Below are 144179 nucleotides of genomic sequence, written 5' to 3'. Positions count from 1 at the left end.
GTCACTAAAAGGTTAAATCTGGAGCGTAACAAAACGCTGGTGTGGACAAAGCCTTAGGGTATGTGTCCACGTTCAGGATTGCATAAGGATTTGGTCAGTATTTTACATCAGTATTTGTAAGCCAAAACCAGGAGTGGAACAATTAGAGGAAAAGTATAATAGAAACATATGCACCACTTCTGCATTTATCACCCACTCCTGGTTTTGGCTGACAAATACTGACATAAAATCCTGACCAAATCCTGATGCAATCCTGAACGTGGACACATACCCTTTCTGTGAAAAGTGTAGCAATAAAACCCTCACAAATGTTACCTAATGGGGAAAAGGTTTTTGAAACCAAGGTCTTCTAAGACCTCTTAATTTTCTAGCTCTGAAGAGGTAGAAAGTTTGGAGCTGGTTCACACCAGTAAGACATGAGGGAAACAAGTGAAAACTATAAGACAGATGTTAGTTGCCATGAACTTGCATGAGAGGGGGAAGATTTATGGCCAATATAGGCACAGTAATACCAGCCTTAAATCCTTCCCCACACCATTATGCAACAATGTTGACAAACTTTGTGCATTTCAGGGTTAGCACAGGCTCAGGGGGAGGGCATGAAGAATAGTAGCGTTTTTGACGCTGCATAAAAAAACTCTGCGTTCTAATTACCGCACTTGTTGTTTAGTTCTTGTAAAGAAGAAAGCAGCGTTTTGGAAGCCGTGAAAATGCACTGTGTTCAAAACGCTACTATTCCTGGTCGTGGCCACGTATGCTTACAGAAAGCGAACACCCGAGATTGAAACTAATCCCAACCAATTGGGCCAATTTCAGATTATCCATCTTATGGAAAATATAAAAAGGCCTAATATGGAAATACCAAAAAAAAAAAAAGTTGTGGCTCTTTGAAAGTGAAGCTGAGAAAAAAAAAAAAAAAATGAAGCACGTTGAAGTCAAAAAATAGGCCACAAACCAGACACGAATACAAAAGTGTTTGGAGTGTTCAATCCTCCCACCGGCATTGTGGCTGCTTCCTCCACAGGTTTTAATGTGCAGAGAACAAAAAAGTGACATTGGCACATACAGATGCCATTATACTTTCAGTTTCTGCCTCATGCATGCGAGCTACTGCATTCCTCATCGACTGTACGGAGAGTGCCCGCTTCTTGGCACCCCATTCTGTATCCCCAAATGACTGTACGGAAAGTGCCTGGCTCTTGACACGTACAGCAGATTCCAATAGGGCTTTCCCATCACTTCTAGCCATAACCACTGCTCACAGCATCTCCAGTATGTATAGTGGGCATGCACCCCTCATCTCCAGTATGTATAGTGGGCATGCACCCCTCATCTCCAGTATGTATAGTGGGCATGCACCCCTCATCTCCAGTATGTATAGTGGGCATGCACCCCTCATCTCCAGTATGTATAGTGGGCATACACCCCTCATCTCCAGTATGTATAGTGGGCATACACCCCTCATCTCCAGTATGTATAGTGGGCATACACCCCTCATCTCCAGTATGTATAGTGTGCATACACCCCTCATCTCCAGTATGTATAGTGGGCATACACCCCTCATCTCCAGTATGTATAGTGGGCATACACCCCTCATCTCCAGTATGTATAGTGTGCATACACCCCTCATCTCCAGTATGTATAGTGGGCATACTCCCCTCATCTCCAGTATGTATAGTGGGCATACACCCCTCATCTCCAGTATGTATAGTGGGCATACACCCCCTATCTCCAGTATGTATAGTGGGCATACACCCCTCATCTCCAGTATGTATAGTGGGCATACACCCCTCATCTCCAGTATGTATAGTGGGCATACACCCCTTATTCTCCAGTATGTATAGTGGGCATACACCCCTTATTCTCCAGTATGTATAGTGGGCATACACCCCTTATTCTCCAGTATGTATAGTGGGCATACACCCCTCATCTCCAGTATGTATAGTGGGCATACACCCCTCATCTCCAGTATGTATAGTGGGCATACACCCCTCATCTCCAGTATGTATAGTGTGCATACACCCCTCATCTCCAGTATGTATAGTGTGCATACACCCCTCATCTCCAGTATGTATAGTGTGCATACACCCCTCATCTCCAGTATGTATAGTGTGCATACACCCCTCATCTCCAGTATGTATAGTGGGCATACTCCCCTCATCTCCAGTATGTATAGTGGGCATACACCCCTCATCTCCAGTATGTATAGTGGGCATACACCCCCTATCTCCAGTATGTATAGTGGGCATACACCCCTCATCTCCAGTATGTATAGTGGGCATACACCCCTCATCTCCAGTATGTATAGTGGGCATACACCCCTTATTCTCCAGTATGTATAGTGGGCATACACCCCTTATTCTCCAGTATGTATAGTGGGCATACACCCCTTATTCTCCAGTATGTATAGTGGGCATACACCCCTCATCTCCAGTATGTATAGTGGGCATACACCCCTCATCTCCAGTATGTATAGTGTGCATACTCCCCTCATCTCCAGTATGTATAGTGGGCATACACCCCTCATCTCCAGTATGTATAGTGGGCATACACCCCTTATTCTCCGGTATGTATAGTGGGCATACACCCCTTATTCTCCGGTATGTATAGTGCGCATACACCCCTCATCTCCAGTATGTATAGTGGGCATACACCCCTTATTCTCCAGTATGTATAGTGGGCATACACCCCTTATTCTCCAGTATGTATAGTGGGCATACACCCCTCATCTCCAGTATGTATAGTGGGCATACACCCCTCATCTCCAGTATGTATAGTGGGCATACACCCCTCATCTCCAGTATGTATAGTGGGCATACACCCCCTATCTCCAGTATGTATAGTGGGCATACACCCCTCATCTCCAGTATGTATAGTGGGCATACACCCCTCATCTCCAGTATGTATAGTGGGCATACACCCCTTATTCTCCAGTATGTATAGTGGGCATACACCCCTTATTCTCCAGTATGTATAGTGGGCATACACCCCTTATTCTCCAGTATGTATAGTGGGCATACACCCCTCATCTCCAGTATGTATAGTGGGCATACACCCCTCATCTCCAGTATGTATAGTGTGCATACTCCCCTCATCTCCAGTATGTATAGTGGGCATACACCCCTCATCTCCAGTATGTATAGTGGGCATACACCCCTTATTCTCCGGTATGTATAGTGGGCATACACCCCTTATTCTCCGGTATGTATAGTGCGCATACACCCCTCATCTCCAGTATGTATAGTGGGCATACACCCCTTATTCTCCAGTATGTATAGTGGGCATACACCCCTTATTCTCCAGTATGTATAGTGGGCATACACCCCTCATCTCCAGTATGTATAGTGGGCATACACCCCTCATCTCCAGTATGTATAGTGGGCATACACCCCTCATCTCCAGTATGTATAGTGGGCATACACCCCTGGCCACACTCCACAGCATATAATGGCAGACCACCAATGATCAGACAGTGCACACAACACAAGGGGCTGTGAGGGAATGAAAACAAGTGCGGATCTGATCGATCGAGCAGAACAGGGGGTGGCAGCAGCGATCAGATCGGGTATCAGGACAAGGGAGGGCACACAATCCCCCTCCCCAGGGGAATAACATGGCAGGCACACAAAAGAGCGGAGTACTCACTTGGAGGACCATCCCCTCCACTTCACCAGGTATTCCGGGGTGCCCTGCGTGAGAAAGAGACGAGGGTCACCAGTTGATATTGGGTGAGGGGCGGGGCAGGTGTAACGGGCTGCAGACGGGGGCACAGTTACCTTCCGCAGCCTCTTGCTCAGGATGCACTCCGCCGCGAACACCTGCTCCCCGACCGCGCTCAGCTCCTCCATGGCTCCCGCGGGCGGCCACAGGAATAACTTGTTTTGTCTTTATCCACGCGAGTCGCCACGAACAAGGCACAAAGCAGCGCGGGAGCGAGCGGAGGTGCGCGCCTCTTCTTCCCCGCCGTCCAATAGGAACGCGCGACAGAGCGGCGCATCCGGGGCGGCACAGTGTTGTGTGAGAAGCTAACCTCATTTACATAAATCCGCCCACATTCCTGCCTGTGGGCGTGGTTACCGAGCTTCTGCGCTCAGAGGGAAACAACAAGTGAGGGCGGGACGAGACTGGGCGGTGATTGGCCGAGAATTGGGCGGATAATAAAGCTCGGCTGTTTATGGCTGGGAGTGGGCTGTACAGGGTGTATCGTGAGGGGATTATTAGTAACACCACAGTGCCCCCTCATATTGGCCATAAGACCACAGCAGTCTAGTTTTCCCTTTCTGGTTGAACTCCGTTCATATGTTTACAGTAGTTGTTGATGCAGTTGTGGAGATATCAGCTATGTGAGGGTTTTCTCTGTAATATATAGTGCTATTAAATAAAATATTGAAATATGTGTGTTATTTTATATTTATTTTTTCCAAAAACAATTTTTATAATATTATTTCTATAGCGCCAACATATTCCGCAGCGCTTTACAATTGTAGAGGGGACTTGTACAGACAACAGACGTTACAGCATAACACTAATCACATAAATCAACAGATACCAAGAGGAATGAGGACCCTGCTCCCAAGCTTATAATCTATGAGGGGTTTACCTCAGTATTTGTAAGCCAACACCAGGAGTGGGTGATAAATACAGAAGTGGGGACGTGTTTCTATTATACTTTTCCTCTGACTGTCCCACTCCTGGTTTTGATATCAAATACTGAGGTAATAAAAAGCTCACCAAGTATTCAATGTGTGTACATGACCTAAGAAGACGAGATATACTGACAAGATGGCACCCGAGGCACTGGCTGTGCCAAACACACTGGCCTATAGTGCCAATGTGCTGGGATTCCTCCTGAGATTGTCATACAGCAAACAATTGAAAAACCAAACTCCAGTATATCAATTGATACCTCCTTATTCGCTTTGCTGCTGGTTTGCAACTAATTCATTTTCCAGAATTGACGTGGAACAGACAAATGGAAGTCTCACCAACCCAAGCTCGGAAACATTTTCAAAAGATTATTCCCATCTCCTTTCCTAAACTTTTCACTGGTTACCATCTAGGTAGGTTGCTTTACACTACTCCATCTGACTCCTTGATGTTACCTTTCCTGGACCTTTCCCTAAACCCACCTAATTTATCCATTGCCAAACACAGAAAGATCCATTAGCATTCATAGTTAATAGAGGTGATGTCTATAATGTTACACAGAAATTGGCAACTAGCATCCATCTTTCTTGTTCATTTTTTAAAAGAGTTTTCCAACATTGTTATAAAATGGTCTCCGTCACATAATTTAGACAGCAGCTAATGTTAGTCACATTCAGAACGGGTAGCAGTCTGAAGAAACACATCTCAAAACCTCTGTCTCAACTGACAGAGCTGTATCATAATCACACATAGCTCTGTGAGCTGCCTGAAAAGTGTGTGACAGAAACAAAATAAAATGTTTCCTCCGCTGCCTTCGCACAGAGGGCTGAGGCTCATGAGAAGAAAAATACTTTGTGTGCAGTCAGCCGAGGAGATTTATTTTTACTCTAGTCTCACACTTCTCCATGGGTCATGGAGGTACCTGTGCTTATGATACTGGTCTCTGGTCACTTGAAACACAAGTCTCGAAAGCTGTGTTTCTTCAGACTGCAGTCAGTCCCGAAACATGACTAGGGTGGGCTGACATGTGAATTAGATGACAGTAGCCAATTTATTACATTTTTGGAGAAACCATACAGTTGAGAGGGTAGGATTATTGAGAGAAGGCTATCCTGGCATTACACACGTATAAGCATTGGCGGACATATACAGTAAAGGGCCCTTGTGAAAAAACAGTAAATGAGCCCCTTGCAGTCCAATAGCTCGTTATAATGCACAATTCCACCTTTTGGAGGTGGAAATGGGCCCTCTTGCGCCCCTGGGTACTTGCGTATAAAGCAATCTATACTATTGAATGAACTTACAATGTAGGTTTTGTATGCGTTTTTGAATACATATTGTAGAATAGATTCAACGTTATACCATGTGCAAGAATATGCTTCAATGGACATGTGTTTAGAGCATTTTGAATTCTTTTAGGATTGCCCTTTCTACACATTGTTATTTTCAGTAGTAGTAGGAATCAATTTTAAACATAGCAAAAAGGAAATGGTATTTACTATGGATGAGTGAGCACGAAAATGCTCAGGTGCTCGTTGCTCGAACTGAGCAATTCCTAATACTTCCATGTTCATTTCGAGTAACGAGTATAATGGAAGATAATGGGAAAGCTGGGCTTTTTTTCCAGCAAACTCTACAAAGACATCTGAAGGGAAATTAAAATGTTCAAATGGATGGGAAAAGAGCTGAATGGAAGGAGACCACTATGGGGAAGACCCCTGGAAGCATCTCTGAATCCCAGATCACTGCTGAGAACAATGGTGTCACACTTTTACTCCACTTTAAGTAATCACAATAAAACCTTCTAAACTCTAGGAATAGGCTAGGTCAGCTGATATGGGTGGTGACCACTCCCACCATCCTTTCACCCCTTTACCACTGAAGGTGGTTTGCATGTAAGGGTATGTTTCCACGTTCAGGAAACGCTGCGTGTTTGACGCTGCATAGAGACGCAGCGTCAAACACGCAGCGTCCAGATGTTACAGCATAGTGGAGGGGATTTAATGAAATCCCGTCTCCACTATGCGTGGTAACACGCATCCGGCGGCCCTGCGATTCCGGACATGCGGCGTGTCTTTTTAGATCGCAGCATGTGCGTTTACCTTGAGGCAATGCTGCTCCGCCGCAAGGTATAACACAGGGCCCTATGTGTGGGGTGCGATGATACCGGATGTGTGCAATGAACACATCCGGCATCATCGCGTCCCCAGAAGGGGGCGGAGCTTTGGGCGGTACGATTTTGCCGCTCCGTCCAAACTGCCGGCCATCCTGAACGTGGACACGTACCCTTAATGACCAGGCCAATTTTTACAATTCTGACTTCTGTTCTTTTATGAGATAATAACTCTGGAACCCTTCAATGGATCCCGGTGATTCTGACATTGTTTTTTGTGACATATTGTACTTCATGTTAGTGGTAAAATTTCTTTCATATGACTTGCGATTATTTGTGAAAAAAATGGAAATTTGGCAAAAATGTTGAAAATGTCGCAATTTTCCAACTTTGAATTTTCATGCCCTTAAATCACAGAGATATGTCACACAAAATACTTAATAAATAACATTTCCCACATGTCTACTTTACATCAGCACAATTTTGGAACCAACATTTTTTTGTTAGGAAGTTATAAATGTTAAATTTTAAACAGCGATTTCTCATTTTTACAACACAATTTTTTAAAGGACCACCTCACATTTGAAGTCACTTTGATGGGTGAAAACCACATTCAAGATGTTTTTTAACCCTTCAGGTGCTTCACAGGAATTTTTGGAATGTTTAAAAAAAACTGAACATTAACTTTTTTCACAAAGGTAACAGGAGAAATTGAACCCCAAAAGTTGTTATACACTTTGTCCTGAGTACGCTGATACCCCATATGTGGGAGTAAACTACTGTTTGGGCTCATGGCAGAGCTTGGAAGAGAAGGAGTGCCTTTTGACTTTTCAATGCAAAATTGTCTGGAATTCAGATCAGACGCCATGTCGCGTTGGGAGAGCCCCTGATGTGCCTAAACAGAGGAAACCCCCAACAACTGACACCATTTTGGAAACTAGACCCCCCAAGAAACTTATCTAGATGTGTGCTGAACACATTTGTTGTGAATTCTGTTGTCAAGCTCCCTCCTGTGGTCATGAATGGTACTTCGGCTGGTTCTGTCCATGGGCTTCCTCTGGTGGTTGTGAGTGGGGCTGCGGCATCTGAGTTTCCTTCCACAGGTGACGAGGTTAATTCGTTAGCTGGCTGCTCTATTTAACTCCACTTAGATCATTGCTCCATGCCACCTGTCAATGTTCCAGTATTGGTCTAGTTCGCTCCTGGATCGTTCTTGTGACCTGTCTTCCCAGCAGAAGCTAAGTTCCTGCTTGTTTTTCTCTTGTTTGCTAGTTTTCTGTCCAGCTTGCTATTTTGATTTTTGTCTTGCTTGCTGGAAGCTCTGGGACGCAGAGGGAGCGTCTCCGCACCGTGAGTCGGTGCGGAGGGTCTTTTTGCGCCCTCTGCGTGGTCTTTTTGTAGTTTTTGTGCAGACCGCAAAGTTACCTTTCCTATCCTCTGTCTGTTCAGTAAGTCGGGCCTCACTTTGCTAAATCTATTTCATCTCTGTTTGTAATTTTCATCTTAACTCACAGTCATTATATGTGGGGGGCTGCCTTTTCCTTTGGGGAATTTCTCTGAGGCAAGGTAGGCTTTATTTTTCTATCTTTAGGGCTAGCTAGCTCCTTAGGCTGTGACGAGTTGCATAGGGAGTGTTAGGAGCAATCCACGGCTATTTCTAGTGTGTGTGATAGGATTAGGGATTGCGGTCAGCAGAGTTCCCACGTCTCAGAGCTTGTTCTGTATTATTAGTAACTATCAGGTCATTCCGTGTGCTCTTAACCACCAGGTCCATTATTGTCCTAACCACCAGGTCATAACAGTACAGGTGGCCCAAAGTATTAATGCATCTCAATAGAGGGATAAGAGAAGTTCTGAGACCATTTTTTTTTCTTTGCAGTGTGTTTTGTCTCTCTTTTCCCCTTTACCTCTGGGTGGTTCAGGATACAGGTGTAGATATGTACATTCAAGGTTTGTCCTCTTATATGGATAATCTCACTGCAAGGGTACAAAACATTCAAGATTTTGTGGTTCAGAATCCGATGTTAGAGCCTAGGATTCCAATTCCTGATTTGTTTTTTGGGGATAGATCTAAGTTTCTGAATTTCAAAAATAATTGTAAATTGTTTCTTGCTTTGAAACCTCGCTCCTCAGGTGACCCTGTTCAACAAGTGAAAATCATTATTTCTTTGTTACGTGGTGATCCTCAAGACTGGGCATTTTCCCTTGCACCAGGAGATCCGGCATTGCGTGATGTTGATGCGTTTTTTCTGGCGCTTGGATTGCTTTATGATGAACCAAATTCAGTGGATCAGGCAGAGAAAATCTTGCTGGCTCTGTGTCAGGGTCAGGATGAGGTAGAGATATATTGTCAGAAGTTTAGGAAGTGGTCTGTACTCACTCAGTGGAATGAATGTGCCCTGGCGGCAATTTTCAGAAAGGGTCTTTCTGAAGCCCTTAAGGATGTCATGGTGGGATTTCCCACGCCTGCTGGTCTGAATGAGTCTATGTCTTTGGCCATTCAGATCGATCTGCGCACGCGTGAGCGCAAAGCTGTGCACCATCTGGCGGTATTCTCTGAGCGTAGGCCTTAGCCTATGCAGTGTGATAGGACTTTGACCAGAGCTGAATGGCAAGAACACAGACGTCGGAATGGGCTGTGTTTTTACTGTGGTGATTCCACTCATGCTATCTCCGATTGTCCTAAGCGCACTAAGCGGTTCGCTAGGTCTGCCACCATTGGTACGGTACAGTCGAAATTTCTTTTGTCCGTTACTCTGATTTGCTCTTTGTCATCCTATTCTGTCATGGCATTTGTGGATTCAGGCGCTGCCCTGAATTTGATGGACTTGGAGTTTGCTAGGCGCTGTGGTTTTTTCTTGGAGCCGTTGCAGTATCCTATTCCATTGAGAGGAATTGATGCTACGCCTTTGGCCAAGAATAAGCCTCAGTACTGGACCCAATTGACCATGTGCATGGCTCCTGCACATCAGGAGGATATTCGCTTTTTGGTGTTGCATAATCTGCATGATGTGGTCGTTTTGGGGTTGCCATGGCTACAGGTCCATAATTCAGTATTGGATTGGAAATCTATGTCTGTGTCCAGCTGGGGTTGTCATCCACCCTGTTATGTGTGCTTATGAAAGGTGTTATGAAGGCAATCCAGAGACACAATGTGCCTAGCGATCAGAGCGCACACAGTGATCTGACAAATACCCAAAAAACAAAAGAACGAGCTCTGAGACGTGGAAACTCTGTAGACTGCACACCTGATCCTATCCTAAACACAACTGAAGGCGGCTGTGGATTGCGCCTAACAACTACCTATGCAACTCGGCACAGCCTAAGAAACTAGCTAGCCTGAAGATAGAAAAATAGGCCTGACTTGCCCCAGAGAAATACCCCAAAGGAAAAGGCAGCCCCCCACATATAATGACTGTGAGTAAGATGAAAAGACAAAACATAGGGATGAAATAGATTCAGCAAAGTGGGGCCCGAAATTCTAGACAGAGCGAGGACAGAAAAGCGAACTTTGCAGTCTACAAAAAACCCTAAAGCAAAAACCACGCAAAGGGGGCAAAAAGACCCACCGTGCCGAACTAACGGCACGGCGGTACACCCTTTGCGTCTCAGAGCTTCCAGCAAAACCAAAAGACAAGCTGGACAGAAAAAAGCAACAAAATAGCGAAAAAGCACTTAGCTATACAGAGCAGCAGGTCACAGGAACAATCAGGAGAAGCTCAGATCCAACACTGGAACATTGACAAGGAGCAAGGATAGCAGCATCAGGTGGAGTTAAGTAACGAAGCAGCTAACGAGCTCACCAGATCACCTGAGGGAGGGAGCTCAGAGGCTGCAGTACCACTTGTGACCACAGGAGTGAATTCAGCCACAGAATTCACAACAGTACCCCCCCCTTGAGTCACCGAACCCTCACCAGAGCCCCCAGGCCGACCAGGATGAGCCGCATGAAAGGCACGAACAAGATCGGGAGCATGAACATCAGAGGCAAAAACCCAGGAATTATCTTCCTGAGCATAACCCTTCCATTTAACCAGATACTGGAGTTTACGTCTAGAAACACGAGAATCCAAAATCTTCTCCACAATATACTCCAATTCCCCCTCCACCAAAACCGGGGCAGGAGGCTCAACAGATGGAACCATAGGTGCCACGTATCTCCGCAACAACGACCTATGGAATACATTATGTATGGAAAAGGAGTCTGGGAGGGTCAGACGAAAAGACACAGGATTGAGAACCTCAGAAATCCTATACGGACCAATAAAACGAGGTTTAAATTTAGGAGAGGAAACCTTCATAGGAATATGAGGAGAAGATAACCAAACCAGATCCCCAACACGAAGTCGGGGACCCACACGGCGTCTGCGATTAGCGAAAAGTTGAGCCTTCTCCTGGGACAAGGTCAAATTGTCCACTACCTGAGTCCAGATCTGCTGCAACCTGTCCACCACAGAATCCACACCAGGACAGTCCGAAGACTCAACCTGTCCTGAAGAGAAACGAGGATGGAACCCAGAATTGCAAAAAAATGGAGAAACCAAGGTAGCCGAGCTGGCCCGATTATTAAGGGCGAACTCAGCCAACGGCAAAAAGGACACCCAATCATCCTGGTCTGCAGAAACAAAACATCTCAGATATGTTTCCAAGGTCTGATTGGTTCGTTCGGTCTGGCCATTAGTCTGAGGATGGAAAGCCGAGGAAAAGGATAGGTCAATGCCCATCCTACCACAAAAGGCTCGCCAAAACCTTGAAACAAACTGGGAACCTCTGTCAGAAACAATATTCTCAGGAATGCCATGCAAACGAACCACATGCTGAAAGAACAAAGGCACCAAATCAGAGGAGGAAGGCAATTTAGCCAAGGGCACCAGATGGACCATTTTAGAAAAGCGATCACAGACCACCCAAATGACTGACATCTTTTGAGAAACGGGAAGGTCAGAAATGAAATCCATCGAAATATGTGTCCAAGGCCTCTTTGGGACCGGCAAGGGCAAAAGCAACCCACTGGTACGAGAACAGCAGGGCTTAGCCCTAGCACAAATCCCACAGGACTGCACAAAAGTACGTACATCCCGTGACAGAGATGGCCACCAGAAGGATCTAGCCACTAACTCTCTGGTACCAAAGATTCCAGGATGACCAGCCAACACCGAACAATGAAGTTCAGAGATAAGTTTATTAGTCCACCTATCAGGGACGAACAGTTTCTCCGCTGGACAACGATCAGGTTTATTCGCCTGAAATTTTTGCAGCACCCGCCGCAAATCAGGGGAGATGGCAGACACAATGACTCCTTCCTTGAGGATACCCGCTGACTCAGATAAACCCGGAGAGTCGGGCACAAAACTCCTAGACAGAGCATCCGCCTTCACATTTTTAGAGCCCGGAAGGTACGAAATCACAAAGTCGAAGCGGGCAAAAAATAACGACCAACGGGCCTGTCTAGGATTCAAGCGCTTGGCAGACTCGAGATAAGTAAGGTTCTTATGATCAGTCAAGACCACCACGCGATGCTTAGCTCCTTCAAGCCAATGACGCCACTCCTCGAATGCCCACTTCATGGCCAGCAACTCTCGGTTGCCCACATCATAATTACGCTCAGCGGGCGAAAACTTCCTGGAAAAGAAAGCACATGGTTTCATCACTGAGCAATCAGAACCTCTCTGTGACAAAACCGCCCCTGCTCCAATCTCAGAAGCATCAACCTCGACCTGGAACGGAAGAGAAACATCTGGCTGACACAACACAGGGGCAGAACAAAAACGACGCTTCAACTCCTGAAAAGCTTCCACAGCAGCAGAAGACCAATTAACCAAATCAGCACCCTTCTTGGTCAAATCGGTCAATGGTTTGGCAATGCTAGAAAAATTACAGATGAAGCGACGATAAAAATTAGCAAAGCCCAGGAACTTTTGCAGACTTTTCAGAGATGTCGGCTGAGTCCAATCCTGGATGGCTTGGACCTTAACTGGATCCATCTCGATAGTAGAAGGGGAAAAGATGAACCCCAAAAATGAAACTTTCTGCACACCAAAGAGACACTTTGATCCCTTCACAAACAAAGAATTAGCACGCAGGACCTGAAAAACCATTCTGACCTGCTTCACATGAGACTCCCAATCATCTGAGAAGATCAAAATGTCATCCAAGTAAACAATCAGGAATTTATCCAGATACTCACGGAAGATGTCATGCTTAAAAGACTGAAACACAGATGGAGCATTGGCAAGTCCGAACGGCATCACTAGATACTCAAAATGACCCTCGGGCGTATTAAATGCAGTTTTCCATTCATCTCCTTGCCTGATTCTCACCAGATTATACGCACCACGAAGATCTATCTTAGTGAACCAACTAGCCCCCTTAATCCGAGCAAACAAGTCAGATAACAATGGCAAGGGGTACTGAAATTTAACAGTGATCTTATTAAGAAGGCGGTAATCAATACACGGTCTCAGCGAACCATCCTTCTTGGCTACAAAAAAGAACCCTGCTCCCAGTGGTGATGACGATGGGCGAATATGTCCCTTCTCCAGGGATTCCTTCACATAACTGCGCATAGCGGCGTGTTCAGGCACGGATAAATTAAATAATCGACCTTTAGGGAATTTACTACCAGGAATCAAATTGATAGCACAATCACAATCCCTATGCGGAGGTAGGGCATCGGACTTGGGCTCTTCAAATACATCCTGATAATCAGACAAGAACTCTGGGACCTCAGAAGGGGTGGATGACGAAATCGACAAAAATGGAACATCACCATGTACCCCCTGACAACCCCAGCTGGATACCGACATGGAATTCCAATCCAATACTGGATTATGGGTTTGCAGCCATGGCAACCCCAACACGACCACATCATGCAGATTATGCAACACCAGAAAGCGAATAACTTCCTGATGTGCAGGAGCCATGCACATGGTCAGCTGGGCCCAGTACTGAGGTTTATTCTTGGCCAAAGGTGTAGCATCAATTCCTCTCAATGGAATAGGACACCGCAAAGGCTCCAAGAAAAACCCACAACGTTTAGCATAATCCAAATCCATCAGATTCAGGGCAGCGCCTGAATCCACAAACGCCATGATAGAAAACGACGACAAAGAGCATATCAAGGTAATGGACAGAAGGAATTTGGACTGTACAGTACCAATGACGGCAGACCTAGCGGACCGCTTAGTGCGCTTAGGACAATCAGAAATAGCATGAGTGGAATCACCACAGTAGAAACACAGCCTATTCAGACGTCTGTATTCCTGCCGTTCAACTCTGGTCATAGTCCTATCGCACTGCATAGGCTCAGGTTTAATCTCAGGCAATACCGCCAAATGGTGCACAGATTTACGCTCGCGCAAGCGTCGACCGATCTGAATGGCCAAAGACAAAGACTCATTCAAACCAGCAGGCATAGGAAATCCCACCATGACATCCTTAAGAGCCTCAGAGAGACCCTTTCTGAACAAAGCTGCCAGCGCAGATTCATTCCACTGAGTGAGTACTGACCATTTCCTAAATTTCTGACAATATACCTCTATCTCATCCTGACCCTGATACAAAGCCAGCAAATTTTTCTCAGCCTGATCCACTGAATTAGGCTCATCGTACAGTAATCCAAGCGCCAGGAAAAACGCATCGACACTACTCAATGCAGGGTCCCCTGGCGCAAGAGAAAATGCCCAGTCTTGAGGGTCGCCGCGCAAAAAAGAAATAATAATCAAAACCTGTTGAACAGGATTACCAGAAGAACGAGGTTTCAAGGCCAGAAATAGCTTACAATTATTTTTGAAACTTAGAAACTTAGTTCTATCTCCAAAAAACAAATCAGGAATAGGAATTCTTGGTTCTAACATAGATTTCTGATCAATAGTATCTTGAATCTTTTGTACATTTATAACGAGATTATCCATTGAAGAGCACAGACCCTGAATATCCATGTCCACACCTGTGTCCAGAAACACCCAAATGTCTAGGGGGAAAAAAAAAATGAACACAGAGCAGAGAAAAAAAAATGATGTCAGAACTTTTTCTTTCCCTCTATTGAGAATCATTAGTTTGGCTCCTTGTACTGTTATGTGTGCTTATGAAAGGTGTTATGAAGGCAATCGAGAGACACAATGTGCCTAGCGATCAGAGCGCACACAGTGATCTGACAAATACCCAAAAAACAAAAGAACAAGCTCTGAGACGTGGAAACTCTGTAGACTGCACACCTGATCCTATCCTAAACACAACTGAAGGCGGCTGTGGATTGCGCCTAACAACTACCTATGCAACTCGGCACAGCCTAAGAAACTAGCTAGCCTGAAGATAGAAAAATAGGCCTGACTTGCCCCAGAGAAATACCCCAAAGGAAAAGGCAGCCCCCCACATATAATGACTGTGAGTAAGATGAAAAGACAAAACGTAGGGATGACATAGATTCAGCAAAGTGGGGCCCGAAATTCTAGACAGAGCGAGGACAGAAAAGTGAACTTTGCAGTCTACAAAAAACCCTAAAGCAAAAACCACGCAAAGGGGGCAAAAAGACCCACCGTGCCGAACTAACGGCACGGCGGTACACCCTTTGCGTCTCAGAGCTTCCAGCAAAACCAAAAGACAAGCTGGACAGAAAAAAGCAACAAAATAGCGAAAAAGCACTTAGCTATACAGAGCAGCAGGTCACAGGAACAATCAGGAGAAGCTCAGATCCAACACTGGAACATTGACAAGGAGCAAGGATAGCAGCATCAGGTGGAGTTAAGTAACGAAGCAGCTAACGAGCTCACCAGATCACCTGAGGGAGGAAGCTCAGAGGCTGCAGTACCACTTGTGACCACAGGAGTGAATTCAGCCACAGAATTCACAACACCACCCCTTCTGAAGTCCCGGAGTTTTTGTCGGATTACCGGGATGTATTTGATGAGCCCAAATCCAGTGCCCTACCTCCTCATAGGGATTGCGATTGTGCTATCAATTTGATTCCTGGTAGTAAGTTTCCTAAGGGCCGACTGTTCAATTTATCTGTGCCAGAACACGCCGCTATGCGGAGTTATATAAAGGAATCCTTGGAAAAGGGTCATATTCGCCCGTCGTCGTCACCATTTGGAGCAGGGTTCTTTTTTGTGGCCAAGAAGGATGGTTCTTTGAGACCTTGTATTGATTACCGCCTTCTTAATAAGATCACAGTCAAATTTCAGTACCTTTTGCCGCTGCTGTCTGATTTATTTGCTCGGATTAAGGGGGCTAGTTGGTTCACCAAGATAGATCTTCGTGGTGCGTATAATCTTGTGCGTATTAAACAGGGCGATGAATGGAAAACAGCATTTAATACGTCCGAGGGCCATTTTGAGTACCTGGTTATGCCATTCGGGCTTTCCAATGCTCCATCAGTATTTCAGTCATTTATGCATGACATCTTCCGAGAGTACCTGGATAAATTCCTGATTGTATATTTGGATGATATTTTGGTCTGCTCGGATGATTGGGAGTCTCACGTGAAGCAGGTCAGAATGGTGTTCCAGGTCCTTCGTGCGAATTCTTTGTTTGTGAAGGGGTCAAAGTGTCTCTTTGGAGATCAGAAGGTTTCATTTTTGATTTTCATTTTTTCCCCTTCTACTATCGAGATGGACCCTGTTAAAGTCCAGGCCATTTATGATTGGACTCAGCTGACATCTGTGAAGAGTCTGCAAAAGTTCCTGGGCTTTGCTAATTTTTATCGTCGCTTCATCAGTAATTTTTCTAGTGTTGCTAAACCGTTGACTGATTTCACCAAGAAGGGTGCTGATGTGGTCAATTGGTCTTCTACGGCTGTGGAAGCTTTTCAGGAGTTGAAGCGTCGTTTTTGTTCTGCCCCTGTGTTGTGCCAGCCAGATGTTTCGCTCCCGTTTCAGGTCGAGGTTGATGCTTCTGAGATTGGAGCAGGGGCTGTTTTGTCGCAAAGAAGTTCTGATGAAACCATGTGCCTTCTTTTCTAGAAAGTTTTCGCCTGCTGACCGCAATTATGATGTTGGCAATCGAGAGTTGTTGGCCATGAAGTGGGCATTCGAGGAGTGGTGTCATTGGCTTGAGGGAGCCAAGCATTGCGTGGTGGTCTTGACGGATCACAAGAATTTGACTTATCTCGAGTCTGCCAAACAGTTGAATCCTAGACAGGCTCGTTGGTCGCTATTTTTCTCCCATTTTGATTTTGTGGTTTCGTACCTTCCGGGCTCTAAGAATGTGAAGGCTGATTCCCTGTCAAGGAGTTTTGTGCCCGACTCTCCGGGTGTTCCTGAGCCGGCGGGTATTCTCAGAGAGGGGGTAATTTTGTCTGCCATCTCCCCTGATTTGCGGCGGGTGCTGCAAAAATTTCAGGCTGATAGACCTGACCGTTGCCCAGCGGAGAAACTGTTTGTCCCTGATAAATGGACTAGTAGAGTTATCTCTGAGGTTCATTGTTCGGTGTTGGCTGGTCATCCTGGAATCTTTGGTACCAGAGATTTGGTGGCTAGATCCTTTTGGTGGCCGTCTTTGTCGCGGGATGTGCGTTCTTTTGTGCAGTCCTGTGGAACTTGTGCTCGGGCTAAGCCCTGCTGTTCTCGTGCCAGTGGGTTGCTTTTGACCTTGCCAGTCCCGAAGAGGCCCTGGACGCATATTTCTATGGATTTTATTTCGGATCTCCCTGTCTCTCAAAAGATGTTGGTCATTTGGGTGGTTTGTGATCGCTTCTCTAAGATGGTCCATTTGGTACCCTTGTCTAAATTGCCTTCCTCCTCTGATTTGGTGCCATTGTTTTTCCAGCATGTGGTTCGTTTACATGGCATTCCTGAGAACATCGTTTCGGACAGAGGTTCCCAGTTTGTTTCGAGGTTTTGGCGATCCTTTTGTGCTAGGATGGGCATTGATTTGTCTTTTTCCTCGGCTTTCCATCCTCAGACAAATGGCCAAACCGAACGAACTAATCAGACTTTGGAAACATATCTGAGATGCTTTGTTTCTGCTGATCAGGATGATTGGGTGTCCTTTTTGCCTTTGGCTGAGTTCGCCCTTAATAATCGAGCCAGCTCGGCTACGTTGGTTTCGCCGTTTTTCTGCAATTCTGGTTTCCATACTCGTTTCTCTTCAGGGCAGGTTGAGTGTTCGGACTGTCCTGGTGTAGATACTGTGGTGGATAGGTTGCAGCAGATTTGGACTCATGTGGTGGACAATTTGACATTGTCCCAGGAGAAGGCTCAACGTTTCGCTAACCGCCGGCGCTGTGTGGGTCCCCGACTTCGTGTTGGGGATTTGGTTTGGTTGTCATCTCGTCACGCTCCTATGAAGGTTTCCTCTCCTAAGTTTAAGCCTCGTTTCATTGGTCCGTATAGGATTTCTGAGGTTCTCAATCCTGTGTCATTTCGTTTGACCCTTCCAGCTTCTTTTGCCATCCATAATGTATTCCATAGGTCGTTGTTGCGGAAATACATGGCGCCTGTGGTTCCATCCGTTGATCCTCCTGCCCCGGTGTTGGTTGAGGGGGAGTTGGAGTATGTGGTGGAGAAGATTTTGGATTCTCGTATTTCGAGACGGAAACTCCAGTACCTGGTCAAGTGGAAGGGTTATGGTCAGGAAGATAATTCCTGGGTCTTTGCCTCTGATGTTCATACTGCCGATCTGGTTCGTGCCTTTCATTTGGCTCGTCCTGGTCGGCCTGGGAGCTCTGGTGAGGGTTCGGTGACCCCTCCTCAAGGGGGGAGTACTGTTGTGAATTCTGTTGTCAAGCTCCCTCCTGTGGTCATGAATGGTACTTCGGCTGGTTCTGTCCATGGGCTTCCTCTGGTGGTTGTGAGTGGGGCTGCGGCTTCTGAGTTTCCTTCCACAGGTGACAAGGTTAATTCGTTACCTGGCTGCTCTACTTAACTCCACTTAGATCATTGCTCCATGCCACCTGTCAATGTTCCAGTATTGGTCTAGTTCGCTCCTGGATCGTTCTTGTGACCTGTCTTCCCAGCAGAAGCTAAGTTCCTGCTTGTTTTTCTCTTGTTTGCTAGTTTTCTGTCCAGCTTGCTATTTTGATTTTTGTCTTGCTTGCTGGAAGCTCTGGGACGCAGAGGGAGCGTCTCTGCACCGTGAGTCGGTGCGGAGGGTCTTTTTGCATCCTCTGCGTGGTCTTTTTGTCGTTTTTGTGCTGACCGCAAAGTTACCTTTCCTATCCTCTGTCTGTTCAGTAAGTCGGGCCTCACTTTGCTAAATCTATTTCATCTCTGTGTTTGTAATTTTCATCTTAACTCACAGTCATTATATGTGGGGGGCTGCCTTTTCCTTTGGGGAATTTCTCTGAGGCAAGGTAGGCTTTATTTTTCTATCTTTAGGGCTAGCTAGCTCCTTAGGCTGTGACGAGTTGCATAGGGAGCGTTAGGAGCAATCCACGGCTATTTCTAGTGTGTGTGATAGGATTAGGGATTGCGGTCAGCAGAGTTCCCACGTCTCAGAGCTTGTTCTGTATTATTAGTAACTATCAGGTCATTCCGTGTGCTCTTAACCACCAGGTCCATTATTGTCCTAACCACCAGGTCATAACACACATTGAACCCTCAAGTTCTTCACAGAAGTTTACAACGTAGAGCCGTAAAAATAAAAAATCATATTTTTTTCTCAAAAATGATCTTTTCGCTCACAAATTTTAATTTTCCCAAGGGTAATAGGAGAAATTGGATTGTAAAAGTTATATTGCAATTTGTACTGAGTACGCTGATACCCCATATGTGGGGGTAAACCACTGTTTGGGCGCATGGCAGAGCTTGAAAGGGAAGGAGCGCCATTTTACTTTTTCAACTCAAAATTGGCTGGGATTAAGATCGGATGCCATGTCGCGTTCGGAGAGCCCGTGATGTGCCTAAACAGTGGACGCTTCTCCATTAACAAGCCATGGGCTTAATATCACCGGTGACATCAACCTCACAAATAGTACCCCACTTGCCACCGCTACAGGGCAAGTGGGAAGAGCCGGGAAAAGCGCCTAAGTAGGCGCATCTAATAGATGTGACTTTTCTGGGCAGCTTCGGGCTCCTATTTTTAGGCTGGAGGGGGTCAATATCCATGGCCCCTTATTTGCCTGAGAATACCAGCCCCCAGCTGTGAGCTTTAGGAAGGCTGGTTGTCAAAAATGGGGGGGACCCCTCGCTATTTTTAAAAAATTATTTAAGTAATTAAAAAATATGGTGTGGGGACCCCTCTATTTTTGATATCCAGCCTTGCTGAAGCTGACAGCTGAGGGTTGCAGCCTCCAGCTGTGAGTTTTGTCTGGCTGGTTATCAAAAATAGGGGGGAACCCACGCCGTTTTATTTTTAATTGCCATATTTATTCACTGCGCAAGAGTAGCAGATGAATACCCCCATCCACCGCTCCTGCTGTCACTGTTATTAGCAGTAGCAGAGGTAGGCTGATTGGAGTAATAGTCCCATCAGCTGCCGCCTGCTGTCTCTTTAATTACTTAAATGTAGCTCTCATCATTCTACCATGCTCCCGCCAATCGGCAGCAGAGCAGGGGAGAATGATGAGAGCCATGTTCCGCACCTGCCGCCGGGGAACAGTACTTATTGTAACGCTTCTTCCCAGGCACCCATCCTTGAGGCACTGATGCGGCACACGCATGCCACACGTGTGCTACAAGTATTACACACATGGTCACTGACATCTCTGGTATCGGAAATATCAGGATGTATGAAAGAGACCTTATAGCACGTTTTTATGTTTGGCTGCTGTCACACACTAAAAGACGGTTTTCATTGCAAAAAATAGTTTTTGCATCACCTTATTTTGAGAGCTGTAATTTTTTCATATTTAAGCCAACAGAGTTATTTTTCAGGCACATGACATTTTTTTTTATCCCTTTCTATTCTGATTTTTGTGAGGCAGAATGAACAAAAAACAGTAATTCATGAGTTTCTTTTGTGGGGGGTGTTTATACTGTTCCATGTGTGGTAAAATTGATAAGGCAGTTTTATTCTTTGGGTTAGTACGATTACAGCAATACCTCATATCATTTTTTATGTTTTGGTGCTTTTATACTGTAAAAACTACCTTATTCTGAGGGTATGTTTCCACGTTCAGGTAACGCTGCGTGTTTGACGCTGCGTAGAGCCGCAGCGTCAAACACGCAGCGTCCAGATGTTACAGCATAGTTGAGGGAATTTCATGAAATCCCATCTCCACAATGCGGTAAAACACGGAGGCGGCAGACCCACGTAAACGGACATGCGGCGCGTCTTTTCAGAATGCAGCATGTCTGTTTACAAAGCGGCGACGCTCCGTCGCCGCGTGGTATATTTACCATAGACTATCATTAGATGCGATAAAATCGCATCTAATGATTAGTTACATGCGTAGAAACTGCGTACAAGCAGCTTACTACACATGTCTGCCGGCTCACCTGTCCCGCCGCCGGAAGTCCCTCGTCCACTGCAGTTCTCACGATAACTTATGTTATCGCGGGAACTGCCGTGCACGTGTCCGGGACTTGTCTCTGGTCACTAGTCTGGTTCTCGCAAACAGCTGATCAGCTGATTGTGAGAACGCTGCAGTGTAGGTGATCGCTGGAGAGTTATCTGTCAGGCATCCAGATGTAGCAGAGCCGGACTCGTCTACACTGTGTGCACAGACAACACACAACATACAGCATACTACATACAACATGCAACTACATGTAACATGCAACATACAACATGCGACATGCAACATGTGACATGCAACATGCGACCACATGCAACATGCAACGACATGCAACATGTGACAACATGCGTCATGCAACATGCGGCGAAATGCAACACGCAACAACATGCGACATGCAACATGCGACGACATGCGAAAACATGCAACATGCGACAACATGCAACATGCTACAAAATTCAACATGCGACAACATGCAACATGCGGCAACATGCAACAACATGCAAATGCAACATGTGACATGCGACATGCGACGACATGCGACGACATGCGACAACATGCGACATGCGATGACATGCAACATGCGACAAAATGCAACATGCGACAACATGCAACAACATGCAACATGCAACAACATGCGACATGTGACATGCAACATGTGACGACATACGACAGCATGCGAAATGCGACGACATGCAACATGCGACAACATGCAACATGCGCTAACATGCAAATGCAACATGTGACGTGCAACATGTGACAACATGCGACTACATGCAGCTACATGCGACTACATGCGACGACATGCAACATGCGGCAACATGCAACATGCGGCAACATGCAACGACATGCAACGACATGCAACATGTGACAACATGCGACATGTGGCAACATGCGACAACATGCGACATGCAACATGTGATGACATGCAACATGCGACAACATGTGACATGCAACCTACAACATGCAACATGCGACGACATGCAACATGCGATGACATGCAACATCACATGCTACAACATTTGACATGCAGCATGCGACGACATGCGACCACATGCAACAACATGCGACATGCAATAACATGCGACAACATGCGTCATGCGACATGCATCATACTACATACACCATACAACACATACATACAGTACATACATACAACATACATATAGACATACAGTACTTTAAACATAGAGTACATACTATCACTTGTCACTTTGATCCTCAAAGCCAGTGTCACCTGTAAAAAATATTAAAATAATAAACAAACACTATACTCCCTGATCCGCAGAAATCCAATTAAAACGAGTGTCCCACGACAATCTCCCGTGGAGAGCATCAGCTGATGCGACCACTCTCAAGGGGCTCCAGGAATACAATGATGGAAGGTATCCTTCCACAATGTATTCCTCACAATGTATTCCTACGCCCCTGTAAGAAAATAGTCCCTAGTCTCACTTTTGGCATTGCTGTGTGAGAAAGTTCCCACGCAACAATTGCCATAAAGTGAGACTTTGAACTATAGTAACCTCTCAGTGATGCACTGCAGGAGCCATTGTCTCCTGTCAGTGTGTCACTGAGGGTCCTATAGAGCAGTGACATCACCCAATGTCACTGTTCTATAGGGGAGATCGTTGTGGGACACTCGTTATTAATTGGACTGCGTCGGACAGGGAGTATATGGTTTATTATTTTACGTTTTTTGCAGGCGATCGAGTATGGTAAGTATGGTGAAATTAAGAATAATAAAATATTTTTGTCTGGCTGTGTCTTTATTTCTTTTTTAACTCTTTCACTACTCTAGGATTAACAATGGATAGGCGTCTTATTGACGCCTCTCCATTATTAACCTGGCTTAATGTCACCTTACAATAGCAAGGTGACATTAACCCCTTATTACCCCATATCCCACGGCTACACGGGAGTGGGAAGAGAGAGGCTAAGTGCCAGAATTGGCGCATCTTACAGATGCACCTTTTCTGGGGTGGCTGTAGGCTGGTATTTGTAGCCGGGGGGGCAATATCCATGGCCCCTCTCTAGGCTATGAATATCAGCCCGCAGCTGTCTGCATAGCTTTTCTGGCTATAAATTATAGGGGGACCCCACGTCATTTTTTTTTGGGGGGTCCCCCTATTTTAATAGCAAGTAAAGGCTACGCAGACAGCTGCGGGCTGATATTCTTAGCCTGGGAGGGACCATAGGTATTACCCCCTTCCCAGGCTACATATATTGTCCCTCAGCCGTCGGCTTTCCCCCTCTGGCGCAGAAAATTGCTTGGGACCCAATGTCTTTTTTTTCCCGTTTTTTTTTTAAATTAAACGTTCATTCATAAACATCGACCTTGCTATTATATATCTACTAGATGGTGGCCCGATTCTAACACATCGGGTATTCTAGAATATGTATGTACTTTATTTACTAAGTGGTGTTTAAATCCCGTTGCAATATCGCTGATTGGTCGCGGCCGGGCGCGAGCAACCAGCGAAGCGTGGTTTAAATCCTGCACCAATTTAAGGCCTGACTGCACCTGTCAATGATTGGTCGCGTCAGCCGCCCGCGACCAATCAGCGATGCGGGATTTCCGTTACAGACAAACAGACCCTTAGACGATTATATATATACTAGATGGTGGCTCGATTCTAACGCATTGGGTATTCTAGAATATGGTTGTATGTATGTACGTCGCTCTGTGAGTGGGGGTTAAATTCCGCGCCAATATCGCTGATTGGTCGCGGCCGGCTGCGTAGTATACAGCACAGCCACGTAGTATATAGCACAGCCATGTAGTATATAGCACAGCGATGTAGTATATAACACAGCCCATGTAGTATATAGCACAGCCCACACAGTAGATAGCACAGCCACGTAGTATAAAGCAGCCACGTAGTATATAACACAGCCACGTAGTATATAGCACAGCGATGTAGTATATAACACAGCCCACATAGTATATAACACTGCCCACACAGAAGATAGCACAGCCACGCAGTATATAGTAGCCACGTAGTATATAGCACAGCCACGTAGTATATAGCAGCCACATAGTATATAGCACAGCCACGTAGTATAAAGCACAGCGATGTAGGATATAACACAGCCCACATAGTATATAGCACAGCCAATACAGTAGATATAGCAGCCACGTAGTATATTGCCCAGACATGTAGTATATAGCACAGACACGTAGTATGTAGCACAGAAACATAGTATGTAACACTGCCCATGCAGTATATAACACAGGCCACGTAGTATAGAGCACAGCGATGTAGTATATTGCCCAGCCACGTAATATATACCACAGCCACGTAGTATATAGCTCAGCCCACATAGTATATAGCACAGAGATGTAGTATATAACACAGCCCACGCAGTATCTAACACAGCCCACGTAGTATAAAACAATGTGGACACCATATCCCTGTTAAAAAAAATAATTAAAATAAAAAATAGCTCTATACTCACCCTCCGTTGGCCCCCAGATCCAGGCGAGGCGTTTACTGATGCTCCTCGCGACGCTCCGGTCCCAAGAGTGCATTGCAGTCTCGCGAGATGATGACGTAGCGGTCTCGCGAGACCGCTACGTCATCATCTCGCGAGACTGCAATGCATGGACCGGTCACCGGAGCGTCGCGAGGAGTGAGAAAGGCCTCGTCTGGAACCAGGGGCCGACGGAGGGTGAGTATATAATGATTTTTTTATTATTATTATTTTTAACATTAGATCTTTTTACTATTGATGCTGCATAGGCAGCATCAATAGTAAAAAGTTGGTCATACAGGGTTAATAGCAGCGTTAACGGAGTGCGTTATACCGCAGCATAGCACGGTCCGTTAACGCTGCCATTAACCCTGTGTGAGCGCTGACTGGAGGGGGCACTGACTGCAGGGGAGTAGGGAGCGGCCATTTCACCGCCACACTGTGCCCGTCGCTGATTGGTCGTGGCCGTTTTGCAGCGACCAATCAGCGACTTGGGATTTCTGTGACAGACGGACAGAATAAAGACGGAAGTGACCCTTAGACAATTATATAGTAGATGGATAATCTATCTATTGAGATATTTACAGATAGATATATCTATAGATACATAGATATACTAAACATCGGGCTTGGTATTATCTATCTATTATCATCTATCATCTATCTATCTATTATCTATCTATCGATACATCTATCTAGCTATCTATAGATATATCTATCAATAGATATATTTATATATAGATAATAGATACGATAGATAGATAGATACGATAGAGCTATCTATTATCTATCATCTATCTATCGATCTATCTGTTATCTATCATCTGTCTGTGTGTGTAAACATTATTCTTCAGTGGAGTATGTAAATGAAGAGGTTGGACAAGAAATGACATCACCCTTTTTTTTGGTATATCTTTATTGAGCTTACAAAAACACACACAAATCCGCATGAAAAAAACGCGTCAAAAAACGCATGAAAAATGCAGGTGACCTGCCAGTGACCTCAGGTGCAGATTTTACCTGCGTCAAATCCTGATCAAATCCTGATGCAATCCTGAACATGGACACATACTCCAAGGGTAGACTGACAGGGAGACTTGGTGATCATGCACTGCCCATGATCACCAAGTTCTCTAGCTCTGGTGACCCGGATGTCGTCATGACGACATCGAGTCACCATGGCATCATCGGGACCCCTTGTCACGCCGTGGAGTCTCCAATGGAAAGACAGAGGGGCTGTCAGCCCCTGCGCTGGCTTCCGGAACACTGCGAATATTTCGGGGGTTAAAGTGCCGGGTGCCAGCTGTCAGAATCAGAATAGCGGCTGATGGCTAAGACGTACCATACCATCAATGGTCAAATTGGCCCGGGTCACAAGGATGGTATAGTACGACGGATAGCAGAAATGGGTTATATGGTCACCTGATGCATCAGCTGACTGTTGGTGATAGAGTTATTCTATGGAAACCAGCCGTGCAGTTGCAGCTCTCTGGTGTCAGCTACTTCTGGAGTTTAGAGTCCTGCTTCTGGGTCATCTGCGGTGTGCAGCTTGGCAGCGGAGTTTGGAAGCTAAGTGTGGTGTCTTTAACTTGTCCCTCTCATGTTTGTCACTGTCGTCTGTGTTTGTACCATCTGCAGTGGTGAGGCTAGCGTCCTTGCCGGCCAGTGCACTAGCCAGGGCAGTGTGAGGTGACAGCGAGGGACGAGGTTCCTGACAGTGGTGGGGGAAGGACCCACTTAGGGCATTAGGGGAGTGCAGGGACAGGATCAGGTTGGAACAGGAGGTATCCATCCCTCATTCCCTATTGGTAGGGCCTTCCTCTCCCCATTTCCATCTCGTTGAGTGTTTGTTGTGCCGTCAGCTGACTGACCCCCAGTTGGGTCGTTATATTTTGTAACACCTAGACTCACAAAGGCTATGCACTTTTGAGAGTTATATACCGAGGATAAATACTCCAGAACATAGAATAGACAATGGGTGAGCAATATAATACCGATAAGGGTATGTGCGCACGTTGAGTAAAATTTCTGCACCATTTCTGCATCTCTTGGTAGGAAAAATACAGCTGCAAAAACACATGTTTTTATTATTTTTTGGTGCATTTTTCCGAGCGTTTTTGATTCATTTGAGTGAAGTGAATTGTGAAAAACACAGGGCAAAAACGTACAGAGAATTGATATACCACAGATTATTTTCCGCACCAAATCTGCAAGTAAAAATTCTTCAACATGTGCATGACACTACAGGTTTCTCAATCACTTTGCTGGCATTAGGTTTTGCTTCAGGTTTTGTCACAAATCCGTGCAGAAAAAGTGCACCAAATCTGCAATGTATGCACACAGACCACGTAACACTGTATGTCTGGAGGCAAAGAAGGCTGTGAGCAACAGTGCAAACCTGGTGGCCCTATGCAGGGCACCCTCACACACGCGCCTTGCATGTCTCACGTCCTCAACCTAATGGTACAGCAATTTCTTCGCCACTATCCCTGCCTGGGTGCGCTACTGCAGAAAGCACGGTGGCTCTGTGCTCACTTCTGCCGTTAGCACGGGTCATCGACTTGCATCGCTGCAGTAGTCTTCCAGGCTATCAGTTAACAACTGCGATGTGCCGACACAGTGGAATTCCACTAAGCACATGTTGAGCCCTGATGCAGTATGCCATTTTGCATAGCCAGGGCCAACACAGTATGGGCGTGGTGCAAATCACACTAACATAATGGGCACAGATCAAGGACCTCTGCACCATTCTGCGCAGTTTCGAAATGGCTACTAAGATGGTTAACGCTGACGATGCCATCATCAGCATCACTATTCCGGTCATCTACATGCTAGAGCACACTTTGAATACTCTGCTTGAGGAGGTGGTGGTTCCAGTGGAAGAGGTTGAAACAGAGTAGGATGTGAAGGGGATAACAATATCTCTAAGTTACGGACTGTTGTTACATAGGCGGGTGCAATGGGAGGGTGGATTACAGGGATCGAGGGGGACTCATGGTACCAGACAAACTGTTAGTGAAGGTGCAGGAGCTGAGGAACAAACGGAGTAGGACAAGGAAAAAGAGGTGATAGGCGCCCAACAGTCAAGAGCTGAAGAGAATAATAATCCCCTCTCTGTTGTCCATGATTGGCAGGGATTGGATGGAGGAGGCAAGCTTCAGTGTTACCCCACCACCCACACAACATGTACTTGGACCTTATGGAAGCGCCCGACACATGAGCGCCTTATTGCTGCATTACCTGCAACATGATTCCCATATTGTTAAGATTAGAAATAGTGCTGACTACTTGGTTGCCACTCTTGTTAGATCCATGATACAACAGTAAATGTTTCCAGGTGCTTCCCCCCAGCAAAAGGACACGTGCATGCAGGAGTATCGAAACACCCTTGTAGACAATCTTAAGGGTGGTTTTCCCCAAGACAGCAGTGAGGCACACAGTGTGCACCGCAGTTATAGACTTCCAACCCTGGGAATGTTGAGTTGTCAAGGCAAATACATTAGCAGCAGTGGCAGAAGCACATTTTTAGAACAGTGCATGCACCAGCAGAACAGAGTACAAGTCTGACGCATAGTGAACAACTGGAGAGGATGGTGCAGGAGTATCTGGAACTCAGTAACATTGCCATCAAGGGGGTATTTGAACCCTTTTGCATTTTGGTCTTCAAAAATGGAAGAGTGGCTTGAGGTCGCCTATAATGCTTTGGAGGTTTTGTCATATTCGGCACCCAGCATTCTCTCAGAACGTGTCTTCAGTGCTGTTGGTGGTATACTGACGGATAAGTACATCCAACTGTCCCTTGAAAGTGTAGACTACCTAAATTTCATCAAGATGAACAAGTCATGGATTTGCAATGACTTTTGCAACCTAGTCGCAGACTGGGCAGACTAGGCGATGGAGTAATTTTTAGTGTGCTGCATTGATCTCGCGTTATTGCAGTCTGTGACATCTTTATTGTGGCTTCTTTGCCTGCTGTTGCTACTGCTGTTGATGTAACTAACAATTTTTTTAAATGTGGACACTCCAAGTGTGTCTCCATCTGTTGGTTTGTCTGTAGTGGAATGGGTGTCAGAGCCCCATTATACTATTTCTTAAAATTGATGCCATTTTAGTGTTGTCTGCTCCTAATTTTTGGAAATGTTTAGACTCCATGTTGCGTCTCCTTCGTGTGTTGCCTGAGCTTGGCACCAGGCCTACATAGTCACACATCCACCTGTTACTGATCAATATTTAAGCTAGAAATTCTGGTCCAAGCCCTGTTCCAGGTCCTGTCCCATGCATCGATGCTGCGCAATTATACTATTGTCCATGCTGTTTATGAAACCATGTAATACATCATGGCACTTTCTGTCTAATTGATTTACAACACTAAAATGCCTAATTAGGTCTATTGTATTATTATACCTATTATTATAGTGCCCATTAAATGTATATGTGATTATATGCATGCTTACTGTCTTTAACACGTGACACAATCTGTCTTCTCATGTTATCTTTCATTCTGCACTAATGCACTTTTCTGAACATTTACTTACTTTTACTCTATTCTTGATGTGAGCGCATGCACGCCTTCTCCCAGCGTCCTGGTCTGGGTGTCCCCCTGTCTTCCCCAGCGTTGTGTGGTTGCGTGTTTACGGCCAGGTGTCAGCCATCCCAAGTGATCATATCAGGCTGAAGGGCAGGCGAGTAGCTGAGGGACTCTGTGGCGCTGGTGCGCATGCGCCGATACATAATTGTGAATGGTTCCTGCCGACCATGTGATCGGAGGGCAGGACATATATGGAGGGAGATATGACATATTAAGCCATGCCCCTGAAGAAGCAGCCAACTGCTTATGCATGCCTTATTATGTCTATCACCTGATATACTGTACCTATCTAGGTTTGCTGTTTTGTATGGATGTGGAGCTCTGCTACACTTTGCCACTGTGCATGGATTGTTGGAACCCCACCTCCATATACCTCTACATTATGCATCCCTGACTTACTCTATGTGCTGTTCTCTGCTAAATCCTCATTGAATAATTACTGTAATTTTTTATGGGAGAAGCACATTTTGTACTTACTTACAGTGCCTTGCGAAGGTATTCGGCCCCCTGGAACTTTTCAACCTTTTCCCACATATCATGCTTCAAACATAAAGATACCAAAAGTACATTTTTGGTGAAGAATCAACAACAAGTGGAACACAATTGTGAAGGTGAACAAAATTTATTGGTTATTTTAAATTTTTGTGGAAATTCAAAATCTGAAAAGTGGGGCGTGCAATATTATTCGGCCCCTTTAACTTAATACTTTGTTGCACGACCTTTTGCTGCGATTACAGCTGCAAGTCGCTTGGGGTATGTCTCGATCAGTTTTGTACATCGAAAAACTGAAATTCTTGCCCATTCTTCCTCGGAAAACAGCTCCAGCTCAGTGAGGTTTGATGGAGATTGTTTGTGAACAGCAATTTTCAGCTCTTTCCACAGATTCTCGATTGGATTGAGGTCTGGACTTTGAATTGGCCATTCTAACACCTGGATACGTTTATTTGTAAACCATTCCATTGTAGATTTTGCTTTATGTTTGGGATCATTGTCTTGTTGGAAGACAAATCTCCATCCCAGTCTCAGGTCTTTTGCAGACTCCAACAGGTTTTCTTCAAGAATGGTCCTGTATTTGGCTCCATCCATCTTCCCATCAATTTTAACCACCTTCCCTGTCCCTGCTGAAGAAAAGCAGGCCCAAAACATGATGCTGCCACCACCATGTTTGACAGTGGGGATGGTGTGTTCAGGGTGATGAGCTGTGTTACCTTTACACCAAACAAATCGTTTGGCATTGTTGCCAAAAATTTTAATTTTGGTTTCATCTGACCAGGGCACCTTCTTCCACATGTTTGGTGTGTCTCCCAGGTGGCTTGTTGCAAACTTTAAACAACACTTTTTATGAATATCTTTGAGAAATGGCTTTATTCTTGCCACTCTTCCATAAAGGCCAGATTTGTGCTGTGTACGACTGATTGTTGTCCTATGGACACACTGTCCCACCTCAGCTGTAGATCTCTGCAGTTCATCCAGAGTGATCATGGGCCTCTTGGCTGCATCTCTGATCAGTCTTCTCCTTGTCTGAGATGAAAGTTTAGAGGGACGGCCGGGTCTTGGTAGGTTTTTAGTGGTATGATACACCTTCCATTTCAATATGATCGCCTGCACAGTGCTCCTTGGGATGTTTAAAGTTTTGGAAATCATTTTGTATTCAAATCCGGCTTTAAACTTCTCCACAACAGTATCACGGACCTGCCTGTTGTGTTCCTTGGTCTTCATGATGCTGTCTGTGCTTCAAACAGAACCCTGAGACTATCACAGAGCAGGTGCATTTATACGGAGACTTGATTACACACAGGTGGAATATATTTATCATCATTAGGCATTTAGGACAACATTGGATCATTCAGAGATCCAAAATGAACTTCTGGAGTGAGTTTGCTGCACTGAAAGTAAAGGGGCCGAATAATAATGCACACCCCACTTTTCGAATTTCCACAAAAATGTAAAATAACCAATAAATTTAGTTCAACTTCACAATTGTGTTCCACTTGTTGTTGATTCTTCAGCAAAAATTTACATTTGGTATCTTTATGTTTGAAGCATGATATGTGGGAAATGGTTGAAAAGTTCCAGGGGGGCGAATACTTTTGCAAGGCACTGTATATGAATGATTTTTCAGCACATATCGCATTTTAATTTTATGTAGTGCTACCGGCCTCTCTAAACTCTTGGTTAATATGTCACTGTATTGCCATCATCCCCTACCTTTGCCCATTTCCTATGTGTTTTAATTATTATTTTTTGTGTACCTAATAAAATCACTTATTTTTATATGTAGCTTTGACCTTTAGGTTTTTCTTTATATGTATAACTAGCAGGGTTGTTACTATATTCATTGTTGGGTTTTCAATTCATACATATGCATATGCATAACTAACGAAATGTATGATTGGAGACTTTTCATTATATTAAACTCCTGATGCAGCAGTTTCAACAACAACCAAGGTGATGATTCCTGCGTCCGGAAAGTGGTAAGATGAGCCATGCAAAAGATGACCTTAGGGGATGATATAGAGGCATTTTTGACTGTGTTCGAGCAGGTGGTGGAGCGTGAGAAGCTACCACCAGAGCAATGGGCAGAGGTACTGGCCCCCTATTTGACTGGTGAGCCCCAGAAGTCTATTATGACTTGACATTACAGGATGCCCAGGAATATACCAAGTTGAAAACGGAGATATTGGCACACTCAGGGGTCACTATGTCTGTCAGAGCCCAAAGGGTTCATCACTGGGCGTATTGTGGTGATAAACCTCCCCGCTCACAAATGTTTATCTTGTTGCATTTGGTTCAAAAGTGGTTGCAGCCGGAGTCCTCCATTCCAGTCCAGATGGTCGAGCGGGTGGTCATGGACCCCCAGAATGCAGATGACCTGGTGGGCCTCGTACAAAGGTACCAGGTGGTCGAGATGTCCCTAAGAAAGCCAGGGGTGTTACATCTCCATACTGGGATACCCAGTGGGAGCCCGAGTCCCAAAAGAGGTAACAGAGCCATCACTGGGTGGAGTCCGAGGTCCCCATGAGCTGTGGAGGGGCTAGCAAAGACTGCTGGTCAAAGACCTGATCTGCTGGAGATGCCCCAGGCCTGGACACATAGCCGACCATTGTCCTATGTCTTTCGAACAGATGGACTGTAGCCTAGGCAGGCGCTGCTCAAATTATGCTTACCCAGCATGCAGTGGGGACTATGAGCCTGGAGAGGGACCGCAGTCATGTCCAGTGACCATGAACAAAGTGGCATGGAGTTAAATGCCGTGGTATGGAGTTCCATGAGATCGGGGTAGTCAGAGACTTACTACACCCCGTCATAATCGGGCGGGACTTCAGCCTGTTCTGGGATTTGTGAGGAAAGGCAGGGATGCCCAGTATCTCAGGCAGGGGCCAGCATAACCCTGATGAATCCCCATCACAATCGAAGGTGGAGGAGTTCCCCTTGTGTGTCCTAGCTGGTGATGACGACGAACCGGTGACCAGTAAGGCGGAGGTTCTGGAGCTGGGGGGTTTCTGGGGAAAATTTGCGGACTGATCAAATGCTGGATCTTTCCCTAAAAAGGGCATTTGAAAATGTGTTTGTGATTGATGGGGTTGCTCAAGAGCCTGGGTCTGACACCAGGTACCCACACTTTGCAGTCAATAGCGAATTGTTGTATCGAGTGACTACACTGAGGGGAGGTGAAATAGTGGAGCAGCTGTTGGTTCCAGGGCCATACCGGCAGAAGATTCTAGACATGGCCCATTTGCATGTTTTGAGGGGACATTTGGGGGTGGAGAAAACACAGGAGAGAATATTGCAGAGGTTCTACCGGGAGGTCCTGAATTATTGTAGCTCCTGCCCCACCTGCCAGATAACCACTCCCTCTTCTCACTTCCAAAGTCCTCTGGTCCCGTTACCGGTAGTAGAGATCCCGTTCGAGCGAATTGCCATGGACCTAGTAGGTCCTTTAGTTAAGTCTGCACGAGGGCACCAATATATTCTAGTGGTCATGGACTATGCGACCCAGTACCATGAAGCAGTACACCTAAGGATCTCTTCGGCTTAAAGTATCACCTGGGAACTTGTCAATATTTTTGCTAGGACAGGAGATTTTGATAGAACAGGGAACCCCCTTCATGAACAAGGTAATAAAAGAACTGTGTGGAGTCCTGCAGATTGCCCAGCTGTGAACCTCAGTGTACAATCCACAGACTGACGGCCTAGTAGAACGATTCATTAAAACCTTGAAAGCCATGCTCAAAAAGGTCATTGAGTAGGACGGTCGAGACTGTGACTACCTGCTTCCGTTTTTGCTCTTGTCCGTCAGAGAAGTTCCCCAGGCCTCTACTGGCTTCTCTCCGTTCAATCTCCTGTATGGTCGACATCTGTGAGGGCTCCTGGACATCACCAAGGAAACATGGGAAGCTGAGGTCAGACCACAGCGGAGCATCATAGAGCATGTCACCCAGCTGCAGGAGAGAATGGTGAAAGTGATGCCTATCGTGAAAGAGCATCTTCTACAGGCACAGGAGGCACAAGCAAGGGTGTATAACCAATTAGCAAGGCTGAGGCAGTTCCAGCCTGGGGACCGCATGCTAGTGTTTATCCCTTTAGTGGAGAACAAGATCCTATCCAAGTGGCAAGGCCCATATGAAGTGGTGGAAAAACTGGGCGAAGTTATTTACAAGGTACACCAGCCGGGGCGAAGGAAGTCGCACCAGGTTTATCATGTGAACTTGCTCAAACTCTGACGCCGGTCCAGAGGCAACAGTGTTGGGAGCTGTTGCAGCAGAACCAGAACCTCAAGCCGTATAGAATTTCTGAAGCACGGAAAGATGTGATATCAAATGAGGTGAAGAGATTGCTAGAACTCAGGGTGATAGAGGAGTCGAAAAGTGGATGGTCGAGTCCCATCGTTCTCATGCCGAAGCACAATGGTGAGTGGCGGTTTTGCAACCACTACCACAGGCGAATGAAGTTTCTAGTTTTGATGCTTATTTGATGCTTCGTGTGGACAAACTTATTAAGAGGCTTCAATTGGACAAACTCATTAAGAGGCTTAAACCCACGAGGTACATTACAACCCTGGACCTGAAGAAAGGCTATTGGCAGATCCCCATGTCCCAGAGTGCCAAGGAGAAGACAGCCTTCTTGACACTTGGTGTTTTCAATAAACCAGGATGCCCTTCGGTCTGCAGGGGGCCCACGCCACCTACCAGGGGGCAGTGGATCGGATCCCGGCTCCGCATAAGAGGTATGCTGCAGTGTACCTTGATGACATTGTGGTCTTTAGCCCTGACTGTGCTAGCCATCTGTCAAATGTACAGTTGGTTCTGGATGCTTTGGACATGCAATTTCGAAAAAGTGTGTCATAGAGAAGGAAGAGGCCAAGTACCTAGGCTATGCCGTCAGAAGGGGCGAAATAAAACCGCAGATAAACAAGATCGAGGCGATTCAGAAGTGAACGCAACCCTTTCGAAGAAGCAAGTGAGGGCATTTCTTGGATGTGTGGGATATTACCCGCGGTTTTAGCCCAAGTTTTGCTATAATCATCGCACCATTGACGGATCTTCTCAAAAGTACCAAATCGACCATAGTTAAATGGACTGCTGACACAGAGATGGTGTTCCAGGAGCTGAAGCAGGCTCTATGTAAACATCCTGTCCTGATTGCACCAGACTTCAGCAAAGAGTTCGTGGTCCAGACTAATGCCTCAGAAGTCGGGTTAGGAGCCGTACTGTCTCAGGAAATAAATGGGGAAGAGCATCCCATCCTGTATCTGAGCCGGATGCTCTCAACATGTGAGAAAAATTATGCCATTGTTGATAAGGATAAGGCGTGTCTATTTCATAGGATATGTATAAAAAATGCCACAAAAAATGAATCACCGACCAAAGCACTAATTAACATTACTAAAGATAAAACTTAACTTTTAATTATTAATGTAATAGAAAAAGGCAAAGACAAACATAACATAAAGAAGTAGTGTAAATTGCCTAGCCATAAAATGGGCCGTGAATACATTGAGGTATCATCTACTAAGCCGGAGATTCAAACTTGTATCCGATCATGCCCCTCTGAGAGAGGGAGAGAAAGGGTAAGAATGCCGGGAGACTAGGTGGTTCTTAGGCCTCCAGGATTTCAGGTTCCAAGTAGAACACAGACCTGGGAAGTTACACGGGAATGCAGATGCCCTCTACCGAATTCCTTGTTTGGTGTCCGAAGGTGCCAAGCCCCTGGCTTTTGGCAGAGAGGGGAATATGTGACAGGGTCACTGGTGCCGCATGTGAGAGGAGATATGTATCGCAAAGGTTGCTTTCCTGCGTGATGTGAAAACCATAAGTGTTTTCTCTAGCATCATATGTGCTGAGAGCAATCCAGTCGCTATATGGGCCCGCCTTTCATGGTGGGTAAGTCAGAGATGGGCGGGACGCCCACCCAACATAGCTCCACCTCCAGGGTGTTTTTTGCAGGACATGCTGACATTTTAATTTGTACCACTTTAAGGTGTATTACATTCTTTCATTCCGCTTTTCATTCAGATTTTTCAGATGTAGAATTTTTTTTTATGCTTTGCTACTTTTGCACACTAAAACAATTACCGTATATACTCGAGTATAAGCCGACCCGAGTATAAGCCGACCCCCCTAATTTTGCCACAAAAAACTGGGAAAACTTATTGACTCGAGTATAAGCCTAGGGTGGAAATGCAGCATTTACCGGTGAATTTCAAAAATAAAAATAGATCATTATTTCCCCATAGCTGTGCCATATAGTGCTCTGCACCGTTCATTATTTCCCCATAGCTGTGCCATATAGTGCTCTGCACCGTTCATTATTTCCCCATAGCTGTGCCATATAGTGCTCTGCACCGTTCATATTGCCCCATATCTGTGCCATATAGTGCTCTGCACCGTTCATATTGCCCCATATCTGTGCCCCATATATGCTCTGCACCGTTCATATTGCCCCATATCTGTGCCATATAGTGCTCTGCACCATTCATATTGCCCCATATCTGTGCCATATAGTGCTCTGCACCGTTCATATTGCCCCATATCTGTGCCATATAGTGCTCTGCACCGTTCATATTTCCCCATATCTGTGCCCCATATATGCTCTGCACCATTCATTTTTGTCCCATAGCTGTGCCCCATACAGTGCTCTGCACCGTTCATTTTTGTCCCATAGCTGTGCCCCATACAGTGCTCTGCACCGTTCATTTTTGTCCCATAACTGTGCCCCATACAGTGCTCTGCACCGTTCATTGTTGTCCCATAGCTGTGCCCCATATAGTGCTCTGCACCATTCATATTACCCCATAGATGCTCCATATAAATCTGTGCCGCTGCTGCTGCTGCAATAAAAAAAAAAAGCCATACTCACCTCTCTTGCTTGCAGCTCCCAGCGTTTGGTCCCGACGTCTCTGCGCACTGACTGATCAGGCAGAGGGCGCCACGCACACTATATGCGTCATCACGCCCTCTGACCTGCACAGTCAGATCGCAGATAGACGCCGGGAAGATGGAGCGGCGCCCGGCGGCTGGAACGGGGACAGGTGAATATGACATACTTACCTGGTCCCAGCGATCCTGGCGCTCCCCGCCTGTCCCACGGTCTTCGGTGCCGCAGCCTCTTCCTCTATCAGCGGTCACCGGCACCGCTTATTAGAGAAATGAATAGGCGGCTCCACCCCTATGGGAGGTGGAGCCGCCTATTCATTTCTCTAATGAGCGGTCCCACGTGACCGCTGAAGAGGGGAAGAAGCTGCAGCACAGAAGACCGTGGGATGGCAGGGGGAGCGCCAGGATCGCTGGGACTAGGTAAGTATACCTCAGCGCCCTCTCCCCCTCACCCGCTGACCCCACCGCTATCGTGACTCGAGTATAAGCCGAGAGGGGCACTTTCAGTCCAAAAATTTGGGCTGAAAATCTCGGCTTATACTCGAGTATATACGGTATTTACAAAAAAAAATGTTTTTTTGCATCACTGTGTTCTGTGAGCTGTATCTTTCTTATTTTTTGCTGAAAGAGCTATATTAGGGCTTGTTTTTGCGGGACAATTTTTAGTTCTTATGGATACCATTTTTTTTATATATGACTTTTTTATCACTTTTTTGTGTCAGTATGATGTAATAGCTACATTTTTAGCTTGTATACTGTATGGATTAAATAACAAGACAGTTTTATTGCTAAGGTTGTTTTGGAAGCGGCAATACCAATTATGTGTATGCTTTTTTTGTTTAGTTTTGTTTTTTATGCAAAAGCTGTATTTTTAGTGTCAAAACAGCATTTTGTGTTTTTGTTGTTGAGTTTTTGTGTTTTTACTTTTTTAAATACATTATTAACTTCTTTTTACTTTTTTTTACTTAGTCCTACTGTGTGACATAGATATTTTTCACTTTGACCAATGGTCTCATGCACTGCAGTACCTATGCTAATGGCAGGGTCTAACAGACCACCATATTCTGAGGTCATCAGGTGACCTATAGTTGAAATCGGAACTATCGGCACGATCGTGGGGCCCTGATAGGGTTAAAGAAGGGACCTTTTCTCTCTTTTAAACATCTAGATGCACGTGAGGGGTTATTTGTCCCTGATAGGTTTCAAAACCGATCAGGACCAATGCCACAGGGTGTCAGCTGTCATACACAGCCGACACATGCGGCATTGTAGCCCGTCAGAAGGGTGCTCTCGATTTATCAGTGCCATGAGTAAGTGGCACTGAGGATTAAGGAACATTAATGACCACCATGAAAAGGCTATCACCGGCTGTTAATAGGTTAAACAAACTCCAACTGGCTACAAGTAAGGATATTGGTGATCGTTTATTAGCCTACTTAGCCAGGCCAACCACACTTCCATGTGCTCAGAACAATTATTAATATATTTGTTCTGTGCATATAGAATGTCATTCATCTTGGCAGCACATTCCCTGTTTATATAGAACATGTGCTGCTCAGAACAATGATTTTCAAGCAAGTTAAAAAATCTTCCAACCCAATATGTAAGCATTTTTCTCATTCATTGGGTGAGTATCGGCCAATCTAGATATGCTTATCAAGAAACAAGTGTTTAGGAATGCTCGTTCTGATTATCAGCCAGAATAAATGGCCCTTATTGATAAAAAAACAAAACAAAAACAAATGTAATTCTATTCAGTTTTTATTTTTTAGCATTTACCGTACTTATTTTTTACATATATTGCTTTTTTCTTGTCCACATTGCAACATTCATTATCTTAACATTGTAATATTCACTCCCATTGCTCTGTATTTCTTATTGACCTACATTCCATTATCCTGGCCTATCTAGTTAATGTCTGCCTTTGCTCTCTCATTTTGATTAGGATTTTTCACTGCACATTCATGCTTATAAGCCGTGACCTAAATGGAATTATAGCTGAGCATCTTCGTGTTATTTTTTTGATTAATTGCTCTTATTTAGCCTAAAGGCTACAATGAACAAAGGAGTAGCAGCAGAGTGAATGATTTAGTATATGTTATAGCAGTGAGAAGAATAATATCTTTGTTCACAAGAGGTTCCATAATACCAGTTATAAATTGTACGTATAACCCCCTTTCGGTCAGTTTTAATTTTTGTATTTTAGTTTCTTTCTCCCCTTCTTCCAAGATCCATATATTTTTAAAACCCTATTGACATAGCTGTATGAGGGCTTTTTTTGTGGGACAAATTGTAGTTTTGAATTATACCTTTCATATGGCCATAAATATGCTCAAAAATGAAAAAAAAAATCGGTTTGCAGGCATATGGCAAACAAAATGCAATTCTTTTGTTAGTTTTGTTTTTGCGAATTGTATTTAACTGTAAAGATTACCTGGTAACATGTTTCTTCAGGTCAGTATGATTACTATGATATCAAACGTGTATAGGTTTTTTATTTTAGTGGTGAAAAGTCAAAGATTTGTAAAAATACATGTTCGTCACCATTTTCTGAGACCGTTAACTATATTATTTTTCCATTAATGGTGCTATATGAGGGCTTGTTTTTGCTTGGTCACATTTTTTGCCTATTTTTTAAGCAGATATGATGTTTTGATAAGTTTTTACTTTTTTGAGGGGGTGCTTCAACCCAAAAATGTAGTCAGTGTTTACATTTTTTTTATTAAGACATTTACTACATGGGTTAAAGAGAGCCTGTCAAAAGAATTTGATATCCCAATCTAGTGACAATTTATCCTAAATACGGCAGTATCCCATATGTGAGGGAAAATTACTATTCAGGCGCATGGCAGGGCTCGGAAGGGAAAGAGCATCGTTTGACTTTTTGAACGCAAAATTGACTGGAATTGTGAGCGGATACCATGTCGCTTTTGGAGAGCCCCTGGTTTGCCTAAACAGTAGAAACCCCTCACAAGTGACTCCATTATGGTAACTAGACCCCTCAAGGAACTTATCTAGATGTGTGGTGAGCACCTTGAACTGCCAGGTGCTTCACAGAACTTTATAATGTTGAGCCGTGAAAATAAAAAATTAAATTTTTTCCACAAAAATGTTTTTTATTCCCCAATTTTTTATTTTCACAAGGGTAACCGGAGAAAATGGACCCCAAGAATTGTTGTGCAATCTGTCCTGAGTACGCCAAAACCCCATATGGGGGTAAAACTACTATTAGGGTGCACTGCAGGGCTCAGAAGAGAAGGAGCACCATTTGACTTTTTGAACTCAAAATTGGCTTGAATCGAGAAGGAACACCATACCAGGTTTGGAGAGCCCCTGATGTGCCTAAACAGTGGAAACCCCCCCACAAGTGATTCAATTTTGGAAACTAGACCCATCAAGGAACTTACCTAGAAGTGTAGTGAATAATTTGAACCCCAGCTGCTTCACAGAAGTATATAATGTTGAGCCGTGAAAATAAAAAATATTTTTTTTCCACAAAAATGTTTTTAGCCCCAATGTTTTTTTATTTTCACAACGATAACAGGAAAAATGGACCCCATTTTCCGATATCCTATGTGTGAGGAAAACTACTGTTTGGATGCACAGCAAAGCTCAGAAGGAAAGGAGTGATGTTTTAAAATGCAGACTTTGATGGAATGGTCTGCGGGCATCATGTCACGTTTGAAGAGTCCCTGATGTGTCTAAACAGTAGAAAGCCCAAGTGACCCTATTTTGCAAAATAGACCCCCCCCACGGATATCCTCTAGATGTGTGGAAAACTGTTATGATCAGGTGACCTTGGAGCAGCATGAAAACTTTCACCGGAGTAGGTGGTAACTATACTGACCGCAAACCCTGATCTTAACACCGCAACTAGAAGTAGCCGTGGGGTGTGCCTAACAAAACCTAGACACCTCGACACAGCCAGAGGACTAAATACCCCTATAGATGGAAATAGGAATTCTACCTTCCCTCAGAGCAGAACCCCAAAGGATAGGCAGCCCCCCACAAATATTGACTGTGAGTAGTAGAGGAAAAGACACACGCAGGCAGGAAACAAGATTTAGCAAATGAGGCCACACTAGCTAAATAGGAAAGGATAGGACAGGATACTAAGCGGTCAGTATTAAAAAGCCTTCCAAAAATATCCACAGCAGAAAATACAAAAACTCCAACATCTAACTAAAGATGTGGAGCGTATATCTGCAACTCCAGAGAATACAACAAGACTGAGAAAACACTGACACAGTCTAAGCTGGACAAGAGAAAAACAAATGAATAGCACAGCATATAAGCACACTGCATGTGTGCCACAGAAAAAGAAACAGACACTTATCTTTGCTGAATTGGCAGCTAAGCAGGAGAAGCCAGAAAGTGATCCAACACTTCACAAGAAACATTGACAACTGGCAAGGACTAATGAATCCTGCACACCTAAATATCCCAGTCAGAACTGCAATCAGCAGATACACCTGGCCAGGACTGCGACTCAGAGACTACTGCATTCCCCCATACAACCACTGGAGGGAACCCAAAAGCAGAATTCACAACAGTACCCCCCCCTGAGGAGGGGTCACCGAACCCTCATCAGGGCCCCCAGGACGATCAGGATGAGCCAGATGAAAGGCACGGACCAAATCAGCAGCATGGACATCAGAGGCAAAAACCCAAGAATTATCCTCCTGGCCATAACCCTTCCATTTGACAAGGTACTGAAGCCTCCGCCTCGAAAAACGAGAATCCAAAATCTTCTCAACCACATACTCCAACTCTCCATCAACCAACACAGGGGCCGGAGGATCAACAGAGGGAACAACGGGCACCACATATTTCCGCAATAAAGATCTATGGAAGACATTATGGATAGCAAAAGAGGCCAGAAGCGCCAAACGAAAAGACACCGGATTAATAATCTCAGAAATCTTATAAGGACCAATAAACCGAGGCTTAAACTTAGAGGAAGAAACCTTCATAGGAACATGACGGGAAGACAACCAGACCAGATCCCCAACCCGAAGGCGGGAACCAACACACCGACGATGGTTAGCAAAACGTTGAGCCTCCTCCTGAGACAACACCAAATTGTCCACCACATGAGCCCAAATCTGCTGCAACCTGTCAACCACAGAATCCACACCAGGGCAGTCAGAAGGCTCAACCTGCCCAGAAGAAAAACGAGGATGAAAACCAAAAGTACAAAAGAAAGGCGAAACCAAAGTAGCCGAACTAGCCCGATTATTAAGGGCAAACTCGGCCAATGGCAAGAAGGCCACCCTATCATCCTGATCAGCAGAAACAGGGCATCTCAAATAAGTCTCAAAAGTCTGATTAGTTCGCTCGGTCTGGCCATTTGTCTGAGGATGAAATGCAGAAGAAAAAGACAAATCAATGCCCAGCCTAGCACAAAAGGCCCGCCAAAACCTAGAAACAAACTGGGAACCTCTGTCGGACACAATATTCTCAGGAATACCATGCAAACGAACCACATGCTGAAAAAACAACGGAACCAAATCTGAAGAGGAAGGCAATTTAGGCAAAGGCACCAAATGAACCATCTTAGAGAACCGGTCACAAACAACCCAGATAACAGACATCTTCTGGGAGACCGGAAGATCAGAAATAAAATCCATAGAAATATGCGTCCAGGGCCTCTCAGGGACTGGCAATGGCAAAAGCAACCCACTAGCACGGGAACAACAAGGCTTGGCCCGCACACAAGTCCCACAGGACTGCACAAAAAAACGCACATCACGCGACAAAGAAGGCCACCAAAAGGACCTACCAACCAAGTCTCTGGTACCAAAAATGCCAGGATGACCAGCCAACATGGAACAGTGAACCTCAGAAATCACTCTACTAGTCCATCTGTCAGGTACAAACAGTTTCCCCACAGGACAGCGGTCAGGTTTGTCAGCCTGAAATTCCTGAAGAACCCGTCGTAAATCAGGGGAAATGGCAGAAAGGACCACCCCTTCTTTCAGAATACCGACCGGTTCTAAGACCTCAGGAGAATCAGGCAAAAAACTCCTAGAGAGGGCATCAGCCTTAATATTCTTAGAACCCGGAAGCAGGAACACATGGGCTACTTGCACAGTGAACAAGTCTGTATGATCATGTTCACACACCACCAAGAAACCTGAAGACACAAAAAAGAATAGTAAAACCAAAAACACTCAGTTTGAAAAAATGTTGCAGTAATCCGCAAGTGCTAGTAAAAGATGTAAAAAACAGGGTATTTGGTTGATACGTTTTTTGCAAAAAATGTATACTAAGCTGCTCTACCAATCTTCACGGTATACCCTTATCAGAGCAGTCCTAACTAATGTATGCAATCCCTATCTGATGTATTTAAAAACCTGATCATCTGTATATAACCTGTGTGAACAGGGTTCAGAGAGGAATAATCCATGTGTGCATACAGGGTAGAACAGCTTTTGTGCAGATAGCCCAAGAGGAGTGGTGGAACTCCCCAGTCTTGTAGACACAAGAGAACAATTATGGAAACAGGAACACATGGGCTACTTGCACAGTGAACAAGTCTGTATGATCATGTTCACACACCACCAAGAAACCTGAAGACACAAAAAAGAATAGTAAAACCAAAAACACTCAGTTTGAAAAAATGTTGCAGTAATCCGCAAGTGCTAGTAAAAGATGTAAAAAACAGGGTATTTGGTTGATACGTTTTTTGCAAAAAATGTATACTAAGCTGCTCTACCAATCTTCACGGTATACCCTTATCAGAGCAGTCCTAACTAATGTATGCAATCCCTATCTGATGTATTTAAAAACCTGATCATCTGTATATAACCTGTGTGAACAGGGTTCAGAGAGGAAAAATCCATGTGTGCATACAGGGTAGAACAGCTTTTGTGCAGATAGCCCAAGAGGAGTGGTGGAACTCCCCAGTCTTGTAGACACAAGAGAACAATTATGGAAACAGGAACACATGGGCTACTTGCACAGTGAACAAGTCTGTATGATCATGTTCACACACCACCAAGAAACCTGAAGACACAAAAGAGAATAGTAAAACCAAAAACACTCAGTTTGAAAAAATGTTGCAGTAATCCGCAAGTGCTAGTAAAAGATGTAAAAAACAGGGTATTTGGTTGATACGTTTTTTGCAAAAAATGTATACTAAGCTGCTCTACCAATCTTCACGGTATACCCTTATCAGAACAGTCCTAACTAATGTATGCAATCCCTATCTGATGTATTTAAAAACCTGATCATCTGTATATAACCTGTGTGAACAGGGTTCAGAGAGGAAAAATCCATGTGTGCATACAGGGTAGAACAGCTTTGGAGTTCCACCACTCCTCTTGGGCTATCTGCACAAAAGCTGTTCTACCCTGTATGCACACATGGATTTTTCCTCTCTGAACCCTGTTCACACAGGTTATATACAGATGATCAGGTTTTTAAATACATCAGATAGGGATTGCATACATTAGTTAGGACTGCTCTGATAAGGGTATACCGTGAAGATTGGTAGAGCAGCTTAGTATACATTTTTTGCAAAAAACGTATCAACCAAATACCCTGTTTTTTACATCTTTTACTAGCACTTGCGGATTACTGCAACATTTTTTCAAACTGAGTGTTTTTGGTTTTACTATTCTCTTTTGTGTCTTTAGAACCCGGAAGGTACGAGACCACGAAATCAAAACGGGAAAAAAACAAGGACCATCGAGCCTGTCTAGGATTCAGCCGTTTGGCAGACTCGAGGTAAATCAGATTCTTATAATCGGTCAAGACCACAATACGGTGCTTAGCTCCCTCAAGCCAATGTCGCCACTCCTCAAACGCCCACTTAATAGCCAACAACTCCCGATTGCCGACATCATAATTGCGTTCAGCAGGCGAAAACTTACGGGAAAAGAAGGCACACGGTTTCATTAAGGAACCAACAGGATCCCTCTGAGACAAAACGGCACCTGCCCCAATCTCAGAGGCGTCAACCTCAACCTGAAGCGGAAGAGAAACATCCGGTTGGCGCAACACCGGAGCAGAAGTAAATCGATGTTTAAGCTCCTGAAAGGCAGAGACAGCCGCAGGGGACCAATTCGCCACATCAGTGCCTTTCTTCGTCAAATCGGTCAAGGGTTTAACCACGCTGGAAAAATTAGCAATGAAACGGCGATAAAAATTTGCAAAACCCCAAAATTTCTGAAGGCTCTTCACGGATGTAGGCTGAATCCAATCATGAATGGCCTGAACCTTAACCGGATCCATCTCTATAGACGAGGGAGAAAAAATAAAGCCCAAAAAAGAAACCTTCTGCACCCCAAAGAGACACTTAGACCCTTTCACAAACAAAGCATTGTCACGAAGGATCTGAAATACCATCCTGACCTGTTGCACATGAGACTCCCAATCATCGGAAAAAATCAAAATATCGTCCAAATATACAATCAAGAATTTATCAAGATAAGTCCGGAAGATATCATGCATGAAGGACTGAAAAACAGATGGAGCATTAGAGAGTCCGAATGGCATCACAAGGTATTCAAAATGGCCTTCGGGCGTGTTAAATGCAGTTTTCCATTCATCACCCTGCTTAATACGAACAAGATTATATGCCCCCCGAAGGTCAATCTTCGTAAATCAACTAACTCCCTTAATCCTAGCAAACAAATCGGAAAGCAAAGGTAAAGGGTATTGAAACTTGACCGTGATCTTATTCAAGAGGCGATAATCAATACAGGGTCTCAAGGAACCATCTTTTTTAGCAACAAAAAAGAACCCCGCTCCCAACGGTGAAGAAGATGGTTGAATATGCCCTTTCTCCAAAGACTCCCTAATATAGCTCCGCATGGCGGTATGTTCAGGCACAGACAGGTTGAAAAGTCAACCCTTAGGAAACTTACAGCCTGGAATTAAGTCAATAGCACAATCGCAGTCCCTGTGCGGTGGAAGGAAACTGGACTTGGGCTCATCGAATACATCCTGAAAATCAGACAAAAACTCTGGAATTTCAGAAGAGGAAGAAGAGGAGATTGACATCAAAGGAACATCATTATGAACCCCCTGACAACCCCAACTAGTCACAGACATGGACTTCCAATCCAACACAGGATTATGTACCTGCAACCACGTAAAACCCAGCACTAGGGTTGAGCGAAACGGGTCGAACATTTTCAAAAGTCGCCGACTTTTGGCGAAGTCGAGTTTCATGAAACCCGATCCGACCCCTGTGCGTGGTCGGCCATGCGGTACGCGACTTTCGCGCCAAAGTCGCGTTTCTATGATGCGAAAAGCGCCATTTCTCAGCCAATGAAGGTAAACGCAGAGTGTGGGCAGCGTGATGACATAGGTCCTGGTCCCCACCATCTTAGAGAAGGGCATTGCAGTGATTGGCTTGCTGTCTGCGGCGTCACAGGGGCTATAAAGGGGAGTTCCCGCCGACCGCCATGTTACTGCTGCTGATCTGAGCTTAGGGAGAGGTTGCTGCCGCTTCGTCAGAAGCAGGGATAGCGTTAGGCAGGGTCCATTAACCACAAAACCGCTTGTGCTGTAGCGATTTCCACTGCCCAACACCACCTTCGGTGTGCAGGGACAGTGGAAGCTCCTTTTTTCTTTTTTTTCCTCAGCGCTGTAGCTCATTGGGCTGCCCTAGAAGGCTCCCTGATAGCTGCATTGCTGTGTGTACGCCGCTGTGCAAACCAACTGCTTTTTTCAAAGCACAAATCCTCTTGTTCCTTCCTTTCTGCACAGCTATCTTGTTTGTTTGTCCACACTTTTTATTTAATTTGTGCATCAGTCCACTCCTTATTGCTGCCTGCCATACCTGGCTGAGATTACTGCAGGGAGATAGTAATTGAAGGACAGTTCCTTTGTTTTTTTTTTTTTGTTTTTTGTGGGAGATTAAGATTGACATTTCTGCTAGAGTGCCATCTCTGTCTGTGTCATCTCTCACTCAGTGGGCCATAGAAAGCCTATTAATTTTTTTGCTTGATTTGGGTTCTAAATTCTACCTGAAAAAATCAATAAATCAATCAGTGGGAGATTAATATTGGCCTTTGGGCTTGTGTGCCAGTCCTAAGCGTGCCATCTCTCTCTCTCTCAGATAGTGGGCCATAGAAAGCCTATTTTTTTATTATTTTATTGGGTTTATAAATTTTCCCTGGAAAAAAAAAAAAAATGGGAGATTAATATTGGCCTCTGGGCTTGTGTGCCAGTCCTGAGCGTGCCATCTCTCTCACAAATAGTGGGCCATAGAAAGCCTATTTATTTTTTTGGTTGATTTGGGTTCATAATTCTACCTGAAAAAATCAATCAATCAATCAATCAGTGGGAGATTAATATTGGCCTTTGGGCTTGTGTGCCAGTCCTAAGCGTGCCATCTCTCTCTCTCAGATAGTGGGCCATAGAAAGCCTATTTATTATTATTTTTTTTATTGGGTTTATAAATTTTCCCTGGAAAAAAAAAAAAATGGGAGATTAATATTGGCCTCTGGGCTTGTGTGCCAGTCCTGAGCGTGCCATCTCTCTCACAAATAGTGGGCCATAGAAAGCCTATTAATTTTTTTGCTTGATTTGGGTTCCAAAATCTACCAAAAAAAATCACTAAATCAATCAGTGGGAGATTAATATTGGCCTCTGGGCTTGTGTGCCACTCCTGACTCCTGTGAGCGTCATCTGTCACTCAGTGGGTCCTAGAAAGCCTATTTTTTGTTTTATTTGTTCTCTAAATTCTCCCTGAAAAAATCATTTTATTTTCTTTGGTTTCTAAATTATTCCTGAAAAAAATCTTTTTTTTTGTATTTTTTTTTCTCTAAAGTCTCCCTGAAAAAAAAAAAAAAAAAAAAATCTGTGGGAGATTCATATTGCCCCTTCTGCTTGTGTGCCAGTCTTGACTCCTGGGTGTGCCATCTCTCTCTCTCTCCCCAATTGTGGGCCATAGAAAGCCTATAAATTTTTTTGCTTGATTTGGGTTCCAAAATCTACCAAAAATAATCACTAAATCAATCAGTGGGAGATTAATATTGGCCTCTGGGCTTGTCTGCCACTCCTGACTCCTGTGTGCGTCATCTGTCACTCAGTGGGCCCTAGAAAGCATATTTTTTGTTTTATTTGTTTTCTAAATTCTCCCTGAAAAAATCATTTTATTTTCTTTGGTTTCTAAATTATTCCTGAAAAAAATCATTTTTTTTGTATTTTTTTTTCTCTAAAGTCTCCCTGAAAAAATAAAAAAAAAAATCTGTGGGAGATTCATATTGCCCCTTCTGCTTGTGTGCCAGTCTTGACTCCTGGGTGTGCCATCTCTCTCTCTCTCCCCAATTGTGGGCCATAGAAAGCCTATTGATTTTTTTGCTTGATTTGGGTTCCAAAATCTACCAAAAAAAATAACTAAATCAATCAGTGGGAGATTAATATTGGCCTCTGGGCTTGTGTGCCACTCCTGACTCCTGTGTGCGTCATCTGTCACTCAGTGGGCCCTAGAAAGCCTATTTTTTGTTTTATTTGTTTTCTAAATTCTCCCTGAAAAAATCATTTTATTTTCTTTGGTTTCTAAATTATTCCTGAAAAAAATCATTTTTTTTGTATTTGTTTTTCTCTAAAGTCTCCCTGAAAAAAAAAAAAAAAAAAAAAATCTGTGGGAGATTCATATTGCCCCTTCTGCTTGTGTGCCAGTCTTGACTCCTGGGTGTGCCATCTCTCTCTCTCTCCCCAATTGTGGGCCATAGAAAGCCTATAAATTTTTTTGCTTGATTTGGGTTCCAAAATCTACCAAAAAAAATAACTAAATCAATCAGTGGGAGATTAATATTGGCCTCTGGGCTTGTGTGCCACTCCTGACTCCTGTGTGCGTCATCTGTCACTCAGTGGGCCCTAGAAAGCCTATTTTTTGTTTTATTTGTTCTCTAAATTCTCCCTGAAACAATCATTTTATTTTCTTTGGTTTCTAAATTATTCCTGAAAAAAATCATTTTTTTTGTATTTTTTTTTCTCTCAAGTCTCCCTGAAAAAAAAAAAAAAAAAAAAAAATCTGTGGGAGATTCATATTGCCCCTTCTGCTTGTGTGCCAGTCTTGACTCCTGGGTGTGCCATCTCTCTCTCTCTCCCCAATTGTGGGCCATAGAAAGCCTATTAATTTTTTTGCTTGATTTGGGTTCCAAAATCTACCAAAAAAAATAACTAAATCAATCGGTGGGAGATTAATATTGGCCTCTGGGCTTGTGTGCCACTCCTGACTCCTGTGTGCGTCCTCTCTCACTCAGTGGGCCCTACAAAGCCTTTTTTTTTTTTTTTCCCTAAATTCTCCCTGAAACAATCATTTCATTTTATTTGTTTTATAAATTCTTCTGTAAAAAATAATTTTTTTTTAATTTTTTTTTTTCTGAAGTCTCCCTTTTAAAAAAAACAAACACAAATCAGTGGGAGATAAATATTTACATTTGCGCTTCAGTGACAGTCCTGCGTGTGTGCCATCTCATTTGTTGCCAACAACAACAGAGTGTGTAACATTGTGGCTGATTTTCGTTGTGGTCTCACCCACCTGTAAAGGGGTAGCTAAATCATACTGAAGTTATAGCTCAACGTGTAAGTTGTGTGACAGCAACAAATACCGTTCGTTTGGTAACTTTTTAAAACAATGAGGAAGTCTGGTGGAAGAGGTCGTGGCCGGGGGCGTTCATTGTCAGCTGGTAATGAGGGTAGTGGTAGTGGTGGAGCATCAGGTGGTCGTGGGAAAAAAAATATTGCACCTAAGTCTGGAGCTGTGGAGCCAGGTTCGTCGTCTGGCTACACAAGGCCTCGAACCCTCCCTTTTCTGGGAGTAGGAAAACCGCTTTTAAAGCCGGAACATCAAGAGCAAGTTTTGGCTTATCTTGCTGACTCAGCCTCTAGCTCTTTTGCCTCCTCTCGTGAAACTGGTAAAAGTAAAAGCAGCGCGTCGTTAGTGGATGTTCACGGTCAGGGACAAGTCGCTTCCTTGTCCTCTTCAGCAAAAACAACAACAGAGAAGAATGCAGCAGGCGACACAACGGGTTACTCCATGGAGCTCTTTACACATACCGTCCCTGGCTTAGAAAGTGAAGCAGTTAACAGTCCATGCCCATTACAAGTTGAATCTGACATGGAGTGCACTGATGCACAGCCACAGCCAGACTACTATGCTGGTCCTTTGACTCAGACCACAACATTGCCCTCGCAGGGTGCTGATCAAGAATCAGACCCTGATGAGACTATGTTGCCCCATCACGAACGCTATACCACCGACCGACACGGTGACACAGACGAAGTTGCACACGAGCTACAAGAAGAGGTAATAGATGACCCAGTTCTTGACCCCGATTGGCAGCCATTGGGGGAACAGGGTGCAGGCGGCAGCAGTTCTGAAGCGGAGGAGGAGGGGCCGCAGCAGGCATCAACATCGCAACAGGTTCCATCTGCCGGGCCCGTATCTTGGCCAAAACGCGTGGCAAAGTCAAAACCTGTTGGAGGACAGCGTGGCCATCCGGTTAAAGCTCAGTCTGCAATGCCTGAAAAGGTATCCGATGCTAGAAAGAGTGCAGTCTGGCATTTTTTTAAACAACATCCAATTGATCAGCACAAAGTAATCTGTCAAAAATGTTCAACTACCTTAAGCAGAGGGCAGAATCTGAAAAGTCTCAATACAAGTTGCATGCATAGACATTTAACCACCATGCATTTGCAAGCATGGACTAACTACCAAACGTCCCTTAAGGTTGTAGCACCCTCGGCCAATGAAGCTACTCATCAACGCAACATCCCTTCCGGCAGTGTAGGGCCACCATTTTCTGCACCACCTGCAGTATCTGTGCAGGTTTCTTTGCCAGGCCAAAGCAGTCAGGGTCAGGGAATCTCCAGTTTCGTAGTAGGAAACACTGCATCTAGGGCACCGGCGGCAACAATACCATTTCCCACCGTCTCTCAGTCTGCCATGTCCACCGGCACCCCCGCTAGTTCCACGATCTCCAGCTCTCCAGTCCAGCTCACCCTACATGAGACTATGGTTAGAAAAAGGAAGTACTTAGCCTCGCATCCGCGTACACAGGGTTTGAACGCCCACATAGCTAGACTAATCTCGTTAGAGATGATGCCCTACCGGTTAGTTGAAAGCGAAGCTTTCAAAGACCTGATGGACTACGCTGTACCACGATACGAGCTACCCAGTCGACACTTTTTTTCCAGAAAAGCCATCCCAGCCCTCCACCAGCATGTTAAAGAGCGCATCGTCCATGCACTCAGGCAATCTGTGAGCACAAAGGTGCACCTGACAACAGATGCATGGACCAGTAGGCATGGCCAGGGACGTTACGTGTCCATCACGGCACACTGGGTAAATGTGGTAGATTCAGGGTCCACAGGGGACAGCAAGTTTGGGACAGTTCTGCCTAGCCCACGGTCTAGGAAACAGTTGGCTGTAGCCGTTCGCACCCCCTCCTCCTCCTCCTCCTCCTCGTCCTCCTGCAGAAGCGAGAGCTCGTCCACAGACCGCAGTCGCACAACCACTCCATCCGCAGCTGCCACTGTTGCACACCAGGTCTCCCATTATGGGGCAGCTACTGGCAAACGTCAGCAGGCTGTATTGGCTATGAAGTGTTTGGGCGACAACAGACACACCGCGGAAGTTCTGTCCGAGTTCTTGCAGAAAGAAACGCAGTCGTGGCTGGGCACTGTAGATCTTGAGGCAGGCAAGGTAGTGAGTGATAACGGAAGGAATTTCATGGCTGCCATCTCCCTTTCCCAACTGAAACACATTCCTTGCCTGGCTCACACCTTAAACCTGGTGGTGCAGTGCTTCCTGAAAAGTTATCCGGGGTTATCCGACCTGCTCCTCAAAGTGCGTGGACTTTGCGCACATATCCGCCGTTCGCCTGTACACTCCAGCCGTATGCAGACCTATCAGCGTTCTTTGAACCTTCCCCAGCATCGCCTAATCATAGACGTTGTTACAAGGTGGAACTCAACACTGCACATGCTTCAGAGACTGTGCGAACAGAGGCGGGCTGTTATATTTTTGTGGGAGGATACACATACACGGGCAGGCAGTAGGATGGCAGACATGGAGTTGTCAGGTGTGCAGTGGTCGAAGATTCAAGACATGTGTCAAGTCCTTCAGTGTTTTGAGGAATGCACACGGCTGGTTAGTGCAGACAACGCCATAATAAGCATGAGCATCCCCCTAATGTGTCTGCTGATGCAAAGTTTGACGCACATAAAGGATCAGGCGTCTGCACCAGAGGAAGAGGAAAGCCTTGATGACAGTCAGCCATTGTCTGGTCAGGGCAGTGTACAGGACGAGGTAGCGGGCGAAGAGGAGGTGGAGGATGAGGAGGATGATGGGGATGAGTATATTTTTAATGAGGAAGCTTTCCCGGGGTCATTGGAAATTGGTGGCGTGGCAAGGGCGGGTTCTGGTTTTTTGAGGGACACAAGTGACGTAGATTTGCCTGCAACTGCCCCTCAACCAAGCACAACCGCAGATTTGACAACTGGAACTTTGGCCCACATGCCGGATTATGCCTTGCGTATCCTCAAAAGGGACACACGCATTACAAAAATGATGAACGATGACGATTACTGGTTGGCCTGCCTCCTTGATCCTCGCTATAAAGGCAAATTGCAAAATATTATGCCACATGAGAACTTGGAACTAATATTAGCAACAAAACAATCAACTCTTGTTGACCGTTTGCTTCTGGCATTCCCTGCACACAGCGCCCGTGATCGTTCTCACACGAGCTCCAGGGACCAGCAGACCAGAGGTGTTAGAGGGGCAGAAATCAGAAGTGGCGTTGGCCAGAGGGGTTTTCTGACCAGGTTGTGGAGTGATTTTGCTATGACCGCAGACAGGACAGGTACTGCAGCATCAATTCAAAGTGACAGGAGACAACATTTGTCCAGTATGGTTACAAACTATTTTTCATCCCTTATCGACATTCTCCCTCAACCGTCATTCCCATTTGATTACTGGGCATCCAAATTAGACACCTGGCCAGAATTGGCAGAATATGCATTGCAGGAGCTTGCTTGCCCGGCAGCTAGTGTCCTATCAGAAAGAGTATTCAGTGCTGCAGGTTCAATACTAACTGAAAAAAGGACTCGTCTGGCTACCCAAAATGTAGATGATCTAACCTTCATTAAAATGAACCACAACTGGATTTCGAAATCTTTTGCCCCACCTTGCCCGGCTGACACCTAACTTTCCTATGAAAAGGTCTTGCCTGTGGACTCTTCTGAATGACTTTTCCAATCTCGTAATTTTCTGCACCTGATTGTCCAGCATACGACATGTTTACTCCTAACAAAATGGCCAAACTCCCCACACGGGGCCGTGGTATCGCCACTTTGCGCCAGCACCCGTGAGAGTGCTGTTTGTCTGAAGAGGTGGGTGTGCCCGCTTTTGGTCGACGGCACTGCCACTGGGTCCCTCATAGTACAATAAAGTGTCTCTGGCGTTGGTGGTGCGCACCCAACGTCAGACACACCATTGTAATATGAGGGGCCCTGGGCCTGTACCGCCGGCCACAAGACAGTTCCCCCCCCAGCTCAAACAGTGCTCTACCACTAGCAAAATTATCTCTCACAGCTTCACCAATGTTTAGTCTATTCGCTGACATCCTTCAATGCCTGGCACTGACAATACCATTGTTTTGACATTTTTGTTATGTTAGGCCTTCGAAGCCTGTCTGCGGTCCGTTCTTTCTACAACTACTACACTGACCAGGCCACTGCTGGCCGTGTTCCCCTGGAACCAATTTAAACTTGCCTACAGCCAGCCCAATTTTGTTATGTTAGGCCTTCTTAGCCTGTCTGCCGTCACTCCTTCCACTAGACTTCCACTGACCAGACCACTGTTGCCCGTGTACCCCTGGAACCAATTTTAAATTGCCAACAGCCAAATGTTATTATGTTAGGCCTTTGATGCCTGTCTGCCGTCACTCCTTCCACTAGACTTCCACTGACCAGACCACTGTTGCCCGTGTACCCCTGGAACCAATTTTAAATTGCCAACAGCCCAATGTTATGATGTTAGGCCTTTGATGCCTGTCTGCCGTCACTCCTTCCACTAGGCCTCCACTGACCTGTCTACTGCTGCCCGTGTTCCCATGGAACCAATTGTAAATTGCCTACAGCCAGCCCATTTTATTACGTTAGGCCTTCGAAGCCTGTCTGCGGTCCCTCCTTCCACTAGGCCTCCACTTACCTGTCTACTGCTGCCCGTGTTCCCCTGGAACCAATTTTAAATTGCCTACAGGCAGCCCAATTTATTATGTTAGGCCTTCGAAGCCTGTCTGCGGTCTCTCCTTCCACTAGGCCTCCACTTACCTGTCTACTGCTGCCCGTGTTCCCCTGGAACCAATTTTAAATTGCCTACAGCCAGCCCATTTTATTATGTTAGGCCTTCGAAGCCTGTCTGCGGTCCCTCCTTCCACTAGGCCTCCACTGACCTGTCTACTGCTGCCCGTGTTCCCCTGGAACCAATTTTAAATTGCCTACAGCCAGCCCATTTTATTATGTTAGGCCTTCGAAGCCTGTCTGCGGTCCCTCCTTCCACTAGGCCTCCACTTACCTGTCTACTGCTGCCCGTGTTCCCCTGGAACCAATTTTAAATTGCCTACAGGCAGCCCAATTTATTATGTTAGGGCTTCGAAGCCTGTCTGCGGTCCCTCCTTCCACTAGGCCTCCACTGACCTGTCTACTGCTGCCCGTGTTCCCCTGGAACCAATTTTAAACTGCCTACAGGCAGCCCAATTTATTATGTTAGGGCTTCGAAGCCTGTCTGCGGTCCCTCCTTCCACTAGGCCTACACTGACCTGTCTACTGCTGCCCGTGTACCCCTTGAACCAACATCATAAAATAAAAAAAAAAGTATTTTGCTTATAAAAAAGAAAATACTGGTGAGATATCAAATGCAGACATTTTAACATTAAAAACAAACACACAACTAAAATCTGGTACAGTACTAAAAATGGCCACCAGCTACAATTACTTTATCCTGCAAGTATTTAACTGAAAGGTTTTTTAAATTGAAAACACAGATATGGCATCCACCGAGTGTTGTCCTGTCGCGTCTTCTTTATATTATTGCCGAGAAGATGCAAAACAATGAAAATAATAAAATCATTAATTACCAAAATAATAGAGAAAGTCAACACCACATTGCAAATAAACATTCATTCCAAATAAAGAAGCAGGGCGCGTCCGAGGGTGAGTATATACCTAATAAGAATATAATCACCCTCGGACGCGCAATGCTTATTTCCAACAGCCTTCCTTACTAAGAATCAGCCCTTCCGTGGTGTAGAGAGACGTTGTGTTACACTCCAAGGTGTTCCCCAGGTTGCCTTTCCTGAGCTTCGATCTTCCGGCTCTCGTTTAGTAGTTGTTGGAAACTACGCTGCATTAGGCCTTCAAATTGGGTATGGGGTGTAGAGAGATGGTGTGTTCCACTCCAAGGTGTTCCCCAGGTTGCCTTTCCTGAGCTTCGATCTTCCGGCTCTCGTTTAGTAGTTCTTGGAAACTACACTGCATTAGGCCTTCAAATTGGGTATGGGGTGTAGAGAGAGGGTGTGTTACACTCCAAGGTGTTCCCCAGGTTGCCTTTCCTGAGCTTCGATCTTCATGCTCTCGTTTAGTAGTTGTCGGAAACTACGCTGCATTAGGCCTACAAATTGGGTATGGGGTGTAGAGAGAGGGTTTGTTACACTCCAAGGTGTTCCCCAGGTTGCCTTTCCTGAGCTTCGATCTTCCGGCTCTCGTTTAGTAGTTGTTGGAAACTACGCTGCATTAGGCCTTCAAATTGGGTATGGGGTGTAGAGAGAGGGTGTGTTACACTCCAAGGTGTTCCCCAGGTTGCCTTTCCTGAGCTTCGATCTTCCGGCTTTCGTTTAGTAGTTCTTGGAAACTACACTGCATTAGGCCTTCAAATTGGGTATGGGGTGTAGAGAGAGGGTGTGTTACACTCCAAGGTGTTCCCCAGGTTGCCTTTCCTGAGCTTCGATCTTCCGGCTCTCGTTTAGTAGTTCTTGGAAACTACACTGCATTAGGCCTACAAATTGGGTATGGGGTGGAGAGAGATGGTGTGTTACACTCCAAGGTGTTCCCCAGGTTTCCTTGCCATTGCTTCGGTCTTCCGACTCTCGTTTAGTAGTTGTAGAAAAGTACACTGCATTAGGCCTACAAAATGGGTATGGGGTGGAGAGAGATGGTGTGTTACACTCCAAGGTGTTCCCCAGGTTGCCATTCCTGAGCTTCTATCTTCAGGCTCTCATTAAATTGTGGTTAAATGGAACAACTGCATTTGGCGTACTAGTTGGTTTGGGGCCTACTATCGGTGTCTGCCACTCCTTGCTGTTCTCCTGGTTTCCTGTCCTGAAATTCCATTTTCAGGCTCTCGTTAAGTAGTTGTTAATGTTAGACTGCATTTGGCCTACTAGTTGGGTTGGGGCCTACTATCGGTGTCTGCCACTCCTTGCTGTTCTCCTCCACTGAACAAAGCTGTGCCGCCTGTTTACTACGGTTGCCAATTTTGAACTGCATTTCGACTACTTACTGATTTGGCCCTACTCTCTGTGTCAGCCTCTCATTCCAGTTGTCCTCCACTGCAATGCCCCCTGGTTATTCCTGTGTTACCAATTTTGAACTGCATTTAGCCCACTTTATTCTTTGGGCCTATATCTGTGTTTCCACTTCATCGTGCCCATTGCCCAGCCAGTGATAGATGAGTCTGCTGGTACATTGACCCATAACGCAACATTCCCCGTGCATGCTACACAACAACATTGTGACCCTGCTGAAAGTCAGGTTGCTCTTCCCGCATACCATACCACCTTACACGGGGACAAAGAGGAAGGTGCAGATGAAAGTGCAGGTTCCTTCATCAGGTGGGGGGAGGAATACTAGTTGGCGACGTCACTGGCACAGGGCCTCTCATAGTACGCAAAAGTGTTGCTGCCGGTGGGAGGCGCCCCCGCCGTGCAAACACACCGCTGTACTTTGAGGGGCCCTGTGCCAGTGCCAATGCCAACAAGTGGGCCCCCCCTGCTTGCTCAGGATCACAGCACTTGCAAAGTTGAAATACTTACCTCTCCCTGCTCCACTGCCGTGACGTGGTCCAGATTTCCTGGGCCCACTAATTACTTGAACCAGCCCTACCCCACACAACTTTAGCCAAATGACCCCCAATTTCAAATGCCTTCCAATTATTATAAGGTAAATTACGCTTGACAAGCTTCATTAAGAAGAATGGATGGTTTTGACATTAAAATGGGCACTCTAGGTGTTTTCCTGGCCCCCACTCACTGCCGACTATGCTGCCCCATTGACTTGCATTGGGTTTCGTGTTTCGGTCGATCCCGACTTTTCGCCATAATCGGCCGATTTCACTCGACCCGACTTTTGAGATAGTCGGGTTTCGCGAAACCCAGCTCGACTCTAAAAAGGTCAAGGTCGCTCAACTCTACCCAGCACGATAGCATCATGCAAATTATGCAACACCAGAAATCGACAATCTTCCTGATGGGCTGGCGCCATGCGCATGGTCACCTGTGTCCAAAACTGGGACTTATTTTTAGCCAAGGGTGTAGCATCAATGCCCCTTAAAGGAATAGGGTTCTGCAAAGGCTGCAAGGTAAAACCACAACGCTTGGCAAACTCAAAGTCCATTAAGTTCAAGGCGGCGCCTGAATCCACAAACGCCATGACAGAAAATGATGAGAATGAGCAGATCAAGGACACAGATAACAAAAATGTAGGTTGTACAGTACTGATGGTAATTGAACTGGCGATCCTCTTTGTCCGCTTAGGGCAGACAGAAATTACATGAGAAGCGTCGCCACAATAATAACACAACCTATTCTGACATCTGAAACCTTGTCGTTCCATTCTAGACAGAATCCTATCACACTGCATCGGCTCAGGAATTTGCTCTGAGGATAATGCCACAGCGCACACAGTTCTGCACTCCCGCAAGCGCCGGTCAATCTGAATGCCCAGAGACATAGAATCACTCAGACCGGAAGGCGTGGGATACCCCACCATAACATCTTTAACGGATTCAGAAAGACCCTTTCTGAAAATTGCCGCCAAAGCATCATTATTCCATTTAGTCAACACCGACCAGTTTCTGAATTTCTGACAATACAATTCTGCCACCTCTTGACCCTGAGACAGGGCCAACAAGGTCTCTCAGCTTGATCCACAGAATTAGGTTCATCATGTAACAATCCCAAAGCCTGAAAAAAAGAGTCTACATCAAGCAAAGCCGGATTGCCAGATTCCAGGGAAAATGCCCAATCCTGTGGGTCGCCACGCAGCAGGAAGATGACAATTTTAACCTGATGAATGGAATCACTGGAGGATCGAGGTCTCAAAGCAAAAAACAGTTTACAGTTGTTTTTAAAACTCAAAAATTTGGACCTTTCACCAAAAAACAAATCAGGAGTAGGAATCTTCGGTTCTAAAACAGGAGTCTGAACAATATAATCAGAAATACCCTGTACCCTAGCAGCAAGCTGGTCTACACGAGAAGCTAATTCCTGAACATTCATGCTAGCACAAGGCTCTTCAGCCACCCAGAGATAAAGAGGGAGGAGAAGACAAAGTAGACTGAAGAAAAAAAAATGTCTCAAGACCTTTCTTCCCTTCTTCTGAGATGCATTTAACTCATTATGGGCCAGTTGTACTGTTATGATCAGGTGACCTTGGAGCAGCATGAAAACTTTCTCAGGAGTAGGTGGGAACTATACTGACCGCAAACCCTGATCTTAACACCGCAGCTAGAAGTAGCCGTGGGGTGTGCCTAACAAAACCTAGACACCTCGACACAGCCAGAGGACTAAATACCCCTACAGATGGAAATAGGAATTCTACCTTGCCTCAGAGCAGAACCCCAAAGGATAGGCAGCCCCCCACAAATATTGACTGTGAGTAGTAGAGGAAAAGACACACGCAGGCAGGAAACAGGATTTAGCAAATGAGGCCACACTAGCTAAACAGGAAAGGATAGGACAGGATACTAAGCGGTCAGTATTAAAAATCCTTCCAAAAATATCCACAGCAGAAAATACAGAAACTCCACCATCTAACTAAAGATGTGGAGCGTATATCTGCAACTCCAGAGAATCCAACAAGACTGAGAAAACACTGACACAGTCTAAGCTGGACAAGAGAAAAACAAATGAATAGCACAGAATATAAGCACTCTGCATGTGTGCCACAGAAAAAGAAACAGAGACTTATCTTTGCTGAATTGGCAGCTAAGCAGGAGAAGCCAGAAAGTGATCTGTTATGACCTGGTGGTTAGGAGCACCCGGCACGACCTGATGGTTAAACTCACACAGGACAAGCTCTGGGATGTGGAAGCTCTGCTGACCGCAGGCCCTAATCCTATCACAACAACTAGAAATAGCCGTGGAGCGTTCCTGACTTTCCCTAGATGCCTCTTCACAGCCTAAGAGCTAGCTAGCCCTAGAGATAGAAAATAAAGCCTACCTTGCCTCAGAGAAATTCCCCAAAGGAAAAGGCAGCCCTCCACATATATTGACTGTGAGTAAAGATGAAAGTCACAAACACAGAAATGAAACAGGATTCAGCAAAGGGAGGCCAGACTTACTAAACAGACAGAGGATAGGAAAGGTATCTTTGCGGTCAGCACAAAAAACTACAAAAGACCACGCAGAGTGTGCAAAAAGACCTCCGCACCGACTAACGGTGCGGAGATGCCACTCTGCATCCCAGAGCTTCCAGCTAGCAAGACAAAATCATGATAACCAGCTGGACAAGGAAACAATGAACAAATAATAACTATCAGGAACTTAGCTTCTGCAGGAGAAGACAGGTCACCAGAAAGATCCAAGAGCGAACTGAACCAATGCAGGAACATTGACAGCTGGCATGGAGTAACGATCTGAGTGGAGTTAAATAGAGCAGCCAACCAAAGGATAAACCACGTCACCTGTGTAAGGAACCTCAGAAGCAGCAGCTTCACTCACAGCCACCAGAGGGAGTCCATGGACAGAACTCGCCGAAGTACCATTCACGACCACAGGAGGGAGTTCGACAACAGAATTCACAACAGTGATCCAACACTTCACAAGAAACATTGACAACTGGCAAGGACTAATGAATCCTGCACACCTAAATATCTCAGTCAGAAATGCAATCAGCAGATACACCTGGCCAGGACTGCGACTCAGAGACAACTGCATTCCCACCTACAACCACTGGAGGGAACCCAAAAGCAGAATTCACAACAGTAAACACCTTGAACCCCCCAGGTTCTTCAGAGAAATGTATAATGTTGAGGCATGAAAATAATTTTTTTTTTCACAAATATGTTTTAGCCATCACTTTTTCATTTTCACAAGGGTAACAGCAGAAATTGGACCCCAACATTTTTTGTGCAATTTCCCCTGAGTACACTGAGGTCACGTTTGGAGAATCCATGATGTGCCTAAACAATGGAAGTCCCGCACAAGTGATTCTATATTGGAATTAGTGTTTCCTGGTATGAGCATTCTACAATGTAGTTAGGGATAATGGTGTGCACTCAGGTCGGGGACAAGGAGGTGCTGGTAAAAAAGACCGTGTGGTCAAGTCAATCATAAAAAGAAAATTACCGCACACTCAATACTGGTATGGTGCAAAAAGGTATATGCCAATTTTATTCAGAGAAACAAAAAAAGTTGCCACATTGATTTTAGTAGATACAATGTAGTGACATGCGTAAGTTGTCTAGAGTGCATCAGGTTGTCATATGTGAGTAATATAGAGTGCATCAGATTGGAATATGTGAGTTGAGTAGAGTGCATCAGGTTGGCATACGTGAGTTATGTAGAGTGCATCGGGTTGGCATAAGTGAGAAGTGTAGAATGCATCAGTTTGGCATGCGTGAGTAGTGTAGAGTGCACCAGGTTAACATGTCAGTTCTGTAGAGTGCATGAGGTTGGCATATGTGAGTTATGTGGCATGCATCAGGTTGGCATACGTAAGTTGAGTAGTATGCATCTGTTTGGCATACATAAGTAGCGTAGAGTGTATCAGGTTGGTATACTTGAGTAGTGTAGAGTGCATCAGGATAGCATGTTTGAGTAGTGTACAGTACATCGGGTTGGCATATGTGAGTTGTGTACAGTGAATCAGGTTGGCATACAGGAGTTGTGTAGAGTGCATCAGGTTGGCATAGGTCAGTTCTGTACAGTGCATGAGGTTGGTATACGTGAGTTGTGTAGAGTGCATCAATCAGGTTGGCATATGTGAGTTGAGTGAAGTGCATCAGCTTGGCATACGTGAGTAGTATAGAGTGCATCAGGTTGGCATACGTAAGTTGAGTAGCATGCATCAGGTTGGTATATGTGAGTAGTGTAGAGTGCATCAGGTTGGCATACATAAGTAGTGTAGAGTGCATCAGGTTGGCATACGTGAGTAGTGTAGAGTACCATTGCCCTCTGGAAGGTGGCTGTGGCTCCCTGCAGCTCAAAAGGCATTCCGGTATTTTGGGAGCAAACTTCAGTTTTTTCCTTGGCACTTTGGGACAGAAGAATTTGCCAGTACCCTTTCATTAGGTCCAAGGTGGAGATGTTTCAAAAACCTGACTGGCACATCCAAACATAGACTAAGTGTGAACAGGTGCTGAACCTAGAGTCGCCAACTCGTATATAATTAAGTAAATACCACTCGTATATAGTTAAGTAAATAAGGCAGCACACTGCAGCGCTAGAACATGCAAACTTGAAATACGAAATTTGAACTGCATTACTGCACTAGAAATATGAGAAATGAGAGCGTTTAGCGCATAAAAATGGCCAATTTTATGTGTACCTGGTAGCCACTTTACGGCATCTCTCTTATACCAGGTCCTAAACTTGCCTTACCTCGCTGAGAATAAACGTCTCCATCTGAATGGGTACATGTGAAACCTCTTTCTAGACTAAAATTCTCTCTCTCTGTGGAGGGGTATTGGACCTGCTGTAATTAAAACACCTGTGGCTAGGAGGCGGAGTGCACGATCAGAAGGTTAAAGAATACATTTCAAAAACCTGACTGGCACATCCAAACATAGACTAAGTGTGAACAGGTGCTGAACCTAGAGTCACCAACTCGTATATAGTTAAGTAAATAAGGCAGCACACTGCAGCGCTAGAACATGCAAACTTGAAATACGAAATTTGAACTGCATTACTGCACTAGAAATATGAAAAATGAGAGCGTTTAGCGCATAAAAATGGCGACTCTAGGTTCAGCACCTGTTCACACTTAGTCTATGTTTGGATGTGCCAGTCAGGTTTTTGAAATGTATTCTTTAGCCTTCTGATCGTGCACTCCGCCTCCTAGCCACAGGTGCTTTAATTACAGCAGGTCCAATACCCCTCCACAGAGAGAGAGAATTTTAGTCTAGAAAGAGGTTTCACATGTACCCATTCAGATGGAGACGTTTATTCTCAGCGAGGTAAGGCAAGTTTAGGACCTGGTATAAGAGAGATGCCGTAAAGTGGCTACCAGGTACACATAAAATTGGCCATTTTTATGCGCTAAACACTCTCATTTTTCATATTTCTAGTGCAGTAATGCAGTTCAAATTTCGTATTTCAAGTTTGCATGTTCTAGCGCTGCAGTGTGCTGCCTTATTTACTTAACTATATACGAGTTGGCGACTCTAGGTTCAGCACCTGTTCACACTTAGTCTATGTTTGGATGTGCCAGTCAGGTTTTTGAAATGTATTCTTTAGCCTTCTGATCGTGCACTCCGCCTCCTAGCCACAGGTGTTTTAATTACAGCAGGTCCAATACCCCTCCACAGAGAGAGAGAATTTTAGTCTAGAAAGAGGCTTCACATGTACCCATTCAGATAGAGACGTTTATTCTCAGCGAGGTAAGGCAAGTTTAGGACCTGGTATAAGTGAGATGCCGTAAAGTGGCTACCAGGTACACATAAAATTGGCCATTTTTAAGCGCTAAACGCTCTCATTTTTCATATTTCTAGTGCAGTAATGCAGTTCAAATTTCGTATTTCAAGTTTGCATGTTCTAGCGCTGCAGTGTGCTGCCTTATTTACTTAACTATATACGAGTTGGCGACTCTAGGTTCAGCACCTGTTCACACATAGTCTATATTTGGATGTGCCAGTCAGGTTTTTTAAATGTATTCTTTAGCCTTCTGATCGTGCACTCCGCCTCCTAGCCACAGGTGTTTTAATTACAGCAGGTCCAATACCCCTCCACAGAGAGAGAGAATTTTAGTCTAGAAAGAGGTTTCACATGTACCCATTCAGATGGAGACGTTTATTCTCAGCGAGGTAAGGCAAGTTTAGGACCTGGTATAAGAGAGATGCCGTAAAGTGGCTACCAGGTACACATAAAATTGGCCATTTTTATGCGCTAAACGCTCTCATTTTTCATATTTCTAGTGCAGTAATGCAGTTCAAATTTCATATTTCAAGTTTGCATGTTCTAGCGCTGCAGTGTGCTGCCTTATTTACTTAACTATATACGAGTTGGCGACTCTAGGTTCAGCACCTGTTCACACTTAGTCTATGTTTGGATGTGCCAGTCAGGTTTTTGAAATGTATTCTTTAGCCTTCTGATCGTGCACTCCGCCTCCTAGCCACAGGTGTTTTAACTACAGCAGGTCCAATACCCCTCCACAGAGAGAGAGAATTTTAGTCTAGAAAGAGGTTTCACATGTACCCATTCAGATGGAGACGTTTATTCTCAGCGAGGTAAGGCAAGTTTAGGACCTGGTATAAGAGAGATGCCGTAAAGTGGCTACCAGGTACACATAAAATTGGCCATTTTTAAGCGCTAAACGCTCTCATTTTTCATATTTCTAGTGCAGTAATGCAGTTCAAATTTCGTATTTCAAGTTTGCATGTTCTAGCGCTGCAGTGTGCTGCCTTATTTACTTAACTATATACGAGTTGGCGACTCTAGGTTCAGCACCTGTTCACACTTACTCTATGTTTGGATGTGCCAGTCAGGTTTTTGAAATGTATTCTTTAGCCTTCTGATCGTGCACTCCGCCTCCTAGCCACAGGTGTTTTAATTACAGCAGGCCCAATACCCCTCCACAGAGAGAGAGAATTTTGTCTAGAAAGAGGTTTCACATGTACCCATTCAGATGGAGACGTTTATTCTCAGCGAGGTAAGGCAAGTTTAGGACCTGGTATAAGAGAGATGCCGTAAAGTGGCTACCAGGTACACATAAAATTGGCCATTTTTATGCGCTAAACGCTCTCATTTTTCATATTTCTAGTGCAGTAATGCAGTTCAAATTTCGTATTTCAAGGTGGAGATGTATCTGGCATTGGATACTCATTGAACTTGGTCAATTCATTCAACTTCCTATAATTGTTACAAAAGCGCCATTCTCCATCATGCTTCAGCACAAGGACAATGGGGCTTGAAAAGTTGCTCTTTGACTCCTCAATGATGCTCAGGCTCAACATTCTCCTCACCTTCTTCTAAATTACCTCAAGGCAGGCTTCAGTGATTCGATACTGCTTTAGGTTTATCTGCACATGCGGTTCCGTCAAGATTTTGTACTCGACGACCTGCGTATATCCGGGCAACTCTGAAAACTGGTCTCAGTTCCGCTGGAGCAGCTCTCAGCACTATTGTGTCTTTGCCACTGTGACATCTTCTATCTTGGCTTCGAGATTGGCCCCCAGGTATGTAGCTTCCACCGGCTTCCTGTGTCGCCATGGCTTAAGCAGATTTATGTGGTACACCTGGTACAGTTTTCTTCTCCCTAGCTGGTGGACCTTGTAGTTGACATCTCCCAGCTTTTCAACCACTTTGTATGGCCCCTGCCTCGGCCAAAAATTTACTCTACAGTGGGAATGAACACTACACCCAATCTCCAGGGCTAACCTATCTATCAGGCTGTCTGTCTGCAGATAGTACACTGACATCCTGAGTTGCATAATCTGGAGAGCCTTATACAGCTCCCTCATCACTCTGGCCATAAAATGAGTTCCTTGGTCTGTCCAGATCTCCTTTGGCAGGCTCATTCAGGAAAAAATATGAGTTTCTCCAAACATGCTCGGGTGGTCTCCGAGTATTTCAGTGTGCTTGGAGGGTTAGTTTGTCAATGCAACTGCATGATTTGCGGCTGCTAGAAAGCTTGAGTACATGTGGGGATTCCCTAACAAACAGGCAACCCCCACATGTATTCAAGCTGTCTAGCAGCCGCAAATCATGCAGCTGCGTCGACAAACTAAATCTCTGAGCATGCTGAAATATTTGGAAACAACCCAAGCATGCTCGGAGAAACTCGAGTAATGAGCATACTCGCTCATCACTAGTAGTCACACAAATGCTTTCCATTTAAATTTCAACTGGTTTATTGAAAAACGTACTACACAAACCTGTGCAACGTTAAGTGACATAAACATGGACCTTTGAGCCAAACAGGAAAGAAAGTCCTGGAAAACAGTGAACACAAGTGCCAATCAGTGATTTGGGTCACTGATCAGTGCTTGACCGTTGCAGGATGCACAAACAAAAAAACCCTGACAAAAATAGAGTGTTCAAGTACTGACCAGCAGTCAGCAGGAGAAGTGGAAAAGGGGATAGGGAGACGTGGAAAAGGGGGAGAGGAGGGTTGGGGTGAATTAGAAAAAAGCTAGGGAAAAGGAACAGAACAGGACCATCTTCTTACAGGAACCTCAACGGCACCAACAGCAGTGATGGCAGAGGCAAAATTTGTCTGTGGCTCCACAGGTCCCAGAAAATCCGCAGCAAAACAACTAAATAACTGCTCTGCACACATTTCGAAGCAAAAATGAGGTAGTGCAGAGTGGTCACTTAGAGTTCAGATGGCGTTTCTGCACAGTGATTGGTGCAATCAGCGTCATTGTCCATTCGCATCAATCATTGCTGAAACTGGTGACTTTGGCGTTACCTAGCAACAGCCTATGATCGGTGCTATTATAGCACCCATAATAGGCTGGACATCAGTGTTTCAAGCTATTTAATTTGCTGAAGCACTGAAATCGCTGTGATTGGCTGTTCAGAATTGAACAGCCAACCACTGCAGTCATAGTTGCGTTGTGACATCACCAACCCCCCGTGACGAATGTGAGCATCAGCAGGCACCTTATTGCGATCACTGTGACTGCGGTCTCAAAGCCGCTTTAAGGATAGGACGTATCCATATGTAATAGGTAAGCTCTTACTGATCTGGGTGTATGGATATGTCCAAGGTCGTGAAGGTGTTAATTCTGAGTATATCCTTACCTTTTCCATTTTGCTGAGAAATCCATAGTTTTAATTGTATGCTAATGAGATGTAAGTGTTGTAGGCAGGCAGTGCACTTACATTTTTTCTGGATGTATGGATGTGCTAAATTTATGTAAAAATTGTCAATTTCCTAATTAAAGGACAAATAGTTTTATTGATATTTTTATCATAAAATATTTTCTTAATGGTATGCAGTCAAACGATGTCACATGGATCATACATTTTATATTTTTTAAATTAGCTCCACATGTTTAAGTTAGTTATTCCAAGATTATTACTGTAGTCTGTTGGTGAATTGTATGATTTGTCTTGGTAACAGGGTCTTCAAAAGTCACAGAGACATATTAGATGAGACATCTTGTAAGTGTGCAAATACAGTTACTGTTATCCCCAGTAGAAATGTAATGTTTCTCATCCATGGTCTTCATACAAAGGTAAATGAATATTCTGTCAGGGAATAAAAACAATTAATATTTTGCATTATCCTGGAAAAGAAGGAAGTTCAGTCAAAAATGTTTGTAAGGGTCTATTCACATTGCATTTTTACATTAAGTTTGGTGTATGCATCCAGAAGGCTTCCAGCAAAAAATGCTATAAGTATCTATATGTCTCCATGCACCCAACATTTGCCAAAAGAGTGTCCATTAGGGCTTGCTCACACGCAAGACAATCGGATTACACTCAAATGACACTAGTCTCAAACTCAGACAGAGTTTGATCAAAGTGACATTAGCATAACCCGCCCGATTCTCTCGCATAAGATAATCAACGACCGTGTGACGCGTCCCTTAGGCATATGCTGGGCTAATAGGTATCTTGTGCTTGTATTCCTTTTGCCCTCCTGTATAGGATAGATAGGAGGTAACTTCTACACTTGGTTGAACATCTTTAAACTTGTACTAACCATAGAATGAACCAAATAATTCATATAAATGAACCAAACAACTGTTGTTTAAAATGGGGTTGACCCACCATTGTATAATGCATCCAATGTACAGATTATAACAATAAATATTATTTGCAATTTCTATGCTGTTAAAAGTGATCCCATGAAGAATTACAATATTTTCTTACAAATAATGGCACCTCTGATTATTTATACGGCAAAGCAGTGTGCAGGTGCATCTACTGAGCTGAGTTCTGCGAGTCCAATTCAGAGCTCTCAATAGAAATAGCAGCCATGGCAGAAAGTTATTTTTATTGGCTACTATTCTGCAGTGTATAGTGTATACAGAGACTTGGCTGTGGGCAAGCTACTACTTCACTTGGTGCCAAATTTCCTGCCATTTTGGCGCGCTGATATTTTATATCCAAGGCTGGCTTCATCACTGTCACCTGACCTAGAGTACTGCTAAATTCTGTCCCTCGTTCAACTTTTCTCCTTTGAATCAATACCTCAGGGTTTTGTTCAGGCCTGGAAGCAGCACGTCAGTGAAGAGTTTTATCTCTTATACTTCCCTCTCCTACAGCAATGCCAAATACAAAATTTGTGCACAGCTGTGGTGCAGTTTTTGGAAAAAAAGCAGCCATATTCTTCTAATCATGGAAATTTCTTAAAATGGAGGATAAACTCTCAAATGAGAGATACCCAGAATAATGTAATTCACAATTTGGCTATAAGGATCAACCTTGCCGTCAACGTGCATAACACATCATCCGAGTCCTTTTTTTCTGTGTGGGTCTATCCTGTATCTGCATGCTGCTCTGTGGTGCCTCCACAAGCAGATATTCAGTGTATACCTGTGGGAAATGCCATTTTAATGGGTTCACAACCTTTCTCATTGTGTCTACTAGGGTATTTCTCCACTTATCTGGAAATATTATCCGAGGAAGCTCTCTCTCTGACTATTTCATATTCTACAGTTTGTCTAGTCCCTTTAAATGGTCATCTAAAATGTAGACTGCACACACCCACACATGGACACCATAATGAAGAGTTTAGATATTATAATTACAGTATATGTGGTTTATACTTAACCTCTTGATCCTCGCATAGTGTTATGATTTTCTTTTTCTTTTGACTGCTATGATCACTACCGTAAGGACAAAAGCAATAAAAAGAATTCCAACTACAACGGAAAGTCCAATTGTAGCCTGGTATATCATATCTGCTACAGAGTCTAAAACAAATGAAAAACAAAGGGAATAAAATGAATTACAAAATAACTTAATAGAAATTGTGTCATAACTATTATAAACTTAGGGTCCTCCAGTACAGACTGCATGGTATTCATGTACATATCATGCAGAAAATGGACTAGGCAAAATTCAGATGTGGATTATGACTATACTTGCCATCTGCTTGGGTTGGTCTAGCCGGCTGAACAGTAGATGCTGTGTGAAAAAAAGAAGAAAATTAGAAAAAACGTATTAAACAGAAAAGACCTGTTTCTAAGCTATATACCCTTCCTCTCCTCTCAACATCGCTTCCGTGTTCCTTGGATCATTCTGGAAGTGAAATACTGTATATGTTTGACTTACTATTACGGTAATTCATGATATAGGATAAGAAAAATGATTCTGTAGATTATTAACCACTATGTCCTCCCTTCCTTTTTTAAGCATGCAACCATCGGACCGATCCTCAAGAAGCCAACTCTTGACCCGTCCTCTATGTCCAACTATTGCCTTATATCAGTACTCCCATGTGCCTCAAAACTTACTGAACATCCATCTATGTAAACCAACCTGAATTATCATCGTTGTAGGTAAGCAACATGTTCTTCGTCACTGCAAGGTCTCCATCATGAGGCTCTGGTGTTATTCCCAACAGCTCGCACATTAGTGCATACACGTTCACACTTTCAAAAGGCTCCACTACCAGGCCTTTTTTGAATGATGGGCCTACAGCTCTGAATATGGTTTTCATTTCCATTTCTTTATTATCAAAGCCATGTTCACCATTATTAAATTGGAACTTTGCATACTTGAAATAAAAAGTGAGCCACAGTTAGAATACACAGGAGATATTCCTATTAGTATTTCATATTTTGATACCATCATTAATAATCTATAGCTGTTAGATCTAATTATAAAGTACTAATCAGTAAGAGATGTATCTATGACATCGTAGCTGTGATAAAAAGCCTTGTAATTTTATCGAGGCACACTGTACATCTATAAGTCTTTGATTTCATATGAAGACATACAGAGCATTTTTTAACAAAATTCATATGCATCCAAAAGTATTACATACAGTAAAGTTCATATTATATAGGTATTGATTCTTTCTACACGAGGATAGCTCCATCATTCAATGGCACCCAAAGTCCCTCGGGCTTCTTAGGCTACTTTCACACTAGCGTTAACTGCAATACGTTAAAATGCGTCGTTTTGCAGAAAAAACGTATGCAGCAAAATATTTTGCTGCATACGTTTTTTCCCCATAGACTTGTATTGGCGACGTATTGAAACGGATTTGCATTCGTCGGTATACGTCTTTCGACGGATGCGTCGAAAAGAGGCGACACGTCGTCTGGAAAAAAGAAGATTGTAACGTTTTTTGTCTCCGCCAATAAAACGTGTCTCGGCGCATTCGTCGGCATGCGTCTTTTGCTAGAATGAAAGTCTATGAGCGACGGATGCGTCGAGACACGTCGTACGACGCAATGCAGCGCTGCAATACGTTTTTTTCTACTGAGCATGCTCAGAAACAGGTGTTTTTATCTAAATGGCCAGACATCCCCAAATCTATATAAACCTGGTCTGGGCCTTCAACCCCCACATATGCCAGCAAGACTCAGAGAGAAGAAGAAGCAGCCTCCAGCCAGCCGGACACCAAGAGCCCAGCCTGGACACCAAGAGCCCAGCCGGACCCCAAGAGCCCAGCCTGGACCCCAAGAGCCCTGCCGGACACCAAGAGCCCTGCCGGACACCAAGAGCACAGCCTGGACACCAAGAGCCCAGCCGGACCCCAAGAGCCCAGCCTGGACCCCAAGAGCCCTGCCGGACACCAAGAGCCCAGCCGGACCCCAAGAGCCCAGCCTGGACCCCAAGAGCCCTGCCGGACACCAAGAGCCCAGCCGGACACCAAGAGCCCAGCCTGGCAGCAAGGACCAGACACACTACAACAGTGTGAGTATATTGCCATTTGTGTGTGTGTGTGTGTGCGCATTTGTGTATGACGTACTGACTATAGCAAGAGCTTATAAAACCTGAATCCAACCTGAGGCCTGCCGTCATCCTGCAACAGCCATTGCCATGCTACAGTCCAGATCCACCGTGAGGCCTGCCACTGTGAAGATATCAAGCTCCAGCCGGAGGACTGATGGCCGTGTGTGTGTGTGTGTGTGGGTGTGTGTGTTTATTTTTGTACTGCTGTGTGCTTTTGTATGTATGTGTTCACGTGCCTGCACCTTATTATGCCTTCGTCAATATTGCGACTGTTCATGTGTTATGCTTGCGTTATGACTCGGCTTGCAGGTATGTTTGTGTGCGTCTTGTTGGTTGCATGTGCATTTGTCAATGCCATATTGGTTAATATTGATTTGTGATGTATTTACTAATTAAGGTACCGTCACACTGAGTGACGCTGCAGCAATACCGACAATAATCCGGATCACTGCAGCGTCGCTGTTTGGTCGCTGGAGAGCTGTTACACAGACAGCTCTCCAGCAACCAACGATGCCAGTAACCAGGGTAAACATGGGGTTACTAAGTGCATAGCCGCGCTTAGTAACCCGATGTTTACCATGGTTACCAGTGTAAAAGTAAAAAAAAAAAAAGGTAAAAAAAAAAATATCCGCTGTCTGTCCCCGTGCTGTGCTTCTCTGCATTGTGAGCGCCAGCCAGCCGTAAAGCAGAGCAGAGCGGTGACGTCACCACTCTGCTTTCCGGCCGCTGTGCTTATACAGGGCAGAGAAGCAGAACGCCGAGGGACAGACAGCGGAACATAAGTATGAAGTGTTTGTGTTTTTTCTTACTTTTACACTGTTAACCAGGGTAAACATCGGGTTAATAAGTGCAGAGCCGCGCTTAGTAACCTGATGTTTACCCTAGTTACCAGTGAACAAATCGCTTAATTGGCGTCACACACGGCGATTCAGCGATGTCTACATAAAGTCCAGCAATGAAATAAAGTTCTGGACTTTCTGCAGCGACCAATGACATCACAGCAGGATTCTGATCGCCGCTGTGTGTCAAACTGAACGATATCGCTAACCAGGACGCTGCAACGTCACGGTTTGCTAGCGATATCGTTCATTGTGACGGTACCTTTAAGGTACCGTCACACTTAGCGACGCTGCAGCGATACCGACAACGATCCGGATCGCTGCAGCGTCGCTGTTTGGTCGCTGGAGAGCTGTTACACAGACAGCTCTCCAGCAACCAACGATGCCAGTAACCAGGGTAAACATGGGGTTACTAAGTGCATAGCCGCGCTTAGTAACCCGATGTTTACCATGGTTACCAGTGTAAAAGTAAAAAAAAAAAAAGGTAAAAAAAAAAATATCCGCTGTCTGTCCCCGTGCTGTGCTTCTCTGCATTGTGAGCGCCAGCCAGCCGTAAAGCAGAGCAGAGCGGTGACGTCACCACTCTGCTTTCCGGCCGCTGTGCTTATACAGGGCAGAGAAGCAGAACGCCGAGGGACAGACAGCGGAACATAAGTATGAAGTGTTTGTGTTTTTTCTTACTTTTACACTGTTAACCAGGGTAAACATCGGGTTAATAAGTGCAGAGCCGCGCTTAGTAACCTGATGTTTACCCTAGTTACCAGTGAACAAATCGCTTAATTGGCGTCACACACGGCGATTCAGCGATGTCTACATAAAGTCCAGCAATGAAATAAAGTTCTGGACTTTCTGCAGCGACCAATGACATCACAGCAGGATTCTGATCGCCGCTGTGTGTCAAACTGAACGATATCGCTAACCAGGACGCTGCAACGTCACGGTTTGCTAGCGATATCGTTCATTGTGACGGTACCTTTAAGGTACCGTCACACTTAGCGACGCTGCAGCGATACCGACAACGATCCGGATCGCTGCAGCGTCGCTGTTTGGTCGCTGGAGAGCTGTCACAAAGACCGCTCTCCAGCGACCAACGATCCAGAGGTCCCCGGTAAACCAGGGTAAACATCGGGTAACTAAGCGCAGGGCCGCGCTTAGTAACCCGATGTTTACCCTGGTTACCAGCGTAAAAAAACAAACAATACATACTTACATTCAGCTGTCTGTCCCCTGCCGTCTGGTTACTGCACTGAATGCTGGCCGTAAAGTGAAAGCAGAGCACAGCCACAGCGGTGAGTCATCGCTGTGTGACTCACCGCTGTGCTGTGCTTTCACTTTCACTTTCCGGCCAGCAGTCAGTGCAGGAACCAGACGGCAGGGGACAGACAGCTGAATGTAAGTATGTAGTGTTTGTTTTTTTACGCTGGTAACCAGGGTAAACATCGGGTTACTAAGCGCGGCCCTGCGCTTAGTTACCCGATGTTTACCCTGGTTACCAGCAAAGACATCGCTGAATCGGTGTCACACACGCCGATTCAGCGATGTCTGCGGGGAGTCCAGCGACCAAATAAAGTTCTGGACTTTATTCCCCGACCAGCGACATCACAGCAGGGGCCTGATCGCTGCTGCGTGTCACACTGGACGATATCGCTAGTGAGGACGCTGCAACGTCACAGATCGCTAGCGATATCGTCTAGTGTGACAGTACCTTTAGTATAGTGTTTTGTGCACCTTTTTTTTTTTTTTTGTTTATTAAAATGGATGTATTATTGCAAAGTCTAATGGTCTGCAGCTTGAGGTTATATTTTTTTTTTTTAAATTTACTTAACCATTCCCATTCGATGTACTTGTATTTTAAAATAAAGAGCATTTCTGCTCCATTGTGATTTAAAAAAAAAAAAAAAAGAAAAAAATTATATATTAATAAAATGTTTCTTAAAAAATTGTCCGTAGTATAATTTCTTAAAGGTAAATTTAAATCAGGTGTATGTACCAATGGTTACACATGCAATACAGAGTTGTTTGAGTGGTCATTTTTTAATAAAGGTTATCCTTTGAAATTTTATTTCGGGGAGGTAATTGTTTTTTTTTTAAAACATAAAAATATTTTTAAAAGGTGTCTCACAGTTTACCTTTTTTTGTTTTTGGGACATGGAAAAGAATGGTATAACGTGCACCAGTTTGTGGGTTTGGGTGTTCACATATTTTTCTCATTTTAACATGGTGTTTAGTGGTAAACATTACCTATTTCTGCTTTGGTCTAACTTTCAATCCATTATACTTATTATATTGCAGATAGAGTAGGGACCACACTGACCGGCATAAGCCACCTGGACCACAGCCACCTGGCCCACATCCAGAAAATCTGAAAAGTAAGTTTTGAAGACCCCAAATCTGCTACTTCAATGTGTAGAGCAGATTGCAAGTGTCTTTTAACTTACAGACCTACCAGGACCACAGCCACCTGGACCACAGCCACCTGGACCACAGCCACCTTGACCACAGCCACCTGGCCCACATCCAGAAAATCTGAAAAGTAAGTTTTGAAGACCCCAAATCTGCTACTTCAATGTGTAGAGCAGATTGCAAGTGTCTTTTAACTTACAGACCTACCAGGACCACAGCCACCTGGACCACAGCCACCTGGACCACAGCCACCTTGACCACAGCCACCTGGACCACAGCCACCTGGACCACAGCCACCTTGACCACAGCCACCTTGACCACAGCCACCTGGACCACAGCCACCTGGACCACAGCCACCTGGCCCACATCCAGAAAATCTGAAAAGTAAGTTTTGAAGACCCCAAATCTGCTACTTCAATGTGTAGAGCAGATTGCAAGTGTCTTTTAACTTACAGACCTACCAGGACCACAGCCACCTGGACCACAGCCACCTGGACCACAGCCACCTTGACCACAGCCACCTGGACCACAGCCACCTGGACCACAGCCACCTTGACCACAGCCACCTTGACCACAGCCACCTGGACCACAGCCACCTGGACCACAGCCACCTGGCCCACATCCAGAAAATCTGAAAAGTAAGTTTTGAAGACCCCAAATCTGCTACTTCAATGTGTAGAGCAGATTGCAAGTGTCTTTTAACTTACAGACCTACCAGGACCACAGCCACCTGGACCACAGCCACCTTGACCACAGCCACCTTGACCACAGCCACCTGGACCACAGCCACCTGGACCACAGCCACCTTGACCGCAGCCACCTTGACCACAGCCACCTGGACCACAGCCACCTGGACCACAGCCACCTGGCCCACATCCAGAAAATCTGAAAAGTAAGTTTTGAAGACCCCAAATCTGCTACTTCAATGTGTAGAGCAGATTGCAAGTGTCTTTTAACTTACAGACCTACCAGGACCACAGCCACCTGGACCACAGCCACACAATGTCCTCTTCCGGCAGCCCTCCTCCACAGCAACAGCAGGTATCGGTAAGTAAAAAAAATTTTTTTGTTTTTTTTTTTAAATTTACATCATTTTGAGTCACTACATGCATTTATTATGTTTAAACAGGAATCAGAATCCGATGAGGAGCTGTCGGAAGGGACCGAGACGGGTGGAGACATCGAAGTGGAGGAGGAACCAAGTGTAAGTAGTGGTGAAACACTTGCTTCACACATCACACTGCACCGTACACAAAACAGAATTTCATATATAACGTAACACACAAAACATATACATACATTAAAGCTAATTTTTTTATCCTTTATTTCAGTCTCCTGCTGCTGCTGCTGCTGCTGCTGCTGCTGGTGCTGCTGAACGTCCAGCACAGCATGAAGGTTCTCCCAGGCGCTCCCAGAGTCGGCGGACTCGACGCCACGGTCGGCCATCAGTGAGTCGGTTTTTTGTGGGGCTTCAATTGTTAATTTTTTGCTTTCAGTCTACTAATTTTTAATTCTTTCTTTTTTTTTTGTTCTAACAGGCTTCACAGTGTGCTCCCGAATACGATTCAGATATCGATATTGAAGCCCTCATCGAGGAGGTTCATGAACGGGAGCCACTGTGGAACATGGCTGACCGCAGGCATGCTGATACCAGTGTCACCCGTCGGCTCTGGTTGGAAGTATGCCGGAACATCTTTGCGAGGTGGGAGGACCTTCTTCCACAGCAGCAGAGCAAACTATGTAAGTATTCACTTTTCAGTGATGTTTTGAGCTGAATGTAATGTCTTGCATTTACGAATATTTTTTTTTTTTTCTTCATTCCTGTCTTCACAGGTACCAAGGTTAGGAAGCGGTGGCGGTCATTGAGGGATCGCTTTAAGAGGGAGTTTAACGAGGAGATGCAGGCCCCGAGTGGCTCAGCAGCAAGGAAGAAGAGGAGGTACAGATATGGCACGAACCTCTCCTTCCTGAGGGAAACCATGCTGAGTAGAGTGTAAGTATTCAACATCACAGTAAGAACCTGTCTAATCACAAAACTTTTGTTTCAGTCCGGCCTTTTTCATATCAATATATTAACTTATTTTTTTTTCTTTCACAGCACCTACTCCAGCCACCGTGCGCCTGCATCTACCTCTGCACCCTCTGAAGCGATCCCTCCTGAGTCCGCCACCGGGGACCACGTCGGTAGGCCCCACACCTCTCACCCCTCTGTCCCCTCCACTTCATCCGCCTCTACCAGTGGAGTGCAGCCTTCCTTACTCGCATCTGATGGTCAACAGATAGCGTTCCCTTTACCCCACCCCTCTGACCCTGCCACCTCTACACCACCGGTAGGTTCATGGCGGCAGCGTCAGAGGGGTCAGGAAAGGAGCTATGCTCCTGAGTTCTTGCATCTAAATGCAGGCTTCCAAAATTCATTTAAAATTTTGGGAGAACAAGTGACTGCTGGTTTCAGCATGATGCAATCACGCATGAGTGAAAACCAACATGAAATCAGCAGTCGCTTGGATAGACTGCATTTAGATGTAAGTCAAGCTCCAGCCAATCTTTTTTTTCAGTCCATGCTCAGGAGCATGGAAAAGCTTTCTTTTGATCAGCAGATGCGGGTAATGAATAGCTGCCATAACGCTCTGCTGAAGGTAATTAACGAACCCCAATCTACCCCCACACCTCCCCACACATCCCAGTCCCAATTTCAACACCATGCCCCACAATATCACCGCCAGTCCCAATATCCACATCACTCTCAATATCAACATCACTACCAATACCCAACCCGGCCCACAACCCAAATGTATTCACCCGTGTTTTCTTCATCTTTGCCCAGCTTTCCCTCCCCAGTAAGTTTTCCACCTACCCCAACACAACACCCCTCTGGTCAGCCTCCTGTTTTCCCCCCCCCTTCCACTACAGACGCAACAGGTAGGGTTTCCCCAATCCCACCTACCGACGTGGTCCAACCTTCCAGCCCCTCCTCCCATAGTTACTCCACCCAACAATACCAGGATCTGTGAACCTGGAATGTACTTGTACATAGTTTTTTTTTGCCAAAAAAAGAAAGGTTCTTTAAATTACCAAAAAAAAAATTGTGTGGGAAAATTACCCACAAAAAATATATTTTTTGAAATAAACATAATTCTGGTTTACAATCTACTGTGTGTGTGTGTTCATTAATTAAGGTAAATATGAAAGGTTAAGTGAAAAGAAACACCAGACGTTTTCAAGGTTTAACAAAATGGTTTTATATTATATTAGCAAGCAAACCACACACACTCTTTTTTTGTTTTTTTTTTTTTTTTTTTTTGTGGCAGTTGCTACCAAAAAATTTTGGAAAAAAAAAAGAAAAAAAATTAAAAAAAAGTCACACAATTATGTCTTGCCATGGAATCCGCCCAACAGGTGACAAAAAATATTCAGCAAACTGTTCCCTCATCCTAGTAACAGAACCGGTGGAGCGAACAGAGGCACTTCGGTAATCCCACAAGGATGTCTCCAATTGTTCGTCATCCAAGGTAACGGGCTCCTTTGAAATAACAAAATTATGGAGCACCACACATGCCTTGACAACATCGTCTACAGTTTTTGTATCCAGTTTTATTGCCGTCAGCAGAACTCTCCACTTTGCTGTCAAAATACCGAAAGAGCACTCTACCACTCTTCTTGCTCTGGTAAGACGGTAATTAAATACCCGCTTGGTGCGGTGTAATTCACGGCTGCTGTATGGTTTCAGTAGGTGCGGCGACAGTTGAAAGGCTTCATCACCTACACACACATAGGGCAAGGCTGGTTCACTGGTTCCTGGGAGCGGTCTTGCTGGCGGGAAATTGTATGTATCTCCATACAGGCAGCGACCCATCGGAGAGTTTTTAAACACTTGGGAGTCGTTGGACCGGCCATACGCTCCTATATCCACAGCAAGGAATCGGCAGTTGGCGTCAGCAATAGCCATGAGTACAATTGAGAAGTATTTTTTATAGTTATAGTACTCTGATCCTGTTCCTGCCGGTTTTGCAATCCTAATGTGTTTGCCGTCCACAGCACCAACACAATTTGGAAAATTACACATTCGCTCAAATTGTTCGGAACTTCTCATCCAGATTTCCATTGTTGGTTGTGGGATATACTCCAGCTGTAAAGTGTCCCAAATCGCACGACATGTGTCCTTCACAATTCCGCCAATAGTGGAAATCCCCAGCCGGAATTGGAAATGGAGTGAAGTCAAAGACTCACCCGTAGCTAGGAAGCTGCAGGGAAAAATAAAAAAAAAATGTAAAAAAAAATTGCACAGACCATCAACCAAGAAAAACAAGTGGAATGGCCTCAAATAAACCAACAAATTACATGCTACAGTAAATGCGGCGCAATGTGTCAGCGCAGTATTCTCTGCAGCATGTAATAACATTCAATATGACCAATGACACAAGAAAAAAAAACAAGTGGAATGGCCTCACATAAACCAACAAATGACATGCTACAGTAAATGCGGCGCAATGTGTCAGCGCAGTATTCTCTGCAGCATGTACTCACATTCAATATGAGCAATGACATAAAGAAAAAATGCTTACCGCAGTGTCACCATGAGCCGCTCCGCCGGTGTGATGGCAAGCCTCATCCTTGTGTCCTGCCTTTGGATGACATCCTCTATTTTTCCAACCAAATAATCGAAATGTTCCATCCTCATCCGTACATAACTAAAGAATTTTTGGGGGTTGCACCGCAACTCCAGATAGAGAGTGGACTGGACACCCCTGGTCATCCGCAGCTCATTGATTGGATGTATCCAGAATTGTCGCCTTCTCCGTTGCATCATCCGTCTTTCTGCTGCCGCCTCCTTCTCCCGCACTATGATATCCAGGCGATTCGTCTCAAATATAACTTCAGTAACCAAACTCGAAATCCTCCCAATTACACCATCCATCATTGCCACTAAACTAAAACCCTCAAAGATGTGCTGTAAATACAGTCAGTATATAGATTTCCCTAGTTTCCAGTAGCCAATCAAATTTTGGTGCCTCCCATTTTAAAAACGGATCCGTCGTAAAAACGTATGCAACGGATGGAAAAAACGTATGCAACGTATGCAACGCATCCAGCATTTCAACGGAACCGTTTATCGGATTTGCGACGGTTTTGCGACGGATCCGTCGAAATGCTGTATTCGTTGCATACGTTTTGCAGTTTTTTGACGCATCCGTTTTTTCGGGAAAAAGACGTTTTTGGGACGGTTTGCAGTTAACGCTAGTGTGAAAGTAGCCTTAGCCTATTCTTATACCCTGTGTGATAATAGTTAGAATAACTGCCAAAAAGAATTTCCAATCTACCAATCTAAAGAAATAAGGAAAACATTAGCTACAGTAGGTTTGTGGAAAAGCAGAGGTTGGTGATGGTCATTATTGTGTTCCTGCTAATTCTGGTGTAGAAGGTGATGAATATTGTGACTTCTAAAAAGGGACGTGCTACGAGAGTGGACCCTGTGGGACGCGGCACCAGGGGCGGATTATCAGAGGGTCAATATGGGCGGTAGCCCAGGGCCCAGTGGTCTGGGGGGCCCTGGGCTACCGCACAGATTGACCCTCCACTAATTGTCTGAATGCCCGCCGGCATTTGTGTGCCCCCGGTCCCGGTGGGCAGAGAGAGGGGGCCCGCATTGGTTGGGAGGTGCGAGTCCCTGCACCAGGCCTGCACAGCAGCACACCACATAATGGCTGCTCTGTGCACAGGACCTGTGATGAGGTCACAGGATGGGAGGAGTCAGGGGTCACATGATCGGGAGGAGGACCTCCGTGTACAGGACTTTGCTGGTTGCCATGGCGCCGCAGGAAGGTAAGGCAGCGTATGTGTGAGGTCAGGAGGTGTTTACAGGGTGGATATAGCAGAGCCGTGTGTGTACGAGGTGTATGGATCAGAGCAGCGTGTGAAAGGTCTATGGAGCGGAGTCGTGTGTGTACGATGTGTACGGAGCCGTGTGCATGAGGTGTACGGAGCGTAGCCGCGTGTGTACGAGGTGTACGGAGCAGAGCAGCGTGTGTATGAGGTGTACGGAGCGGAGTCGTGTGTACAAGGTGTACGGAGCACAGCCGCGTGTGTACGAGGTGTACGGAGCCCAGCCGCTTGTGTACGAGGTGTACGGAGCACAGCCGCGTGTGTACGAGGTGTACGGAGCACAGCCACGTGTGTATGAGGTGTACGGAGTAGTGCTGTGTGTGTACAAGATGTATGGAGAGGAGCCGTATGTGTATGAGGTGTACGCAGCGGAGCTGTGTGTGTGCAAGGTATGCGGAGCAGTGTGTGCAATGTGTATGGAGCGGAGCGGTGTGTGTATGAGGTGTACGGAGTAGTGCTGTGTGTGTACAAGATGTATGGAGAGGAGCCGTATGTGTATGAGGTGTACGCAGCGGAGCTGTGTGTGTGCAAGGTATGCGGAGCAGTGTGTGCAATGTGTATGGAGCGGAGCGGTGTGTGTATGAGGTGTACGGAGTAGTGCCGTGTGTACGAGATGTATGGAGCGGAGCCGTGTGTGTATGAGGTGTATGGAGCGGAGCCGTGTATGAGGTGTATGGAGCAGAGCCGTGTGTGTATGAGGTGTATGGAGCAGAGCCGTGTATGAGGTGTATGGAGCGGAGCTGAATGTGTACGGAGCGGAGCCGTGTGTGTTTGAGATGTATGGAGTGGAGCCGTGTGTACGGAGCGGAGCCGTGTATGCAAAGTTTACGGAGCGCAGCCGCGTGTGTAGGAGTAGCTATGTGTGGCCATTATCATGTGCGGCCAATATACAGTAAGGAGCATCATGTGTGGCCATTATACAGTATGGAGCATCATGTGCGGTCATTATACAGTATTATTGAGCATCATGTGCGGTCATTATACAGTATGGAGAATCATGTGTGGCCATTATACAGTATGGAGCATCATGTGCGATCATTATACAGTATGGAGCATCATGTGCGGTCATTATACACTATGGAGCATCATGTGCGGTCATTATACACTATGGAGCATCATGTGCGGTCATTATACAGTATGGAGCATCATGTGCGGTCATTATACACTATGGAGCATCATGTGTGGTCATTATACAGTATGGAGCATCATGTGCGGTCATTATACAGTATGGAGTATCATGTGCGGTCATTATACAGTATGGAGCATGATGTGCAGTCATTATACAGTATGGAGCATCATGTTCGGCTATTATACAGTATGGAACATCATGTGTGGTCATTATAAAGTATGGAGCCTCATGTGCGGTCATTATACAGTATCGAGCATTATGTGCGGCTATTATACAGTATGGAACATCATGTGCGGTCATTATACAGTATGGAGCATCATGTGTGGCCATTATACAGTATGGAGCATCATGTGCCGTCATTATACAGTATGGAGCATCATGTGCGGCTATTATACAGTATGGAGCATCATGTGTGGCCATTGTACAGTATGGAGCCTCATGTGCGGTCATTATAAAGTATGGAGCATCATGTGTGGCCATTATACAGTATAGAGCATCATGTGCGGTCATTATACAGTATGGAGCATCATGTGTGGCCATTATACAGTATGGAGCATCATGTGCTGTCATTATACAGTATGGAGCATCATGTGCTGTCATTATACAGTATGGAGCATCATGTGCAGTCATTATACAGTATGGAGCATCATGTGCTGTCATACAGTATGGAGCATCATGTGCAGTCATTATACAGTATGGAGCATCATGTGCGGCTATTATACAGTATGGAGCATCATATGCGGTCATTATACAGTATGGAGCATCATGTGTGGCCATTATAGAGCATCATGTGCGGTCATTATACAATATGGAGCATCATGTGCGGTCATTATACAGTATGGAGCATCATGTGTGGCCATTATACAGTATGGAGCATCATGTGTGGCCATTATACAGTATGGAGCATCATGTGCAGTCACTATACAGTATGGAGCATCATGTGTGGCCATTATACAGTATTGAGCATCATGTGGGGTCATTATACAGTGTTGAGCATCATGTGGGGCCATTATACAGTATTGAGCATCATGTGGGGTCATTATACAGTATTGAGCATCATGTGGGGCCATTATACAGTATTGAGCATCATGTGGGGTCATTATACAGTATTGAGCATCATGTGGGGCACTTATACAGTATTGAGCATCACGTGGGGTCATTATACAGTATTGAGCATCACGTGGGGCCATTATACAGTATGGAGCATCATGTGTGGCCATTATACAGTATGGAGCATCATGTGTGGCCATTATACAGTATGGAGCATCATGTGTGGCCATTATACAGTATTGAGCATCATGTGGGGTCATTATACAGTATTGAACATCATGTGTGGCCATTATACAGTATTGAGCATCATGTGGTCATGTGGGGTCGTTATACAGTATGGAGCACTGTGTGGCCATTATACAGTATCGAGCACTGTGTGGCCATATTTTTTTTTTATAATTATTCTTTATGAAGTGTGATCAGCAGTGCTAAATGGGTGTGGTTGAGACATGGATATGGGTGTGACTAGTGAATGGGTGTGGTCAGAGGTGTGTCCTAAAATTTGCTGCGGCGCGCAACGCAAACTTTGTCCCTCTTTCCCAACTTCAAAAGTTGGGAGGTATGGTAATATGTGGTCTGGAAATGGTGCGGTGGTATTTGTCCCTTGTATGTGCTATTATTCGATCACTGTGGTTGTAATTTGTGGTCTGGTCATGGTGCGGTGGTATTTGTTCCTTGTATGTGATATTATTGGTCAAGATATACCTAAATTGTATTGCAGATTTTAACAAATATTTCCTAGGTTACAGTAGAGTAGGGCCCGGCCCTTTTTCTGGAATAATCTGGTTCGGGTATATCATGACCCCCGTCACGTGACCCCCGTCACGTGACCCCCGTCACGTGACCCCCGTCACGTGACCCCCGTCACGTGACCCCCGTCACGTGACCCCCGTCACGTGACCCCCGTCACGTGACCCCCGTCACGTGACCCCCGTCACGTGACCCCCGTCACGTGACCCCCGTCACATGACCGGGGGGGGCCCACAGTGTGTGAACAGCCCGGGGCCCTGGCTACCCTTAATCCACCCCTGCGCGGCACTGAAGCTCCCACGAGCGAGTGGACCAGGGTGAGCCAACCCCTATACAGGGATTGTTAGGGACAGACCCGAGGGAGTCAAGTACTGCAACAGCTGGCACCAAGAGGGACGGCTCAAGAGAGGGTACTCGGATGGAAGCACAGGCTAGGAACCAGGGTGAAACGGAAAGGGTAGAACCGGACAGGAAGACTGGATCAAACAGGTAGACAGGACAGAACAAGTATACAGGAAAAGGGACAGAACTGCGTACAGAAAGCACATGGTAATCAGGCACCGCCAACGTGGAGGAGCCGCCTGATAAACCCTGAGCTGACACCTGATTGGAGCACTAACACCTCTGGAAAGGTGCAGAGAGGGTTAAGAGGACAGAGAAGCACACGCCCGTGACCTAAGGCGCATGCATAGAGCTGAGACTGACCGGAAGGAGGAAGGCGAGAGATCACCACGCTGGATCCCCCTGGCGGCAGAATGACAGGATGGAGGATCAGCGTGGCGCCTGGAGTGGTGAGCGGGAAGCAAGGCAGAGGACCCGGGAGCGGAGGCAGCGGCTGCAGCTGATGTAGTGGTGGCAGCGTGGCGCTTGGAGCAGTGAGCGGGGAGCAGGGCAGAGGACCCAGGAGCGGAGGCAGCGGCAGCAGCGGAGGCAGCGGCGACAGCGGCCGCAGGCATGGCAAATATATATATCTTAAATTAATGTACAAAAAGAGAACATAACTAAATGAGTATTTCCTTCTCAAAATTACATGCACAAGACATGCCATAAATTTTCGATATATTGGGGCAAAACATGATATTTTAGATTTTATTATCAGGTTGAAAAGAAGTCAATCAAGATACTAACAAATTGTTGCACAAGCTAAAAAGGTTAATGCTGTAAATAGCTTTTACTTTTAACCCCTTCCTAATATGGCCAATTTCCTTTTGTGTAATTTTCATTTTTTCCAACCCTATTTGCAAGAGCCATAACTTTTTTTTTTAGTTTTTCGTCCACATAGACATGTGACGCTTGTTTTAAAGTTGTACTTTTCAATGATGCCATTTATTTTTATCACATAGTGTACTGGAAAACAGGAAAATAATTTTAAGTGTGGTGAAATTGCACAGAAAATGCAATTCTGACATTGTTTTGGGGAAACTTGAATTTGAAAATTGTTTGTATGGTATTCATTTGCGTGGTAAAAAATGACCTGACGGTATGATTACTCCTCATTAGTACCGAATTTGTCCACTTTTGTTATTATTTTAGTGGTGAAAAAAATATTGGAAATTTGTAAAAATAAGATTTTTATTTAATTGTGTCTCGACATTTTCCGAGACCTGTAACATTTCATATTTCGATTGATTTTTCGGTAGATGGGGTAGCATGAGAGCTTATTTTTTGTGGGGCAAGATGACATTTTTATTGATATTATTTCGACATACATGACATGTTGACACAATTTTGGGTTTTTGATTTGTTTTCTGTTTGCAGGTAAGAGTAAATGTAAAATTAAGTTAATTTCATAGATTGTAGTTTTATGGTTGCGGTAATACCACATGTGTACTGTTTTTTTTTATCTGTAACGGAAGAAAAGGAGGGTGAATAGAACTTTTTTTTTCATAAATTTAAATTTTTTTTATTCTATTTATTTGTCCCCTTTGAACCTGTGATCATCTGATCTCTTGTCCAGTATACAGAAAAACCACAGTATTGTTGCATACTGTAAAAATCATGGTCGCCACAGGCTGGGTTTCAGAGGAGTTCTATGATGACAGGTGCAGAGGTCTTTAATAGACCCCTGATGTCATAGGAACTTATCGGCACTTTTCGCATTCAACATATTAATAGTCATGGGTTTTAGATATGACATTTGGATCACTCATTACAGCATTTATTTCCAGTGTTGCTGCCACCAAAAGAAACCCAATTTTGCAGTTTTGAATTATTTTATGTTTAAGGCATTTACCGATCAGGTACTCACCCGTGGCTGTTCGAGACAGGTCCTCGCTGTAACACACAGCCATTACCTGCCTGGTATGTGTGCCACTCCATAAACCCTCTACCAATTAGCACCGTACATTCCCATAGTATGTTGTTCAAGGATTGAGAGATTGATATGAGTCTAATTGTTAGGGAACGTTCACACTAACTTTTAAATCGGACAAGTGAAATACGATAAAAAATTGAATTGCTCTCGGACCAATGTTATTCAATGAGACAGTGCAGATCTGTGTATTTTTTTCTCAGCTTTACTCGGCATGAGTAAAAAAATCGCAACATGCTGCAATTTCACTCAGGAATCAGTACAGTCCAAGAAAAAAAAGTCACATGGCATACGGACCATCAGTATGTCTTCAGTTTATTTACGAATACATTACAGTATTGTTTGCATAGGAGACTCTTAATGATCCTGTAAACGATTAATAGCTGCTGAGTAAAAAAACAGATTGCATACGGACAGCGCACAGACAGTTGACGTATAATAAGTGAGGAAAAAATTGACCCACTCTCCTGGATGAGAATGGAACCGATTTTTTTCATTATACGTTACTGTGAGTAAACCCTTAGGAGATCAAATATTGCACTACTCAAGTCATGAATTTTTGGCATTAAATAGGCATTTAGTAGTTGTTTGACTAAGGATAAGGGACTATGTAGATGCAAAAGATTGAGCTAAATTTAAGGTTTCCCCAAATCAGCAGAATAGGCAGTGAGTATAACGCTCATTTGTTTACATTATACACTGCACACCACAAATAGTGCAGTGTATTATTTATGCAATCAAAGGATTGCATGTTTCATTCAACTTGTGGGACAATTAAGTGTTGTGAAAAAAAATATTTTTATTTGTCAAAAATGTAAAAATACTCAAAATTCCTGTTTTCCCAATCAAATTTTTTTTTATTGGAGAAAAAGTCACATATTTGGTAGCTTTGCATATGAAACAAATTTGCCACTGAAAAATTAAACAGGTAAAAACATATGTCGTTATAAAGATAAAAATGACACATGCGGGCAAAAATAGAACAAATAATAAAGGGGAAAGTGGGGAGAAACCTTAATGTCTATTTTCATTCCCCATTTGTGTCTTTGTATATTTATATCAACTAATAAAAAGTATTTTTACCTTTCTAATTTTTTGGTGCTGTATTTCCTTTTTTTCTTCTGGTTCCGCAGCTGGCCTTGCATTTTTTTTTTTTGTGCATTGACGGTTGAATTCCGCTATTTGACATCAACAATGGTGAGCTGATATCCCCTCTCTTTCTTTTTGTAACAATCAATACTTCAAAAATATTTTGTTATTTTTCCCACATGGGCAACACCATAAATATTCAACATACAAAACCAATGTCAAAATTGCTATTTTTGTTCATCCTTGTATCCACAAAAAAAAGTGATCAAAAAGTTAACAATTGGTATAAAAAATGGTACTAATAAAAGCTACAACTCATCATTGGGCAGCACGGTGGCTTAGTGGTTAGCACTGCAGCACTGGAGTCCTGGGTTCAAATCCCACCAAGGTCAACATCTGCAAAGAGTTTGTATGTTCTCCCCGTGTTTACATGTGGGTGCTTTCTACCCGTTCCCGTTCTGCTGTACAGGACTCGTGTCCGGGCCTGGACAGGTCGGTCACGGGGTCCCTGACACTTGCCTGATTTGCATATATAAACGTGATGTGTTTAATATTTTTTTACTTTGATTTTTTCTTAATTTGGGCCACAGTTGACATGTCAATTATACTGTGCGGTGAACAGTGTTTATTAATAGTAATAATAATAATAATAATAGTAATAATAATTATATATATTGCAAGCATCATAACAAATATTTTTGTCTATTAACAAAAATGTAAAACAGAGCTCCAACATCCCATTTTCCCAACAGATTAAAACAAGAGTGTTTTAATTTGGGGGAAAAAAAACACTTAAAAAATGACACACATGTATATTTGTCATGATTGCATCCATAATAATCCACACATTAAGACTATTTAATTATTTATCCCTCACAGTGAACACTGCAAAGAGCAATACTAGAATTGATGTTTTGTTTAGCATGTTCCACAAAAGAGTTAAGAAAAAAAGGGGCAAAAAGTTGTATGTAGCCTAAAATTGTACCAAATTAAATTACATCTTATCATGCCATAAGCCGTCACACAGGCCCATTGAAAGTGAAAATGTAAAATGCATAGCTCTCACAATATTGTGGCACAAAATCTAATTCTTCTCCAGAGAGTGCGCAGTTTAGGCCAACGGTGCAACCATGCCACTGGTCAAAATTGTCAATCAATCTGGAGTACGCTACCCTCTGCAAACAGGAATCTGGAAGACTGGGGAGTGGTGTGCCCCTGACAAGACAGCTTGAGATAACCCCTTTAAATGATTAAATTACCTACTTTTAATTCAGTGTTTCTCTACTCCAGTCATCAAGAGTAGACCCACCAACAGGTCATGGTTTCAGGATTTCCTTAGTATTTCATTGGAGATGAAATTAATGGTTTAGCAGGTGATGAACTTATCACCAGTGCAATACTAAGGATATCCTAAAAACGTGACCTGTTGTTGGGTCTTGAGGACTGGAGTTGAGAAACACTGTTTTATATGCTTTTATTTAGGCTCAAAAAGTCTACGATTTCTTATTTTAGAACAATGCATATTCAGCATTTCAATTCTATGGGTAAAATTACCAAATTTTAGAGTGTCAAATGTAAGGGTAAAATAAGGGTACTTACACTGTGTATGACATATCCTGGCTCACCATACAACACTAACGGTGTAATTCTTTCATTGTTTGAATAGTGCAATCTGTCGGGAACCTCTTCTTTCTTGTAGACATTCAATTTAGGGTGAGCACCTTTCAATGCTTGATATACTTTTTCCAAGTTTCCTTCTTTAGGTACTAGAAGTCCTGATGGCCCATAATCCACTAAATGAAACTGAAGATCAGAAAGAGAGAAGCCTGGTATATCTCTCAGGACAATCTCACCCTCGCCTTTCTGTACTGTAGTCATACCATGATCTGCAGTGATTATAACATTGAGTTTGGATTCCAAGCCATATTGTCGCACTTGATTCCGTATGTGTCCAACCATTCGATCTATTTGTCTAACCATGTCTTTGCGCTGCTGAGTGTCTGGTCCATGTTTGTGTCCTGTCACATCGGGTTCTCCAAAATATAGCGTTACAAAATCAAGATTTTCTTCTGTGAACCACTTCATCACGGTTTCTACATTTTCTTCCCATTCAGCTTCATTGCTATAGTTGTGTACTTTACTCTCAACTTTTTTAATATTTACAGTTTCACCTCTATATGTGGCATTGCCACCAGGGAAGAAAAGTGATCCAGTTTTTAAACCCTGGGAAAAGCAATAATATTTCAGTTAATGCAAACATTTTATATTTACTTAGTATGGCTATGTTCACATGTTGCGTATTTGCAGCTTTTTTTTTTAATGCAAATTAAAAGGTGCTTTTCATAGTACCATCAAAAAGTTTTGGGTTTTTTTTCCAGACAAATGGACAACTGTTGCTTTTTTGAAAACTGCGGCATTTCACTTCTTTCAGCGTTTTTGCAAAGTTTTTTCGCCCATAGAAAGCAATGAGTAAGTGCAAAAAAAAAAGCAGCAAAAACATTGCCAACATTTTTTTAAGCATTTTTAATTAATAAAACAGGTACAGAAGGATGTAAAACTCATTTTTGTGATTTTCCCAAGTTTAAACCAAAATGTCTTGATGTTGGTTCTATAAGAAATATATAATTATTCTTGAACAATAGGACTGTTATTATTATGCTGTAAAGCCGCACATACACCTAGAGCATTACTAGAAAATGTACGTAAGAATTCCAACATGGTATACATTGTGTAACAATATTGGAATTATCAATCAAAGATATTACATGAATTTATTAGGATGCGTTGCATAAAGATTCAGTCAAAGCAGTATAATGTAGGGATAGAGACCCCGACTTCAGCAATGTGTCAGTGTGTCACTTACTGTACTGTGTGTTCCTGTTTCAATAAAATCAGTATTTTAGAAGCAGGAGATACAGGACTAGGCACACTGACGCCATTGTACAGCTCTAGGACACTTCGTATTGGAAGGAGAGAGTACTTTTCTAGGCCTGTGCGTGCACAGTATAATGAATCAGAGGCCTGTAGTGTTGATACTGATGCTGAAGCTCAGCCATCATACTAACAGCCCTTCTAAGGGCTAATCGTTTGTATCACATGCAATTTGCATTTAGCCTAGGAAGGGAGAGAGAGTCGCAGGAGCAGGGAGAGTGACAGAATCTAGTCTGCAGACAGGGATTAGGCCTGTGCAGTGGGTTGCTTGCCACATATATAGCTGCAGTTTTTTTTGTGGGGGCTGAAAAAAAAAAGACTATATTTTAATCCGTCAAGTATTACGTGCTTTGAAGTTCTTTTTTATGTTATAAAAAGCACACCCAAAAATCATTGAAACATTTCCTGGGCTACATTTCTAAGCCACAAACTATTCCGTGTGAAGTAAATTTCTGTGATCTTAAAGCATTTTAGCAGTTTTAAAACATGTTGTAGACTTCCATTTCTCAGACATACAGTGTTACTTGATCTGTGAATATTTCTGTGATCTCTAAAAGTGAACAAAAGCTTTTAAATATTTTGTAGGCTTCCATCTCTAAGACATGCAGTGTTACGTGGTCTGTAGGGATGCTTGAGCACAAAAACGCTGGGTGCTTGTTGCTCGAAGCAAGCAATTCCTAATACTTGTATGCTCGTTTCGGGGATTAAGTATAAAAGGAATCAATGGGTAAGCTGAGATTTTTTTCCAGCAGACCCTACAAAGAGGTCTGAGGAGCAATGAAAATGTTCAAATGGATGGTAAAAGTTCTGAATGGAAGGAGAACACTATGGGGAAGACCCCCGAGAGCATCTCTGACTCTCAGATCACTGCTGAGAACAATGTTGTCCCACTTTTACTACACTTTAACCCCTTTCCGACATCGGTCGCCCTTGTTACATGTGCACCAGCCCCAATGTCTCCTGTGAAGTATACAGGTCCTTCTCAAAAAATTAGCATATAGTGTTAAATTTCATTTTTTACCATAATGTAATGATTACAATTAAACTTTCATATATTATAGATTCATTATCCACCAACTGAAATTTGTCAGGTCTTTTATTGTTTTAATACTGATGATTTTGGCATACAACTCCTGATAACCCAAAAAACCTGTCTCAATAAATTAGCATATTTCACCCATCCAATCAAATAAAAGTGTTTTTTAATAACAAACAAAAAAAACCAACAAATAATAATGTTCAGTTATGCACTCAATACTTGGTCGGGAATCCTTTGGCAGAAATGACTGCTTCAATGCGGCGTGGCATGGAGGCAATCAGCCTGTGACACTGCTGAGATATTATGGAGGCCCAGGATGCTTCAATAGCGGCCTTAAGCTCATCCAGAGTGTTGGGTCTTGCGTCTCTCAACTTTCTCTTCACAATATCCCACAGATTCTCTATGGGGTTCAGGTCAGGAGAGTTGGCAGGCCAATTGAGCACAGTAATACCATGGTCAGTAAACCATTTACCAGTGGTTTTGGCACTGTGAGCATCTTCATCTCCATAAAGCATTTCAGCCGATGGAAGCATGAAGTGCTCCAAAATCTCCTGATAGCTAGCTGCATTGACCCTGCCCTTGATGAAACACAGTGGACCAACACCAGCAGCTGACATGGCACCCCACACCATCACTGACTGTGGGTACTTGACACTGGACTTTAGGCATTTTGGCATTTCCTTCTCCCCAGTCTTCCTCCAGACTCTGGCACCTTGATTTCCAAATGACATGCAAAATTTGCTTTCATCAGAAAAAAGTACTTGGGACCACTTAGCAACAGTCCAGTGCTGCTTCTCTGTAGCCCAGGTCAGGCGCCTCTGCCGCTGTTTATGGTTCAAAAGTGGCTCTACCTGGGGAATGCGGCACCTGTAGCCCATTTCCTGCACACGCCTGTGCACGGTGGCTCTGGATGTTTCCACACCAGACTCAGTCCACTGCTTCCTCAGGTTCCCCAAGGTCTGGAATCGGTCCTTCTCCACAATCTTCCTCAGGGTCCGGTCTCCTCTTCTCGTTGTACAGCGTTTTCTGCCACATTGTTTCCTTCCAACAGACTTACCATTGAGGTGCCTTGATACAGCACTCTGGGAACAGCCTATTTGTTGACAAATTTCTTTCTGGGTCTTACCCTCTTGCTTGAGGGTGTCAATGATGGCCTTCTTGACATCTGTCAGGTCGCTAGTCTTACCCATGATGGGGGTTTTGAGTAATGAACCAGGCAGGGAGTTTATAAAAGCCTCAGGTATCTTTTGCATGTGTTTAGAGTTAATTAGTTGATTCAGAAGATTAGGGTAATAGGTCATTTAGAGAACCTTTTCTTGATATGCTAATTTATTGAGACAGGTTTTTTGGGTTATCAGGAGTTGTATGCCAAAATAATCAGTATTAAAACAATAAAAGACCTGACAAATTTCAGTTGGTGGATAATGAATCTATAATATATGAAAGTTTAATTGTAATCATTACATTATGGTAAATAATGAAATTTAACACTATATGCTAATTTTTTGAGAAGGACCTGTATACTTCAGCCCCAATGTCTCCTGTAAAGTATATAATGCAGCCCCAATGTCACCTGTGAAGTATATACTTTAGCCCCAATGTCTCCTGTGAAGTATATACTCCAGTCCCAACTTCTCCTGCAAAATATATACTGCAGCCCCAATGTCTCCGGTGAAGTATATACTCCAGCCCCACTGTCTCCTATGACTTATATACTCCAGCCCCAATATTTCCTGTGAAGTATATACTCCAACCCCAATGTGTCCTGTGATGTATATAGGCCAGCCAAGTGTCTCCTATGGTATATACTTGATGTGTACACCAGCACCAAATGTCTCATGTGATGTACTGTAATTTCAGTTGTTTCACACTTTTTTGTTAAGTATATAATTCCACATGTGTTAATTCATAGTTTTGATGCCTTCAGTGTGAATGTACAATTTTCATAGTCATGAAAATACAGAAAAATCTTTAAATGAGAAGATGTGTCCAAACTTTTGGTCTGTACTGTATGTGCTTTAGCCTCTGTCTCCTGTGCTGTATACAGCACAATGTCTCCTGTGATATATATGCTCCAGCCACAATGTGTCCTGTGATGTATATAGGCCACCCCCAGTGTCTCCTATGTTATATACTTGAGCCTCAGTACCTCCTATTCCATGTACTTTAGCCCCAGTGTCTCTGATGATATATATGCTCCAGCCCCAATGACTATGTGATGTATATGCACCAGTCAAACTTGAGCAATGATGAATTTCCCACTGTGAGGAGACATGCAGTGTAATATACATCTCTGTTTTGGAACAGCTTATCGCTGCCAGTACTTTACAAAACTTATCACAGTGAGTCAACTGCGCTCCAGACAGATGCAAATCTGGAAAAGCAGTTGTATGTTATGATTAGGCAACTCAGTACCACAGTGAACATAGAGGTCAGAGCACATACAGTGACCTGGCAATAACCCAAAAACATAGAACGAGCTCTGAGACGTGGGAACTCTGTTGACCGCAATCCCTAATCCTATCCAACAACACTAGAGGCAGCCGTGGATTGCGCCTAACGCTACCTATGCAACTCGGCACAGCCTGAAAAACTAGCTAGCCTGAAGATAGAAAATAAGCCTACCTTGCCTCAGAGAAATACCCCAAAGGAAAAGGCAGCCCCCCACATATAATGACTGTGAGTAAGATGAAAAGACAAACGTAGAGATGAAATAGATTTAGCAAAGTGAGGCCCGACTTTCTGAACAGAGCGAGGATAGGAAACGTAACTTTGCGGTCGACACAAAACCCTAAAAACCACGCAAAGGGGGCAAAAAGACCCTCCGTACCGAACTAACGGCACGGAGGTACACCCTCTGCGTCCCAGAGCTTCCAGCAAACAAATAGATAAGCTGGACAGAAGAAAAGCAAACAAAATAGCAAAGGAAAACTTAGCTATGCAGAGCAGCAGGCCACAGGAACGATCCAGGAGGAAAACAAGTCCAATACTGGAACATTGACAGGAAGCCAGGATCAAAGCACTAGGTGGAGTTAAGTAGAGGAGCACCTAACGACCTCACCACATCACCTGAGGGAGGAAACTCAGAAGCCGCAGGACCACTTCCCTCCACCAACGGAAGCTTACAGAGAGAATCAGCCGAAGTACCACTTGTGACCACAGGAGGGAGCTCTGCCACAGAATTCACAACAGTACCCCCCCCTTGAGGAGGGGTCACCGAACCCTCACCAGAGCCCCCAGGCCGACCAGGATGAGCCACATGAAAGGCACGAACAAGATCGGGAGCATGGACATCAGAGGCAAAGACCCAGGAATTATCTTCCTGAGCATAACCCTTCCACTTAACCAGATACTGGAGTTTCCGTCTTGAAACACGAGAATCCAAAATCTTCTCCACAATATACTCCAACTCCCCCTCCACCAAAACCGGGGCAGGAGGGTCAACAGAAGGAACCATAGGTGCCACGTATCTCCGCAACAATGACCTATGGAATACGTTATGTATGGAAAAAGAATCTGGAAGCGTCAGACGAAAAGACACAGGATTAAGAACCTCAGAAATCCTATACGGACCAATGAAACGAGGTTTAAACTTAGGAGAGGAAACCTTCATAGGAATATGACGAGAAGATAACCAAACCAGATCCCCAACACGAAGTCGGGGACCCACACAGCGTCTGCGATTAGCAAAACATTGAGCCTTCTCCTGGGACAAGGTCAAATTGTCCACTACCTGAGTCCAAATCTGCTGCAACCTGTCCACCACAGTATCCACACCAGGACAGTCCGAAGACTCAACCTGTCCTGACGAGAAACGAGGATGGAACCCAGAGTTGCAGAAAAATGGCGAAACCAAGGTAGCCGAGCTAGCCCGATTATTAAGGGCGAACTCAGCCAAAGGCAAAAAGGACACCCAGTCATCCTGATCAGCAGAAACAAAACATCTCAGATATGTTTCCAAGGTCTGATTGGTTCGTTCGGTCTGGCCATTAGTCTGAGGATGGAAAGCCGAGGAAAAAGACAAGTCAATGCCCATCCTACCACAAAAGGCTCGCCAAAACCTCGAAACAAACTGGGAACCTCTGTCAGAAACGATATTCTCTGGAATGCCATGTAAACGAACCACATGCTGGAAGAACAATGGCACCAAATCAGAGGAGGAAGGCAATTTAGACAAGGGTACCAAATGGACCATCTTAGAAAAGCGATCACAGACCACCCAAATGACTGACATCTTTTGAGAAACGGGAAGATCTGAAATAAAATCCATAGAGATATGTGTCCAAGGCCTCTTCGGGACTGGCAAGGCAAAAGCAACCTACTGGCACGAGAACAGCAGGGCTTAGCCCGAGCACAAATCCCACAGGACTGCACAAAAGTACGCACATCCCGCGACAGAGATGGCCACCAAAAGGATCTAGCCACTAACTCTCTGGTACCAAAGATTCCAGGATGACCAGCCAAGACCGAACAATGAACCTCAGAGATAACTTTATTCGTCCACCTATCAGGGACAAACAGTTTCTCCGCTGGACAACGATCAGGTTTATTAGCCTGAAATTTTTGCAGCACTCGCCGCAAATCAGGGGAGATGGCAGACACAATTACTCCCTCTTTGAGGATACCCGCCGGCTCAGATACACCCGGAGAGTCGGGCACAAAACTCCTAGACAGAGCATCCACCTTCACATTTTTAGAGCCTGGAAGGTATGAAATCACAAAGTCAAAACGGGCAAAAAACAACGACCAACGAGCTTGTCTAGGATTCAACCGCTTGGCGGACTCGAGATAAGTCAAGTTCTTATGATCAGTCAAGACCACCACGCTCCTTCAAGCCAATGACGCCACTCTTCGAATGCCCACTTCATGGCCAGCAACTCTCGGTTGCCCACATCATAATTTCGCTCAGCAGGCGAAAACTTCCTGGAAAAGAAGGCGCACGGTTTCATCACTGAGCAATCAGAACCTCTCTGCGACAAAACAGCCCCTGCTCCAATCTCAGAAGCATCAACCTCGACCTGGAATGGAAGCGAAACATCTGGTTGACACAACACAGGGGCAGAAGAAAAACGACGCTTCAACTCTTGAAAAGCTTCCACAGCAGCAGAAGACCAATTGACCACATCAGCACCCTTCTTGGTCAAATCGGTCAATGGTTTAGCAATACTAGAAAAATTGCAGATGAAGCGACGATAAAAATTAGCAAAGCCCAGGAACTTTTGCAGACTTTTCAGAGATGTCGGCTGAGTCCAATCATGGATGGCTTGGACCTTAACAGGATCCATCTCGATAGTAGAAGGGGAAAAGATGAACCCCAAAAATGAAACCTTCTGCACACCAAAGAGACACTTTGATCCCTTCACAAACAAAGAATTAGCACGCAGGACCTGAAAAACCGTTGTGACCTGCTTCACATGAGACTCCCAATCATCCGAGAAGATCAAAATGTCATCCAAGTACACAATCAGGAATTTATCCAGGTACTCTCGGAAGATGTCATGCATAAAGGACTGAAACACTGATGGAGCATTGGCAAGTCCGAATGGCATTACTAGATACTCAAAATGACCCTCGGGCGTATCAAATGCAATTTTCCATTCATCGCCTCGCTTAATTCGCACAAGATTATACGCACCACGAAGATCTATCTTGGTGAACCAACTAGCCCCCTTAATCCGAGCAAACAAATCAGATAACAACGGCAAGGGGTACTGAAATTTAACCGTGATCTTATTTAGAAGGCGGTAATCTATACAAGGTCTCAGCGAACCATCCTTCTTGGCTACAAAAAAGAACCCTGCTCCTAATGGCGACGATGACGGGCGAATATGCCCCTTCTCCAAAGACTCTTTCACATAACTGCGCATAGCGGCGTGCTCAGGCACAGATAAATTAAACAATCGGCCTTTTGGGAACTTACTACCAGGAATCAAATTGATAGCACAATCACAATCCCTATGCGGAGGTAGGGCATCGGACTTGGGCTCATCAAATACATCCCGGTAATCAGACAAGAACTCTGGAACCTCAGAAGGGGTGGATGACGAAATTGACAGAAATGGAACATCACCATGTACCCCCTGACAACCCCAGCTGGACACCGACATGGATTTCCAATCTAATACTGGATTATGGACTTGTAGCCATGGCAACCCCAACACGACCACATCATGCAGATTATGCAACACCAGAAAGCGAATAACCTCCTGATGTGCAGGAGCCATGCACATGGTCAGCTGGGTCCAGTACTGAGGCTTATTCTTGGCCAAAGGCGTAGCATCAATTCCTCTCAATGGAATAGGACACTGCAAGGGCTCCAAGAAAAACCCACAACACCTAGCATACTCCAAGTCCATCAAATTCAAGGCAGCGCCTGAGTCCACAAATGCCATGACAGAATACGATGACAAAGAGCAGATCAAGGTAACAGACAGAAGAAATTTTGACTGTACTGTACCAATGGTGGCAGACCTAGCGAACCGCTTAGTGCGCTTAGGACAATCAGAGATAGCATGAGTGGAATCACCACAGTAGAAACACAGCCCATTCAGACGTCTGTGTTCTTGCCGTTCAACTCTGGTCAAAGTCCTATCGCACTGCATAGGCTCAGGTTTAAGCTCAGGTAATACCGCCAAATGGTGCACAGATTTACGCTCACGCAAGCGTCGACCAATCTGAATGGCCAAAGACATAGACTCATTCAGACCAGCAGGCATAGGAAATCCCACCATGACATCCTTAAGGGCTTCAGAGAGACCCTTTCTGAACATAGCTGCCAGCGCAGATTCATTCCATTGAGTGAGCACGGACCACTTTCTAAATTTCTGACAATATACCTCTATCTCATCCTGACCCTGATACAGAGCCAGCAAATTTTTTTCTGCCTGATCCACAGAATTAGGCTCATCGTACAGCAATCCGAGCGCCAGGAAAAACGCATCGATATTACTTAATGCAGGATCTCCTGGCGCAAGAGAAAATGCCCAGTCCTGAGGGTCGCCACGCAAAAAAGAAATAATGATCAAAACCTGTTGAACTGGATCACCAGAGGAGCGAGGTTTCAAGGCCAGAAATAGTTTACAATTATTTTTGAAACTCAGAAACTTAGTTCTATCACCAAAAAACAAATCAGGAATAGGAATTCTTGGTTCTAACATAGATTTCTGATCAATAGTGTCTTGAATCTTTTGTACTCTTGCCGAGAGCTGATCCACACATGAAGACAGACTTCTAATGTCCATTGCTACACCTGTGTCCTGAACCACCCAAATGTCTAGGGGAAAAAAAAGGCAAAACACAGTGCAGAGAAAAAAAAATGGTCTCAGAACTTCTTTTTTTCCCCCTATTGAGAATCATTAGTACTTTGGCTTCCTGTACTGTTATGATTAGGTAACTCAGTACCACAGTGAACATAGAGGTCAGAGCACATACAGTGACCTGGCAATAACCCAAAAACATAGAACGAGCTCTGAGACGTGGGAACTCTGTTGACCGCAATCCCTAATCCTATCCAACAACACTAGAGGCAGCCGTGGATTGCGCCTAACGCTACCTATGCAACTCGGCACAGCCTGAAAAACTAGCTAGCCTGAAGATAGAAAATAAGCCTACCTTGCCTCAGAGAAATACCCCAAAGGAAAAGGCAGCCCCCCACATATAATGACTGTGCGTAAGATGAAAAGACAAACGTAGAGATGAAATAGATTTAGCAAAGTGAGGCCCGACTTTCTGAACAGAGCGAGGATAGGAAAGGTAACTTTGCGATCAACACAAAACCCTAAAAACCACGCAAAGGGGGCAAAAAGACCCTCCGTACCGAACTAACGGCACAGAGGTACACCCTCTGCGTCCCAGAGCTTCCAGCAAACAAATAGATAAGCTGGACAGAAGAAAAGCAAACAAAATAGCAAAGGAAAACTTAGCTATGCAGAGCAGCAGGCCACAGGAATGATCCAGGAGGAAAACAAGTCCAATACTGGAACATTGACAGGAAGCCAGGATCAAAGCACTAGGTGGAGTTAAGTAGAGCAGCACCTAACGACCTCACCACATCACCTGAGGGAGGAAACTCAGAAGCCGCAGTACCACTTCCCTCCACCAACGGAAGCTTACAGAGAGAATCAGCCGAAGTACCACTTGTGACCACAGGAGGGAGCTCTGCCACAGAATTCACAACAGTTGTATGTAGCAACATCATCACTACCATCTAACATCACAGACTTCCAAATGAGAAGCAGTTTGATCCTTCACATTAGGGTTGAGTTAATTATTTAACCAAATATACCAGGATCATTTTCAAGCTGATAAGTTAATATGGATGCCAAATTATGTTATAAATATCCAAATCGCCCTTGGCAGAAAAAAGGTTCCCCACCTCTGGTCTGCTTTATTGGCCTCTAGCAGGACAGGAAGCAATGACACCCCATTCTTTGGTCGCTTGACCACTAAAACCTTAGTGACTTGAACAAAACATCATCAGATGTGCTTCTGCTGAAGCCCTGTAATAGGCCTCAGTAGTTAAGTGACCAAAGAATGAGACGTTATTGCTCTGTGTAGTCGGAGATCAACAGAGTGACTTGTGCTGGAGCCATGCAGTCATTGTACTGTACCTTCTTGACAGCACCCAAAACACAGTGCTTTCTGAAAGCACACATAACACAGTGCCTTCCAAAGAGTACCTATGATGCAGTGCCATCCAGAGAAGCATGCCAAATGCAAATGTGGCACTCCAGGAATCCGGATACCACAGTGGTAGTGCCTGCCTCCAGGGGAGGACGAAGCTAAGCCTGGAAGTGAGGAGGATCCCTTTAACAGGTAACATGTACATTCAACACTTTCTGACTCCAGGCCAGAAGGAAGAGCTCTAGACCTGGATTTAGGTGAGCTTCCCTATATATATTCTGGCTGGGGGAGGAGTGAGGTAGTAGTCAGTGAGTACTCAGTCAGTAGTGAGTCTATAAAGAGTGTGAGGGTAGAAGGAGCAACGGAGAAGTGAGGAGCTGAAGGGGAGTTGCGAATGAGCTCCCTCCATGCTGAAGCGCAGGAACAGGACACTGGGAGTCTGAGGCTGTGTGGGACTGTATGCCCCACAGCAGAAACCAGAGGGCAGGAGATTTCAAGTTTCATGTCCACAACTACACCCGAAAGCACAGCAGCCTTTTGTAAATCGTCGTGATGTGGAGTCACATCTCTTTAAAGGACATCCATACCGTGACCTATACACGGGAGATTAGGTAACACTCACCCGACACCAAGGAGAAAGTGGATACTATGCCCTAGATGTGAAGAAATGCCCAAGAAAGCTGCTGAGTCAGAAATAGCAGCCAAAACTGCAGTAAAAACTGCAACACAAACCCCAGTTGCTGGACTAGCCCCATTTGGGTCACCTGTTGTGACATCCGCGGGACACTATTCCCAACCAGGAGGTTGCAGACCTGAAGACCTGCCCTGGAAGAGAAAGTAAAAGAAAGAACCCTGAAATGTAAGATGCCAATAATTATTGTTAATTAACACAGTCTTGTGGAAAATAAGGCAAAAACGTCCATTCAAGAATTTTCTATACACATAGATGTGTATAGAAAAAAAAATTATTGTTACCTGTTTAAAAATGTTGATTTCTGTGTATTGAAAGTTTAAAAAGGATAAAAAAGTGATGAACGGAAAATTACCTGAAAATTTGCTTTGTAAATAGTTGGCACCTCTTAAGGTGCATCCTATTGGTTTTACCATGCACTGGCAGCGTGAGTAGAACCCTGTATATTTCAAAATGGACCAGAACAAAAACCGTTTGGCGTGGTCGAAAAAAGGTCTGGAGGTTTACGCCTTGCAGCCCGCCCAACCCTATGTTGGGGGTTTAGAACGGGTCCACGCATCATTACAGTTGGTGAACAAGGAACTCATCACCAGTTATACTTTGATGAAGTGTTGACTATTCTAAAGTTTTGCACCTGTAAAATATATTTGGCACTTTTGAAATGTTTGCACTATTGTTTATAATGGTTCTGCAACGTTCAAGCAAAGCAACCTCCCACAAAGGGAAGAAAATAAGTTATTACCTGTTTAACCTGTTATATTATTTCAAAAATGTTTGCACTTCCTGACCTGTTGTTGTTTGTATTTTCCCAGTTCGGGAGTACTGGAATTAACGGGGTGGCGGGGGGATTTGGCATCCCAGGAATCCGGGCACCACAGTGGTATTGCCTTCCTCCAGGGGAGGGTGATGCCATGCCTGGAAGCGAGAAGGATCCCTTTAACAGGTAACATGTATATTCAACACTTTCAGACTGCAGGCCAGAAGGGGGAGCTCTAGACCTGGTTTTACGGGAGCTTCCCTATATATATTCTGGCTGGGGGAGGAGTGAGGTAGTAGTCAGTGAGTAGTCAGTCAATAGTGAGTCTGTAAAGAGTGTGAGGGGAGAAGAAGCAACGGAGAAGTGAGGAGCTGGAGGGGAGCTGTGAATGCATCAGTAAAACCTGTGTCTTGCAATTCCTTTCTGCGCCCTAACACCCATCATCCTTTACCAACTACACCGGGAGCCCTGGGGACTAAGCTTTACCTGTGGGAAGCCATTCCAACTCTGTCGCAATACCATCACCCGCAGCGGACCCCTCTTCTAAGCAGCATCGGTCGTCCCTGACTGAATACCACAGATGGCGTTACGATCATTCTTTATTTCTCAAAAACCATCTCCTTTAAACACTTTCCCTTTAACTTGGACGCCCAGGGCCATGGACCGGGTCACTGCACGTGACTACCTCTCTATTGACCACTAGACCCGGCCCAAGTACCCCAAGGTCCAAGCGGGCGCTCAACAAACTACCTTTCAATAAAAAGTTGTTTGTATTATTTAAAGCTCTGTTATTGTCTTTTTCTTTTAAGACAAAATATTTTAATATTCTGAGTTGTTGTTTTTTTAAACTAAAAACTCAGTATACAGGTTCAATTGTCATGTTGGCACTTTGTGATAAATAGGTGGGTTTGGGGTTTCAGTTTGGGCTCTTGGTCTCTAAACAGTTTACCATCACTGGTATAGACTATCCTACCTTAACCAAAGAAATACCAAAAGAGTGTTCTGTTGTTCCTACTTCCTCATGTCCAAGGAAAACTTAAATAGACAAAGTTTGAAATAAATATAGAAATGTATGCTGTGGATTGTATACATTGTATGAATTTATCCATCCAGCTATTCCTATAGAAATTTAGTTTTGAAGAAGTTTACATTTCTGCAAATAGTATCAAGACATATCTACCTGTCTCTGGGCTGTAATCCAAATAGGAAGTGATCCATTATCCCACCAGGAAGAGATGCCTTGTGTAGCGAGATAATTTTCCTTGTGCCAGTTGGAGATATTAAAGAACATGTTGTGTATAACGCCATGGTTCTCAATGTATTTTCCTATAGTAAACAATATATAAAGAAAGATATTGTCACCTTTACTGTGTTTTTCTTTAATTTATAGTTTTGTTTCTCTTCCTTTTAGTGTTATCACAACCTTTACATTTATTGTACTTTATATCTATTGATCTTTTATAGTATAAGATTATAATATTGGTACTATTCAGCCAATTGGATTTTTGCAATCTATGTAGAAAGACTCGGGGCCTGATTCATTTAGACTGGCCTTAATGAAGGCAGTGCTTGTGTGGGATACACCAAATTCAAGCCTATTAATGTAAGGATGCCAAAGGTCACTATGCAACTTCAAGCTGAACAACATTTTTTGTGACATTTCAAGGTTTTTTATGCCAGAATTTTGGTGAAAATGCTGTGATGAATTGGCTCTCAGTGCCTAAGCTTGTCAACATGCAAAACACCTGATAGGCCCTACAGAGCAGCTATAGAGAATTTGCCAACACTCATGGAAAATTAATATTTGATTGTTCTTCCCATTTAGTGCAGACAGTAATACTTCATACCATCATGCTGCAGAGAGTAGAAGAAATAAAAGAAGGAGGTATTGTGCCATTTAGGGATAGTGTGAGCATTCTGCTGTGGATGACAAAACAGTGGAGTTAGCCTTCTTGTAAGTATGAGCGTTGGCCTCTACTTTTGGCTAGCAACTTTGTCATTCTAAAGAAAATGTAAGGGGACCGGGGATTGCTGTGAAGGTGTAGTAGATATAGGATTGGCCTGTGAGAGGGTTGAGATGGAGGATCACCTCTTGTGAAGGTTTGGGATGTAATGTGAAGTCTCTTAACAGTGAGTAATTTGGCTGTTTTGCTATCGGGCCACTTGGAGTCAATGCAAGTAGTTTGGATCTAGTGAAGTCTGACCATTCAGGATGTTGACAGACACTGTACTGTGTAGGTCCCACGGAAGCTTTACTGGAGGGAATGTAAGGTTAGGTAGGAGATGCATTGTTGACCTAATGGGAGTCTACTCTGGCTGTATAAGTTTAGTCTACGAAGTAGACAGCTGCAATGAGACCTACATACCATGAAGACCCGAGTGTGGACTGTTTGTTCACTCCTAGAGAAAAATTAGTTGGCTGGAGTAGACAGATTTTTGGAGGTGCTGTCCATTCTCTGTTTTTCAGCAAATTGCATGATCTGTCCTTTTTTTTTCTTTGGATGTGGACTCCTCCCATTTGGCACAGGTGATTTTAATGAGCAGGAGACTGCAAAGTAAGGGGTCTAGCCCATTTTGGCACTCACTGAAGAGCTGGAGGAAGGTGAGTTTCACTGCTTCTTCATTTTGGTGTGGGTGTTGTGTGGCGGACATTGCTGCTGTGGCTATGTGCTGGTGGGGGGCACGGTCTGGAGTCATGGGGACTCAGTCTTCCAGCATGGGTGCGTGGGGCACCAGGCCGCCTACCCTGCTGGTGCATTGCCACTGTGGGGGTGGTTGCCGCTCGGCTCCGTTCCGTTAGGTCGGTAGGACCCACTATGAAGTTTGCTGTGACGTGGCAGTGGGCTTCATACAGTCTGATCAAAATATTAAACTAAGAACCTCATGTTCAGTTATATAAATTTTTGCCTAGCTTCTTCAGATCAACGTATGATTTTTGGAGGTGCTGTCCATTCTCTTTTTTTTCAGCAAATTGCATTAGGAGTAGACAGTGAGTAGAAGTGGTGCAGTAAAAGCCCTTTATTTTCTGGTGGAGAAAACAAGATAACAATTATAGAACCAGAAACACATGGGCTACTTGCACATTGAACAAGTCTGTAGGAACATGTTCACACACCACCAAGAAACTTGAAGACACAAAAGAGCACAGTGAGGCCAAAAATACTCTGTTGTAAAAAAAAAAATGTTTTCTTGTTTCTACAAGACTGGGGAGTCCACCACTCCTTGTGGGTCAATTGCACTAAAGCTGTTCCATCCAGCATGTCCACATGGATATTCCCTCTCTGAACCCTGCTTATACAGGTTCTATACAGATGATCAGGTTTTTAAATACATCAGATTGGGATTATATACATTAGTTAGGACTGCTCTATATGGGCATACCTTGACGACTGGTGGAGCAGCTTAGCATAAATTTTTTTGCAAAAAAATTATCAACTAAATACCCTGTTTTTTTACATCTTTTGACTAGCACTTGCTTATTATTGTGATTTTTTTTACAACAGAGTATTTTTGGCCTCACTGTGCTCTTTTGTGTCTTCATGGCTGTGATAGAGCAGCTATTTCCGAATCATGGTCCCAATGTTTCAGGAAGCATGAATCAGATGGCAGGTTCCCTTTTAGCTAGTAGATTCTGCAACATTTAATTGATAATGTGTGCTAAAACACAGTCTGCAGAGCAGACTGAATGTGCCAAGAAGAGATTACAGTAGGTGCTGCTGGAGAAAATAGCACAAATAGGGTCTTATCCAAGATACATTCGATTTAATACAATCAAATTGTACTCACCAGATGGAGCTATAAATTGAGCTTATAGGAAATATTCGCTACAGCAGATCCACAGGTCCAGTAAAGGCCACAATATAAATAAAAATTGGAAAAAAATGTGGACTTATTCTGCGCTGCTGAATAACTGAAAATCCGGGTATATTAAATAAAATCTGGTTTTATTCAACGCGTTTCGAAGAACTGAGACTTCTTCATCAGGAAATACCACAATGGACCACGGGCCCACCAGAGAAAATTTTTCTTGGGGCCCACTATGTAGCTACATAGAAACAAATACAAGACCACCAATTGTGCGGTAAAACACGCTAATATCAGGGTATAATTTAAGGTAGTACACATCTTAATGATGTAACAGGGGTTGGGATAGCCTTCCTCATAGAATATAATGTAGCCTCTTCATAGAATATAATGCAGCCCCCTCATAGTGTATAATGTAGCCCTCCCCATAGAATATAATGCAGCCCCCCTAATATAGTATAAAGCAGCCCCCCATAGAATATAATGCAGCTCCCCATAGAGTTTGATGCAGCCCTCTCATAGGGTATAATGCAGCCCCCATAGAATAAAATGTAGCCCCCACATAGGTTATAATGCAACCCCCCTCATATAGTATCATGCAGCCCCCATAGAGTATAATGCAGCCCCCACTCCATAGAATATAATGCAGCCCCCCCTCATAGGGTATAATGCAGCCTCCCCATAGAATATAATGTAGCCCTCTCAAATAGTATAAGACATCCCCTCATAGAATATAATGCAGCCCCCTCATAGGGTATGGTACGTACAGCCCCCCATAGAATATAATGCAGCCTCCTCATAGGGGTGAACGCACGGACCCAGGGAACCTTCACATCTGCTTCTCATTTGAGGTAGTAAATTCTTTACATTTCTTGCAGGTACAACTATGTCTTCTGTGGTAGGAGCCTTTACACACCTCAGTATATACCTTTGGGCAATTTGTTCCTATCTATAGCTGCATTTTGATTATGTGCAGACGCTCCCACAGGTTATAATATCCATTTTTTTTACTAGTCCCCATTATGGGGATGGAGAGGTCTAGGATGATTACAATTACAGTGTGGAGTGTTGTTTGGTCTCCTGGTTCTGTGCGTTCTCAGTGCAGTCATGCATTTATATAGTGGTTTGTGCTTTTTGAAGTATTTTTTCCTCACCTGTGTTTTGCACCTTTTGTAATAAAGTTAAATTGTATTTTACAAATACTTGTGGACAATATGGTCTTTTTTTGGTTTTCCTACACTCTCGGCCCCCTCATAGGGTATAATGCAGCCTCCCCATAGAATATAATGTAGCCCCCTCAAATAGTATAATGCATCCCCAGAATATAATGCAGCTCCCTCATAGGGTATGATGCAGCACCCCTATAGCTCCCTCAGAGTATAATGCAACCCCTTCTTAGGATATAATGCAGCCCCCTTATACAGTATAATGCAGCCCTCCATAGAATATAATATAGCCCCCTCAAAGGGTATAATGCAGCCCCCCATATAATATAATGTTGCCCTCTCAGAGTATAATGCAGCCCCACTCATAGGGTATAATGCAGCCCCCTTATAGGGTATAATGCAGCTCCCGATAGAATATAATGTAGCCTCCTTAGGGTATAATGCAGCTCCCATAGAATATAATGTAGACCCTCATAGAGTATGATTCAGCCCCCTCAAAGGGTATAATGCAGCCCCCCATAGAATATAATACGCCCCCAATAGAATATAATGTAGACCCTCATAGAGTATGATTCAGCCCCCTCATAGGGTATAATGCAGCCCCCTCATAGGGTATAATGCAGCTCCCCATAGAATATAATGCAGCCCCCTCATAGGGTATAATGCAGCCCTCTCATGGGGTATAATGCAGCCCCCCACGTAGCATATAATGTAGCCCCCTCATACGGTATAATGCAGCACCCCCATAGAATATAATTTAGCCCCCTCAAAGTATAATGCAGCCCCCAATTAGAATATAATGCAGCCACCTCATAGGGTATAATGCAGTGCACCTATAGAATATAATGTAGACCCTCATGGAGTATAAGGCAGCCCCCACCATTTAATATATTGTAGCCCCCTCTACAGTGTTATGACCATCATTACTCACTGATATACTGTAGATATAAAAAACACAATACTCACCTCTCCTCCTTGTTCCCCGCTGATTCCGGTTGTGCTCCGGTCTAAGCAGCTGCACTGCCATCTGTCTGGCCGAGCACACAGCATGACATGCGATGAAGTGACGTCATCACGCACCGGCGGTGTCAGATGCATACTGATGCCCTTGCCTCCATTATTGCTTTCAATTGTATCGGCATCTATGATGCCCATACAGTTTAATGCGACGCACTGTGGGGGGCAGCAGCGGTGGAGCAGTGGGTGACAGGAGGTAGAATCCTGCTGCTGATGCTAAAGCCTGTGCCCCCTGCTAAAGAGAAATGAATATTCACAGCTCCCCATACCCATGGGCGTGAAGAGGAGTGAATATTCATTCTCTCTAGTAAAGAAAATTAATATTCACTCCACGCCCATGTAAGAGGAATGAATATTTGTTTTTAGCAGCGGGCACAGGCTGTAGCCACAGCAGCTGGCTCCTGCCTCCTGTCTCCCGCTGCTGCTCCACTGGTGCTGGGCGGCCCCCCTAAATCATGGGCCCCGTAGCAACTGCGCATTGTGCTGCTATTAGTGACACGTGACTGACTGGGCATCCTTTGGGCAGCGGGGGCCTTAGGCAGCTGACGGTCCTGTATGCCAGCAGATATCAGTGCCTGGGATCCTCCTGTTCTACGGTGGGCCAGTCCGACCTTGTGTACAATAGCCATAATGAACAGACTGTGACCCTATCTTTTGTATTAAAGCATCTAATGAGTCTCTGCAAAAATCTTTGCAATGTGAGGGGGGAAAACAGAGTCAACAGAGACACCATCTTTTGGGATTGATGGATCCCATGTTATCTGCTGTGTATAGGGGTGTTACCAGCCATTGCAACCCTCCCTCTTAGGGCTCATACTCATCTGTGAGGAAAACGAACAAGTGCAATCCCATAAAAAATCAGATTGCACTCTTACCAATGTTAATCCATGAGCATGCTGCGATTGTCTTCATATCTCTGACAAGACTCGCCATTGCAAATCAATAGGTGTGATAAAAAAATTGCACAGCACTCGGATCATGCGAGTGCTGTTTGATTTTTACATATCTTTGTCCTTTGAAAAGCAGGCAATTTATCTGCCGCGTACATTAAAATCACAGCGTGACCCGACAGAATAGCTATATATACACATAGAATAGATACTGTAAATCTTAAGATGTCAGTGACCTATATAATTAGTACAGTGTTTGTATAGCTTACTGTACATGTATTTTTTTACCTACTAAATTATTTTCTGAAAAAAAAAATGGTGTGGGATTTCCCAACAATTTATTAATTAGCAGAGGAAAAGCGTTCAGCTGGGGACTGATGTTTATAGCCACAGAATTAGGTAATACCCATGGAGCTTCCCAGGCTATTAATATCAACTCACAGCTGTATACTTAGCCTTTACTGGTTATTAAAATGGGGGACCCCCAAAAGATTACATAGGGCCCCCTATAATTAATTAACAGCAAAGGCTAGGCAGAGAGCTGCGTTTATAAGATGCCCCCATTATTAACCCAATAGTAATATTGTATAAAAAAGCACACACCCAGAAAAAAGTCCTTGAAATAATGAGTGCACATACAGATCTCAATTTCATGTGCACACGTTGCGGATTTGTCTGTGGAATTTTCTGAGCAAATTCTTCCTCTCTTGGCAGAAAACTCAGGTAAAAATCCGTGCGGATTTTCATGCGTTTTTTTCATGTGGATTTGTATGCAATTTTGTAAGCTAAATAAAGATCTATTATTTAAAGCGAACCTGTCACCCCGTTTTTTCAGATTGAGATAAAAATACTGTTAAATAGGGCCTGCGCTGTGCGTTACAATAGTGTATGTAGTGTACCCTGATTCCCCACCTATGCTGCGAAATACATTACCAAAGTCGCCGTTTTCGCCTGTCAATCAGGCTGGTCAGGTCAGGTGGGCGTGGTGACATCGCTCTTTTCTTCCCCAGCTTTCCGTTGGTGGCGTAGTGGTGTGCGCATGTCCAAGTGCCGAATCTACTGCGCGCAGGTGAAGAAAAAGCGCGCGATCTGCGCTATTACCCTTGTCATCAGTGGGGGCGGCCATCTTCCTGAGGCCGCGCGTGCGCAGATGGAGTGCTCTGCTGCACGGGGCTTCAGGAAAATGGCCGCAGGATGCCGCGCGTGCGCAGATGGAGATTACGGCGGCCATTTTCCTGAAGCCCCGTGCAGCAGAGCACTCCATCTGCGCACGCGCGGCCTCAGGAAGATGGCCGCCCCCACCGATGACAAGGGTAATAGCGCAGATCGCGCGCTTTTTCTTCACCTGCGCGCAGTGGATTCGGCACTTGAACATGTGCACACCACTACGCCACCAACGGAAAGCTGGGGAAGAAAAGAGCGATGTCACCACGCCCACCTGACCTGACCAGCCTGATTGACAGGCGAAAACGGCGACTTTGGTAATGTATTTCTCAGCATAGGTGGGGAATCAGGGTACACTACATACACAATTGTAACGCACAGCGCAGGCCCTATTTAACAGTATTTTTATCTCAATCTGAAAAAACGGGGTGACAGGTTCCCTTTAACAAAAAAAAGAATTGCGATGTCATTTCTTTGTCCAACCTCTTATTTTACATACTCCATTGAAGAATAATGTTTACACACACAGATGGATGGATAGATAGATGGATAGATGAATAGATAGATCTTTCTATCTATCTATAGATAGATATGGGATAGATAGATAGATAGATATATAGATAAATGGATAGATATATCTATAGATGGATAGATATATCTATTCATAGATATATCTATCCATCTATCTATGGATAGAGGTGGGTGAGGGGCGACAGGGCACTGGGGGGTGAATGTGAGAGGATGGGGGTATTGTGAGGAGTGAGGGGCGACAGGGCACTGATTATTGCACTGTTTTGTTAGGAGATTATATGCACTCCATCACATGTAATAGTTGCTGTCTGGGGGGCTGGAGATGAGGAGGTTGGGGGCTTTTGATACTTACCAGCTGGGTCTTTTACGAGTATTAATTTAACAAGCCCCCCTATAGCAGCCATGAGCTGCATCAATTTGAAAGGGAATCTGTCCCCCCCCCCCTCCGGGGGACGTATATGACCTATTAATATGGGCATACAGGTAATAGAAATGTTACACTGTTCTTATCCGTCTGCCTAATATTAATGTTAATATTAATATAAAATGTGAATATTAATGTTAATAACAATGTTATAACAATAAAATTAAATGTTATAACAATAAATAATAATAATAATAATAATAATAATAATGGTCTTGATGCTGAGAAATGTTATATTCTGGCTTTATGTTAATGATTTCTTCCAGGCTCCCAGCATGCGGTTCTGAGCGGCAGCCAGGGCCGTAGTCATGGCCCACATAGGTATCGTAGCGATGACTGTGCAGGGAAGAAGTGGGGAGAGCATATTATCAATGTGCACGCCAGAGGTCAGAGTGACTTGCCGCTGCAGAAGATCCCTGAATGAAGTCCATAGAAGGAAGGAAGAGGTTCAGATTGTCGTGACTTGCAGGCAGGTACGGACTGGGGATGAAATTCAGCCCTGGCATTTGAAATCACACAGGCCCATGTTGTCTCCATCCCAAAGCACCAGATGGGATATATTACTAATATTACCCTGGTTGGAGGAAAGGAAAATTTACTACAAAACCAATAATTCTAATGATAACGGTGGCCTGCTGGGGTAATGACGGAGTCAGCAACTTTGTGCTCCTACACAACTCTTGACAGTATGGATATCTTGAGAACACCAATTCTGTTAACAACGTAGCAGACAAAGCAGCCAATGACCAGACAGGCCCTTCTGACATTTGCCAGAATTGCCAAATGGCCAGTCCGGCCTTGCTTGCAGGGCACAGGCGCAGGATTCCGGCACCAGAACTGATACACATGGGAGGTGGGTAGTATTACAATGAGGACAGGAGGCAGGGATTTTTTACAGAACCACACACCCCGGAGAACGGAAGAAATCATTAACATAAAGCCAGAATATAACATTTCTCAGCAAAAAGACCATTAATATGAGGCATACAGGTAGGACTAGTGTACCATTTCTATTACCTGTTTGCCCTTATTAATAGGTCATATACATCCCGGGGGGAGGGGGGGGTGACAGATTCCCTTTAAAGCACCACTCCAGCATTTTTTTTTTTACTTCGCCGCTGGAGTGGCACCTTAAAATCCAAGACCTCTACCGACTGTCTGATACTCACCTTCTGGCATTTTCATTGGTTTTCGCTGCCGCTTGGCTCCATCTCTAGCAGTTTGTGACCTGTCCGCTGCTCCTGTGTTTCCCGGAGCAGCGCAGAGGTTTCTAATCAATGTAAGTCTATGAGAGCCTCATTCTCGCATTGTTCAGGCCTTGTTCTTACCTCTTTCTGTCTTTCATAGACTTACATTGATTGCTTGTGACATAGCTTCTATCTTCTGGCTAATCAGAAGCTGTGCTCACAAGTTTAAGCTGTGGGACTGGAGCAGTGCCAAAAAACAGTGAATACGCCGGAGGATGAGTATATGACCGGGGCAGGGGACTTGCCCTTAAAGCCCCACTCCAGCTGTGAGAAGAAAAAAACCCTGCTGGAGTGGTGCTTTAATAATTTAATAATAAGCTATTTATTATTATAAAGTTAATAAAGGCTTGGAATAAATGTCTGCAGTCACTTTATGTGACTGCATACTGTCAAATCATGGCAGGGAGTGCCTGCATGACTCCCAATTTCTCTCAATAAAAGAGAATTGAGAGAAGCCGAAAGAATCATCACATGATCGCCTGCTGACATCAGCGATGCTGGGGCCATTGTTACTGTACATGGGGAGACTTAGGGGACATTATTAAAGGGAATCTGTCACCTCATTTTTCGCATATAAGTGTGGCGCCCCGGGGTCCTGGTCGTCACAGTACCATTGCTTTTCTCACGGGGAGAGTGATGTTACGCTTGAAGGCAAGAAGGGACAACTGTAACCAGGTACCACAAGCATGCAACACATTCACACTCCAGGCCACCAGGGGAGCTTTTGATCTTATTTACTAGGTGACGCTATATATATATATGTATATATATATATACAGTGGGGCAAAAAAGTATTTAGTCAGTCAGCAATAGTGCAAGTTCCATCACTTAAAAAGATGAGAGGCGTCTGTAATTTACATCATAGGTAGACCTCAACTATGGGAGACAAACTGAGAAAAAAAAATCCAGAAAATCGCATTGTCTGTTTTTTTAACATTTTATTTGCATATTATGGTGGAAAATAAGTATTTGGTCAGAAACAAACAATCAAGATTTCTGGCTCTCGCAGACCTGTAACTTCTTCTTTAAGAGTCTCCTCTTTCCTCCACTCATTACCTGTAGTAATGGCACCTGTTTAAACTTGTTATCAGTATAAAAAGACACCTGTGCACACCCTCAAACAGTCTGACTCCAAACTCCACTATGGTGAAGACCAAAGAGCTGTCAAAGGACACCAGAAACAAAATTGTAGCCCTGCACCAGGCTGGGAAGACTGAATCTGCAATAGCCAACCAGCTTGGAGTGAAGAAATCAACAGTGGGAGCAATAATTAGAAAATGGAGGACATACAAGACCACTGATAATCTCCCTCGATCTGGGGCTCCACGCAAAATCCCACCCCGTGGGGTCAGAATGATCACAAGAACGGTGAGCAAAAATCCCAGAACCACGCGGGGGGACCTAGTGAATGAACTGCAGAAAGCTGGGACCAATGTAACAAGGCCTACCATAAGTAACACACTACGCCACCATGGACTCAGATCCTGCAGTACCAGACGTGTCCCACTGCTTAAGCCAGTACATGTCCGGGCCCGTCTGAAGTTTGCTAGAGAGCATTTGGATGATCCAGAGGAGTTTTGGGAGAATGTCCTATGGTCTGATGAAACCAAACTGGAACTGTTTGGTAGAAACACAACTTGTCGTGTTTGGAGGAAAAAGAATACTGAGTTGCATCCATCAAACACCATACCTACTGTAAAGCATGGTGGTGGAAACATCATGCTTTGGGGCTGTTTCTCTGCAAAGGGGCCAGGACGACTGATCCGGGAACATGAAAGAATGAATGGGGCCATGTATCGTGAGATTTTTAGTGCAAACCTCCTTCCATCAGCAAGGGCATTGAAGATGAAACGTGGCTGGGTCTTTCAACATGACAATGATCCAAAGCTCACCGCCAGGGCAACGAAGGAGTGGCTTCGTAAGAAGCATTTCAAGGTCCTGGAGTGGCCTAGCCAGTCTCCAGATCTCAACCCTATAGAAAACTTTTGGAGGGAGTTGAAAGTCCGTGTTGCCAAGCGAAAAGCCAAAAACATCACTGCTCTAGAGGAGATCTGCATGGAGGAATGGGCCAACATACAAACAACAGTGTGTGGCAACCTTGTGAAGACTTACAGAAAATGTTTGACCTCTGTCATTGCCAACAAAGGATATATTACAAAGTATTGAGATGAAATTTTGTTTCTGACCAAATACTTATTTTCCACCATAATATGCAAATAAAATGTTAAAAAAACAGACAATGTGATTTTCTGGATTTTTTTTCTCAGTTTGTCTCCCATAGTTGAGGTCTACCTATGATGTAAATTACAGACGCCTCGCATCTTTTTAAGTGGTGGAACTTGCACTATTGCTGACTGACTAAATACTTTTTTGCCCCACTGTATCTGGTAGTCTGTAGGGAAAGTCAGTCAGTTCTTGCCAGGTGACAGACTGGATCAGTCTGAGGCAGAGGAGGGTTAAGGAGCTGTGTAGCCGCAGTGCAGCAGTTCCTGGAAAGAGACATTCAGAAAGCCGAATTGATTGCAGTGAACATGCAGGAGAGCAAAGCACAGGAGAGGATATCAGTGGGAGACCAGCCCCAAGCAGGCTGCCTCCTTCTGAGGCGCAGAGACAGGTAGCTGGAACACCGAGGTTGTAAAGACCTCTATGACTTACATCAGAGACCGGCAGGACAGCTGAACTCCAAGTTACCTGTCCGACCTAATACCCAGGAGGCACGGTGACACCCTTAGAGGCTGGGGCGTGCTAGAGTCCCTATAAACCGCCTCTAGTCACCAGTCATACAGGTTATGTCCTATCCTGTCCGGTGGACAGAGAGAGAGATAACATCTGTGAGGACCTTATGTGAAGACATAGGCAGAAAGGGACTACACCACCACGGCGCTAGAGGAAGGCTTTGATTTCCACCTGGATAAGGGGACTCTTAACTTGCCTCCAAGCTGGCCGGACCCTGCCTGCCCTGTGATCCGGTGCCCTGGACTGTGGCTGCCTGAAGTCGACAGTAAACAAGGTAAAGAGACTGCCAACCTGTGTCCTCAATCCTTACTGCACCATTCACCATCTACCATCCACACACCGGGAGCCCTGGGGATATACTTCACCTGTGGAAAGTTATACCATCTAGCTGCCATAACATCACCCCAGAGGACCCCTTAAAGCAGCGTTGGTCCCCACTGACCAAATACCACAGGTGGCGTCACGAGCATAAACTTTATTCCCTTTAAAGACCTTTCCCTTTTAAATAGGCGTCTAGGGCCACGGACCGGGTCGCCACCGTGAAATCCCCCTGTGAATTCAGGACCCGGTACCGAGTACCCCACGGCCCAGGCGGGGCAACTCATAAGCTGCGGCCACCGCCATTAGGGGCTTATCTACAGCATTCTATAATGCTGTATATAAGCCCCCGATATAACCTGAAAGATAAGAAAAACAACCCAGGGGTGGTCCGGTGTGGTCCAGATCCAATGGGTGTTGCAGGTCCGGGTCCAGCGCCTCCCATCTTCATGCGATGACGTCCTCTTCCTTGCTTCTGTCGCAGCTCCTACACAGGCATAATTCTCTGCCCTGTTGTGGGCAGAGCAAAGTACTGCAGTGCGCAGGCGCCAGGCCTCTCTGACCTTTTCCGGCGCCTGTGCACTGCAATACTTTACGCTGCCCTCAACAGGGCAAATCAGTATGCCTGTGCAGGAGCCGCGACAGAAGCAAGGAAAAGGATGTCATCACATGAAGATGGGAGGCGCTGGACCTGGACCTGCAACACCCATCGGACCGGACCACCCCTCTGGTGAGAATAATGTAACTTTTTTTTCTTATCTTTCAGGTTACATTGGGGGCTTAACTACAGCATTATAGAATGCTGTATAAAAGCCCCTAATGGCAGTGGCTGCAGCTTATATGCGAAAAATACTTGCACTTAATCATTGTTATAGGGGCAATCAGAGTATTGTCACCATCAAAGTTGCATATGGGGTATTATTACTTTTTAGGGACAAAATATGGAGGGCAGTAGCACAGGACACTAATATATGCTATGGGGGGATTTTACTATCTGGAGAGGCCAAAGGTGGCATTTTTACTATGTAAGGGGCACAATGGTGGCAGTATTATGTGGGGTGGTAAGAGGAGTCATTATTGTACCACACAGCAGATGCTATAGGACACATATGGCGGCAGCGGCTCAGTATTGGGGTGTCAGCAGAATTAGTAGTTTGCACAGGTTGGGCATAGATATGGACAGTGCAGTAAATGTGAGACGTCAAGTGTGTTCTAATCTCTGCAGATGAGTACTGTTTGGAGAAGTTATATTGTTGGTCTGGGCCAGATGAAAAAGACTGGAAAAGTGAATGACTCCATAAGAAGGAACATCAGCTGTAAGTCACCATCTATAACTGTGATCACTTATATGGTCCGCAGGACTGCTATCTACCAATATATGGTCACCATATAGTAATATCAGTGTTCGTCTTTGTATATAGATGTATTTTCAGTCACAGCGCGGTCATCTGCTGATGTTCCCCTATGCTTACAATTAGGGTGTACCACGTGGCTGGAGTCAGGATTACCTGTTAGGGGCCCACTCAGATTTTTCGCCCCCCTAAGCTAAACCCCTAGCCATTGGCCTAGGTGGGGCCATTGCGCCACATGAGGGTGCCAACCTCCACCGTCATTGAGGGACAGACCAGGGTCAGAGAAAGTCCTTTCCTAATCTGAACAGGGACTTGTTATGATATGATAGCTGCCTTCCTGGTTGGTACGTTAGCCCTGTGAATGTGCTTTGGCAGTCATAACATTAGCTACAGTGCCATGGGTTGTAAACTTCAAAGGAACATCAAGATCTCTGGAGATGGACTTACTAACCTTGAGATTGTTGTAATTGTTCAATATGCCAATTTGCCTTTTTTTCCTCTGTTTTTTGTGTTGTTCCGATGCTCACAAAGGAAATAAACATGTGTGTAGTAAAACATGTAATTGCAATAATTTTCTGGGAGAAATACTTCATTTTCTGGAACAATTTCAAAGGTGCCAACACTTTCGGCTATTACTGTATCTGCTAATAGAGTCATGTGATGGCTTTTTTTGTGGGACAAGATTACATTTTTATTTGTTATTTTTATTTGTTATTTATTTTTTCATCATTTTCTATTCCGATTTTTGGGAGCCAAATTAACAAAATCCAGCAATTCAGGAATAGTTTTTTTTTTAATGCTGTTCACTGTGTGGTAAAAGGATTAATACATCTTAAACCACATTTATATCATTTTTTATGTGTTGCTGTTTTTACAGAATAAGAACTATTTTATAGAAAAAAAATTGTTTATGCATCGCTATATGCTGAGAGCGTTGATATTTTTCCAATGTCGGAGCTGTATGGTAGTTTGTTTTTGCGGGACAAGATGACGTTTTCAGCAATTCCATATTATTTCCATTCAATTTTATGATCGCGTTTTATTCCACTTTTTGTCCTGCGGTATGGTGAAAAAGCATACTTTTTTGTCAAGTTTTTATTTTACGGTGTTTACTGAAGGGACTGGTGTGACAGTTTTATAGGTCGGGTCATTCTGAACGGGGCACTACTAAACTTGCACTTTTTTTGGTTATTTTTTTTATTTGCTTGCCATAGCTGCGTGATCTGGAGGTTGTCATGACTACTTCGGATTGCCATGACAACAATCGGGCCTTCGCGGCCCCGCCGATTGGAAATCAGAGGGAAACGCCATCCTCTCCCAGCTTTATAAATGCTGCGATTGTGGCATTTAGGGGGTTAAAATCCCCAGGGTGGTCCAAGCACCACTCCTTGGCAGAGACAGCCAGCTTTGACTTAATCCTAGCTCCCAATGTATGGGTACCTCAAAGGTTGTGAAGGGGTTAACACTATCTGAATTAGGCCGGTTTCACATGTCAGTGGCTCCGGTATGTGAGGTGACTGTTTCCTCACATACCGGAGCCAGTGACACACGTAGACACTTTAAAATCAATGTATCTGTGCAGATGTCATTGATTTTTTGCGGACCGTGTCTCCGTGTGCCAAACACGGAGACATGTCAGTGTTCGTGGGAGCGCACGGATTACACGGACCCATTAAAGTCAATGGGTCCATGTAAAACACATACCGCACACGGACATTGTCCGTGTGCAGTCCGTGTGCCGTGCAGGAGACAGCGCTACATTAAGCGCTGTCCCCCCCACTGGTGCTGAAGCCGCCATTCATATCTTCCCTGCAGCAGTGTTTGCTGTAGAGAAGATATGAATAATTGTGTTTAAAATAAAGCTCCATGTCCCCACCGCCCTCCCACCCCCTGTGCGCCCCCCCGCGGTTCTGAAAATACTCACCCGGCTCCCTCGCTGGCTGGCGCTGCTTCCTGTTCTGGCCGCGCCTTCTACTATATGAGCGGTCACGTGGGGCCGCCGATTACAGTCATAAATATGCAGCTCCACCTCCCATAGGGGTGGAGCCGCATATTCATTACTGTAAAGGAGCGGTCCCACGTGACCGCTCATACAGTAGAAGGTGCGGCCAGAACAGGAAGCAGCGCCAACCAGTTAGGGAGCCGGGTGAATATTTTAAGAACAGTGGGGGGGGGCACACAGTGGGTGGGAGGGCGGTGGGGACATGGGGGCAGTGATGTGCCACAGAAACGCATCGGCACACGGACATGGAAAATTCCGGTACCGATTTTTCCGGTACCGGAATTATCTGGATGTGTGAGACTGCCCTTAAACTTGTAGATTGTGAGCCCTCGCGGGCAGGGTCCTCTCTCCTCCTGTACCAGTTATGACTTGTATTGTTTAACCCCTTCATGACCCTGGGATTTTTCGTTTTTCCGTGTTCGTTTTTCACTCCCCTCCTTCCCAGAGCCATAACTTTTTTATTTTTCCGTCAATTTGGCCATGTGAGGGCTTATTTTTTGTGGGATGAGTTGTACTTTTGAACGACATCATTGGTTTTAGCATGTCGTGTACTAGAAAACGGGAAAAAAATTCCAAGTGTGGTGAAATTGCAAAAAAAGTGCAATCCCACACTAGTTTTTTGTTTGGCTTTTTTGCTAGGTTCACTAAATGCTAAAACTGACCTGCCATTATGATTCTCCAGGTCAGTATGAGTTCATAGACACCTAAAATGACTTGGTAATTTTTTATCTAAGTGGTGAAAAAAAATTCCAAACTTTGCTAAAAAAAAAAAATTGCGCCATTTTCCGATACTCGTAGCGTCTCCATTTTTCGTGATCTGGGGTCGGTTGAGGGCTTATTTTTTGCGTGCCGAGATGACGTTTCTAATGATAGCATTTTGGTGCAGATACGTTCTTTTGATTGCCCGTTATAGCATTTTAATGCAATGTCGCGGCGACCTAAAAAACATAATTCTGGCGTTTCGAATTTTTTTCTCGCTACGCCGCTTAGTGATCAGGTTAATGCTTTTTTTAAATTGATAGATCGGGCGATTCTGAGCGCGGCGATACCAAATATGTGTAGATTTGATTTTTTTTATTGATTTATTTTGATTGGGGCGAAAGGTGGGTGATTTAAACTTTTATATTTTTTTTATTTTTTTCACATTTTTTCAACTTTTTTTTTTACTTTTGCCATGCTTCAATAGCCTCCATGGGAGGCTAGAAGCAGGCACAACGCGATCGCCTCTGCTACATAGCAGCGATCTGCTGATCGCTGCTATGTAGCAGAAATGGAGGTGTGCTGTGAGCGCCGCCCACAGGGTGGCGCTCACAGCCACCGGTGATCAGTAACCATAGAGGTCTCTAGGACCTCTATGGTTACCATCCTGACGCATCGCCGACCCCCGATCATGTGACGGGGGTCGGCGATGATGTCATTTCCGGCCGCCCGGCCGGAAGCGGTAGTTAAATGCCGCTGTCTGCGTTTGACAGCGGCATTTAACTAGTTAATAGGTGCAGGCAGATCGCGATTCTGCCCGCTCCTATTACGGGCACATGTCAGCTGTTCAAAAGAGCTGACATGTCCTGGCTTTGATGCGGGCTCACTGCGGAGCCCTGCATCAAAGCAGGGGATCTGACCTCGGACGTACTATCCCGTCCGAGGTCAGAAAGGGGTTAAGATTATTGTACTTGTTTTTATTATGTATACCCCTCCTCACATGTAAAGCGCCATGGAATAAATGGCGCTATAATAATAATATTAATAATAACAACTGTGCCAATACTAATAGCTCATGCGCGGATACCAAGACATTTTGGTTTTAGAGTTGGGAAAGTCACAAAATAAATGGCTTTCATTTCACATCCTGCTGTAACTGATTTTTTTCACTTTAAACACTGCAAGAACTGATGGCAATGTTTTTTTGCTGCGCTTTTGCTGCTTTTTTGCACTTATTCATTGCTTTCTATGGGTGAAAAAATGCTGCAAAAACTCTTTAAAAAACAGCAGATTTCTGAAATCTCCTAGCTTTTGCTGGTACTGTAAAAAGCAGCTTGTAATTTACATAAAAATTATAGCAAAAATGCAACATTCAAATATAGCCTAAGCCATTTTCAGATGACACATTCCTTTTATTATATGCATGAGAATTATTTTATTATTCTCTTTCCCAGATAAATTCTTTGATATAGTATACAGTCCATTACATATTCCAAAGAAATAATGCATAAAAATTAGTGACATACAGTGCACTGCGCCTGAAGACTTCAGCCACTGGAATATGGCAGGAGCCATATATCATGGCATCTTGTGAATCGTTGTTGGCAACACTCTTAGGCTACTTTCACACTATGCGTCAGGCCAACATACCGACACACGTTGTGAAATAAATTAACAACGGGGGCAGCGGATGCAGTTTTTCAATGCATTCGCAGCCCCATTGTGATGTCTGGGGAGGAGGGAGCGGAGTTTCAGCCGCACATGCGCAGTCGAAAATGACGGACGCAACGCACAAAAAAAAGTTACATGTAACGTTATTTTGCGCCGACGGTCCGCCAAAACACGACGCTGAGAAACAAGGGAATAGCGCCCCCAGTGTCAGAACATCTCCAGGGTTTCAGCTAACGGGGATAGCTGATACCCTGGAGAACACGATTAGGGCTGCTTTTTATAGTCCCAGATCATGTGATCACCTTTATTCAATGAATAACGGCACTCATGTTACTATTAACCCTTTAACAACCGCCGATAGGCCTAGTTAAGGGTACTTAAACCACAGCACCGTTAATTAACGGCGCTGTGCAAAAAGTGTATAGCGCCCCCCAGAGTCGGATTTTCTCTGGGGTCTCGGTTGCGGGGGGTAGCCGAGACCCAAAAAAACATGATTCCGGTCGGTTTTTACCAACCCTCGGGTTGCGATCGCCGGTAATTAACTGTTTACTGGCGACCGCAAAAAAACTCCAAAAAAGTGATTTGTCATTTAATTTCTCTGTCCTCTGATGTGATCGCACGTCAGAGGACAGAGAAATGGGGTCCCCAATCGCCCCCGATACTTACCCGTGTCCCCCGGTGCTCCTCGTGGTTCCCCATGGGCGTCGGCATCTTATCTGGCAAAAAAATTCCGGCACCCGGCAGATCTTGGGGGTCTCTCCTGCCGGGAGTAGCCGAGACCCCAAAGAACATGAGAGGGGTCGGTTTTTACCAACCCCTGTTTTGCGATCGCAATTATCCGTTTACCGGCGACCGAAAAAAAAAAATGCAATGTGTCTGTCATTCTCTGTCCTCTGATGTGATCGCACATCAGAGGACAGAGAAATAGGGGTATCAGGGACCCAGTCATACTTACCGATGTCCCTGAGTCCTCCTGCGTCCCCTCCTGGCCGCCGGGTTCTTCCTCGGGTAAGAAAATGGCGGGCATATGGGCAGTGCGCCTGCCGTGAAATGCCGGCCGGCAGAGGAAAATTCTTCCTCTTGTTTCATTTTGATCACTGTGATAGATGCTATCACAGTGATCAAAATAAAAAAAATAGTAAATAACGCCCTCTTTATCACCCCCTTAGCTAGGAAAAAATAATAAAATAAAAAAATGTATGTATTTCCATTTTCCAATTAGGGTTACAGTTGGGCTAAACTGAGTTGGTCTAAAGCTAGGGTTAGGGTTGGGGCTAGGGTTAGGGTTAGGGTTGGGGCTAAAGTTAGGGTTAGGGTTGGGGCTAAAGTTAGGGTTAGGGCTAGGGTTGGGGCTAAAATTAGGGTTAAAATTGAGATTAGGGTTGGGATTAGGGTTTGGATTAGGTTTAGGGTTGACATTAGGGTTAGAGTTGTGATTAGGGTTAGGGTTGGCATTAGGGTTAGGTTTAGGATTAGGGTTAGGTTTGGGATTAGGGTTATGGTTAGGGTTGGGATTAGGGTTAAGGGTGTATTGGGATTAGGGTTGGGATTAGGGTTAGGTTTGAGGTTAGGGTTGAGATTAGGATTAGGGGTGTGTTGTGCTTAGGGTTTTGATTAGGGTTAGGATTAGGGTTAGAGGTGTTTTGGGGTTAAAGTTGTGATTAGGTTTATGGTTAGGATTGTGATTAGGATTATGGATCGGGTTGGGATTAGGGTTAGGGGTGTGTTGGGTTAGGGTCGGAGTTAGAATTAGGGGGTTTCCACTGTTTAGGTACATCAGGGGTCTCCAAATTCGACAGCCAATTTTGCACTCAAAAAGTCAAATGGTGCTCCCTCCCTTCTGAGCTCTGCCGTGCGCCCAAACAGTGGTTTACTCCCACATATGGGGCATCAGCATACTCAGCACTAATTGGACAACAACTTTTGGGGTCCAGTTTCTCCTGTTATCCTTGCGAGAAAAAAAAATTGGGGACTAAGAAATCATTTTTGTGGAAAAAAAGATTTTTTATTTTTACGGCTCTGCATCAAACTTCTGTGAAGCACTTTGGCATTCAAAATGCTCACCACATATCTAGATAAGTTCCTTGGGGAGTCTAGTTTCCAAAATGGGGTCACTTTTGGGGGGTTTCTACTGTTTAGGTACATCAGGGGCTCTGAAAATGCAACATGACACTCGCAGACCATTCCATCAAAGTCTGCATTTTAAAATGTCACTGCTTCCCTTCCGAGCCCCGATGTGTGCCCAAACAGTGGTCCCCCCAACACATGCGGTATCAGCGTACTCAGAACAAATTGGACAACAACTTTTGTGGTCCAATATCTCCTGTTACCCTTGAAAAAATAAAAAATTGGGGGCTAAAAAAATCATTTTTGTGGAAAAAAAATTATATTTTTTATTTTCACTACTCTGCATTATAAACTTCTGTGAAGCACTTGGGGTTCAAAGTGCTCTTCACACATCTAGATAATGGGTCTAGTTTCCAAAATGAGGTAACTTGTGGGGGGTTTCCACTGTTTAGACACCTCAGGGGCTCTCCAAATGCGACATGGCGTCCGATCTCAATTCCAGCCCATTCTGCATTGAAAAAGTCAAACGGAACTCCTTCTCTTCCAAGCCTTGCCGTGCGCCCAAATAGTGGTTTACCCCATGTATGGAATATCGGCATATTCAGGAGAAATTTCACAACAAATTATGGGGTTCATTTTCTCTTTTTACACTTGTGAAAATAAAAAAAATTGGTTCTGAAGTAAAATGTTTGCAAAAAAAAGTTAAATGTTCCTTTTTTCCTTCCACATTGTTTCAGTTCCTGTGACGCACGTAAAGGGTTAATAAACTCCTTGAGGGGTGTAGTTTTTAGAATGTTGTCAAGTTTGGGTATTTTTTGTCATGTACACCCCTCAAAGTGACTTTAAATGTGAGAAGGTCCCTAAAAAAATGGTTTTGTAAATTTTGTTGTAAAAATGAGAAATCGCTGGTCAAATTTTAACCCTTATAAAACTTCCTATCAAAAACAATTTTGTTTCCAAAATTATGCTGATGTACAGTGGACATGTGGGAAATGTTATTTATTAACCCCTTCATGACCCAGCCTATTTTGACCTTAAAGACCTTGCCGTTTTTTGCAATTCTGACCAGTGTCCCTTTATGAGGTAATAACTCAGGAACGCTTCAATGGATCCTAGCGGTTCTGAGATTGTTTTTTCGTGATATATTGGGCTTCATGTTAGTGGTAAATTTAGGTCAATAAATTCTGTGTTTATTTGTGATAAAAACGGAAATTTGGCGAAAATTTTGAAAATTTCGCAATTTTAACATTTTGAATTTTTATTCTGTTAAACCAGAGAGGTATGTGACACAAAATAGTTAATAAATAACATTTCCCACACGCCTACTTTACATCAGCACAATTTTGGAAACAAAATTTTTTTTTGCTAGGAAGTTATAAGGGTTAAAATTTGACCAGCGATTTCTCATTTTTACAACGAAATTTACAAAACCATTTTTTTTAGGGACCACCTCACATTTGAAGTCAGTTTGAGGGGTCTATATGGCTGAAAATACCCAAAAGTGACACCATTCTAAAAACTGCACCCCTCAAGATACTCAAAACCACATTCAAGAAGTTTATTAACCCTTCAGGTGCTTCACAGCAGCAGAAGCAACATGGAAGGAAAAAATGAACATTTAACTTTTTAGTCACAAAAATGATTTTTCAGCAACAATTTTTGTATTTTCCCAATGGTAAAAGGAGAAACTGAACCACGAAAGTTGTTGTCCAATTTGTCCTGAGTACGCTGATACCTCATATGTGGGGGTAAACCACTGTTTGGGCGCACGGCAGGGCTTGGAAGGGAAGGAGCGCCATTTGACTTTTTGAATGAAAAATTGGCTGCACTCTTTAGCGGACACCATGTCAAGTTTGGAGAGCCCCCGTGTGCCTAAAAATTGGAGCTCCCCCACAAGTGACCCCATTTTGGAAACTAGACGCCCCAAGGAACTTATCTAGATGCATAGTGAGCCCTTTAAACCCCCAGCTGCTTCACAAATTGATCCGTAAAAATGAAAAAGTACTATTTTTTCACAAAAAAAATTCTTTTAGCCTCAATTTTTTCATTTTCACATGGACAACAGGATAAAATGGATCCTAAAATTTGTTTGGCAATTTCTCCTGAGCACACCGATACCTCACATGTGGGGGTAAACCACTGTTTGGGCACATGGTAAGGCTCGGAAGGGAAGGAGCGCCATTTGACTTTTTGAATGAAAAATTATCTCCATCGTTAGCGGACACCATGTCGCGTTTGGAGAGACCCTGTGTGCTTAAACATTGGAGCTCCCCAACAAATGACCCCATTTTGGAAACTGGACCCCCCAAGGAACTTATCTAGATGCCTAGTGAGCACTTTAAACCCTCAGGTGCTTCACAAATTGATCCGTAAAAATGAAAAAGTACTTTTTTTCACAAAAAAATTCTTTTCGCCTCAATTTTTTCATTTTCACATGGGCAATAGGATAAAATGGATCCTAAAATTTGTTGAGCAATTTCTCCCGAGTACGCCGATACCTCATATGTGGGGGTAAACCACTGTTTGGGCACACGGCAGGGCTCAGAAGGGAAGGCGCGCCTTTTGACTTTTTGAATGGAAAATTAGCTCCATTTGTTAGCGGACACCATGTCGCATTTGGAGAGCCCCTGTGTGCCTATGCAATGGAGCTCCCCCACAAGTGACCCCATTTTGGAAACTAGACCCCCCAAGGAACTTATCTAGATGCATATTGAGCACTTTAAACCCCCAGGTGCTTCACAGAAGTTTATAATGCAGGGCCATGAAAATAAAAAATAATTTTTCTTTTCTCAAAAATGATTTTTTAGCCTGGAATTTCCTATTTTGCCAATGATAATAGGAGAAATTGGACCACAAATGTTGTTGTCCAGTTTGTCCTGAGTACGCAGATACCCCATATGTGGGGGTAAACCACTGTTTGGGCGCACGGCAGGGCTCAGAAGGGAAGGCACGCCATTTGGCTTTTTAAATGGAAAATTAGCTCCAATCATTAGCGGACACCATGTCGCGTTTGGAGAGCCCCTGTGTGCCTAAACATTAGAGATCCCCCACAAATGACCCCATTTTGGAAACTAGACCCCCAAAGGAACTAATCTAGATGTGTGGTGAGCACTTTGAACCCTCAAGTGCTTCACAGAAGTTTATAACGCAGAGCCATGAAAATTTTAAAAAAAAATTATTTTCTCAAAAATGATTTTTTAGCCCGCAATTTTTTATTTTCCCAAGGGTAACAGGAGAAATTTGACCCCAAAAGTTGTTGTCCAGTTTCTCCTGAGTACGCTGATACCCAATATGTGGGGGTAAACCACTGTTTAGGCACATGCTGGGGCTCGGAAGTGAAGTAGTGACGTTTTGAAATGCAGACTTTGATGGAATGGTCTGCGGGCGTCACGTTGCGTTTGCAGAGCCCCTGGTGTGCCTAAACAGTAGAAACCCCACACAAGTGACCCCATTTTGGAAACTAGACCCCCAAAGGAACTTATCTAGATATGTGGTGAGCACTTTCAACCCCCAAGTGCTTTACAGAAGTTTATAACACAGAGCCGTGAAAATAATAAATACGTTTTCTTTCCTCAAAAATAATTTTTTAGCCCAGAATTTTTTATTTTACCAAGGGTTACAGGAGAAATTGGACCCCAAAAGTTGTTGTCCAGTTTCTCCTGAGTACGCTGATACCCCATGTGTGGGGGTAAACCACTGTTTGGGCACACGTCGGGGCTCAGAAGGGAAGTAGTGACTTTTGAAATGCAGACTTTGATGGAATGGTCTGCGGGCGTCACGTTGCGTTTGCAGAGCCCCTGGTGTGCCTAAACAGTAGAAACCCCACACAAGTGACCCCATTTTGGAAACTAGACCCCCAAAGGAACTTATCTAGATATGTGGTGAGCACTTTCAACCCCCAAGTGCTTTACAGAAGTTTATAACATTGAGCCGTGAAAATAATAAATACGTTTTCTTTCCTCAAAAATAATTTTTTAGCCCAGAATTTTTTATTTTACCAAGGGTTACAGGAGAAATTGGACCCCAAAAGTTGTTGTCCAGTTTCTCCTGAGTACGCTGATACCCCATGTGTGGGGGTAAACCACTGTTTGGCCACACGTCGGGGCTCAGAAGGGAAGTAGTGACTTTTGAAATGCAGACTTTGATGGAATGGTCTGCGGACGTCATGTTGCGTTTGCAGAGCCCCTGGTGTGCCTAAACAGTAGAAACCCCCCACAAGTGACCCCATTTTGGAAACTAGACCCCCCAAGGAACTTATCTAGATATGTGTTGAGCACTTTGAACCCCCAAGTGCTTCACAGACGTTTACAACGCAGAGCCGTGAAAATAAAAAATCATTTTTCTTTCCTCAAAAATGATGTTTTAGCAAGCAATTTTTTATTTTCTCAAGGGTAACAGGAGAAATTCGACCCCAGTAATTGTTGCGCAGTTTGTCCTGAGTATGCTGGTACCCCATATGTGGGGGTAAACCACTGTTTGGGCACACGTCGGGGCTCGGAAGTGAGGGAGCACCATTTGACTTTTTGAATACAAGATTGGCTGGAATCAATGGTGGCGCCATGTTGCGTTTGGAGACCCCATGATGTGCCTAAACAGTGGAAACCCCTCAATTCTAACTCCAACACTAACCCCAACACACCCCTAACTCTAATCCCAACTGTAGCCATAACCCTAATCACAACCCTAACCCCAACACACCCGTAACCCCAACACACCCCTAACCCTAACCACAACCCTAATTCCAACCCAACCCTAGCCCTAAGGCTATGTGCTCACGTTGCGGATTCGTATGAGATTTTTCAGCACCATTTTTGAAAAATCCATGGGTAAAAGGCACTGCGTTTTACCTGCGGATTTACCGCGGATTTCCAGTGTTTTTTGTCCGGATTTCACCTGCGGATTCCTATTGAGGAACAGGTGTAAAACGCTGCGGAATCCGCACAAAGAATTGACATGCTGCGGAAAATACAACGCAGCGTTCCCGCGCGGTATTTTCCGCACCATGGGCACAGCGGATTTGGCTTTCCATATGTTTACATGGTACTGTAAACCTGATGGAACACTGCTGCGGATCCGCAGCGGCCAATCCGCACCGTGTGCACATAGCCTAATTCTAAAGGTATGTGCACACGCTGCGGAAAACGCTGCGGATCCGCAGCAGTTTCCCATGAGTTTACAGTTCAATGCAAACCTATGGGAAACAAAAATCGCTGTACACATGCTGCAGAAAAACTGCACGGAAACGCAGCGGTTTACATTCCGCAGCATGTCACTTCTTTCTGCGGATTCCGCAGCGGTTTTACAACTGCTCAAATAGAAAATCGCTGTTGTAAAACCGCATTGAAATGCGCAGAAAAAACGCGGTAAATCCGCCATAAATCCGCAGCGGTTTAGCACTGCGGATTTATCAAATCCGCAGCGGAAAAATCCGCAGAGGACCAGAATACGTGTGCACATACCGAAACCCTAACCCTACCCCTAACCCTACCCCTAACCCTACCCCTAACCCTAACCCTACCCCTAACCCTAACCCTACCCCAACCCTAACCCTAACCCTACCCCTAACCCTACCCCTAACCCTAACCCTAACCCTACCCCTAACCCTAACCCTAGTTCTTACCCCAACCTTAGTGGGGAAAAAAAAAAATATTTTTTTTATTGTCCCTACCTATGGGGGTGACAAAGGGGGGGGGGGGTCATTTACTTTTTTTTATTTTGATCACTGAGATAGATTATATCTCAGTGATCAAAATTCACTCTGGAACGAATCTGCCGGCCGGCAGATTCGGCGGGCGCACTGCACATGCGCCCGCCATTTTGGAAGATGGCGGCGCCCAGGAAAGAAGACGGACGGTCCCCGGGAGGCCAGGTAAGTATAAGGGGGGGAGATCAGGGCACAGGGGGGGGGGTCGTCGGAGCACGGGGGAGTGGATCGGAACACGGGGGGGTGGATTGGAGCACGGAGTGGGGGATCGCTGTGCGGGCGGGTGGATCGGAGCACGGGGGGATCGCTGTGCGGGGGGGGATCGCTGTGCGGGGGGTGGGATTGGAGCACGGGGGGTGTGATTGGAGCACGGGGGGAGCGGGCAGGAGGACGGGGGAGCGGAGCACAGGACCGAGGGGAGCGGACCACAGATCGGGGGGCTGGGAGGGCGATCGGAGGGGTGGGGTGGGTGCACATTAGTGTGTCCAGCCATGGCCGATGATATTGCAGTATCGGCCATGGCTGGATTGTAATATTTCACCATTTTTTTAGGTGAAATATTACAAATCGCTCTGATTGGCAGTTTCACTTTCAACAGCCAATCAGAGCGATCGTAGCCACGAGGGGGTGAAGCCACCCCCCCTGGGCTAAACTACCACTCCCCCTGTCCCTGCAGATCGGGTGAAATGGGAGTTAACCCTTTCACCCGATCTGCAGGGACGCAATCTTTCCATGACGCATATGCTGCGTCATGGGTCGGAATGGCACCGACTTTCATGACGCAGCGTATGCATCAAAGGTCGGGAAGGGGTTAACTATTTTGTGTGACATATCTCTCTGATTTAAGGGCATAAAAATGTAAAGTTTGAAAATTGCAAAATTTTAAAACTTTTCGCCATAGTTCTTTTTTTTTCATAAATAATTGCAAGTAATATTGAAGAAATGTTACCACTAAGATGAAGTACAATATGTCATGAGAAAACATTCTCAGAATCAGCGGGATCCGTTAAAGTGTTCCAGAGTTATAACCTCATAAAGTGACACTGGTCTGAATTGTAAAAATTGGCTCAGACATTAAGTACCAAATTGGCTCTGTCACTAAGGGGTTAAGTGAAGTCCCATTTATAAATAATTGCTCTCTCCTCTGACATGATATAATATCACAGAGAGAGAGAAATGATGTCCCCAGGCACCCCATGGTAAATTGGTACCGGAACCATCATTCCCCGACCCTCCTCCAACTGTTCCCAAAGCAAAATGGCAGGTGCATGCTCTGTGCGCCCATAGAGATCTGTGAGCCAGCACCCGGCAACCTCAGGAACTAATTTCATTGCCTGACATTTGATCACTGTGATAAATCCTGTCACAGTGATCAAAATCTCCAATTATGTTTAAAACAGGATAGCACTTGGGCTGTGCCTCTCTCTTCTTCCCTTGTAATTGTTCTGAGTTAGAAGAGAGATACGGTATGCTCAAGTGCTTTCCTGTCAGTGAAGAAAACAAAATCAAATTTCTGTATCAATTCCACTAAATCCTTGCTCAATCTCCTAATTACCCCCTTGACCATCTCACCCTAGTCAGATTATTTATTTATTGTTTTATAGTTTTTATTTATCTCACTTTTTTGCTGTTAGAGTTAGGACTAGGGTTAGGTTTAAGACTAGGGTTTGGATTAGAGTTAGAATTAGGGTAAAGATTAGTTTTTTTTTCAAAAGTTACAAAAAAGGTAAAAACAATTCTAGTGTTAGATTAGATTTAGGTTGCTTTAGTTAGGTAGGCATAAAATAAAATAATGGCCATCACAATGTTACCATGGAGCAAGAGTACACCCTGCTTTTCTCCGGCAGTTCTGGGACTGATACAGAATCTGCTTCTGAAGCATAAGAGTTTTCAAGCAGTGACAACTAGGGTTGAGCGAAACGGGTCGGCCATTTTCAGAAGTCGTTGACTTTTGGCAAAGTCGGGTTTCATGAAACCCGAACCGACCCCTGTGTGGGGTCGGCCATGAGGTCGGCGATCTTCTGAATCTGGTATCGGAATTCCGATACCGAGTTCTGACATGTTTGCAATATCGGAAATCGGTATCGGAATCCATATTTAAGTGTAAAATAAAGAATTAAAATAAAAAATATTGCTATACTTACCCTCTGACGCGCCCTGGTACTAACCGGCAGCCTTCCTTCCTTAGAATCAGCGCGTGATGGACCTTAGATGACGTCGCGGCTTGTGATTGGTCGCGCGACCGCCCATGTGACCGCTCACGCGACCAATCACAAGCCGCGACATCACCGAAGGTCCTTCAAGCGCTGATTCTTAGGAAGGAAGGCTGCCGGAATGAAGCAGGGCGCGTCCGAGGGTGAGTATATACCTAATAGGAAGATACTCACCCTCGGACGTGCCCTGCTTCTTTCCGGCAGCCTTCCTTCCTAAGAATCAGCGCTTGAAGGACCTTTGGTGACGTCGCGGCTTGTGATTGGTCGCGTGAGCGGTCACATGGGCGGTAGCGCGACCAATCACAAGCCGCGACGTCATCTAAGGTCCTTCACGCGCTGATTCTAAGGAAGGAAGGCTGCCGGTTAGTACCAGGGCGCGTCCGAGGGTGAGTATAGCAATATTTTTTATTTTAATTCTTTATTTTACCGTCCGATTTCACTCGACCCGACTTTTGACAAAGTCGGGTTTCGTGAAACCCGACCCGATCCTATAAAAGTAAAAGTCGCTCAACCCTAGTGACAACTCCTCTTCCCCTACAGGATCCCACAGTCCGTTGGTAGCGGAGTCACTCGTCGCTGCATAAACGTTAGAGGCAGGGCCAAGATCTGCAGTCGCCCCCTTCACTGTGGTATTCCGACAATTATTTTTCCCCCTTTTTTAGCAGCCTCTGGTATAAAAGTTGATATAACTTATTTTATTCACCAAACAAATTTATTTGCCCAACAATACATTTCCCATAAAACCACTGCCTTTCATTTCCATCCATGGAACCCCACAAATGAAATGAAATAAAAAAAAAATAGCTATTACCCTGAACATGGATTTAGTAAAAAAAATAAATAGATAACACTCTCCTCTCCTACTGCGCAACTGTCCAAAGCACCCCTTTATTTGCAGATGTCATGTTCCAAGCCCTTTATGAAGTCCTAATGAAATTCCTTCATTTTTGCGACAATCCCCAAGCCCACCCCCACCCCCCAAGAAATGACCCCAACTATGATCGCCTTAACAAATTGAGAACACTAGTTTCCTCCTAAAATGTTCATCATTAAATTTCTATACCCTGGTGAAAATGTTGTAGTTTATGAGTCCTTGATGAGTTTCAAGGGCTATCTGTCATTCCGCCAATTCACCCCATCCAAGAGAGCCAAATACGGTGTCAAATGATCAGAAATGTGCGAGAACTTAACTGGGTGCACGTGCACCTTTCTAATATATGAAAGAAGGGACCACCAAATGAACCCACCAAACTGCGACTAGACAATTGCCATCCCAGGTAAACAAGGATACAACAAGGGTACCTCGTGTACACTGATAATTATTATACCAGTATCCCGCTATATAAATCCCTCAAGGCTGCAAATACAAGGGCCTGTGGGACATTCAGAAAAAAACTAGTATGTGTTCCACCGCAGTTGGTGTCCAGATGTTTGGAAAAAAAGGGCATCTGTCACTGTTCCACCTCTCAGAGTGTCTGGGATGCAGTTACTGACAGCTTGGCCATCCAATCTGGTATAGGAGCATGTTGAAGCTGTCAGTACTTTGATTTCAACAATGTTGTTGAAAAGTGCAAGTCAGTGGGTTACGAAAAAATAGCCCAATCTCTGATGATCCCCCAGAGCACCACACTATCAAATCCATTATCATCAAATGGAATGAACATGGCACCACAACAAATCTGCCAAGAGAGGGCCACCCACCAAAACTCTCAGCCCAGATAAGGAGTGCGTTAATCAGAGAGGCAGCACAGAGACAAAAGGTAACTCTGAAGGAGCTGCACAGTTCCCACACAAAGAATGGAGTATCTGTCCATACAACCACAATAATCGGTACACTCCACAGAGGTGGCCTTTATGGAAGAGTGGACAGAAAAAAAGTCTTTAATTATGCACAAAAATTGTAAGGCTCCTTTCGAGTTTGCCAAAAGACATGTGGGAGACTCCCCAAATGTACGGAGAAAGGTGCTGTGGTCATATAAGACCAAAATTGAACTTTTATATCTGGTGCCCAACCAACACATATCATCACCCCAAGAACACCATCCCCACAGTAAAACATGGTGGTGGCAGCGTCATGCTGTGGGGATAATTTTCCAGAAGCAGGGAGAGGGAAAATAGCCAGAGTCAAGGGGAAGATGGATGGTGCGAAATACAGGGTTATTCCTGAACAAAACCTGTATTAGTCTGTCAGTAATTTGAGTCTGGGACAGAGGTTCACCTTTCAACAAGACAATGACCAAAATCATACTGTTAAAGCAACACTTGAGTGGTTTAATGGGAAACATGTACCGTATTTTTCGGACTATAAGACACAATTTTTCCCCAAAATTTTTTGGGGGAAAATGGGGGTGCATCTTATAGACAGAATATACTTACAAATAGGGTGGCGCCCTACAGCGTTGGACCCAGCGACAGGTCGGGTGATTCTGTGGTGGTCCCGGTCTGATACTGCAGGGTGATGATCACACTCCCTTCCCAGGCTGGTGCGGCAGGCTCAGCGGTGCTCTATGGTACAGGGAGGCTCCACTGGCATTTTCCGAAAGCCCGGAGGCCCCCGCATATCCATTGCTGTGAAGCGGTAGCCTCCAGGAAAATGGCCGCCGGGGGCGGCGCATGCTCAGATTGAGATTTCGGGACGAGATCTCGTTGCTGAGATCGCAGTCTGAGCATGCACTGCCTCTGGTGGGCATTTTCCTGTAGGCCACTGCATCACAGCAATGGATGTACGGGGGCCTTCATGCTTTTTACAAAATGCCGGCGGAGCCCCCTGCACCACAGAACACCGCCGAACCAGCCTGGTATGAGATTTCCTGGAGACCAACGCTTCGCAGCAATGGATGTGCAGGAGCCTTCAAGTTTTCGCAAAATGCCGGTGCAGCCCCCACAACACAGAGCACCGCCGAACCTGCCACACCAGTCTGGGATGGGAGTCATATCACCAGACAACCGAACACCCCCTATGACCACGCTCCACCAGCGCTGCCAATCCCCCTTTGGTAAGCTGAATTTGGACTATAAGACAGACCCCATTTGACACATTATTTTTTTCACTATTTTCCTTCTGAAAATGTGGGGTGCGTCTTATGGTCCAGTGCGTCTTATAGTCCAAAAAATACAGTAAGTGTTTTGGAGTGTCCTAGTCAATGCCCAGATCTTAAACCAATTGAGAATCTGTGGTCAGACTTGAAGATTGCTGTTCACCAGAGGAAACCATCTAACGTGAATGAGCTGGAACAGTTTTGCCTTCAGGAATTGGCAAAAATCCTAGTGGTAAGATGTGCAAAGCTCATAGAGACTTATTCAAAACGGCTTGCATCTGTAATTGCTGCAAATGGTGGCTCTACAAAGTACTGACTTTAGTTTTCAGTTATTTTGTCCTATTTGTTGTGTACTTCACAATAAAAAAAAAATGTTCACAGTTGTAGGTATGTTATTTACATGAATGGATGTAAATTCTAAAAAAAAAAAAACTGTGAAATTGCAGATTGTGCAAAACACAAAAATTGCTAAGAGAGGTGAGTACTTTCGCAAGCCACGATAGGTCCCTAAAGAAACAGGTTTTGTAAATTTGTTGAAAAAATGATAAATTGTTGTTAAACTTTTAACCCCTCTAACAGCCTAACAAAATAAAATTACGTTTGAAAAATGATGCACATGCAAAGTAGATTTATGGGAAAAGTTGTTTATTAATAATTCTGCACAGCATAACTGATTTAAGGATATAAAGATTGAAAGTTCGAAAATTGCTAATTTTTTCTTCAATATTTTCACCAAAATTGCAATATTTTCACAGACAAAACATATCTACCTAAATTTACAACTAACATAAAGTACAAAGTGTCATGAAAAAAAAAAAATTACACAGCAATGTGATTCGTTAAAGCGTTCCAGAGTTATTACCACATGAAGTGATACCTGCCAGAATTAAAAAATTACAATAAGCTCCATCACTAAGGGGTTAGCATTTACGTTTTGAAAACCAAACAGTGTTTTCAAGAAGCAGTAACACTGAATGTATTAAGTACAATTAACCCCTATAAAGCTTAGACATATCCATAGGTCCCTGTGACCCGAGTCTATCTGACCTGGGGCATATGGATACGTTTCATCTTTAATGCCTCACTGCCATTTTAAAGCTGGGCACATGGAGTTGTCTTGGGGGGGCGACCCCCTGCAGCTACGATCACTGTGATTGTCTGTTAAATTCTGAACAGCCAATCGCAGCATTTCTGAGTGTTTCAGGCAATCAGATTGCCAGAAACACTGATGTCCAGCCTAAGATTGGTGCTGTAAGAACACCAAACATAGCCAGATACCTAGCAATGTCGGCATCACCAGGTCCAGCTCCGATTGGTGTGATCGATGTTGACATCTATCGCGCCAATCAGAATTCACAGATGCGCTGTGATCTGCTAGTGATCGCCCTGTACTTCCTCCTTTTCACTTTGGAGTTGTACAGGATGGTCACTCTGTTTGTCGGTGAGCTGTGCTGTGGTCTGTGGTCCCACAGAAGCATCTGTGATATCACAGATCCTGCTACTGGTGCCTCGTCGTTCCTGTTGAAGAAAGAAGTAAACAAGAAAGAAGTAAGACGAGTTCCTGTTGTCTTTTCTCTCCTTATCCACCCCAGTCCCCCTCTTCTCTCTTATTTCCCACCTTTCCACCCCCACACCCTCTGCCGCCAAGCACTAATAAGTACTTAATCGCTCATCAGTACTCGATCGTTTGATTTTTTTGGCAGTCTTTTCCTTTTTCGTGCAATTCAGTTGCGCAATTCACTGATCAACGTCTGTGCTCACTGGTTTCCAGAACTTTTTTTGTCCCTGTCCGCTTTTCTCCCCCCCCCTCCACTTTGCACCATCTCTGTGCGTGCATCCAGCAGCCACCGAGTATTGAATCAAATTGCTGATCCACACTTGTGCTCGCTGTTTTCCACAACTTTTTTTCCACTGACTCCCCCCCTTTGCACCACTCCATGTGTGCTTCCTGCAGCTGCCAAGCTACCGATCAGACGTACACTACTGATTAGCACCAGCACTCATTTTTGGCAAGGACTTTTTTTGGTCCCTGTCCATTTTTCTCCCTCCTCCACTTTGCACCACCTCCATGCATGCATCCAGCAGCCACTGAGTGTTGATTAGCGATTCAAATCGCTGATCCACACTTGGGCTCGCTATTTTCCACACCCTTTTTTTCCACTGATTTTTTTCTCCTCACCTTTGCACCACATCCTTGCATACATCCTACATACTGACCCCTGGCTACGGTTTTTTTTTTTTTCAAAAAAAGTTAAAAGTTTACATTAAGCACTTACACACAATTGAATAAAGTTTGGAATGCACACAAACATCACATACATAAAAGCACGCATGCGGAGGAGGCATACATTTTCCTTGCCTTTGACACTGACAATGAGGGACAGGATCCCACTTTTCTTTATTTTTCCTCCTCCTCCCCATCCTCTTCATCCTGTGATGCCAAACTGCCTGGTAGACGCCTCAAGACAGAAACTGAGCCACTCGTTTCTGACGCCGTATGGACCTCACTCCCGAAGATTACAAGCCACTGATACCTTACTTTGTGGTGCAATCAGGAATCAAATTTGACACCACTGGCCTCACAGAAATAGACATTTTCAAAGTCTTTTTCTGTGAGAATTTTGTGAGACATCTGCAGTCCCTAATCCATTTCAAGAGGAGACTCAAATTTTGGCAAAAGCTCCCTAGTAAGTGGGTCAGGTACGGAATTAATCTCTACAAACTGTTTGATAATACCTAAGGGTACACACAGGTGTTTATGAAGGAAAGGACACAAGGATTCAACCCCCTGAATGTCCCCCTGTCCTGGGAGTGAGTGGGAAAAGTGTATGGGATTTGGTGCACCCACTGCTGGATCAAGGTTATCATCTCTATGTAGATAACTTTTATTCCAGCATCCCACTGTTCAGGTCCCTCTCTGCGCGAGCTACTGCAGCCTGCAGTACTGTCCGTAAAAATCAGAGAGGCCTCCCTAAGATGCTAATTGGGCAACTGGTCAGAAAAGGTGAAAGCAGAGCCCATTATAGCAACAACATGCTGGTGTTCAAGTACAAGGACAAGAGGGATGTCCTTTTCTTGACCACCATACATGGTGACGGCAGCACCCCCAGCACTGTACAAGGTGCCTCTACACAGGTCTGCAAACTGGACTATGTACTTGGGTACAACAAGAACATAGTGGGGAGATGATCTCTCTGATCAAGTCCTACAGCCCTACAGTTCCCTGAGAAAGGCCAGACTGGTATGTCATACCTTCAGTTCCAGAAGGTAGTGATTAGGGTTGAGCGAAACGGGTCGGCCATTTTCAGAAGTCGCCGACTTTTGGCAAGGTCGGGTTTCATGAAACCTGACCCGACCCCTGTGTGGGGTCGGCCATGAGGTCGGCGATCTTCTGAATCTGGTATCGGAATTCCGATACCGAGTTCCGATATGTTTGCAATATCGGAAATCGGTATTGGAATCCATATTTAAGTGTAAAATAAAGAATTAAAATAAAAAATATCGCTATACTCACCCTCTGACGCGCCCTGGTACTAACCGGCAGCCTTCCTTCCTTAGAATCAGCACGTGAAGGGCCTTAGATGACATCGCGGCTTGTGATTGGTCACGCAACTGCCTATGTGACCGCTCGCGCGACCAATCACAAGCCGCGACATCACCGAAGGTCCTTCAAGCGCTGATTCTTAGGAAGGAAGGCTGCCGGAAAGAAGCAGGGCGCGTCCTAGGGTGAGTATATACCTAATAGGAATATACTCACCCTCGGACGCGCCCTGCTTCTTTCATTAAATGGATGATGGGGAGGAGGAAGAACTGCACATGATGATGTGGGGAGGGGGATTAAAGGGGGACTGCACATGATGATGTGGGGGACTGCGCATGATGATGTGGAGAGGGGGTTAAAGGAGGACAGCACATGATGTGGGGAGGGGGGTTAAAGGTGAGCTGCATATGATGATGTGGGGGGATTAAGAAGGACTGCACATGATGATGTGGACAGGGAGGTTAAAGAGAGACTGCACATGATAATGTGGGGGGTTAAAGTGGGACTGCACATGATGATTTGGGGGTTAAAGGTGAGCTGCACATGATGATGGGGATAAAGGGGGACTGCACATAATGATGGACAGGGAGGTTAAAGGGGGACTGCACATGATAATGTGGGGGGTTAAAGTGGGACTGCACATGATGATTTGGGGGGTTAAAGGGGACTGCACATTATGATGTGGGAGTTAAAGGGGGACTACACATGATGTGGGGAGGGGGGTTAAAGGGGGACTGGACATAATGATGTGGGGAGGGGGGTTAAAGGAGTACTGCACATGATGGGAGGGGGGTTAAAAGGGGACTGCACATGATGATGTGGGGAGGGGGTTAAAGGAGGACTGCACATGATATGGAGAGGGGGGTTAAAGGGGGACTGCACATGATGATGTGGGGGGTTAAAGGGGGACTGAACATAATGATGTGGGGAGGGGTGTTAAAGGGGGACTGCACATGATGCTGGGAGGGGGGTTAAAAGGGGACTGCAGATGATGATGTGGGGGTTAAAGGAGGACTGAACATGATAATGTGGGGGGGTTAAAGGGTGGACTGCACATGATGATGTGTGGGGTTAAAGGGAGACTGAACATGATTATGTGGAGATGGGGGTTAAAGGGAGACTGCACATGATGATGTGGGGGGTTTAAAAGGGGACTGAACATGATGTGGGGAGGGGTTTAAAGGGGGACTGCACATCATGATGTTTGGGGTTAAAGGGGGACTGAACATGATTATGTGGGAAGGGGGGTTAAAGGGAGACTGCACATGGTGTGGGGGATTAAAGGGGAACTGCACATGATGATATGGGGGGGATAAAGGGGGACTGCACATGATGATGTGGGGGTGGTTAAAGGGGAACTGCACATGATGATGTGAGGGTGGTTAAAGGGGACTGCACATGATGATGTGGGGAGGGGGGTTAAGGAACTGCAAAGGATGACATGGGGTAAAGGGGACTGCACATGATGAAGTGTGGGAGGGGAACAGCAAATGATGAAGTGGGGGAAGGGACGAGAGACTGCAAATGATGCAATTGAATTGAAGGTGGGCGGTAGGGAGAGCAAATGATGATCTGGGGAGAGAGCAAATAATAATGAATTTTGAGGGTGGGAGAGTAAAGTCCACGGCACATAGCAGAGTGAAAACATGATGATGAAAGTGCTTGCTGAAGAAATCACACATGAAGCAATCCAATGAAGAGAGCAAAAAAAGCAACAACACTTCGTTCTTTTGTGGCATGTAAAAATTAGTCCTTAACTACAAAAAGTTTTTCGTAGACATGGTTTTACATGCAGGACAAGTGCAGATAAATGTAGAATATTCTTTTCTCTTAAAGGGAACCTGTCACCCCGTTTTTTCAGTATGAGATAAAAATACTGTTAAATAGGGCCTGAGCTGTGCGTTACAATAGTGTATTTTGTGTACCCTGATTCCCCACCTATGCTGCTGAAAAACCTTACCAAAGTTGCCCTTTTCGCTTGTCAATCAGGCTGGTCTGGTCAGATGGGCGTGGTGACATCGCTATTTCTTCCCTCAGACCTTGCATATCTTTCCGTTGGTGGCGTAGTGGTTTGCACATGCTCAACTGCTGAATCCACTGCGCAGATGAAGAAAAAGAGCGCGATCGGCGCTATTCCCCTGGTTATCGGTGGGAGCGGCCATCTTCATGAGGCTGCGCGAGCGCAGATGCGCAGTTCGCATCTCAGATTCAGAAAAATGGCCGCCACGATCTCCATCTGCGCACGCGCGGCATCCCGTGGCCATTTTCCTGAAGCCCCAGGCAGCAGAGCACTCCATCTGCGCATGCGCAGGAAGGCTCCGGCTGTCACTGCGCTAGACTGAAGAGCAATGAATACTCACCGCTCTCTGCGATGAACAGTCCAAGCATGCAGAGAGCACAGAATATTCCGGCAGCTGCCCTTCGGCTTGAAAGCAGTGCATGATATCCCTGCCATGTGCTGCTTACAAGCATAAAGCAGCTGCTGGTATCAGAACAAGATGCTTCGAGGGAGCCCTGGGAAGGTAAGTGTAATGGTTTGTTTTTTTAATCTTTACTGATGGGGCCATGCATACCAGGATAAGGATAAGGAAAGGGTGGGACCAATCATATCAGGAAAAGGATGGGGCCATGCATACCAGGACTGGGATGGGGGCCAACCATAACAGGTAAAGGATGGAGCCCTGCATACCAGGTTAGGGATGGGCCATACATACTTGGACGAGATGGCGACCCTGCATACCAGGATAGGGATCAGGGCGATCATTCCTGCCAGGATAAAGATGAGGTGGACCATTCCTACCAGGATAGGGATGAGGATCCATACATACTAGGACGAGATGGGGCCCTGCATACCAGGATAGGGATGGGGCCATGCATACTAGGACGAGATGGGGACCCTGCATACCAGTATAGGGATGAGGGCAATCCTTCCTGCCAGGATAGGGACAAGGAGGCCATGCATACCAGGCCAGGGATGAGGAGGCATGCATACCATGATGGGGATGAGGGCCAAGCATACCAGGATAGGGATGAGGGTGCCATGTATACCAGGATAGGGATGAGGGGCCATGTGTATCAGGATGGGGATGAGGGGACCATATTTACTAGGATAGGGGATACTAAGCACAGAATTGATTACATTTTTTATTCAGCTTTTTCCCCTAATTTCCTCCTCTAAAACCTAGGTGTGTCTTACAGTATGAAAAATACAGTGTATATATTGCAAAACCCATTTAAATGGATAATGCCAAGTAATCCCCTATCCCGACCCCCATGATCCCGAGAACCGACACTCTAAAGAAGAGGTCGATCATGCGCACTGCGGCGGCATTCACACATGGCTCTTCAAATAATGCCTTTAAGAGGAGTGTTGAAGGGAACGACAAAATATAGCAAAATCCACTGATCGGGTGTGGGTAGTGTGTCATAGTACGTGGGCTGGTGGGGTTTGTGTGGCACTGGTGCTTTTCTGTCCCAGTCCGGCCCTGAGGGGGGGTACACAAGGACACCACTTATCACCTGTCCAGACAAAACTGGTCTGAGTATAAAACAAGCTTCAGACTGTACCGCAAATCTATGGAGTACTAAATTCATTTCTGAATGACACAATTTATGTATGCCAACACCTGACGTACATTACAAAACTCACGTATGGCAACCTGACAAACTCTACACTACTCATGTATGCCAACCTGACACACGCTACAGAACTCATGAATGCCAACCTGAGGAACTCTATAGTACTAACGCATGCTAACCTGACAAACACTGCAGAACTAACTCATGTATACCAACCTGACGGACTCTACAATAATCACATATACCAACCTGATGACTCTACACAACTTACGTATGCCAATACATTATAAAATTCACATACCAGAAAACAGTAGATCAGTTAAAAAATGGGGTCACTTGTGGGGCATTTCCACTGTTTAGGCACACCAGGGGCTCGGCAAATGCGACATGATGCCTGCAGACCATTCCATCAAAGTCTGCATTCCAAAACCCCACTGCTTCCCTTCCGTACCACTACTTGCTCTCAAACAGTAATTTTCTCCCATATATGGGGTATCTGTGTACTAAGGAGAATTTGCACAACACATTTTGAGGTCCATTTCCCCATTTAACCTTGTGAAAATACATTTTTTGGGCTAAAATAGCATTTTTGTGGAAAAAAATGATTTGTTTTTATTTTCACACCTCAAGGTTATAATTTTCTGTAACGCACCTGAAGGTTCAAGGTGCTCACCACACATCTAGGTAAATTCCTTGAACGGTGTAATTTCCAAATTGAGGTCACTTGTGGGGGGTTTCTACTGTTTAGGTACATCAGGGGCTCTGCAAATGCGACATGATAACCGCAGACAATTCCATCAAAGTCTGCATTCCAAAACGTCACTCCTTCACTTCTGAGTCCCGACGTGCACCTAAACAGTAGTTTTCTCCCACATATGGGGTATCCATGTACTCAGGAAAATTTGCACAACACATTTTGGGTCCATTTTCTCCTGATAACTTTGTTAAAATATTTTTTTGGAGTAAAATAACATTTTAGTGGAAAAAATTTGATTTTTAAAAAATTTTCTTTTATTTTCACAACTCAACGTTATAATTTTCTGTGAAGCACCTGAAGGTTCAAGATGCTCAACATATATCTAGATAAATTGCTTGGGGAGTCTAGTTTCCAAAATGGGGTCACTTGTGAGCGTCCGATCTCAATTCCAGACAATTTTGTGTTGAAAAAGTCAAACTGTGCTCCTTCCCTTCCAAGCTCTGCCTTGTGCCTAAATAGTGGTTTTGCTCCATATGTGGGGTATCAGCATGTTCAGGAGAAATTGCATTAGAAATTTTGGAGTTCATTTTTGTGTAGTCTAAAGTTAATTTTTAGTGAAAAAAGGTGTATGCAAATTGCCTCTTCAGAAAAGAAGAGGACTTGAACTCTGTAGTGCCACCTGTTGGAAGTAGCGATCCTACAAGTCACAATCAACCATTTATCGAGTCTTGCAATATGACTTAGGATAAAAAAAGGTAAATGTTTATTTTTTCCTTTCACATTCCATTAATTCCTGTGAAGCACCTGAAGGAATAATAAACTTCTTGAATGTTGTTTTGAGCACCTGGAGGGGTACAGGTTTAAGAATGGTGTCATTTTGGGTATTTTCTATCATTTAGACCCCTCAAAGTCACTTCAAATATGAGGTGGTCCCTAAAAAAATGGATTTGTAAATGTTGCTGTACAAATGAGAAATCGCTGGTCAATTTTTAACCCTTAACTTCTTAACAAAAAAATTGTTTCAAAAATTGTGCTGAAGTAAAGTAGACATGTGGAAAATGTTATTTATTAACTATTTTGTATGACATATCTCTCTGATTTAAGGGCATGAAAATTGAAAATTTGAAAATTGCTACATTTTTTGACATAAAGTGACTGGTCAAATTTGTAAAAATTGGCCTGGTCATTAACATGCAAACCACATTGGGGGTAAAGGGATTAACAGTTGCCAACCACTGAACTCCAAAACAAAATTTAATTGTAAAAAAGACATGTTTTCTACAAGGGACTTATTTTTGACTGTATGGTAGCCAAATGGTAGTTTGAAATAAAAATGAAAATCCCCTCATTATTTTGCTACCAAGATGAAAGACTTTCATGGAACATTCTTCCCACAATTATTTACCTTTCTTACAGGATTACAGGATTTTTTTTCAAAAGCTTTCAAACCAGATACAGAACCAGATATCACTAGATGGGCAAATTTATTGATGTATCAGCGGACGAAAGGAACAAGTGTTTATGGGTTCCCACTAGTACTAATTTCCACTTAAAATTAAAATTATTCAAGGAGATAATAGGAAACTTTTTTATATATGTTTTTGATATTTAAAATATATTTTTACGCTTACATAAGCATTTCTCTCATCAATTTAAAGACAGGACAGTCAATTCTAAGGTCTTATTTGCACGTGTCAGTATTTTGCATCACTATTTGCAAGTCAAAATGAGATTTTGTGACTACAGAGAAAATATACAGATTTCCACATTGACTTTGGGAGATTCTGACTGGCACTTAACTCTTCCTTCTCACATTCACTAGTGGATATATACTGTCATTATATAATTCCTCACCATACATTTGTGGCCCACACTCACGTAAAGTAATTAACACATGTGCCTTTTTTTACTTTTCATCTTTAATGAACCTTTCCTAAGATGTGTGGCATGAGTTGACCATCTTTGAAAAGAAAAAACATGATTTGAATATCGTTAAAAATATTTTTAGCCTGCTAATTATGTTTCTCAGAATTGTTTGCAAAGAACTGGTAATAAATATTTTATTTGGATAAGGTAAAATAAAGAAAAATCTTACACTTGGGGTAAGATATAATTGTAATGTTATTTCCAGTGTAGAAGATCGTATTTTTATTAACTCACCAGTTAGCAGAGTGAAATGGCAAGGACTTGTAAGAGTTAAAAATGCCGGAGTCATGTATTTGGCTTTTACTCCATCATTATTCATAATATCCATATTGGGGGTATCAACATCTTGGTCATAGTCCCAACGGAATCCATCAAAAGAGATTAGCAAAAGCTTATGGGAGACCTTCTTTCTTGGTTGTAAAGGGATTGAGGAGCACAGTGCAAGAAAAGTTAGGATCACTGCACAGAAAGTCAGCATCTTCATGAAAGCTGAGAAAGACTAATCATGGAGGCAAGTTACAACAATCTTCATACGTTTATAATGTTGGGAGAACAAAGTTTATCCTGATATCTTATCAAAGAATATCTTTACAATGCACAGGGATCAATAATAAGCTATCATCCACAGTTCACAAGTTGCCCTTATCAAATTACTACTATCAAAGAACATTACAGAAGAAAGTCGTTAACATTACAGAAGAAAGTCGTAGATATGATTTTACACTTTAATATGGATAGAATTAAAATACTAATTAATCACTTTCTCTATTAAACTCATAGGTTGGAATAATAAAAAATGATTAACGCTTCAAGGGCTTGACCGTTATACTTTTGTTTGTTTTTGGTATTACTGCAGTAATACAGATATGATTTTGCTTACACAAGCTCATTGTATTCATATAGGGTTTTATACAGAGTAGGATGTTATGAATTAAAGGTGTATTCTCAGGTTGTCACTTGAGCAGCTCACCGTTTTGCAGGGTTTTTTCATTTTCTGGTTTCGGCACAGCAGTCAATTCTCCTTGAGTGGCAGTTCTCATCAGTAGCCGAGCTGTAGCATTAGCAGAACTAGCACTGAGCTTTATAATTCTTCTGTAGCTCATTCAACTACAAATGGATTGTTCTGGAATGTAATACTGATATCACTATATCTACCTACAAATAGAGATAACAGTGCATTTGAACAAGTACATAGCCCAGGAAAGATAGAGGCTTGATTAGAATTACTGCTCTGAAAGCAGCTGATGGTGGAACTAACGATTTTGCACGATTTGTAACAGCAGCTTGTCAGGAGCTGAGATGGAAAAGGAGGTAAGTGCGCAGCTAGAAATCAATGGACTGGGGAGAGGTGGTTGGGATGTTAGGAGGTAAAGGTATATTTCCATCTCCAAGATCCCACCCTAATAAGTAGTAGGTATAATTATAATAATAATATTAGAAAGTGCCTCCAATAAGAAATGTAATATAATTCTGCTGATAAACTGTCACTTACCTCATGTGCAGGCCATTGCAGTAGCTTAGGTATGCATGGTTACAACCACTAGCAACTAACTAACTGTCACTATATGAGTGGTCGGAACCATGGATACCTAAGCTACTGCAATGCCCTACACGTGAGGTAAGTGACTTAGGTTATCAGGAGAACTATACTTCATTTGTAATTGGAGGTATTTGCTAATATTCTTATAACACCTACCACATATTGAGGTAGGATCTTGGAGGTGGGAATACCCCTTTAACACCTCTCTTGAAATGTAACTACTGCACAAACTTGGCCAGGCTCTGGTGGCAAAGCTCAATGGAAACAAGCTTTATACTGAGACGTGGCAGACACCTATTGCATTTAGGGAAAGGAGGGACCAAAAAATTTGTTTTCATCATTTAATGTGCCAACCTCCGCTGACAGCCTAGGGTCATCGCCTGATTCTCTCTATGCTGGCCCCTATAAAACAATTGTTTACCTAAGCACCTTATCCCCCTTCCTCCCTTTCTTTTGGGCAGTAATACTATTATTAACTAATATTTTCTCCACAAATAATGGTGGATTACTGTCCAAACTCAATTTAAATTTACTATCTTTTTCCTTCCTTCCTTCCCCCTAAACCCATTTAGGGTTGGACAGGGTTAGAAGGGTCAGTCGACAGTGAACGGGGGCGGCATTTCGCAGGTGTAGGGTGCCAACCTCCGCAGGCAGGTAGGAACAGTCTAGCCTAGTGACAGGTACAGGCACTTCCTGGTATTTCTTTCTTGCTTTAATGGTGGTAGTGGTCTCTTTTAACCCCTTTCTGACCTCGGACGGTATAGTACGTCCGAGGTCAGATCCCCTGCTTTGATATGGGCTCCGGCGGTGAGCCCACATCAAAGCTGCAACATGTCAGCTGTTTTGAACAGCTGACATGTGCTCGCAATAGCGGCAAGTGGAATCGCGATCCACCCGCCGCTATTAACTAGTTAAATTCCGCTGTCAAACGCTTACAGCAGCATTTAACTACCGCTTACGCGGCTGGAAATGCACTCATCGCTGACCCCCGTCACATGATCAGGGGTCAGCGATGCATCAGGATAGTAACCATAGAGGTCATTGAGACCTCTATGGTTACTGATGCAGGCTTGCTGTGAGCGCCACCCTGTAGTCGGCACTCATAGCAAGCCTGTAATTAAGCTACATAGGAGCGATCTGATGATTGCTGCTATGTAGCAGAGCCGATCAGGCTATGCCAGCTTCTAGCCTCCCATGGAGGCTATTGAAGCAAGGCAAAAGTTAAAAAAAAATGTTTAAAAAAATATGAAATAAATAAAAAAAATATTAAAAGTTTAAACCACCACCCTTTTGCCCCATTCAAAATAAAACAATAAAAATAGAATCAAATATACACATATTTGATATCGCTGCGTTCAGAATCGCCCGATCTATCAATAAAAAAAGAATTAACCTGATCGCTAAACGTTGTAGTGAGAAAAAAAATCAAAACGCCAAAAT

The 144179-nt window shown here is 44.4% G+C and overlaps 4 protein-coding genes across 4 annotated transcripts in view; 1 reads left to right on the top strand and 3 right to left on the bottom strand.

The window, feature by feature from the left end:
* Positions 1-3954, bottom strand: part of LOC138665179 (chromobox protein homolog 2-like) — a 12923-nt gene extending 8969 nt beyond the window's left edge. Inside the window, exons 1-2 of the mRNA XM_069752441.1 lie at positions 3777-3954; positions 3646-3689 (exon numbers count right to left, since the gene is read on the bottom strand). Of these exons, the coding sequence (XP_069608542.1) occupies positions 3646-3689; positions 3777-3848 (116 nt within the window). The 5' untranslated portion in view covers positions 3849-3954. The remainder of the gene's footprint in view (positions 1-3645; positions 3690-3776) is intronic.
* Positions 3955-65932: 61978 nt separating this feature from the next.
* ENPP7 (ectonucleotide pyrophosphatase/phosphodiesterase 7) lies at positions 65933-141711 on the bottom strand. Its single transcript, XM_069752438.1, has 7 exons — positions 141434-141711; positions 100594-100739; positions 86973-87596; positions 68495-68732; positions 68102-68140; positions 67785-67926; positions 65933-66253 (listed from the first exon to the last, which is right to left on the bottom strand). The coding sequence occupies exons 1-6, from the start codon at positions 141681-141683 to the stop codon at positions 67805-67807; spliced, it is 1419 nt and encodes a 472-aa protein (XP_069608539.1). The 5' UTR covers positions 141684-141711; the 3' UTR covers positions 65933-66253; positions 67785-67804.
* Positions 74771-76188, top strand: LOC138665178 (uncharacterized). Its single transcript, XM_069752440.1, has 3 exons — positions 74771-74901; positions 74995-75154; positions 75260-76188. Exons 1-3 carry the CDS (start codon positions 74787-74789, stop codon positions 76173-76175), a joined length of 1191 nt encoding a protein of 396 aa, XP_069608541.1. The 5' UTR covers positions 74771-74786; the 3' UTR covers positions 76176-76188.
* Positions 76237-78416, bottom strand: LOC138665177 (uncharacterized). Its single transcript, XM_069752439.1, has 2 exons — positions 77727-78416; positions 76237-77405 (listed from the first exon to the last, which is right to left on the bottom strand). Exons 1-2 carry the CDS (start codon positions 78080-78082, stop codon positions 76523-76525), a joined length of 1239 nt encoding a protein of 412 aa, XP_069608540.1. The 5' UTR covers positions 78083-78416; the 3' UTR covers positions 76237-76522.
* Positions 141712-144179: the final 2468 nt, after the last annotated feature.

The sequence above is a fragment of the Ranitomeya imitator genome, chromosome 2 (assembly GCF_032444005.1).
Source record: "Ranitomeya imitator isolate aRanImi1 chromosome 2, aRanImi1.pri, whole genome shotgun sequence".
NCBI lineage: Eukaryota > Metazoa > Chordata > Amphibia > Anura > Dendrobatidae > Ranitomeya > Ranitomeya imitator.
This window is presented reverse-complemented; position numbering and strand designations above follow the sequence as displayed.

Bases quoted from the DNA above. Each gene is read 5' to 3' on its own strand.
- LOC138665177 (XM_069752439.1), bottom strand. From the start codon at position 78,082: ATGATGGATGGTGTAATTGGGAGGATTTCGAGTTTGGTTACTGAAGTT. The intron at 77,406-77,726 runs GTAAGCATTTTT...TTTTCCCTGCAG, and splicing joins CGGCTCATGGTGACACTGCG to CTTCCTAGCTACGGGTGAGT.
- LOC138665178 (XM_069752440.1), top strand. From the start codon at position 74,787: ATGGCTGACCGCAGGCATGCTGATACCAGTGTCACCCGTCGGCTCTGG. The intron at 74,902-74,994 runs GTAAGTATTCAC...CTGTCTTCACAG, and splicing joins ACAGCAGCAGAGCAAACTAT to GTACCAAGGTTAGGAAGCGG. The intron at 75,155-75,259 runs GTAAGTATTCAA...TTTCTTTCACAG, and splicing joins GAAACCATGCTGAGTAGAGT to CACCTACTCCAGCCACCGTG.
- ENPP7 (XM_069752438.1), bottom strand. From the start codon at position 141,683: ATGAAGATGCTGACTTTCTGTGCAGTGATCCTAACTTTTCTTGCACTG. The intron at 87,597-100,593 runs GTAGATATGTCT...TGCTTTTCCCAG, and splicing joins GGATTACAGCCCAGAGACAG to GGTTTAAAAACTGGATCACT. The intron at 68,141-68,494 runs GTTGGTTTACAT...TTTTTCACACAG, and splicing joins CTACAACGATGATAATTCAG to CATCTACTGTTCAGCCGGCT.